Source organism: Rattus norvegicus, chromosome 17 (assembly GCF_036323735.1).
Source record: "Rattus norvegicus strain BN/NHsdMcwi chromosome 17, GRCr8, whole genome shotgun sequence".
NCBI classification, from domain to species: Eukaryota; Metazoa; Chordata; class Mammalia; order Rodentia; family Muridae; genus Rattus; species Rattus norvegicus.
The window spans coordinates 30,115,879-30,260,057 of NC_086035.1; the positions used below are offsets into that span (position 1 = coordinate 30,115,879).

General features: G+C 41.5%; 4 protein-coding genes and 1 pseudogene across 29 annotated transcripts; 3 read left to right on the forward strand and 2 right to left on the reverse strand.

The window, feature by feature from the left end:
- Window positions 1-11,546: 11,546 nt before the first annotated feature.
- On the forward strand, window positions 11,547-33,371 carry Eci3 (enoyl-Coenzyme A delta isomerase 3). The gene is made up of 9 exons (NM_001009275.1): window positions 11,547-11,644; window positions 14,909-14,986; window positions 15,304-15,477; window positions 17,128-17,197; window positions 19,479-19,578; window positions 20,547-20,667; window positions 26,224-26,313; window positions 31,922-32,065; window positions 33,062-33,371. Exons 2-9 carry the CDS (start codon window positions 14,930-14,932, stop codon window positions 33,215-33,217), a joined length of 912 nt encoding a protein of 303 aa, NP_001009275.1. The 5' UTR covers window positions 11,547-11,644; window positions 14,909-14,929; the 3' UTR covers window positions 33,218-33,371.
- On the reverse strand, window positions 19,363-56,078 carry Tex56p (testis expressed 56). Its single transcript, NM_001013885.2, has 5 exons — window positions 55,807-56,078; window positions 47,948-48,146; window positions 36,234-36,456; window positions 23,090-23,170; window positions 19,363-19,394 (listed from the first exon to the last, which is right to left on the reverse strand). The coding sequence occupies exons 1-4, from the start codon at window positions 55,979-55,981 to the stop codon at window positions 23,108-23,110; spliced, it is 660 nt and encodes a 219-aa protein (NP_001013907.1). The 5' UTR covers window positions 55,982-56,078; the 3' UTR covers window positions 19,363-19,394; window positions 23,090-23,107.
- Window positions 56,079-64,524: 8,446 nt separating this feature from the next.
- Fam217a (family with sequence similarity 217, member A) lies at window positions 64,525-70,955 on the forward strand. The gene is made up of 6 exons (NM_001271083.1): window positions 64,525-64,621; window positions 65,344-65,428; window positions 65,546-65,559; window positions 66,299-66,373; window positions 66,460-66,527; window positions 69,419-70,955. The coding sequence occupies exons 1-6, from the start codon at window positions 64,559-64,561 to the stop codon at window positions 70,647-70,649; spliced, it is 1,536 nt and encodes a 511-aa protein (NP_001258012.1). The 5' UTR covers window positions 64,525-64,558; the 3' UTR covers window positions 70,650-70,955.
- A 3,887-nt stretch (window positions 70,956-74,842) lies between these two features.
- On the reverse strand, window positions 74,843-114,275 carry Prpf4b (pre-mRNA processing factor 4B). Of its 25 annotated transcripts, XM_063276167.1 has the most exons (21): window positions 108,958-109,133; window positions 100,279-101,475; window positions 98,508-98,681; window positions 94,332-94,487; window positions 93,133-93,214; window positions 91,976-92,186; window positions 89,684-89,757; window positions 87,917-88,007; window positions 87,201-87,348; window positions 86,183-86,320; window positions 85,488-85,641; window positions 81,883-81,997; window positions 81,105-81,256; window positions 80,578-80,664; window positions 79,237-79,517; window positions 78,779-78,912; window positions 78,233-78,278; window positions 77,635-77,721; window positions 77,305-77,377; window positions 76,844-76,889; window positions 74,843-75,024 (listed from the first exon to the last, which is right to left on the reverse strand). In XM_063276167.1, the coding sequence occupies exons 1-15, from the start codon at window positions 108,996-108,998 to the stop codon at window positions 79,314-79,316; spliced, it is 3,024 nt and encodes a 1,007-aa protein (XP_063132237.1). In that variant the 5' UTR covers window positions 108,999-109,133; the 3' UTR covers window positions 74,843-75,024; window positions 76,844-76,889; window positions 77,305-77,377; window positions 77,635-77,721; window positions 78,233-78,278; window positions 78,779-78,912; window positions 79,237-79,313. The 25 variants fall into 25 exon arrangements, with proteins under 25 accessions (XP_063132237.1, XP_063132236.1, XP_063132234.1 ...); XM_063276166.1 differs by lacking the exon at window positions 77,305-77,377; XM_063276164.1 differs by having other exon boundaries at window positions 78,779-79,517.
- Window positions 114,276-130,377: 16,102 nt separating this feature from the next.
- On the forward strand, window positions 130,378-132,257 carry Hmgb1-ps2 (high mobility group box 1, pseudogene 2; annotated as a pseudogene). Its single transcript, NR_024023.1, has one exon. The product of NR_024023.1 is annotated as a high mobility group box 1, pseudogene 2 (transcript).
- Window positions 132,258-144,179: the final 11,922 nt, after the last annotated feature.

Sequence of the window (144,179 nt, forward strand, 5' to 3'; positions counted from 1 at the left end):
GGAGAAAACAAGCTATTCCATGACAAAACCAAACTTACATAATATCTTTCCATAAATACAGCCCTACAAAGCATAGTAGATGGAAAACTCCAACATGGATGGGAAACTACACCCTAGAAAAAGCAAGAAAGTAATCTTCTTGCAACAAACCCAAAAGAACATAGCCACACAAACTTAATTCCACTTCTAATAACAAAAGTAACAGGAAACAACAATGCCAATTCCTCAATATCTCTTAAGATCAATAGACTCAATTCCCTAATAAAAAGACATAGACTAACAGACTGGATACAAAAAGAGGACCCAATAATTTGCTGCATACAGGAAACACACTTCAGTGACAAAGATAGATACTACCTCAGAATAAAGGCTGGAAAAAATTTTTCCAAGCAAATGATCCCCAGAAACAAGCTGCAGTAGCTATTCTAATATCGATCAAAATTGACTTTCAACCAAAAGTTATCAGAAAAGATAAGGACGGACACTTCATATTCACCAAAGGAAAAATCCTCCAAGATGAACTCTCAATCCCAAATATCTATTCTCCAAATGTAACAGCACTTACATTCATAAATAAACCTTACTAAAGCTCAGATCATGCATTGCACCTCATACAATAATAGTTGGAGATTTCAACACCCCACTGTCAGTAATGGACAGGTCATGGAAACAGAAACTAAACAGAGACACGGAGAAAGTAAACAGAAGTTATGAACCAAATGGAATTAACAGATATCTATAGAACATTTCATCCTAAAACAAAACAATATACCTTCTTCTCTGGACTTCATGGTCCCTTCTCCAACACTAACCATATAATCATTCACAAAACAGGTATCAACAGACACAAGAATATTGAAATAATCCCATGCATCCTATCAGTCACCACAGACTAAGACTGGTCTTCAATAACAACAAAAATGACAGAAAGCCCATATATACATGGACGTTGAACAAAGCTCTACTCAATGATAACTTGGTAAGGAAGAAATAAAGAAAGAAATTAAAGACTTTTTAAGAATTTAATGAAAATGAAGGATCAACATATGAAAACTTGTGGGACACAATGAAAGCAGTGCTAAGAGGAAAAATCATAGCTCCGAGTGCCTCCAAAAAGAAACTGGAGAGAGCATACTCTAACAGCTTGAGAGCACACCTCAAAGCTCTAGAACAAAAAGAAGCAGGAGGAGTAGATGACAGGAAATAATCAAAGTCAGGGCTGAAATCAACCAAGTAGAAACAATAAGAACTATACAAAGAATCAACAAAACCAGGGGCTGGTTCTTTGAGAAAATCAACAAGATAGATTACCCCTTAGTCAGACTAACAAGAGGGCACAGACAGTGTATCCAAATTAACAAAATCAGAAATGAAAAGGGAGACATAACAACAGAATCAGAGAAAATTAAAAAAAATCATCAGATGCTACTACAAAAGGCTATATCCAACAAAACTGGAAGATATTCATAAAATGGACAATTTTCTAGACAGATACCAGGTACTAAAGTTAAATCAGGAGCAGATAAACAATTTAAACAGTCCTATAACTACTAAAGAAAGAGAAGCAGTTATTAAAATATTCCAACCAAAAGAAGCCCAAGATCAGATGGATTTAGTGCATAATTCTATTAGACCTTCAAAGACCTAGTACCAATACCCTTCAAACTATTCCACAAAATAGAAACAGAAGGAACACAACCCAATTCCTTCTATGAAGCCATAATTGCACTTATATCTAAACCACACGAAGACCCAACAAAGAAAGAGAACTTCACACCAATATTCCTTATGAATATCGATGCCAAAATACTCAATAAAATTCTTGCAAACCAAATCCAAGAACACATCAAAACAATCATCCATCATGATCAAGTGAGCTTCATCTCAGGAATGCAAGGATGGTTCGATATACAGAAATCCATCAATGTAATCCACTATGTAAACAAACTCAAAGAAAAAAAGTAAACGATTATCTCATTAAATGCTGAGAAAGCATTTGAGAAAATTCAACACCCTTTCATGTGAAAAGTCTTGGAAAGATCGGGAATTCAAGGCCCATACCCAAATACAGTAAAACCAGTAGCCACATCAAACTAAATGAAGAGGAACTTGAAGCAATCCCACTAAGATCAGGGACTAGACAAGGCTGCCCACTCTCTCCCTACTTATTCAATATAGTACTCCAAGTCCTAGCCAGAGCAATCAGACAACAAAAGGAGGTCAAAGGGATACAAATTGGAAAGGAAGAAGTCAAAATATCACTATTTGGAAATGATATGATAGTGACCCCAAAAGTCCCACCAGAGAACAACTGAGCCTGATAAACAACTTCAGCAAAGTGGCTGGATATAAAATTAACTCAAAAAAATCAGTAGCCTTCTTCTACTCAAAGAATAAACAGGCTGAGAAAGAAGTTAGGGAAATGACCCCCTTCACAATAGTCACAAATAACATAAAATACCTCAGTATGACTCTAACCAAGTAAAAGGTCTGTATGACAAGAACTTCAAGTCTCTGAAGAAAAAAATTGAAGATCTCAAAAAATGGAAAGATCTCCCATGCTCATGGATTGGCAGGATTAATATTGTAAAAATGGCCATCTTGCCAAAAGCAATCTACAGATTCAATGCAATCCCCATCAAAATTCCAACTCAATTCCCCACAGAGTTAGAAAGAGCAATTTGCAAATTCAACTGGAATAATGAAACACACAGGATAGTGAAAACTATTCTCAACAATAAAAGAATTTCTGGGGGAAATCACTGTCCCTGACCTCAAGGTGTATTAGAGAGCAATAGTGATAAAAACTGTATGGCCTTGATACAGAGACAAGTAGGTAAATCAGTAGAATAGAACTGAGGACCCAGAAATGAACCCACACACCTATGGCCACTTGGTCTTTGACAAAGGAGCTAAAACCATCCAGTGGGAAAAAAGCATTTTCAGCAAATGGTGCTGGTTCAACTGGAGGTCAGCATGTAGAGGCATGCAAATTGATCCATTCTTATTACCCTGTACAAAGCTCAAGTCCAAGTGGATCAAGGACCTCCACATAAAATCAGATACATTGAAACTAATAGAAGAAAAAGTGGGGAAGAGCCTTGAACACATGAGCACAGGGGAAAATTTCCTAAGCAAACACCCATAGCTTATTCTCTAAGATTCAAGAATCAACAAATGGAACCTCATAAATTTACAAAGGTTCTGCAAGGCAAAGGACACTGTCATTAGGACAAAAGGGCAGCCAACAGATTGGGAAAAGATCTTTATCAATCCTACATCTGATACAGGACTAATATGCAATATATACAATGAACCCAAAAAATTAGGCTCCAGAAAATCGAATAACCCAATTTTAAAAATGGGGCACTAGAACTAAACAAAGAATTCTCAGATAAGGAATATTGAATGGCTGAGAAGTACCTAAAGATATGGTCAAAATCCCTAGTCATCAGGGAAATACAAATCAAAACAACCCTGAGATTCCACCTCACACCAGTCAGAATGGCTCAGGTCAAAAACTCAGGCAACATCAGATGCTGGCAAGGATGTGGAGAAAGAGGAACATTCCATTGTTGGTGGGATTGCAAGTTGTTACAACCTCTCTGGAAATAAGTCTGCAGGTTCCTCAGAAAATTGGACATAGTACTAACTGAAGACCCAGCTATAGCACTCCTGGGCAAATATCCAAAAGTGCTCCAACATATAACAAAGACACATGCTCCACTATGTTCATAGCAGCCTTATTTATAATAGCCAGAAGCTGGAAAGAACCAGATGTCCTTCAACAGAGGAATGGATACAGAAAATGTGGTACATCTACACAATGGAGTACTACTCAGCTATTAAAAACAATGACCTCATGAAATTCATAGGCAAATGGATGGAACTAGAAACATCATCCTGAGTGAGGTAACCCAATCACAGAAAAAACACACATGATATGCACTCACTGATAAGTGGACATTTGCCCAAATGTTTGGATTACTCAGATACAATCCACAGACCACATGAAGGTCAACAAGAAGGACAACTAAAGTGCAGACACTTCAGGCCTTCTTAGAAGGGGGAACAAAAATATTCACAGGAGGAGATATGGAGACAAAGTTTGGAGCAGAGACTGAAGGAATGGCCATTCAGAGCCTACCCCACCTGTGGATCCAGCCCATATACATACAGCCACCAAACCCAGATAATATTGCTGATGCCAAGAAGTGCATGCTGACAGAAGTCTGATATAGCTGTCTCCTGAGAGGCTCTGCCAGAGCATCCGGAGGCAAATGCTAGCAGACAACCATTGAACTGAGAATGGGGTCCCCATTGGAGGAGTTAGAGAAAGGATTGAAGGAGCCGAAGGGGTTTTCAACCCCATAAGAACAACAATACCAACCAACCAGAATTCCCAGGGACTAAACCATTCCCAAAGAATACACATGGACAGACCTATGGCTCCAGCTGCATATGTATCAGAGAATGGCCTTGTTGGGCACCAGAGGGAGGAGAAGCCCTTGGTCTTGCCAAGGCTGGACTCCCCAGTGTTGGGGAATGTCAGGGCAGGGAGGCAGGAAAGGGTGGGTGGTTGGGTGGAAGAAAGGGGTTAACATTTGAAATGTAAATAAAAAATCCAATAAAAATAAATAAGTAAATTTAAAAAAAGTTCAAAGTCATCTTCAGCTGAAAAGAGAGTTTGAAATAAGCCTGAGAAACAGCAAGCCTTGTCTCAAAACAACAAAAAGAAAGAAAGAGGATGGGGAGCGGAGGGAAGAAAAGGAGGCATAACTCGAGCTGGTTCTATTCCAGTTACACAGATTTAATTCATCTCAAGCAGCACCGTGAAGCTGAAGCAGGAAACATGAGGGAGAAGGAAGAGTGCAAAGAGTCCTTTGTGACTAATGGAGTCATAATAGGTCCTTCCCCTGTAATTGTACAGGTGAATATCACAGTTTCCTTGGTAGCACTTTCCCTGGTGCTTTCATTATAGGAACCTGGCAAGAGTCCAATTCGTTTGCTTGAGCTGTGGCTCACTGTAAAAGAAATACCTCAAAGCAGAGAACCAGAGTTAACACCTGACAGCTTACAGAAAAGGCGGTAACTGACCCCAAAGTCATCATCACAAGTTGAAACACGCGGGCTAGACAGAAACTTTTAACAGTTCACTTACACACAACAAACATCTATACTGTTTCCTGTCACTCAGGGTGTCCAGAGATGGGAAATGGTGTTTAATACACGGCAGGCAAGAGTTGAACAAATTGCTAGTCGCCAATAGTCCTAAGATATGAACCTGCTCTGGAGAGCAGGATCACAGCGAGAGAATGGACCCAATGAGAGGGTCAGAGATTTCCTACTGTCTAGACTGAGAAATCATGGTCTTTAGAAATCCAGAGAGGAACCTCGCTGATCCAGGCACACAGCTCCCTGCTCCCAAACCCCATGGGAGAGAAAGCGCATCACCCAGACAGGTGGGCACTCCTGAGACTGCAGGGCAGGAGAGACTGCCAGTACTGCCCACCCTTGCCCACATCCCTGCCCCAAGAGGAAACTGTATAGGGTCCCTGGGAAGAGTAAGATAAAGGCACTAAAACTTCAGGTCCCCTGCGGTCCAGACACCACCCGGATCTGAAGAGACCCTGTCAAACAGTTCCCTGCACCCAAATCCCGTGGAAGGGAGAGCTAAACCTTCAGAAGGGCAGACATGCCTGGGAAGCCAGAAGAGACTACACTCTGACCATATTTCTGACTCTAGAGGAAAACGTCTAGTGCCATCTGGGACCCCTGTGCACAGGGACCTGAGAAAAGGTGGGACAGGCCCTTCTGGTTGCTGCCCTCACAGAGAGCTGAAACACAGCCCCTGAGGAGCGGCTTCAGGCCTGAGACCAGAGGTAAGACCAACTTTTCTGCTCCAAGTGACCTGCCTGGTGGACTCAGGACACACGCCCACAGGAACAGCTGAAGACCAGTAGACAGGAAAGACTACATGCCTGAAAGCAGAATACCCTGTTCCCATTACTGGCTGAAAGAAAACAGGAAAACAGGTCTACAGCACTCCTGACACACAGGCCTATAGGACAGACAGTCTAGCCACTGTCAGAAATAGCAGAACACGGTAACACCAGGGACAACCTGATGGCAAGAGGAAAGCGCAGGAACCCAAGCAACAGAAACCAAGACTACATGGCATCATCGGAGCCCAATTCTCCCACCAAAGCAAACACTGAATATTCAAACACACCAGAAAAGCAAGATCTAGATTTAAAATCATATTTGATCATGATAATGGAGAACTTCAAGAAAGACATAAAGAATTCCCTTAGAGAAACGCAGGAAAACATAAAGAAACAAGTAGAAGCCTATAGAGTGGAATCACAAAAATCCTTGAAAGAATTATAGGAAAACACAATCAAACAGGTGAAGGAATTAAAAATGGAAATAGAAGCAATAAAGAAAGCACAAAGGGAGACAACCCTTGATATAGAAAACCAAAGGAAGAGACAAGGAGCCGTAGATTCAAGCATCACCAACAGAATACAAGAGATAGAAGAGAGAATATCTGGAGCAGAAGATTCCATAGAAATTATCAAAACAACTGTTAAAGATAATGTAAAACGGAAAAAGCCACTGTTCCAAAACATACAGGAAATCCAGGACACAATGAGAAGATCAAACCTAAGGATGATAGTTATAGAAAAGAGTGAAGACTCCCAGCTCAAAGGACCAGTAACTATCTTCAACAAAATCATAGAAGAAAACTTCCCTAACTTAAAGAAAGAGATGCCCATAAACATACAAGAAGCCTACAGAACTCCAAATAGATTGGACCAAAAAAGAAACTCCTCCTGTCACATAATAGTCAAAACACCAAATGCACAAACAAAGAAAGAATATTAAAAGCAGTAAGGGAAAAAGGTCAAGTAACATATAAAGGCAGACCTATCAGAATTACACCAGACTTCTCACCAGAGACTATGAAAGCCAGAGGATCCTGGACAGATGTCCTACAGACCCTAAGAGAACACAAATGCCAGCCCAGGTTACTGTATCCAGCAAAACTCTCAATTACCATTGATGGAGAAAGCAAGATATTCCATGACAAAACCAAATTTACATAATATCTTTCTACAAATCCAGTTCTACAAAGGATAATAAATGGTAAAGCCCAACACAAGGAGGCAAGCTACACCCTAGAAAAAGCAAGAAACTAATCGTCTTACAACAAAACAAAGAGAAGAAAAGCACACAAACATAATCTCACATCCAAATATGAAAATAACAGGAAGCAACAATCACTATTGCTTAATATCTCTCAACATCAATGGACTCAATTCCCCAATAAAAAGACATAGACTAACAGACTGGATAAGTAAAGAGGACCCAGTATTTTGCTGCAAGCAGGAAACACACCTCAGAGACAAAGACAGACACTACCTCAGAGTAAATGGCTGGAAAACAATTTTGCAAGCAAATGGTCTGAAGAAACAAGCTGAAGTTGCCATTCTAATAACAAATAACATTGACTTTCAACCAAGAGTCATTAAAAAAGATAAGGAAGGACACTTCACATTCATCAAGGGAAAAATCCACCAAGATGAACTCTCAATCCTAAATACCTATGCTCCAAATACAATGGCACCTACATACATAAAAGAAACCTTATTAAAGCACAACGCACACATCGCACCTCACACAATAATAGTAGGGGATTTCAACACCCCATTCTCATCAATGGACAGATCATGGAAACAGAAATTAAACAGAGACATAGACAGACTAAGAGAAGTCATGAACCAAATGGACTTAATAGATATTCATAGAACATTCTAGCCTAAAACAAAAGGATATACATTCTTCTCACCACCTCAAGGTACTTTCTCCAAGACTGACCATACAATTGGTCATAAAACAGGCCTCAATAGATACAGAAAGATAGAAATAATCCCATGTGTGCTATCAGACCACCACGGCCTAAAGCTGGTCTTCAATAACAATAAGGGAAGAACACCCACATATACGTGGAAGTTGAACAGTGCTCTGCTCAATAATAACCTGGTCAAGGAAGAAATAAAGAAAGAAATTAAAGACTTCTTAGAATTTAATGAAAATGGAGGTACAACATACCCAAACTTATGGGACACAATGAAAGCTGTGCTAAGAGGAAAACCCATAGCTCTGAGTGCCAGCAGAAAGAAACAGGAGAGAGCATATATCAGCAGCTTGACAGCACACCTAAGAGCTCTAAAACAAAAAGAAACAAATACACCCAGGAGGAGTAGAAGGCAGGAAGTAATCAAACTCAGAGCTGAAATCAACCAAGTAGAAACAAAAAGGACTATACAAAGAATCAACAGAACCAAAAGCTGGTTCTTTGAGAAAATCAACAAGATAGATAACTCCTTAACCAGACTAACGAGAGGACACAGAGAGTGTGTCCAAATTAACAAAATCAGAAATGAAAAGGGAGAGATAACTACAGAATCAGAGGAAATTCAAAAAATCATTAGATCCTACTATAAAAGCCTATATTCAACAAAACTTGAAAATCTGCAGGAAATGGACAATTTCCTAGACAGATACCAGGTACCGAAGTTAAATCAGGAACAGATAAACCAGTTAAACAACCCCATAACTCCTAAGGAAATAGAAGCAGTCATTAAAGGTCTCCCAACCAAAAAGAGCCCAGGTCCAGATGGCTTCAGAGCAGAATTCTATCAGACCTTCATGGAAGACCTCATACCAATACTATCCAAACTATTCCACAAAATTGAAACAGATGGAGCACTACCGAATTCCTTCTATGAAGCCACAATTACTCTTATACCTAAACCAGACAAAGACCCAACAAAGAAAGAGAACTTCAGACCAATTTCCGTTATGAATATCAATGCAAAAATACTCAATAAAATTCTTGCAAACTGAATCCAAGAGCACATCAAAACAATCATCCATCATGATCAAGTAGGCTTCATCCCAGGCATGCAGGGATGGTTTAATATTCAGAAAACCATCAACCTAATCCACTGTATAAACAAACTGAAAGATAAAATCCACATGATCATTTCATTAGATGCTGAGAAAGCATTTGATAAAATTCAACATCCCTTCATGATAAGAGTCATGGAAAGAATAGAATTTCAAGGCCCATACCTAAACATAGTAAAAGCCATATACAGCAAACCAGTTGATAACATTAAACTAAATGGAGAGAAACTTGAAGCAATCCCACTAAAATCAGGGACTAGACAAGGCTGCCCACTCTCTCCCTACTTATTCAATATAGTTCTCGAAGTTCTAGCCAGAGCAATCAGACAACAAAAGGAAATCAAAGGGATACAGATTGGAAAGGAAGAAGTCAAAATATCACTATTTGTAGATGGTATGACAGTATTTCTAAATGATCCCAAAAGTTCCACCAGAGAACTACTAAAGCTGATAAACAACTTCAGCAAAGTGGCTGGGTATAAAATTAACTCAAATAAATCAGTAGCCTTCCTCTACACAAAAGAGAAACAAGACAAGATAGAAATTAGAGAAAGGACACCCTTCATAATATTCCCAAATAATATAAAATACCTCGGTATGACTTTAACCAAGCAAGTGAAAAATCTGTATGATAAGAACTTCAAGCCTCTGAAGAAAGAAATTGAAGAGGATCTCAGAAGATGGAAATATCTCCCATGCTCATGGATTGGCAGGGTTAACATAGTAAAAATGGCCATTTTACCAAAAACAATCTACAGATTCAATGCAATCCCCATCAAAATACCAATCCAATTCATCAGAGAGTTAGACAGAACAATTCGCAAATTCAACTGGAATAACTAAAACCCAGGATAGCTAAAACTATCCTCAACAATAAAAGGACTCCCAGGGGAGTCACTATCCCTGAACTTAAGCAGTATTACAGAACAATAGTGATAAAACTGCATGGTATTGGTACAGAGACAGACAGATAGACCAGTGGAATAGAATTAAAGACCCAGAAATGAACCCACACACCTATGGTCACTTGATTTTTGACAAAGGAGCCAAAACCATCCAATGAAAAAAGATAGCATTTTCAGCAAATGGTGCTGGTTCAACTGGAGGTCAACATGTAGAAGAATGCAGATCGATCCATGCTTATCACCCTGTACAAAGCTTAAGTCCAAGTGGATCAAGGACCTCCACATCAAACCAGATACACTCAAACTAATAGAAGAAAAAGTGGGTAAGATTCTCAAACACATGGGCACTGGAGAAAATTTCTTGAACAAAACAAAACACCAATGGCTTATGCTCTAAGATCAAGAATTGACAAATGGGATCTCATAAAACTGCAAAGCTCTGTAAGGCAAAGGACACTGTTGTTAGGACAAAAGGGCAACCAACAGATTGGGAAAAGATCTTTACCAATCCTACAACTGATAGAGGGCTTATATCCAAAATATACAAAGAACTCACAAAGTTAGACTGCAGGGAGACAAATAACCCTATTAAAAATGGGGTTCATGGATGTAGATCTTTCCTGAGAGTCACAGCCAGAGTACAGTAAATACATAGGCGAAGGCCAGCAGCAAACCACTGAACTGAGAACAAGACCCCCATTGAAGGAATCAGAGAAAGGACTGAAAGAGCTTGAAGGGGTTCAAGACCATATATGAACAACAATGCCAAGCAACCAGAGCTTCCAGGGACTAATCCACTACCCAAAGACTATACATGGACTGACCCTGGGCTCCAACCGCATACGTAGCAATGAATAGCCTAGTAAGAGCACCAGTGGAAGGGGAAGCCCTTGGTCCTGCCAAGGCTGACTCTCCAGTGAACGTGATTGTTGCGGGGAGGGCTGTAATGGGGGGAGGATGGGGAGGGAAACATCCATATAGAAGGGGAGGGGAAGGGTTAGGGGTAAGTTGGCCGGGAAACCAGGAAAGGGAATAACAATTGAAATGTAAATAAGAAATACCCAAGTTAATAAAGATGGGGGAAAAAAAGAAAGCCAGAGAGTCTGGTCCACTGTAATCCAAGCACTTAACAGGCTGAGACAGGAAGATCAACACAAGTTTAAGTCAGGCATTTATCGTGAGGTTTTTGCCTCAAAAACCAATGTTTAAAAATAAAAAAGTGCCGAACGCCTCGGTGCACCCCTGCACCCAGCACGCTGCTGAAAATTCCAACCTTGTCTAAGTTCAGTACCCTCCCCTCTATGCCTAGCACAGAGTCCTCTGCCTCCTGCCCCTCAAAAACCAATACCTTGGCAAACAAACCCCTGTACCTTGTTCTTTGACTTCAGTTCCCAGAAACCAGCGGGTGCTGCACTCTGCACCCACACGCCCTTCTCTGCCCAAAGCTCACTGTTTTCTTAGGCCAAGAGTCACATGTCCTACCTCTTGCCTTCTCTACCCCTGCAACTTTATGCAAGTACAGATTCCAGAAACCCTCTCACGCCCAACTCAGGCCACGCCCCCAGTCCCACCCATTCCTCATTGGCTGGTCTTAGTAAGTTCTTCCTGGAGTCCTTGGTTCCACCCAGGATTCACTTCTGGATCTGCCCCTGCCCGGTTCCTCCTGCTGATTCCAGCCATTCTTAAGCATCTAGGCTCATACTGTCCTCGGGGTTAGCTTTCGCTTCCGTGACTGGAAGAGTGGTGCGGTGCTGGTGTCCGAGGTAAGCTTGCAGCCTCGACTGTCCTGGCTGAAGTCGCCAGCGGGGTTTGTCGACAGAGCCGCTTGCTCTGTCATTTGACCTGGCTAGCAGGACAGAAGGAAATTCCTTTGGGGGGAGGGTTCCCCAGCGGGAGAGCTCTATAGTGTGACCTCGCATGTCCGTCCTACACCAAGTCCGGAAGAGTAAGAATGGATGTGCTCAGGCCGCTGGTCAAGACTGGACCAGCAGGGAACGCGGGTGCCTGAAGCACTCAGGCTTGTAGGCGCAACCTGGAACTTCCTAGGGGATGTAGTGCTTAGGCCAAGATGACACTTTGTCCAAGCACCAATTGCTAGTTAGCAGAGCGCCACAGATGTGCAATCCTTTTTATCACCAGCACGAGTTTCAAGCAACCGGTTCGCTAAATTGAGAGAGGTGGTCCAAAAGTCAAAACCTACACTCCTGAATAAATCTGTACCAGTCGGTGGGAAGTTGCTTTAAATGAGCCTTTGTAGGACATTTTGTTTGTTTGTTTGTTTTTAAGCACCATACCCTTTGGTCCCAGGAGAGTTTTTGTTTGGTTGGTTGGGGGTTTGTTTGTTTTGGTTTGGGTTTTTGGTTTTTCAAGACAGGTCTCTTGTTGAGGTCCTGGAAGTCCTAGAGTGTGCTCTGTAGACCAGGCTGGCCTCAAACTCAGAGATCCACCTGCCTCTCTGTCCCAAGTGCTAGGATTAAAGGTGTGAGCCACCACTGCCAGACCTAGGACATTTTAAAACATCGTTCTTTTCTCCTTGGAATGCCCCTTGTCAAATTCAAATAAAATATAGTCTCACCCCCCCCCCCTTCTTCTTCTTCTTTTGGAGGAAAAAATCTGTAGACAGATTTTATTCAGGAATCATTTGAAGCTAGATTGTTGGGACAGCAAAGAGAAAATATAAATATGGCATTTTGCTCTGTAGGGTTTGGGACAAATCAGCAATCATGCTGAAGAAACGAAGGGCTAAGAACAAATAGAGACTACAAACACTGTTTGTAATCTCTGCAAGTCGTTAGTTTCCCAGTGGCTCAGGGAACCTGGGCAGATCAATGCTGAGAGCCAGTCAGCAGGACTTTGAAAATGCAATGAACCAAGCAACACTGACGATGGAGGACCCAGGCAGCAAAGTGAAACTAAAACTCTACACACTGTATAAGCTATGTAAGCCTGAGATCTGGCATTGTTTAAAAAGTTGTGTGTATGGGGTCCGGGGGTGGGAGGGGGCTGGAGAGACAGCTCAGCAGTAAGAGCACTTACTGCTCCTCTGAGAGGATCCAGGTTTGGTTCTCAGCACCCACACTCCTACTCACAGCTGTCTATAACCCTAGTTACAGACCTCTGTGGTCACAAGGCATGTTCCTGATATACATACATACATACATACATACATACATACATACATACATACATACACACACATACATACATACATACAGGCAAAGCATTCATTTACATAGAAATATATATGTTTGAGCTCGTAACATGCAGCTTGAATGTTTGATTTGCATGACTGACCCATTTTGGGGTTCATGTATGTAAGCTTTCGTTTATTTTGCTCTTTATATTAAAATCTCTCCTAAATAAGAAAATGGAAAAGATTTAACAGTCAGATGTTTGGTCCCTTGTTTAATTCCCCTCTGATTAGAATAAATCCACAGAAAAGGTATTTTGGGACAACTGGAGAAGTTGAATATGGACTGAGTATTAGCCACTATTATTTAGTTGCTAAATAAGAGTGGTGTAGAGGTTATTGTTAAATAGTGCCATTGACTGCATCGTAAAGTGTGCTTTAAGAAATGCATGGTAAGTATTCAAAGCTTGAGTGGTGTGTGGGATGTTTTAGATTTCTTGCAATAAGCACAAAAGAAAAAGTAAGCAAAGTGCATATTATCAATTTTAATAAGTTTTCAATTGAATTAATTGCCTGTTGTAACTCATCTCTTTTTTTGTGAATGTTTGAGATCTGTTATAATATTGAGAAAGTTGTGATATTTAAGATGTCCTTGGTGTATCTGCTACCCTGAACTCCTGTATCATCTTTAATTACCTACTAGATGACTAGCATTGGTATCTGTCATGAGTGTGTACAGTGTATACTATACTTGTCCCAAAAGACTGCCCTCCTGCTTGCCATGTACCTTTGTATACATGGAGAGTCTAGTGGATTCCAGACCAGGGTGGTATTAGGTTAGGCAAGTTTGCCTGTGAGAATTCTGGCAAAAAGTGGACATTGAACCCATAAAGAGCTTCTTTGTTGGCCCAGTCTCTGTACATACTATTCATGTACCTATCAATCTAGGAACTCCGGAAGTCCCTAACTCTTGGGAAGAGGATGTTAGAAGACACAGTTCTTTTCCTCTGAGCTCTATCCTGTGAGCTTCTGACCTGGCCTTACTTAGTTTGTATCTTTTCCCTGGGAGGAACTGGAACTGTGAATACCCCAGCTTGCAGGGTTATCATGAATCTTTCTGGTGGATTATTGAACTGAGGCGATGGTGAGAACACCCTCCCAGCACCCTCCAGCCTTGCAATTCATGTCAGAAGTGGAGGCAGTTAGAAGGGAAAAGGAAGATGGTGAACTTGGTTCACTGAGGCATCCCAGGTCACCCCCTTTAGGGCAACTTTGTCTGTGTGAAGTCAGTGTCTCCAGCACCTGGGATTTCCAAAGCTTCTCTGTCTTCTGTTAACTAACTCTACTACAACATCCAAGCCAGCCCTTGGTGGCTCACACTTTTAATCCCAGCAGAGGCAGAGGCAGAGGCAGAGGCAGGTGGATCTCTGAGTTCCAGGCCTGTCAGGTCTACAGCAAGTTGGACAGCCAGGGCTACACAGAGAAACCCTGTCTCCAAAAAACAATTTAAAATTTAAATGGTTTAAAATTTATAAAAAGTAGCTGAGTGGAACATTTTGTTCATCTCAAGATACTCACCCCACCCACCCTCTAATTAGTTTTCTTTTTATTTCCTGAAATTCCTGAAGACCCCATCCCTACCTGCAGTAGCTACAGCCCTATTGAGCAGTGAGCAGGAGCTTACCACTGTATTTCTGATTTGTCTTCATGGAGTTTAAGACGCAGTGTGGATTCCCCAAATGTCCCATGACTTTTGAAAACTAACTCAGTATTTTTTACTTCCTATGAAAGCTGGGATCACAAATTCGATATTATTGAACCTCAGGGTTTTCAGAGTCACTCACTCAAAGGCTTTCTCTTGTATATTGCATATTAATCCCCGATGTGCTTTCCACAGGCCACAGAAGGACCCTGCACTATGCATAAACCAGGTGTGTTTGACTTTGACAATAAAGCCAAGCAGGATGCACGGAAGGTAAACTTAATGTTATTGACTCGAGCACAATCGACTTGGTTTCTCAGTAATGGCTATCAGTGGAGCCTTTACAGTTTTCTGAAGTTCTTTTTCTCATTTCTCTCACCAAGACTGGGCTTATGCTCACAACCTTGCCTCAGCCTCCCAGTGACTGGAATTACACATATGGGTCACCTCTCCCACTGCTACTGAAGTCGTGATGTTCCTCTATCGAATCAAAGCCCCTGCTTTTGGCTGCATAGCTGTTTTTATTAGCATACTATGCTTCTCAAATTACTTGTTTTGAAGATTGAAGGTCTTTGTCACTTACTCCTCAGGAAACTGCCATGGACCTCAAATCCAGTTTGAGTTCATCTGAAACCTCGAGCCAGGGAAAGGGTGGAGCTGATAAAAAAGCCCAGGAGTCTAAGGACATCCTGGTAACGTCTGAAGATGGCATCACAACGATCACATTCAATCGGCCCTCCAAAAAGAACGCCATAAGCTTCCAGGTGATGCTCCTGCCCAGGCACCGGACACCTTTTTCTTTACTTCTATTTCTTTTACTCATGGAACTGTAGAATGTCAGCATTATTTCTGTTTTTGTGGAAGATGATTAGAGCACTTGGCTTCACTCAGCAGAACTTGGCCTTGTTTAGGATGTGTATATTTCTGACAGGCTCTACATATACAGTAGTCAATGAAGCTTTGCTGTAAATGGAAGCAGGAGTCGGTTAAATCAGTCTCAGGGAAAAGGCATTACTAGGGGATACACTGAGGACCCCAAAGGGGAGCACAAACCATCCCAGAGTGTTTTCACAGCACTTTCCTTTGCTTGTGGACCCTAATTTTGTACAAGAAGCTGGGGGAGGAGAGAAAAATTTATAAAAGAAGACAGGAAGAGGAAAGTAAAGGAGAGGGGAGGAGAGAAGAGGGGAGAGAAGGGAGAGAGGAGAGGCGAGGAAAGGGGAAGAGAGGAGAAAAGAGGAGAGGAGAGGAAAGGGGAAGAGAGGAGAGGAGAGGAGAGGAAAGGGGAAGAGAGGAGAGGAGAGGAGAGGAGAGGAGAGGGAGAAGGAGAAAGGAGAGGGGAAGGGAGGGGAGGGAGGGGAGGAAAGAAGAGAGGGGAGGGGAGGAGAGAGGGGAGGGGAGGAGAGAGGAGGGGAGGAGAGGAAGGAAGTTCATCTTCAGCAAAGCAGTAATAGCCCTGTTTGAATGAGCTGTTTCATTGGGCAATTTAAAATTTCCCCTTGAACTGCACTGATAAAAGTTAATCACTTGAGCCCTCCTCCTTAATAATAGACACTTATCAGATGCTTGGAGCTGAACTGGAGAATAAAAGCTGCCATCTTCATTGTGGGACCCTGTGCTAATTTGAAATGTTAAGAATCTTGTAAAGTTGCTTGAACACCTTCCAACTGATACAGCGTTTAATTCTGAGAGCTTTGTGTTTGCCCCGAATCATTTCTGTGTACCTGTAGAATTTCAGCCCTTCCGGCAGAGAGGACCCTGTCTCTATTACTTAGCAAAATAGTTTAGCAGGTTAAGAAGTAACTTGGTAAGTTCTTACATCTGGTAAGCAGGAGAATCTAAATGATCCATCTCTTTTCTGGCCCTGGTTCTAGCCAGTCACTGTGGCAGTGTCTCCTTTACTGTGATTCTCAGAAATTATTTTCCATCCCCCGCCTTGAGGGAAACAGTCACACCATTTTACATACTGCACAGGGCACTTACCCTTTCTTGAAGCCACAGCTGAGATGCTGTTCCAGGGACAGTTTTTCCAGCCACCTTCCCTCTCATTTGCTGGAGGCAACCTCAAGAGTTCTAGCAAGCTGTGTGCTGGCCATGCCCTTGCCTTACCCATCCCTGTTGGAGCAAAGTAACTGTCCAGCTACAGAGGGAAAGGACTGGATCTCTCCTCTTCAGTTTTGGACAAAGTGGTTATTTGGCACTTCTGCCACAGCACCTGTGCATCATGTGTGCCCAGGAGTTGTCAGGGGAATGAAAATCTTCTCAGGCAGCCTCTGTTTTGGTATCTAAACACAATCTCTAAGACCGTTTAGCGCTGTGTTGAGAGAAGGCTTTCAGACTGATACAGTGACTCCACCCACTGGATGGTCGATCTCATTTTTATTGTTCTTCTATCTGCCTTTTCATTCATGTAGATGTATAAGGATATTATGCTCGCACTTAAAAATGCCAGCACGGATAACTCAGTCATAACTGTTTTCACAGGTAAGATACTCAAACTTACTCAATTTCTACTTGAGGGAGTCTCTTAGTATGCAGGGAACTGACCAATATCGCTTGAAGGTTTCTTCTAGTATGCAGTGGTCTAATTTATAAATGTCCCATAATATCATGGATGTAAGACAAGTACTCTTTGATACTTATTTGTGATAAATCGTATGCCCCGACTTGACTGACATGGTCAAGCTTATTGTGTCTGTCACAAGAGTCAGGACAGAAAACAACTCAGTTGTCCAAAGATGGATGAATAAGGCAGCTTTTGTCTATCCATAGATTCTCCTAAACAATGAAAAGAAATCACAGCCTGATAGAAACAAACATGTAGAGGAGTTTTAAAAGAAGGTTCAGCAAAATCGTCAAAATAAGAGTAAATGTTGTTTGGTTCAACTCATGTGAGTTTTATGGTATTAAACCCAAGTTCTACTCTCTTGACAGAGTCTAAAAGTAACTTCACTGGGGCGTCTGGGATGGAAGGGCTTGGGAAAAAAATGTCTGGAACATTCTGAGGTGTCAGTACAGTAGCCCCTCTTAACTCAGTGTTTCTTTCTGTGGTTTTGTCTCCCAGAATTTCAGTTATGTGGCATCACCCTCAGTCTAGAAATAACTAGAAGTTTCTAGAAAATTAGCAGTATGTCTTCAATAAACCTTATATAGTATTGTTATTTTTAAAGTTTGTTGTTGTAAATATCTTACTCAACCTACATTCTTAACTTTGTCACAGGTATATATGTACAGTCTCGCTCAGTGTCTCCTGAGAATTAGTTCCATGACTCTCATCAACAGAGGACTTCACACACACACACACACACACACACACACACACACACACACACACGTTACCTGTGTATGTTCATATAGTATTTGCATAGAAGGCCCACACACTCCATCTACTTTAAGTTCACTCTGGGAGTCTAATAGTGCTTAACACCAGTGATGCTATGTCAGAATTCACTACATTGTTTAGAAGTGAACAGTCACAAGAAAAAATGTCTGTGAATATTCAGTATAGGTGTGTTTGTTTGCCCTCAAATGATTTCTCTTGGTTGAATCCATAAATGTAAAACCTGAAAACAGAGAGGATCAATTAGAAAGGAAAAAACCCAATACATACTTTAAAGCCTGGTACAATCCCCGTGCCTCAGGGATTTGTGAACCATCTTGGGATGTTTCCCCAGAGGATAAGGGGGAACCACTGTGTCTTGTTTTGCTGCGTTATCACTTCAGTTTCTACTATTATCAAAAGTATTTAATGGTGCTAGGGAAGTAGCCGGAGTTAGAATGCTTGCCTATCGTGCAAGACGCCCCAGATTTGACCCCCAGCATGGGCATGGTGACACAGGACAATAATATGGTGGTCAGTAACTGGGGAAAGGAGCTAAGGGTCATCCTCAATGACATTAGGAATTTGAGGCCAACCTGGGCTACTTGAGACGACTTCTTAAAATAAAACTCAATAAGTAGTAGCCATTTCCATTGTCTGGGATCAATGAAAGGAGAGGCCCTTGGTCCTGTATAAGCTCCATTTTCCAGTGTAGGGGAATGCCAGGGTGGTGGGGTGGGAGTGAGTAGGTGGGTAGAGGAGCACCCTCATAGAAGCAGGAGGAGGAGGAGGGATGGAATTGGAGGGTTCCAGGGGGAAAACTTGGAAAGGAGGTAATATTTGAAATATAAATACAGAAAATATCCAATAAAAAGTAGCCATTTCATGGTGGGCAAACTTGGCTTTAATAAACACAACCTTCAAGTGGCTCTTAACACAGAGACAATGGTTCTTACTGTAGACAGTCCCTCACAGTCTATCTACTCGTCATAACTATAGCAGCTCCCCCTGTACTCACTTCTTTCTCTGTTTCAGCCCTGGGAGCTCTTCTTTCAGTCTGCTGTGTACTCCCTAGAGACCTCAGACACAGAACCTTCTTAGCACTGGTTCCTTTCTACCAGCCTTGCCTATTCTTCAGCTCTCAGTGCCACTGTACCTGCTGTCCCTTCCTGAGCAAGCTCAGTCCTAAAACCCTGATAGACCAGCCCCATCCCATCTACCATGCTGTATGTAGTCACACCATGTCCAGTTACTTACGTTCTTTAACATCCACATCTCGATAGTCCCAGGTGTGTTAATGAGACTCGCCAGTGTTCTTCAAGTGTGTGGCCCAGAGCCCTGCACATAGCAGATACACAACGGCTGTAGAATGAGTTGCTACATGAGGGAATCGAGCCTTCCACTGAAGGTGTGTGATTATTAAAGTGTTGAATGTATTGTTTGCAGGAGTTGGTGACTACTACAGCAGTGGGAATGACCTAAGAAATTTCATTAATGATGCCGGTGAAATACAGGACAAGGTCACAATGTGTGCTGTGCTACTGAGGTAAGAGTGACAAAGTCAGATCCCAAGGTGTTCATTCTTTTTTTTTTTTTTTCTCCATTTTCCTATGTGTTGTTTTGCATGTGTGTAAACCTAGGTGTGTGTGTGTGTGTGTGTGTGTGTGCCTGTGTCTGTGTGTGTGTGTGTGTGTGTGTGTGTTTGTGTGTGTGTGTGTATAGGTGAATGTGTGTGTGTCAGGTCTTGGGTAGACAATAATCTCTTATTGCTTTTGCACTTTATTTATTGAGACCTGTCTCATTCAAATGCCAACATCACTTGTAGGATTGGTCTTGTAGCTGGCTTGCTCTAGGTTCCCATCTCCATCTTCTGAGGCCAGAAAGACAAGCAGGCCTCCACACCCACCCAGAATTTATTTGGGTTCTTGGGCTCCAAACTTCACTCCAACCCTCCTACTTGATTGACAGGTGTTGTAAATGATGAGTCATCCCACCAGCCTCCCTAAGAGAGCTCACTCTTGACACATCAGTACAATGCCCACTCATCTATGCTGACACACTGCATTGTGATTCCCCATCAGCTTCCCTCTCTTCATCCTGCCCTCTCCATGGGACTGACTGGAAAGTGAGAAAGAGCAGTGGGAGTGTGAGTTCTCGCGCATGCGTGGTGTGAGCAGACAGTGCCAGTGAACGCTGGCAGCACACTGGGAGTAGTCTTGGAAGGCCTGAGGCTTCAGCCTCCCTGTCCTCTGAGTCTCTTGGTCTCCCTGTGCTGGAAGGTGGGGTCATGCACTCAGTCATCCTACCTGATCCCTTGGTCACAGCTGGACCACAGTCCTGAACTCACAGCCCGGAGCGTGGAGTCATGGCCTGATATTCCCTTAGGTGCAATTTATAAGGATCCTCAACCAATCTGGAGAGGCGGCTCTATAAAGTGATATCACATCTATACATTTCTATAGTTAGTGGTACCACTTTGGTATGTTTAATGATTTTCTATTTCCATTTCTTTAGGGAATTTGTAAACACTTTTATAGACTTTCCCAAGCCTCTGGTTGCAGTAGTCAATGGCCCAGCTGTGGGAATCGCTGTCACCCTTCTGGGACTATTTGATGCCGTCTATGCATCGGACAGGGTAAGTCTCCTTCCACAGACATAGGTCAATCAGTGTCCTGACTGTGGCTCTCACTAAGTATATTACAGGGGACTAACGGTTGTGCTGGTTAGTTGGTTTTTTGTCAACTTGACACAAACTAGACTTACTTGTTAAGAGGGAACCTCAATTGAGGAAGTTTTTCCTTCTTCAGATTGGTCCATGGGCATGTTTGTGGGGCATTTCCTTGGTAAATGATTGATGTGGGAGGGCCCAGCTCACGATGGGCCAAGCCATCACTGGCCAAGTTGTATAAGGAAGCAGGCTGAGCAGACCAGTAAGCACTGTTCCTCCCTGCTTCCCGCCTCTGCTTCTGCTTGTGTTCCTGCTGTGGCTTCCCTCAGTGATGGACTGTAAGCTGTAACCCAAATAAACCCCTCTCTCTCTCCTGTTGCTTTTGGTCAGTGTTTCGTCACAGCAACAGAAAGCAGAGCGAGACAGTGGTGGGTGCCGTAGTTTAGACAGTGGTGGGTGCCGTAGTTTAGACAGTAGTGGGTGCCGTAGTTTAGACAGTGGTGGGTGCCATCGTTTAGACAGTGGTGGGTGCTGTAGTTTAGACAGTGGTGGGTGCTGTAGTTTAGACAGTGGTGGGTGCCGTAGTTTAGACAGTGGTGGGTGCAGCAGTTTAGACAGTGGTGGGTGCAGTAGTTTTTGTTTTTGTTTTTGTTTTTTTTTTTTTTGGTTCTTTTTTTTTGGAGCTGGGGACCGTACCCAGGGCCTTGCGCTTCCTAGGTAAGCGCTCTACCAGTGAGCTAAATCCCCAGCCCCCGGGTGCCGTAGTTTAGACAGTGGTGGGATGCAATAGTTTAGATAGTTCTTAAAGAATTAGTCTGACTTGACAGATGTTGGTCCTTTTTCATTGATTGTCTTGTATTATTACACTTGTAGTTTTTTAAATATTGCCCCAATTCTGGTAGCTCTGTCTTTTGATCAGAGTTTAATATTTATTCCATCTTTATTTTTCATACCACCTCCACGTGCTCAGTAGATGACTGAAAGCGTGTGTGAGAAGAACTAACTTCTGTACAGGTTGCTTGATCCTCATTTCCTGGTTCACAGAGCCTAGTATTTAGGCTTCTAAAATGAAAAGAGACTGTGTCCATTTACTTCTACCCCTCCATTGCAGATTAGAAAATGAAAGCCCGGAGCAGTCTTGAGTCCACAACCCAGCTCAGAACTATGTTCACCATTGTATTTAATATTTTAATTTTTGGTCTTTAATTTTATAGTCTTTCTCTGTGATGGCCAAAAGTAAAATGTTTTTGAACATAGGCAAAATACAAAGAAAAAGATTTAAGTTTAAAAACTTGAGGGTAGGGTTTTGATCAATAGTGGAGCGTTTAACTAATATAAGGCTCTGAATTGTGTCCTCAGCAACATCAGAGAGAGAAAGGAAGGGAAGGAAGGACAGAAGGAGAGGGAGGCAGGGAGCAAGGACAGAAGAAAGGAAACATTGTTAGTTGATAGCGATGTGACTGAGGTGCGAGATAGCAGATACATAGGGCCAGAGAATCTAATATTCAGCGTGAGGATTATATTCAATATTAGTGAACTATGTCTAGTAAGTTTGCCAAATTAATAGATTATGGCTGTCCATGTCTGGGTTGTGGCAATGTGAGGTATCTGGTTCCACTAAAGTGGCTGTTTGCTTATATGTATCTCATAGTAGCATGTGGTTTAACCTTAAATACACACTGCGAAATTTATTATTTTGGGGGGGGATCACTCAGATATAAACCAGTGCTAGCTAGCATTTGCTCCCCATCACTTAAATCTCACTGGTCCCTGACTCCTGAAACTGAGGCTCTTTCTGAGTTGTGTTATTGTAAACATAGATGTGATGATAATTGCTTTAGCACTTTAGTCTAGATCACTGATCCCAGACTTATAGGCCAGTAGCCCCAGGTTTTTCTGGAGCCTTCTCCTTAGGAGGTGGTAAAGGTTCCTGGTCAACCACTAAAGAGATTCCCTATGTTTTTACTGACCTCATAAACAAACACTGTAGTGAACAAGGGGCTCACATCCAACCCTATTAAGGCACCCATCACCATGCCGTGTGTCCGTAATGGATACTGGTCTTTAAATACAGCCAGGGCTAAACATGGTAGTAGCTTCTCTGCCAGCAAATGAACCGCTTCTGTGTGAGTTTTAAATGTGCTCAAATAAGTGTTTGCATGCTCACCGTGTGTGGGTACTCTGTTAATACACATTACACATATGCACATTTTATACAATGCACAGCAGCCCTATGAGGTCATTCTAGGTTTACAGATAGAAGAACCTGTCACAGGAAGGGTAAGGAACTACCCCACAGCCTTTAACCAGTCTGTTGTTAGAGCCTCTGCCCTTAACTGCAGCCACCATTCTATCTCTGCAAATAAACATTACATAGGTTTCTATGTACCTGTTTATGGCTCCTTAGCTATGGATGCTTTTCTTTTTTTTCTGCGTGTATTTTTGAAGGATATCTTCTTGACCAAGTTTTCTGGTGTGAAAAGAAAAGTGACATTAATGAGAGTATTTCACGTTTTTATTTGCATGCTATTTATATATTCTCACAAATATGCATTAAATACTGTGTCTTACTATCAGAAATGAAATCTAAGCATTTGTCTACTTATATCAGTAATTGTCTTTTAAAATATTTCTTATTCATAAAAAAGAAGCATGTGTTGGCTTATACCTGTAATCCCAACACTTCGAAAGTTGAGGCAGGAAGATTGTTATGCATTTGAGGCCAGCCGGTCTGGGCTATAGAGTAAGACCCTGTCTCACAGAAAAAAAAATGTTTTCTTAAGTATAAAAAAAAGAATGTGCTTATCATCTCAATCCCAATACTGAAACTGACTGTGGGTCTGAAGAAGTCAGGAGACCACTAGGGCAAAATGGAGACAAATGGAAGGTTAAGAAAACAATTTTTCAATTCACCAACAGAAAGCTGGTCATTCCAAAATATTAAATTGTATCCATAAGGCGATCAGTTAGGAATCCAGTGTAAAAATGGGCAGTGAGGAGAAAAGGCACACAAGGAGTGAAACATGCTGGCTCTTTAAACCATGAGAGAGAACATTAAAAAATAGCCTGCTTCTCTAAGGCGCAGGTAAGACAGCTCATCAAGCAATGGTAAATGTGTTACCTTGTGTCATGGCCCAGGTTTAAAGCCTGGGACCCACATGGTGGAAGGAGAGAACCTACTCTGTCTTCTAACCTTCACACACAGACACACAGACACACACAGACAGACACACACACACACACACACACACACACACACACACCACATAAACATATACAGAGCATACAATAAATAGATAAATTGATAGATGGATGGGTGGTGGGTGGATGGATGGATGAATAGATGGATGAATAGCAGACCAACAGACAGAAAAGTTTAATAAGTTTGGATTGGATGTAGATGCTGGCTGTAATGGTATATGAGAGCAATCCTACTTAGGAAGTAGAAAAGGAGTTGGTTATCTTTGGCCTTATAGCAAGTTTAGACCACCCTACATGAGACACTCTTCACCCTTCTTCACCTCTACCACTCCCCACACAGGAAAAAAAGCCAGCGGGGTATGACATCTCATGCCTGTAACCCTAGCACTCTTGTGGGAGACTGAGGCAAGAGCACTGCTCTAACACTTAGGCCAGCCGTGCTACCCAGCAAGACCCTTCATCCAAACATTATTTTTATTTAAAGGGAAATATAAGCCACAGAGAGTAGAAATTCTTTCCATGATGCTTACTTGTAACCTGTGTCTATAAGGAATTCTTACAATTCAAAAAAAAAAGGCAAATAGTTTAACTTTAAAATAGTGACAAACAAGTTATCATATTTCACTAAAGATGCTATTCCCATGGTTGTTCACTGTACAAAAATATTCTCAACATCGTCAGTCATAATGACATCATATCAATATCATAAAGGTTATGTAAACTGAAAAGATGTGGCACCACCATGCACATAGTGGTGTGATTAGGCTAGTAAGCTGGACAAAGACATGGGCTCTACTACCTCAGTGTGGGTTGTCCATGGCAGTCACTGTGGGCAAGAGGTCAGCAACCTCTTTAAGAGAAGCACACACTTTTCTCACAGCCAGTGGTTCCACTCCAAGGTAGTTACCCATGAGACTTGAAAGTGTGCGTTCCATAGGACACCTGAACAGAAGTATTCACAATTACTTTTTTGACTCAATTGAAAAAAGATTTGTTTTACAGCTTCACTGGGGTATTTTTTCCCCACATATAAACTTTATTCCATTTGACAGCATATGAAAATTTAAACTTAAAAAGAAAAAGGGAAACCTGCAGTCTTTGTAAGTCAAACAAAGCAAAAGTTTTAGCTTTTTAATTGGTCTGCAAAAAATAGTTTAGTGGTACAAACTGAACTCCTGTAGGCCTACAAGAAGTTTGCAATCTTCGAAAAAGTTAAAACCGCCTTCAAGATAACTTTTTATATTTAAATGTACACAAGTATTTACGTAACTAAAAACAACTTATTAAACAACATAGTTGTATCTCAACTACTGCTTTCCTGTGGAAAAGAAATACTAAAGAAGATTTTTGTAAAAACATTAAACTATTATTTATAACTTTATTGTCTTATCAAAAACACTTTGCAGTGGCTTACTGCCTAAAAATTCCTCACTGGGGTATTATTAACTAGTGCTAATTGTATGTATTATATCAAGCAATTCTATGGCTCGTGACCAATAGTAGCCCCAAAAGTGGAAACAGTGCATGTAGATGAGGAAATGACAATAGAAACACACAGCAACAGTATCAGAAACAACAAAGAGGCTACCAGTACCCAGCAGTGCATGGGTGGTGCCCAAAGCTAAGTGACAGGAGCAAGGAACAGAGGCCTGTTGGATATAGAATTCCATGAATGTAATGTTCTAGAACAGGGCAAAATAGCAGGGATAGAGAGAAGATAGTGGTGCGTGTGGCCAGTAGATAGAAAGGATTGTTCCCAGAAGCCATAAGGGAACTTTCCAGTTAGAAGATAATGGGTTTGGTGATGGTGGTACAGTTTTCTCTTTGTAAACATACATTGATAAAACACGATAAAGGAGTTGTGTGTATGCAGAATAATACATATTAGTTTAAATATCTTCATCCATTCACGCTAGTGAACTACCACAGATAAGAGCACGGGCTGCTCCTCTAGGACCTGGGTTCAGCTCTGAGTGTTCACATATCTATCTGACTCCAGTCACAGGGGATCTGATGCCTTCTTAGGGCCTCCATGGTACTGCATATATGAGGTGCACTGAAGTGACTGAAGTGCATGCAGGCAAAATAGCTGTGCACATAAAATAAGAATGAAAGGAAGGAGAAAGAAAAGAACAGTGAGATGGGCATAGTAATATATTCCTACTAATTCTAGGACTTGAGAGGCTACAGTAGGAATGGTGAAATTCTAGGCTACGTGTGTGTGTGTGTGTGTGTGTGTGTGTGTGTGTGTGTATACAAACTGTAAAGTTAAAATAAAATAATTACTCAAGTGATTTCCTTTTCTTCCCCCATCCCAACTAGGCAACATTTCATACTCCGTTCATTCACCTTGGCCAGAACCCGGAAGCCTGCTCCTCTTACACATTTCCAAAGATGATGGGCTCAGCAAAGGTAACTTAAAAAAAACTTAAAATGTAGGTGTTGCTGAGGCAATCCTATATTCTGTCTTCTTTCCCTAGAGCAAAGCTTTAAGGATGTCTACTTGTCCTGTGACAAGGAGGAACCAGGCTAAGGGGCGATCTGAGATAAGGGAAGGGTCAGGACATTCTCTGCAATTCCTAATGTAGGGGCAGTGTCTGGCCAGCTGGTGACTGAGAGCTGGAAGCACAGGTAACTAAGACCTTGGAATGTGTTTACATTTCTAAAAGAGAAATTGCAACTGTAAAGAGGACATCTCCCCCCTTCCTTATAGTCAAATGAAAAGGTGGCCAAATGGCCGTGCTGTCCTGGAATGAGCCCCTTGGGAACTGCGTCTGTCTTAGGTTGGAGTGATATTTGTCACATGGCCAAGAGAATCTTGTGGCCAGGGTCTGTCATGGGATAAGGCAGCAGCTAATGTCGGCCCTCCTGTCTTAGGCCCTTTATTCGTGAATATATCACTCTCTTACCCATCATTGACTGTCCGGCTCAGCACGCAGGAGTGACAATTCGTTGATTTTTCAGCAAAGGCATCAGGACAGCAGGCAGAAAAGAATGTTGCCCTCATTTGGCTTAAGAACAAAAATGTCCTTGCCTGAGCTGGGAGGAGATGTGTAGGTGAGCTTGGCCATCATCAAAGCATCCTCCATAGCCAGCCTGTGATAATATACCTGAATAGGTTTTGCTCCTATATTATCTACCTGTTGCTTAATAAAGCTGGTTAAATGATTAAATGTCCAAGGGCCAAAAGATATAAGCAAAAGAAGGCCTACTAGGGGGTCCAACAGAGACCAATTTTGATATCAGTTCTCAGCTTTTTCTTTCTCATTTTCTCTTTTCTAAGCCTTCTCTGACTTGTCTCATGCTTTCTTTAATCATATTCTAAGACACAGAAAATATCCAAGCACTGCCTTTCTCTCACAAACCAGAATTCACAGTGATTACTCAAAATTGAGAAATTAAAGGTAAAAAGCCAACCAGAAATAAGTACACTTGTTCGCATATACAGTTTACATAAAAGGGGGGCCAGACAATTGTTCTTTTTGATTAACCTCTGACTCTTAAAGACAGCGTGAGTCAAAATTAAAATAGATACACTTAAAATACTGCTTCATATTTGATAGACATGGAAGTTTAAAATTGAGTGAATTTATATGATTATAAATGTTTACCATGAAATATCACAGAAGGGATGCCACCAGGCAGAGAATTACAATTTTAACTGATATTAAACATCTTAAATAATTTGGAGAAACCTCAGCACTGAGTTATAACCATCAGGAAAAAAATAAAGACATACATAGGTATCCCGTGCATGTTATGTAAGAAATAAGCAAATCCCAACTCAGTACACTACAGTATCAATAACTGAAAATTAAATAATATGTTGAAACATAGAAGGAAAAATAACATGTTGATTGACATTGTTGAAATTCCCAAAATAATTCCAATAGACAATTCAATTTTGTTTCATGTAACAATCATAATTGCGTTATCCAAAAAGCCAAACCCTACAAAAGGTATCGCATTGTAGAAGAATACATATCTCAGCTGTCCTGGGTGGCAGAGCTTCCAGTTCTTCTTGTGCGACGGCAGTAGACTCGAAGCGGTGCAGTTCTTTGAGCAAGCAGCTTCTCTCAGTGGAGTGCAGGCTGTAGATGAAGTCGTGTGTGTGCCCTGTGCCGTGTTCAGTGCCTCCCTGGGCTCCTTCTTTGGATCAGTGCCCAGAAGTGGGGGAGTAGGAGTGTCCAGGTTCTTTTAACAATTTTATGGTAAATACAATCCCTGTATCAGCACCTGATTGAAACATTCTAAGACCCCAAGTATATCCACGTGTCCAATCCAGGTTTCAAACCTCGGAGGTAAATTTAATATTTAGGGGGATGCACCATCCCCTTGTTTTAGAATTAGAACCTTCACAACGGGAATCTGGGACATGTATATTAGTAGGATGGGAAATATAAGTCAAAACAACACAGTGTATTAGGTGATAAAATTCTTAAGAACAGAGGAAAGGGGCCCAGGCAAGAAAGCTAGGGGGTGGCCAGGTGAGAGCTGGTGGAACAACCAGATCAGGTGACAAATAGCATTCAGTCACACAGCTAAACGAGGAAGCTTTCTTGGGACGAAAAGGCCATTGTAAAATAAATGCAAGCTTTGTGCCTGTGAAACAGAAAGGCGAGCAGAGGGACAGCCGGTCTGTTACTGGCTGTCTCTCTGGACTTAGATTCTCCTTTAAGGAGTACCTCCCTTCAGTGTCAGCTCGGTGGCTCTGCCTCTCAAGAGAGCCAAAAGGGTCAGGAAGGAAGGACGACAGTCCAGTCTCCCCCGCCGGTCTCTAAGGCCAATTTTGTCAAGGTCTCTTCTAGAGTTCTATTTATCTTTTTCACCTGCCCTGAACTCTGTAGTCTCTTCGGGGGTGTGGGTAAGGTTGAATCTGGAAGGGGCATTTCTTGCTCTGAAGAGAGCAAGAAGGAAGGAGTGCCACCCAGTCTGTGCCAGTCTCCATGGTCAATTTGGTCAGGGTCTCTTTTAGAATTTTATTTATTCTCTCTACCTGTCCTGTCTTTTATCTCTCTTTAGCTCTCTAGCTTCCTCTTCTTTTTGTCTCTTTTCTTCCCTAGCTTCCTCCTCTTTTTGCCTTCTTTCCTTTTTCTCTTCCTCAGTCTCTCTGTTATGCTATCTTCTGCATCTTCCTCTACAGCTACTAGATGCTGTCCACTTATGTGCACAGACCCTGAACTACACTTCAACTTTATTTTCTCTGCAACTTACACTAACTCTCTCAGCAACTTATCTTAACCCCTCAAGTTTCTGTAACTTTCTCTTTATATCTTTTCTTTATCTTAGCCAGATTGGTGGGGCATTTGTTAGCCCCTCGGAGACCCACCCTTGGAACCTGGCGGTAGACCTGGAGCACTCCCTACCTTCAGGGGTGTTGAAGTCAACAGTCAGGAGTGAGGGTCTTCCATCCATGTCCGGAACATTCTTTCTGGCCTCTAGTAGGATTCTGTCTTTCCTTGGTGGTAAAGAAGACCTGTAACAGTTACTAACAAGCATCTAGATGCCAAGTGGCTGACATAAGAATTGTAACCGGTTCACCTGGGACTTTCAGGACCTCAGTAGCAGCCCTTTACCAAACTGTCTCATTGGGTTAGAGGGCCATGGAAAAGAAAACATTTATCCTGACCTTGGCCACAGCCTCCAGTTGGAGTAAGCTGAAGAGCCGGTGCCAAGACTTTCTCCTCTTATCATCCTAGAGTAAAGCCTGTTCTGTCTGGCAAAACAAAGTTCCTTGAAGTCTCCTGCAGACTCTTTCTGAAACTACTTTAGGGGCTCCCCTGCCCCCCAACCTGGGGCATTTTGACCATAGGGGCAGGAACTGACTGCTGCAGGGATAGGATCAGAGGCATTCTCTATGTCAATGATGACTAACGGGGAAGGTTACTTAATGTTGGAGACTGACTCCTCTCCTGGAATAGGACCAGCAGATAAGGCAGGCTCCCTTAAAGAACTTCTCTTAAAGTACTCTCTTCTTTTGTGAGCAAGTGTTGAAGGTCTGGCCACTGAAGGCAGCAACTGGAATTTTTTCCCCTCAGGGCAAGGAGTTCAAAAGGAGGGGCATCTCTCCTTGGGGAGGAGGCTCAAGAGAGAAAGACAAACTCCCTAGCAGAAAACGATTTCTCTCAAGCAAATTATTTCCAAGTTAAGCACCAATTAAAACTCTCTGACAAACAAAACAGTTCCATGATTTCAAACACAGTCGTCAGACCATGATTTCAAACACAATCATCAGTCCAAGTCCAAAAACAAAACAAAAGCCCAAAAGACACTCAACAATACCACAGAAACAAACTAGACAAACAAGACCAAGACAAGGCGTCCTATAAGCGATTTCCACAGATGCCTGATACCTTCAGTACCTGACCCAAACTGCAGCTTAACCTTAGCTGCTTCTGGGATGAGGCAGACTGTCTGATCCCACCTCTCAACAGGATTCCAGAATGTCCTCTAGATTCCTTTCTCCTCCTAGAGCATCCTTTAGGTCCTGTAGCCTGTGACAACTAGCATGTCTGCCTGTCACAGCCATAATCCCCTCACAGGACCCATAGCGACCACCTAAGGGACTCTAAACCCTCTCTGAAGTGACTCAAATCCTCCAGACAGCGGACACAGACAACACAAGACAACATGAAACAAAGACAGGACATGACACAGAGACAAAACAGAAAGTAACACAGAACACAAAACACAGATTTGCTCGAGCTTACCTCCGATCTCTTCGCCAATTGTGGTCTGTGGGGAGCGCAATTCCTGGCAGGTGCGCCAAAATGTTTTAAGACTCAATAGTAGCCTTACCTCAGGAGCGCCACCCACAGAGCACAGATTGACAAAAGTGACCGCTGCAATAGCATGAGGATATAAGGTTTTTAATCCACGTATGTGGGGTTGCTCATCCATGCAGGGAAAGGCAACCTGAACCCAAAAAGCACACAATTTTTATTCATTACAAAGGGCAAATTTCAGCAACAAGGTTAGCCGATCCATTAAACAATCACTAACTCTGCACTATCCTTTGTGTCAATTGTTCCCTCCTGGGGGAACTATGAACAAATATTTCATACAAAATCTAAGAATTTTTTTAAATTTTTAAAAAAATTTTTAACCCTATTCTTTACGTCCTGAGTGACTCCCTGAGTCCTGTCACAAAAGGTGACTGTAGAATGCTTGTCCCATCACTTACCACTGAGATCTGCGTCCTTCGGGGAGAAACACACACCAAGCCTCTGAACCAAGGTCGGGCGGTCCATGGTTGCCAGAAGCGGGGGAGCAAAGGCTCCGACAAACAAGGAAGACAGGCCTGTCTATTCACAGGGGACAATGTTCTCCTCCAGGAGACCTCCAAACAGCCCCACGTTGGGCGCCATTTGTAAGCGAAGGGTCCAGGGGTGCCTGGAAGAGAATGGGGGACAAGGGACACAAAGAAGGACGCCAAGACAAGAGTCTGATCAAGGCGACAACTTTATTTTTCCCCAAGGCTGAATTTATACCATAACATGGGTAACAGAGGGAGGGGGGAAGTGAGAAACATTTACGCAGGCCAAGGACACAATATTCGTGTGGTCAGGGAGTAGGCTGATGTTGACAGGTTGTCAGAAAAGTCACAGGTTTGTCATATCTATTAGTCAGCAGGATGTCTTTATCATATTATTATTTTTTTCTTGACCACTAGATTTGTATTAGTCTTCTGCAGCTGGCTGGGGATTTTCCATGAACCTAGTCATACTTAATTCTAACATCAACAATGGAGGGTTTCAAGGGCATCACTCCCAACATGTCATGTCTGCCATAGGCTTCCCTTCTTGCCACTTCCCTTCTGGCCTCTCAAGAAGCAAAAACAGTTATGGTCTCAGCTGTTTGCAGACCCTTGCCCAATGAGGCCATCAACTTCCCCATTCTTGGAAAAGACAAGCAACCCAGGAGCCATGAGGACATCTGTGTCTCCCAAAAGCTGGCTGTTTTGGAGTCAACCGAAGCCTTGCTTTATGAAGCTAGAGTCCCATCTTGCTTTGCCTTGCAGGCAGCTGAGATGCTTCTCTTTGGGAAGAAACTCACAGCAAGAGAAGCTTGGGCTCAAGGTCTTGTCACTGAAGTTTTCCCTGAAAGCACTTTTGAGACAGAAGTCTGGACCAGGCTGAAAACATATGCGAAGCTTTCACCAAATGTTAGTATTGGGGTTTTATTTTGGGGAACCAGGAAAATGATTTCCAAAGGGGAAAATGTGCCTCAGGGGGACACAAAGATAAAAAAGATAAGACATATCTCTAGTTGGCTTAAAGGCGTCAAGATTTGGGGTCTAAAATTACTATTATGTTGAGAATTTGATTTTTTTAAAAGAACTCACCAGATAGGTATTTCATTTCTGTGCTAAAAGGCAAAGGGGAATAATCCCAGGGGTGTGCCAATAGACACCCAGTTCTTTTACTTTGGAACTCAGGTGGGAGGTGAAGAGGTTGAGTATATTTAAGAGATCCTCTCTCTACAGCAGTTCTGTTTGTGTAAGTAGCAGCTAGTGGCCTATTATTCTTACATTTCTGCTGTTGAGTGAGTGATCCTGGAACCAGCTTTCCACATAGGGCTGTTTAGAGATGTGCAGTGAGCAGGCCTGCCTCACACTCACTGTTAGTGATCTCTACATACTCGGGGTTGGGAAGCAGTGTGTCCTATTACACATGGTTCAGAAGGATTTAATAGGATCAGTTCGTTAAAGCAGAGGAAGTCAATAGTAATCTATCTTGAGAGCTGGACAGATGGCTCAGCAGCTGAGAGCACCAGCTGCTGTTCCAGAGAACCATACTTAATTTCTAGCATATACATAGTAGCTCACCATCTGTAACTCCAGATCCATTTCTCTTCTGGCCTCTGTAGGCACCGCAGGCACATAGCACACAGACACATGAGCAGACAAAACACTCATACACACAAATAAAAATTAAAAACACAATTTGCCAGGAATAGACATGTACACCTTTAAGCCCAACACTTACCAAGGAGAGGAAGGTGGATCTCTATGAGTTTGGGGCCAGCCTAGTCTACACAGTGTGTTTCAGACTGGCCAAGGTCACATAGTGAGACCCTGCCTCAAAAAACAAAAAGGAATAGTGCAATATCATTCCTGTTTGAATAACTTTTAACATTGTTGTTGGTTCTGTTTCATCAGGGAATGAGAGTTTTCAAAGAGTTAATCAGAAACCACGAGAGACAAAAGCTATATACTGTTAATGCTGAAGAATGTGCTGTGGGCCAGGAAAGGCTGAAGTCAGAGGAGTGGAAGGATGCACTCAGAAACTTCTTGTCCAGAAAGGCAAAGCTGTGAAGACCCTGAGAGCAGCTAGACTTCTCAGGGGAAGGATGCGCTGTGAGTTCCAGTTTCAAGTGCCTGAACTACACAAACTCCTCTGTGCCCCTTTTGATTACCAGTTATGATGAGTGTGCTTCAGTTATAAACAATAAAAACTTCCATAAAACCATCCTTAAGAATTCATGTAGGATAGCCAGGGTTGACCTAACCCGGGGGTGGGTGGGTGATAGACTTCTACAATGAAAACTTTAAATCTCTGAACAAAGAGATAGAGAAAAATACTAGAAAAAAATGGAAAGACTACCTTTGGTCATGCATTGATAGAATTAATACTGTAAAAATGATTATTCTACCCAAACCCATCTATAGATTCAATGTCATCCCAGTCAAAAATCCCCATTTAGTTTGTCATAGAAATAGGTATAAATCTATTTTCTAAAATTCCTATGAATTAAAGACCCCAGTATAACCAAAATGAGCCTGTAGAAAAAGAGCAGAGCCATAGAAATGACCATTTCAGACCTCAAAATATACCACAGAGCCAAAGTAGTAAAAGCAATATGGCTCCAGTACAAAAAGTACATGTTGACTGATAGAACAAAATCAAACTAGAGTACATGTAACTATAACCTGCTAATATTTAACAAACATGCCAAAATATATACTGGAGAAAAGACAGCGCCATCAACAAATGGAACTGGAAAACCCAGATAACCACTTGGAGAAGAATGAAATTAGACCTATACCTATCGCCTTGCATGGAAACTAACACCAAATGGACCAAAGACATAAGTGTGGGTCCTCAAGCACTGAGACTGCTGGAAGAGAACACAGGCAGTGCTATTGATGACATAGGTGTAGGGAAGGACTTTCTGAATAAGACCCCATTTACCCATGATTTGAGGCCAATAATTGGCAGATGGGACCTCATAAAACTATTTCAAACAGTCTGGAAAGTGTGGAGAACCCTCAAAAGACTAAGAATAAATCTACCATATGACTCAGCTTTACCAGTCCTCAGCAAATACCCAATGGTCTCCATATTCTATTCCACAGATGCTCAGCCATGTTCCTGGCTGCCCTATTCACAATGACTGGGAAATGGAAACAACCTGTCCAAAGAGACACCATGACTGAGGCAGTATATAAAAGAAAGCATTTAATTGGGAGCTTGCTTAGTGTTTGTAAGTCCATGACCACTATGATAGGGACATGCAGCAGATAGCAGCATGACAGCAGATAGACAGGCATTACACTGTAGCAGTAGCTAAGAGCGTATATCCTGGTCTGTATGTTAGAGAGAGATGGGTGGTATTGAACCTGTCGTGGGCTTTTCAAATCTTCCAACAAGGCCTCACCTCTTAATCCTTCCAAAATAGTTCCACCAAATATGGACCAAACATTCAAATAGATGAGCCCTTTGGGGGCATTCCCATTTAAACCACAAAACAATCTAAACGTCCTTCAGTTAGCAGTGGATAATTAAAATATGGCACATGCATACTATGGGATACTATTCAGCCACAGAGAAAAATGAAATCATGAACTTTGCAGGCAAAACCCAGACCTAGAGACAAACATCACATGTTCTCTCTAATCTGTGGTTCCTAGCTCAAGTTTTCAGATATAAGTATATAGTCTGGAATAACCGTAGAAACCAGGAAAGTAAAAGGGGGAACACTGGGTGCACAATAGGAGCATATGGGGTACATGTGTTTTGAATGGAGAAATGGAAAGTGGAAGGCTTGAATTAGGGAAAGGTGGAGGACATGTGACAAAGAAGAGAGGAGGGTAAAATAATAGAAAGGATGTCTGAAAAGTCATAAGGAATCATAATAATATACCATTAACATTTTGTATAGGTGGTTGCCCTTGATTATCCCCAGAAGTGGAAGAGTGAGTCCCTACTGCTAAAGACACCATGTACTTCAAATACAGGGCCCAGAACACCCAAGCTGCATCTGACCTGAAAGTTGCTTCTCTGAAGACCAACTTTTATGGTACTAGAAGGTGCAATGGAACTTCCAAGGGAGCGGAGCAAACATGATTTCTACCTAATTGTGGTACCTATGAACCATAACAATGACTAGCCTTGCAACAATAATACCAGGAGTGCAACAGTTGTACACATACCTTGGTAGTAATCAACAGCTCTCTAATTAGACTGAGGACTCATTCAACAAGAGCAAAAACATGACTGGTACTAGAAACTGGTATCTACCCAGGGCTAGTGAAGTCCTGGATCTTAGAGGTGAACCAACAATTGTCACCTTACTAAGCAGTGTAACTCCTAAGTACATCCTAAATATTTACCCTTATAGTCACAGGTAATTGTAGTTCTCACACATCATCAAAGAAAGTTCTTTTTACAACACACAGACACCATCATAGAAAATCACAATTGCTCAAAATGCAGAGAGCGAGAGGCCATGTGGTACCAATGCCCTATTTAGCAATAAGTCCCTATTGCTGAAGTGATACATCCACAAAACAATTCCTATATCTAAAACTTATGGACAATTGAAGACGAGAGGGGCGGAAAGATTGTAAAAGGCAGAGGAAACAGAAATTAGCTGTGAGAGTGTCTCCTTAAAGTGTCAAAGAGGCTACATTTATGACATTTCACCAACATGGCTTCCTAAACAAGTCCTGAACACCAATAGGCATGCTAAAATGGAAGGGAAAATGCTTACAAGCCTCAACCTTAGACAGAATTAAAGACAACTGGGAATTGTTGAGAGTGGGATGAATGGTCTCCCCTTCCCAGCTGGTTATCCAATATGGAATGGTCAATCCTGATATCATACACATATGAATAACATATAGACAACATTTACACACACACACACACACTTATACAATTCACATATCGAAAGTTCATGGATACTTGCAGAAGGGGGGTGGAAATTTTATATATATGAATTTGAGAGCAATGAGAAGCAATACAAGGGAGGGGTTAGGGAGAGGAAAGGGAGGGGAAATTATATAGTTTCAAGAAAAATTAGGGTTTTTTGACAATAGGAAGTCTTACATTTTTTGACATGAATCGATGCTGCCATGAGCAGTGGAACATTGAGTCTGCAGACATGGTCTGAAAAGCACTCACAGCCTTACAAGCTGAGGCCGCATCTCTGAACACCACGACAGCACTTTCCCGGCCACAAGGAGTGACTGAGATAATTGGGCCAAGTGCTGACAGTCTTTGGATCACTGACTTGAGGTCCTCTGAGGGTTGCAAGTTCTTTTTGGTCCACCTGGCAAGAGAGAAAAGGAGAGGAAAAGAAATAAGAATACTCATTGCCACCCTCTCCCAACATGCACCTACCCAATTTACTCAAGAGGCAAGAAGGAGACAGTGGGTCATCTCATAGGAGAACAGTGTTCCTTGTTGGCTTTTCAGTCCTCATTCTTTAGTGTGGTGTTCTACGAGGGACCTGTGAGCTGCCTAACTTCTAACTTCTCCATATCTCTGTAGAAATATGGAAAGACACTATGTGAGAGTCTTTAAGTTGGGAGTAGATCAGGAAGGGTTGGTAAGATGGTTCTGTGACAAAAAGCACTGGCTGTTCTTCCCAAGGACCCAGGTTTAATTCCCAACAGCTATGTGGTAACTCGCACCCATCTGTAATTGTCAAGGCCAGGGTATCCAAGCAGTTACACAGGTAATTCACAGATATTCATGTAGGCTAAACATCCATACACAGGGAAAAAAGAATCTACTTTTTAAAAGTTTTATTTAATCTTCATGAGTTTCACATCATGCACCCCAGTCCCACTCATTCCTGTCCCCTCATATATTCCCTTTGCCCTTGCAACTTTCCCCCCAAATTTAAAAATAAACAAACAAACAATCTTAGTTAGGATTTTACTGTTGTGAAAAGCCATCATAAGTAAACAATTCTTATAAAACAACATTTAATTGTGGCAGCTTATAGTTTCAGGTTTCTTTTAGTCTATTACCATCATGTCAAGAAGCATGATGACAAGTAAGTATCTATGGCCTGCCTATGCCATGTTATGGAGGGCAGGTCTGTGGGTGGCGTGGCAGTTTGCAGGTCTCTATCTGTCTTCTTCCTCTTATGTTGTGCTGCTTGGTTGTAGGTGGGGCTTTTTGTGCCTCTGGCTTGCCTGGGCTACATGACAGCAGAGGGCAAGTCTGTGGATGTCTTTCCCCATGCACCTTCGTGTCATGACAGATCACAGGTATCTGTCTTCCTCCTCCCATGCTGCACGATCTGGATTTAATTTGATTTAACGGCTTTGACTACTGTCTTAGGGTTTCCTTGCTATGAAGAGACACTATTGCCATGGCAACTCTTATAAAAGAAAACACTTAATTGGTACTGGTTTACAGTACTGGCTTCTGCCATTATCATCATGGCAGGAAACATGGCAGCATCCAGACAGACATGGTGCTGGAGAAGGAGCTCTACATCTTGATCTGTAGGCAGTCAAGAGGAGACTGGATTCCACACTGGGTGGAGCTTGAACATGAGACCTCACAGCCTGCCCCGATAGAGACACACTTCTTCCAAACAGGCCATAACTACACCTATTAAGTCATACCTTCTAATAGTGCCACTCCCCCTTGGCCAAGCATTCAAACACATGAACCTATGAAGGTCAAACCTATTCAAACCACAACAGCCACCAAGCCAGGCATCAAGCTAAGATGTACATAGGACTTCCATGTATTCTGTCCTGACTGGTACAAGAACACCACTACCAATAAGGTGTATCTTTGCTCATTGCCAGAGAGAAATCTGCTTTTTTTCTTTAAAGAAAGAACTCTCTTTAATTCTGGGCTTGAACTGTCAAGTCTCAAGTTTGTGAACAGGACAAATATAATCAAATGTAGCAAAGGCTTGGAAAATCATTGTGGGATTGTCACTACCATTCAAAGGGAATCAAGAATGAGCTAATTGTCTGAATCAAGACTTGCTAAAGCAATCTTTTAAATGAATGTAACAAGTGCCATAAGGATGTAGAAGTGGAGTATTGTTATTTTATGAATATAGAGCTTCTGTTGGGAGTTACTCAAGGGATGGTCAGTGTTGATGACAGAATATTGGTGTGAATGTACTCAGGGCCACTTATCTGTACACAAGGCTTACTTCAACAACAAGTTTAAAGCTTTATAGATTTTACTGTAATTAAAATATCTTTACAAACTCGGTAACAAGAGAATTGGGAGATATGACTAATTCAATAGAGGGAAAGCATTGGACAAAATTCAGCACTGAGTCATGATAACAATTACACAGACAACAACAGTAGAGAATTTACTGGAACTACTAAAGAGAATTTACAGAGACTTATAGTGAATATTATATTGATTTTCCACCTCAGAATTAGAAAAAATATCAAGGATGCATACTTCTGCCACGTTTTACTGGAGATCTTAACTTTATTAATAAAGGAAGGGGTAAAAGAAATAAAAATAGAAAATTAAAACATAAAAATGCCCCTGGATAATTCGCAGGGAATTATATGCTCCAGCAATCTGACTTGTGGGCATTTATCCAAAAGAAAGGAAACCAGCTATCACTATGTGTCTAGATTCTATAGTCTAATCCTGTGTGTATTGTGACACTGTTCACAAAAATGTAAGACATTCTCCTGTCTTCTGACATAGATTGTTCTGTGGCTTCCACTCCATGATTTCAGTTGCATTTCTTTGAGGTTTGATGCTTATAGATTTTCTTTCCCCAGTTCTGGCTCCAAGTTTATTTTCTTAGGTTTGGGGCTCAATGTCTAAGTTTCCTTCCTGGTTTATTTCTCCCTCTTGCGGGATCCGTTTACTCGCATCAGTGACTTTGAGAGCAGAAAAGCATTTTTTCAGGACCTGCTTTCTCTGCAGTCTGGCAGCTGGCATCCGCCTAATACTGTGCGATTGTCCCTAGAATGTTGAAAATGGCAAACCTACACATCACAAGATGGCTTTGGGGTCTTGCCTCCTGACTTAGAAGGGGTTCAACGGCTATCATTTCTGGCTACAAATTCTCTTCACCAAGAGAACATTCTAAAAATGGCAGGATCTGGGCCCCACTCCTGAAGTGACAACTCAAGTAGTCTTTTGAGGTTCCAGCAGGCACATTGTGACTGTGTGTGTAGGCAAGCAAAAGGGATAGTTTAATAATCTGGGACTCTGCCTGAACTGGGTCATGGGCAACTCTTCCTCCTCCTCCACCTCCACCTCCTTCTCCTCCTCCTCCTCCTCCTCCTCTTCCTCCTCCTCTTCCTCCTCCTCCTCCTCTTCCTCCTCCTCCTCCTCCTTCTCCTTCACCTCCTATTCCTCTTCCTCTTCTTTCTCCTCCTCCCTTTTCTCCTTCTCCCCCTTCTTTTCAAAGATATACTTGTTTTATTTTATATGTATGAGTGTTTTTTTCCATTCATGATTGGGATGTCAGAAGAGGGTATTGGATTCCCTGGAACTGAAATTATATATGATTATAACATGTATGTACCGGGAACTGAGGAAGAGCCTCAGCAAGAGCATTTTTAGCTCTTAGCCTTTTAGCCATTTCTCTAGCTCAACCCAGTTCTCCTAATAATACACTTGGAAGACCCGCTTCTTTGCCACAAACGTGTCACACACACACACACACACACACACACACACACACACACACACACACACACACTGAACAATGCATCCAGCAACCTGGGACCCCTACCTGCATTAGGCTATATATACACTTCTCTCTAAACAATGGAATAGGTTTCTCCTCCCTTAACATCAATCTAACCTAGTTTCTTTTCAAATGTATTCCCAATGTATTTAGTTACATAGGATGGATAGGCTGGCCTATTCTGAATTAGTTTTAGTTTCATATATAGCAAGGCAAAACTATATCCTCAAGTGAATTTATAGAGAGACTCTATTTATTATCCAATGCCTATGCATAATCAGGATGTATATAATTAAAGTCAGATGCACTATAGAATGAGACATACACAGTAGAGAATGATTATATGACCTAATATATCAACCATAATAGAGGAGCATCTTCGGTACAGCCCTTAGTAACCGAACTCCTCCTTCTCTTGAGCCCTGAAAAGGAAAGTCCCCAAAATTAATTGAGGCCTTTGACTACCTGTTGCTCTTTTGCAGGTTATTTGAACCCATAGAATAGCTTTTAAAAATAAAATTCATGTGAGCCTCTTTTTTTCCAATTTCTTGAAGAAGAGGCCAAGAACCTAGAAACACCCGACCCAGACCTCAAGCACCTGTAAGACTCTATGAGAGCTTTTTCCCCTTCCCACCATCCTATCCAGCGACAGTTTTCAGTAAGAGAGGGACAACATGGTGACAGTCTTGATTTCCTCATTTAAGCAATGCTCAGTTCCCACTCCTCAGGTACTTCTGCTTAATCTGTTAATTTCCATGGTCGAGACCATTCTTCTTAGACTATAAAACAACTCCACTTAAGCACAATTAAGATGTAATTACACAAATGCTGAGTTCATGGAATATGATAGGATTTCTTATAGAAATAGAGCATGACTTCCATCTATGTCTGTACATAGTACCTGTACATAGATACACATAGTCACCACCTAATAACAGTCCATGATGAACACAGGTACAATGATGGTAAGATCACAAGGGAACTGAAAGTTTCCTAGTGAGACTGTAGCCATTGTAAAGTTATAACACAATGAACCACGAGTATGTTTTGAAGTAGGTGTCAAAAAAAACTCTACTATGCAGCCAATAATACATAGCACATAAAATTATAATACCTCACAATGCTATGTTCTTAGCTGATGTATTTAAAATACTATTCTTTTATCGTTATGCTACAATGTACTTCTACTTGTTAAAAAACATTACTGTAGATCAGCTGTGATGTAACACCAGTAGCAGTTTCATAATACTTTGTTTCCTGCATCTTTCTGGGTAGGGTGCTGTGGTGGTTTGAATAGGTTTGGCCCTCAGGCACTCATGTGTTTAAATCTTGGGGCACAGGAACTGACACTGTTAGAAGGTGTGTCCTCATTAGAATAGGTGTGGCCTTGTTGAAGGAAAGTGTCACTGTGGGGGTGGGCCTTGATGTCTTATGCTTAAAGCTCCACCCAAGATAGAAGAGCCAGTCTGCTCCTAGCTGCCTTTGGATCAAGATGTAGAACTCTTGGCTCCTCCAGCACCATGTCTGCCCAGAAGCTGCCATGATTCCTGCTATGATGATGATGGCCTAAACCTCTGAATTTGTAAGCCAGCCCCAATTAAATGTTTGCCTATATATGAGTTGCCTTGGTCATGCTGTCTCTTCATAGTAATAAAAACCCTAACTAGGACAGGTGCTTACATACCAACAAACTACTTTGTGGTATTTTCATATGAGCGTATGATCACCTTCATCATGTTCACTTTTTTTTTTTTTTTTTTGGTCTTTCTTTTGTGACAGGCTTTTACTATGTAACCTTGACTGCCCTGGAACTCGCTATGTAGGCCAAGCTGACCCTAAACTAACAGAGACTCACCTGATTCTGTCTCCCAAATAGTGCAACTAAAGACGTGTGGCACCACACCTGGCAATATTCACCTCTTTTATTTCCTATTTTTATCCCCATCCAAGATTCTTTTAGATCCATTACAGTCCCCCTTTCACTTGTGTGTCTCCTCCTGGGCAATTTCCCATATAAAAGAAAACATGTATGCTGGCTAGTTTGATTGTCAATTTGACCCAAGCTAGAGTCACCTGGAAAGAGAGAACCTCAATCTCCTAGATCAGATTGGCAGGGCTATGGGCTGTTGTCTTATTCATGGATGTAGGAAGGTGCAGACTACAGTGAGAAGCATCACTCCTTAGGCAGCTAGTCCTGTTCTGTATAGGAATGGTAGCAAAACATGAGCCTGAGAGGAAAGCAGGACAACAAGCATTTCTCTATAATTTTGTCTCCAGTTTCCTGCCTTGAAGTCCTGCCGTGCCCCTTCCTCAATGATTGATAACATCCCGAAAGTAGATGCCAAATAAACCCTTCCCTCCCCCAAGTTGTTTATGACTGGAATATTTTATCACAGCAATAGAATAATATGGAATTCATGTTTCTGCACCTGGCTTGTTTTACTTAACATGATGATCTCCAGTTCTAGCCACTTTCCCTCAAACAACATAATTTCAATCTTTGTGATTGAGCAGAAGTCCACTTTATACATTCAATGCACTTTTCCATCCGCTGATGGCATCTGGCCACTATGAACCATTCTGTGATAAACATGAGTATGTAGGAGGCACTTGAATGCTGACTTGGATTCATTTGTCACTACTTTTTGATTGCATTAAGAGGCCACATCCAGAGGTTGACATACATTCTATGCTGTGTAACAGCAGCGTTTGCACAATAATGAGATTGATTGCTTGTGACCCAGTGCATTTTTTCAGAACATATCTTTAGGGTTTAGCAGAAAATGACCATAAATGAGAACAGAATGCATATATAGTTGGGAGATTATTAGGGCTAAGAAATTGCACATTTGTAGTGTTAGTAAGCAAGCTGGTAAATCCAATGAGAGTTCACCTTACAGTCTGGAAATCAAGGGTTAGCCTGAGGCTAGAATTCCACCCCTTTATGGGATCTTAGTCTTTTCTATTAATGTTTTTAACTGACTGAATGACAGGCCTACCACACTGTGGAAAACAATCACCTCTACTCAGTGACTACTGATTTGAATGTAAATCCCATCTGAGTAATACTTCCATAACAACACTTGGACACAAGTTGAAACAAACAATTGGTACCATATACTGTGCCAAGCTGATCTGTATATTTAATGATCATATAACCTGACTGAAATTTGTCACTTAGATCTTTTTGTCTTGAATCCATCTGTCGTAAGCAACATAAACATTGTCTCGAATGCCTACTCAGGAACCAAGTAGGAGCTTGGGTTGGGGTAGCAAACAAGCATGTTCTTACAGTACAGCACGGTAAATGTTGTGGATATCTATGGTAGAGATGATGTAGGCATAAATTTTTCTTAACCTACTTTAATAAGCACTCAACCTCTCCTCTAGCCCACCACCTACCAGAGGTAGTGGAAAAGAAAAGTTTTAGGACAAGGCCAAAGTAGACCTGCTTAGAAATAGTTCTTTGGGGGCAAGTCCAATCTTTGTTGTCAGGATATCAACCATCCATTTGTCTTAGTTAGGGCTTTACTGCTGTGAACAGACACCATGACCAAGGCAACTCTTATAAGGACAACATTTAATTGGGGCTGGCTTACAGGTTCAGAGGTTCAGTTCAGTGTCATCAAGGGAGGAGCATGGCAGCATCCAGGCAGGCATGGTGCAGGCAGAGCTAGGAGTTCTATATCTTTATCAGAAGGCTGCTAGCAGAGTACTGACTTCCAGGCAGAAAGGATAAAGGTCTTAAGCCCACACCCACAGTGACACACCTACTCCAACAAGTCCACACTTACTCCAATAGAGCCACACCTTCTAATAGTGCTACTCCCTAGGCCGAGCGTATACAAACCATCACACTAGTCCTCTAGCAAAAACACCAGCACAAATCATCAATGGCAGTCCAGTCCATTCAGCAATCACCATTCATGAATCAGCAGCTATGGACCAGACCGCTCAGCAGACACCACACACAAAACAAGCACAGTTCAATCCAGAAGAAACTTCGAGGCTCACCAACTGCCCTGAGTCCTTGGAAGGGGCAAGAAACCACAGGAACCTCCAGAGAAGTTCTTTGGTGATTTTCTCTCTATAATGTCACTACAAGCAAAGCTCAGCAATGTAATGTAAGGTGAACCAATACATGTGTGCACTGTCAATGAAGAATAGCAAGGTGGAGCAAAACAAACCAATGCTTGAGCTCCTGTCTGCAGGGTCATATTTATACTCCTTCTAAACATCATGAATCCTTTCCCATGTCTGCTTTAGCAAAACATCCTTTCACTTGTGGGCCCCAGCAAAACATCATTTGACATAACTAACTTTCCAAAGAAACCAGAAGGTTTTACTTCAGATAGATGGTGTGCCCATTGCTTCTCTGGAGCTGGTGCCGTGCAAAGTTTAATTCCAACTGTCTACAGTGAAGGGGGAGCAAAATCAACCCTACTTACTACTACCAGGCCCCTGTCTCTGGTTACTACTGTGTCGTTTTAATAGAAACATTTTAGAATCTAAAATTCTAAAGTCCCAGTGTGGATCATTCAACTATCGTCTGTTCAAGACCTCTTTGTTACACTTTAAAAAGAAAAAGGGAAATGGGTCCCAGAGCCCATGAGTATGACATATTGAGCCAATAAATGCAGTTTACGAGTAATTATAATTTACAGGCAGTTTCCAGAAAGGATTTACAATATTATAAAATATAGAATCTGGCATCCCGCCATGTTCTCCAACAGGGATAATACACCACCATCTGTGATGCTAGATGCTTGGAAAATCTGTTTTTCAGCACGGTAGGGCTTTGGGAACCGTTGTTTTATTTACATAGCAAAATGGAAGAATTTTTTTTTCGAAGCCAATGTGATGTAGGGTCTTCTCCTATGACTACTATCACTATGTGTTATGATTTGACTGTGTCCCCCTATAAAAAAAATCATAAGTTAGAACATTGATTCTCCATGCTGCATGGACAAGGTTATTCATAAGAGGGATTAATACCCATCTGACAAGAATATGCCAACTCTCATCCTAATAGGTCAAAATTAGTTTATTACAGGTTGGGAAGATGTCTCCATCAATAAAGTATTTGGTGTGCAAGAGTGGAGAGACCCCAAATTCAATCCTCAGCACCCACATAAAAGCTGCCTGTGGCAAACATCCATAATCAATCACAGTGCTGGGGAGATGGAGACAGGCTGGTCCCTGTGCTCACTGGCCAGCCAGTCTGGCTAACTTAGTGAATACAGGTTTGTGAGAGATTCTATCTCAAAAATATGCTGGAGAGCAATTGAGGAAGACATCTGCCATTGGTCTCTGGTCTACACACACTCACACACACACACACACACTCACACACACACACTCACACACACACTCACACACACACACTCACACACACACACTCACACACACACACACACACACACACACACACACACACAGAGTATTACAAAGAAAGCATACCCCATTTTCTTTCTCCCTCTCTTCCACATGTCTTTACTTGCCCTCTCAACTAATGCCATGTTTTAAAGCAATGCTATGTCCTTATCAGAGGGAAGGATTTTCTATCTTCTAGACCCTACATTTCATTGGCAATCTTTGACTTTCTATCGTTTGGAACTATGAGCCTAAATGGAGCTATTTTCTCCTTAAGTTACCCAATCTCAAGTACTCTGCAAAAGCCATAGAAAATGGATTAAGTCCTTGTTAAGGGCTTTGCCCTCTCTGTGTAAGTGAAGATACAGATGTCAAATAGTAAACGGAAATTTGCCAGTGTTAAGTTCAAGATTTTTATGGTTGTCTTGGTCTAATATTTACACATATTAAAGTACACATTCTCACTGTACTTTATACCTGTTAAAATCCAATCGTACCAGCATAAGGCCACAAGATGCGATGGTACTGATCTTATTTTACAGATGGACAAGGCCAGGAACTCACAGTACTGCAATCAACACCTGCACAAGAATGCTGTTCTTCTTGACAATATTCTTCGGGGAGAGGGCGTGGCACCTTTGCTTCCTTAAAGCATGGATGCTCTCAAGGTTAAGCCACAAGAGAATGATAGACTTGTTGAGTGTTTAGATGGTCCAGTTACTGGAAGATAGGGCAATTGAGCACGTTGGCATCCAAGAGTCATGGCAAAAAAAAGGATTCACAATTGAACCCTGTGAAGTAGCCCACGCCCTTGTTAGACTTTTCTTAGATCCTTTGAGAGTTATTTTGCAGCAGAACTGGTCTTTTTTTCCTTCCACCCAATGCTCCCGCTTATCGCCACTTTGATGAACCCTCTGTCACCAGCTGATCTTTTATGTTCTTATTTCTGTATGAGCTTTTGTTTCTCAGAGACCCCAGCCCTAAACAAACAAACAAAACCCACAAATGGTGCAAACAGTCTGCACTTTTACAGAGAGCAGATGCATGCCGGTAGAAGGAAATATATGGAGTTGGGTGTTGACTCTTGGATGCTGATTTTCAAGCTATGTTTTCATAGGCCACAGTACGTTGTTAAGTAAACATGTCACACCATGTGAAAGCATCACAGCCTAAAGCAGCCTTTTATGATGCTGACATTTGATTTAAAAGATGGCCTCTAAACATGGTTATATCATCTTAATTTGAATATCTTAAAATAACTTTTACTCTTGAAAGTCTCAATGTCACGTCACTGTCCTGAAAAATGCCATGGTTCTAATGACTACTTTTTTCTTACAACATAACTTTGCTTTCTTTTGCTATGGATATTTTTGATATGATAATTTAATTAATTACATCATTTCTCTCTTGTTTTTACTCCCTCCAAACCCTCCTACATACCCCTCTACACTCTCCTTTAAATTTATGGCCTCTGTTTTCACTAATTGATATTGCATATATGTGTGTGTGTGTGTGTGTGTGTGTGTGTGTGTGTGTGTGTGTGTGTGTGTGTATAAATGTAACCTAGTCCATCTGTATAATGTTACTTGTATGTCTGCTTTCAGGACTGGCAATTTGACTTTGGACAACCAATTGGCATGGTCTTCCCTGGGGAAAGCCACTTCTCCCAACCCCAGCTTTCTTCACTTGCCTATAGTTCTTTGTATAGGGGTGAAGCTTTGTGTGCTTTTCTCTGTCCACTTTGGCATAGCCTTGGTGTCATTCTTGTTCAGCTCACATTTAGGCAGTCATATTGGTGAGACTTTATGGATATAGCTTCTGATACTACTAGGAGACACAATCTCACTAGCTATAGATTTTTAAATCTAGCTGGAGACAGGAGAGGACAGGTAGACAAGGACATTTGTTAACTAGGATGATGATCCCAAAGGAAGCTTCTAGAATAGGCAAATACATGAGCTAGACCTCTCCCTGTATGATATCCTCTTAAGATCAGAGAGGATCCTGCTTTTTAATCTGTCAACCCGCTAATAGTCTTTGAATGTTTATGATGTGCAAAGCACAGGTATCATCTTGAATAGTATGGTCAGTGATAGAAAGGCAGCAACTAGAAACTCCACATCTGGTTGGTATGAGCAGAGAAATGTACCAAATAAGGTAGTTTGCTGAGTAACCAAGGCTTAAGGCTTAGCACATGCCATCTCCTTTCTCACCTAGCCTGCGGCCAACTGTTCCTCCCTTGTGTTAACTACCAAAGCTCCCAGCAGGGCTCCAGCTTCCACCTGTTTCCACACAGGCCTGAGAGCACTTAAATCTATCTTGCTCCATGCTTGCAATGGTTCTTCCTTTCCCTGTGTAAAAATCTGGCACAGTGTGGATAAAGCCAAGGGTCTAGTCCTCTGCCGTGCTAATGGTAGCATTTAGTGGATGGCTCCCTCTCCAACAAACCTACTCTGGCCCTGCAGATCTCTGCTCCCTGGAGCAGAAGGCAGTAGGTAGGTTAATACACTGTTCTATTTCCAGTAGTTTCCTTGCACTGGGAGCTTCTTCAGTAACTCAGGATGTGTGAAAGCAGAGGCAGTGCAGTGTGCTCTTGTGTAAGGGAAAGACTGCTCCATGCCCTCCATGTCTCACATAGACCATATTAAAACTTTTTGGGGGGGGGGTGATGAGAATTTTCTGACTGTGACCATTCTCTGTTCTGTAAACATGATCATAGGACAAAAATTCAAAACCCTACCTGACAATGATGGTGCCCATGGGCGGCTCATAGATGCTTTTCTGCCACAGGCGACATTTCTTCCAGTTGCCACTGATATTGTTGATTATTTTTCTTTTCCATGAGGGCACATGGCTTGGCTTTGGGGACAGATTAATCTCTTTTGGCAACTGATGTCTTGCTAAGATCTTTTCTATGCCAGAGAATTCAGGCTTCTCACCTGGTGGTAGAATAAGTATTAACAGAATTCAGTGTTGATGTCCAACCCTGCGTAACATGATTCTGAAATGTCTGTGTGTACATGGTACTGGGGATAGAACTCCGGGCTTCCTGTGTGTTAGGTATACCCTCCGGCTATAGCTTAGCAATTTAGTAATTCTAAGCTCTGCCATCCCTTTACTCCAGCAAAATTACATATATCTTAGTCTAAGAGATATGTTGACTATAAATGCCTGCATTAAATATGCTAGGACCACTAGCATGTAAATGTTGTTGGTTCCTTATGTATAGTTTGCAAACAAATAGTAAGTTATAATACTATTATTGTTGTTGCTGTTGTTGTTATTTCTTCTTCTTCTTCTTCTTCTTCTTCTTCTTCTTCTTCTTCTTCTTCTTCTTCTTCTCCTTCTCCTTCTTCTCCTTCTCCTTCTTCTTCTTCTTCTTCTTCTTCTTCTTCTTCTTCTTCTTCTTCTTCTTCTACTACTACTACTACTACTACTACTACTACTACTACTACTAACATCTTGCTCCTAATTTAGAACACCATGTTCTTGCTATTTTGCCTAAGAACTATTCTGCATTTGGAGACCCACTAATTGAGACTTGGGATTTGGACCTGTGTCTCCTACTGCTGGAATTCTCTGGGTGGTGAGTAGCAGTTAAAATGCCAGAATGGTGGAACCACCTTGAGGGGATGAGGTGATTCCAGGGGTTTATACCCTGCCATCAGAAATGGAATGGTGCCCCTCTCCAGTCAGAAAGCAACTCCACAAAAGGTAAATGTTGCTGGTTATTTCTCCAAATGATCTTAGACCAGAACAGATCCTCCCTTCTTCTCTCTTGTTCTCAAGGAAATGACGGAGTGCTGAAAATGTATCTTGAGATAAAGGAGAGCTAGCTGGACAGCCCACATTCTTTGCCAATCTTCTAGTTGGAAACATGATGTTGTTCACTGTCTTAACTTCATGACTCAAATGACCCCAAGATGTAAAAACCAGGATGGGCTGCTTTCCAGAGTCCCTCAGCCATGGAGCCAAAAGGATACACACAGTCAATACCTCAGTGATCCTGAGAAGCTTATGGCATGAGGAACCAGTTCCCAAAGCATGGCTTCTGTCTCTTTCTGCCTGTCTGTGAATAATAATACCTGCTTTGTATGGCTTATGCGGGGCAGAGGTTGCCTGTCATTCTGGATTCAGGCAAGTAAGAAAGTTATGCCCCAGGCTCACTGGGAAGCTGCCTTTTAGAATATTACTCTCTGCAAGGAAGGGGGATCTACAAAGTCACTTCAGGATTTGGGAAGATACTCCAAACACCACGGAGAGGCAGGCAAGGAGCCAGAAGTAGAACTCGTGCACACTACAGACTAGTAGCCCACTCTCCAGGCTGTGGGATTGACATGCTGAAATCCAGACCCAAGAAAAGACTTTTGGTAGATGACACCCAGCCAAGGCAGGACTCTCCATTCCCAAACTCACCCTTACCAAGCCACCTTTAATCTTGCTTTTAATCACTTTTAATCCAGACTTCATCGTTGCATTCTACATTCATGCCACATCCATTGACTGAGTCACATTGAGACAGTGGCCCATAATAAAATTCCTTTTCTGCTACAAGACATGAATTTAGTACCAGAATAGAATAATACCTTTCCTATAATGAGGCGCTCTCACTGCAGGAAGTGACAAGAAGGCGAACAAAGCAGAGGAGGGAAGAAGGGAAAAAATGGAGCAAATGGAAGGAAAAGCCACCTAGTTGAACTACACAGTGTTTATTTGTGACATAGATTACTTGTATTATATGATCATACAGCTTTCCTAACTCTTCTTTAATGGATAACAATGTAAGAACAAAACACACGTAGCTCTACAACCCATTTGGATGTATTAGAAGGCAGGACATCGGTCATCCACTTAATGCTGGAATGGCCTCATGGAGGTCCAGAGTAGACACAATAGTTCTAAATTATCTCAGCTGCCCATGATTTCAGAATGGACAACTGATGGTTCTTCCTATAGCATGTAAATGAAGGGAGACCCTAAAGAAACAAGAATTTTCTCAAAAGGGCCATTGTTTGGTAATTTAACTAAATGACATATGACAATGACTAGGTCCATCCCAAGGGTCTCAAACCTATTCCAAAATTGGCTCAATAATAGAACTGGGAACTCTGATGAGACTGCCTCTAACTATTGCCCTTAGTGGTCATTTACTTATCTCAGTGACCAGGAGCAGCCCTCCCTTGTCCTGACAAGGGAGGAGGGTGTGGAGATAGAGAAAGGGAGAGAGAGAGAGAAAGGGGAAAAGGGGAGGGAATGAGGGAAGGAGGGAGTGAGGGAGGGAGGGAGAGAGAGAGAGAGAGAGAGAGAGAGAGAGAGAGAGAGAGAGAGAGAGAACAAAGAGTTAGACTCTTCTCAGTGAAGAAAGGATACCAGAATGTGCTCAGAGGAGCAGAATTTATCTGTTTAGAAGTGGGGTGATTTTTCCTTTCTCCCTCAGAATTTGGGCTCGCATGCTCTAACTGGTTCCTGACATAGAAGGGCTTCCCTGTCTTCTCAGGAAAAGCAGGGAGCAGAATCAGAAAGTCAGATATCCTAGATGTTAACTGAAAAAAAAAATCATTGGTCTTCCTCTCCCTTTCCATTTTCCTACCCAGGAGCCTCCTGATTTCTAGCTCTTTGCTTGCCAGAATTGAGCTTTATACTCAGTTGAATTCATTGAGCTCAGGAACTGACTTGCACCTGTTTTGTTGTTAGTGATGGTGATGGTCTTTTGCCTCAAGGGAATTGTTTATAAAAATTCTTTTCTTATATACTACAATGGTATCCCCTAAATGTCAGTAAATAAAGACTTGGTCCCTATGGGGATGATATTGGCTGGTGCTGTGTCTTTAACAAATAGTTCTAAGGGAGATATGTGAGTTATTGAAGTGTGCCCTTGAAGGGGACAGTAGAACCCTGGTTTTTTCCTCTCATTCTCTGCTGTGGTTTGAGAGGTACTCACTCACTTGTTTCTATGCACACAGTTTCTGTGGTACGCCAAACCACCCTTATCACACCCGAGCCAATGCAGGAGTCACTACATTGATTCAGCTAGGATGGGTTGCCTCTGGGTTACTAGCACTCACCACCAAGCTCTGGTTTTTATCTGAGTGATGAGGATCCAAACTCAGGGCCTCCTGCTTGGGCAGCAAGCCCTTTACCGACTGTGCCACCTCCCAGGCCTTCCTGTGTCTCTTTAAATGGAATTCCCACCATAGGAGAGTTACTACAGCCGGACAGTTCTGAAACAAGGTACCTAACTGCTACCCATGACAGCTATGGGCAAGAAATACTGGTGTCACTGTCAATACACATCTACAGTGAGAAGATAAGGCACCAGGTAAGCAGAATCTCTCCAAAAGTAAAGCGTGCTTCTCTGACCTCAATCGCATACCACATCTTCAGTTTTAATGTTGTGTTTACGTAGCAAAAATAATACATAAAAAGATTTCCATTGGAATAAAGTTAAACCATTCTGAAAAGCCTACACCCCCTCATCCTGTCTTCTATTTGATGCCTTTCCTCTGTATTTTGTGTGCAGTTACTCACATATTTGTATATTCAAATGCACAGTTGTCTTTGGATATAAACAACATAATATGAATCATACTGTATGTCTCCTTTTGTAACTCATCCATCGATTCATTGTATTTTTTGGTATTTGGACGTCAAAACTTTTTTATAGGTTAAATCTTAAATGTTCTCCAAAAGTCCATATACTAAAGGTTTGGTTTCCCAGCACTGTTTGGAAGTGAAACTCATGGGATGGGCACAGGGAAGAGAGTTAGATCACTGAGGTTGTGCTCTTGAAGTGGATATTAGGATTCTGGCCCCTTCTTATTTCTACCTTTGTTTCCCACTCACCCAGTTTGCTCTATTTAAGATTCTCAGGGCCGGTGAGATGGCTCAAGCAGTTGAGAACACTACCTGCAGGTCCTGAGTTCAATTCCCAGCAACCACACGGTGGCTCATGACCACCTACAAAGGGATCTCATGCCTTCCTCTGGCATGCATGTGTACATACAGACTGGCATGCATATGTTAAAATAAATAAATAATTAAATTTTTAAAAAATATTCTTTCCATGATGTTCTTTCTCATTACATATCCAAACACAGTGGAGCTAACCGTGAACTGAAATCTCTTGAAGCTACGAACCTCGAAGTAGCTTTATCTCAGGTATTTGTTAGGTATCTTTGATGGAAAGCCAGCTGGCAACTGTCTTAATAACAGGAGTCTACTACATTGATCTAATCATTTACTCTCTATTCGACTGAATGACATTGGGCTCATCACTATGAACAATCCTTTGCCACACTCTGTACAAGATGTGTGTGTGTGTGTTTGTGTGTGTGTGTGTGTGTGTGTGTGTGTGTGTGTGTGTGTGTGTGTAGGAAGAGAGTGGAAGAGGAGTTGCTAGCATGAAGAACAGGCATATGTGAGAGGTTCTGGATTTTCTGTGGCATCAGTGTTATAGTCTGAAGATATAAAATGCTCCATAAATGGTTGGTTTGAATGCTCGACCTCAGATGGTGGTACTATTTTGAGTGACTCCAGAGACTTGGGGAGTGGACTCAGACTGGAGAAAGTAGGACATCGTGGGCAGGTCCTTGGGGGGACACATTATTGCTATCAACTTTCTGTTGTGCTTTCTGCTTCCTGGTGAGTTATGATGGGGACAACTCTCATATAAGCTTGTCCCCACAGTCATGATACTCACATGACCCTCTAAACCTCTTTCTTTTAGTTGTGTCTGCCAGATATATTGTCACAGTGACAGAGGGCTGATTTGTGAATTCTAGACTATAGCCTGAACATCTGAGGAATGTCTAGTAGACACCAGGATCCCTTCTGTATATAAAATGCCTGAGTATGTATGTAGTTTGTATGTTTAATTTAAACATTCTTTAAGGCACTGAGGGTTTCCTTAGGTACAGAGTCATTGTGGTTCCACACATTATGGCATTTTTCTTCCCAGAAACCTGACCTTAAGAGATCTTGTAAAATAAACAAACAGTTAAAAACAAAACCACTAACCAGCTGAGTGGGGCTGTATGTCTTTTTAACACTTGCCTCACTAATTTCCTAGCACTGTTGTAATAGTACCTTAGGTAGATGCAAATAGATGGATTAAAATAACAAATTTATCTCATGGCTGAAGGGGATCAGTAGGCCATGCTCCCTCTAGGTCCCTATGGGGGAAGCTTTCTCTGCCCTTTCCTACCTCCTGACATTTTCCAGATGGCCACAGAAACCCTTGGCACTCCTTGGCATCACTTTCTATCCTGCCTCTTTTGTCCCATGGTCACCTTTCTCCTGTATGGGTCTTCTCATGAGATGCTCACCTGGATATAAGTTATATTCATCCCCTTGGAGATCATATTCCCAAATGTGGCCACCATAGGGGGTGCTAGAATTAAGACTGCAATATCTCTTTTGAGAGGGACACGATTCAACTTTTAACACTGGGATGCATGAAATGGTGACTGGTTGGCACCACAGTTGTCCTCTAGCCATAGAGCAAACAGGGCAATTTTGGAAGCCAGTTGTATTAAGTATGCGTATATATGTATACATACTTTTATATTGTATATAATACATAGATTTATATACTGTATATGTGTATTAACATATATATGCACACATACCTGTGGAGGAATAGGGAGTAAGAGTTTCCACAACCTTAATTAACCCCTCTGGAAAGCAATGGGCTTGAGTCATGTTGAGTAGAATCTCAAGAGGTATTTGGTACAGGTTAAGGAAATCTTACTTGAAATAGATGGAAGAGTACTATACAAAAACTGGAGAAGGGTGGTACTATTATTTTTATATTTCCCTTATTTTTTTTCAAAATTCCTGCCTAGCTACCAGAATAATGGCTCAGTGGCTAAGAGAACTTGCTGCTCTTGCAGAGGCTCCTGGTCAAAGACAGTTTGACTCCAGTTCCTGGGGATCGAGTGCCCTCTTCCAGTTTCTGCAGGCAGCATGCACACACACACACACACACACACACACACACACACACACACACACACACACATAGTGCACTTACAAACCCAAAGGCACACACTCATACACATAAATAAATCTTTAAAAAATAAATAGTAAACTCATTTTAAAATATTTACTACCTCAACCCAAGGAGGTGGGAGTTGGAGGCGGAGTGTTTAGAAGGTGAGGTGGTCATGAGGAAAGAATACTCATAGGATCAGTGTCTTCATAAACAGCCTCTCTCCTCATGGGGCAAGGAAGAAATGAAAGGGATTGTTCACGAATCAGAAAGCCCTCAAAAGACAGTGGTTCCGCTTTGATCTTAAAACCTCCCAGAACTCCAGAACGTAAGAAACAAGTTTCTGTTGTCTATGAACTACCCCAGAGAGTGGTATGTTGGTACGCAACCTGGCCTAGATGGGTAAGGAAAGGGAAGAGGAGAGGCCTTCAGTAATGACCCCACGTGGTGCTGGAGAGAAAGGCTTGCTAAGTTCCTCTGCCAGAGAACAGGGGTGTTGGGTCATGACCTGGTACCTGGTATTTTAGGACAAGAAAGAGGCTTTTCAGTCCCCCCCTTCCTTTCCTCACTCCCATACTCTTCTCAATGGTACTGACCCTCCCCACCCGCAAAGCTAAGCAATTTGCCTATAATTTCACCTAAAGTAGGCAAAAAATTGAATGGATCAAAAGGCAGGGGCAGAATAGGTCTGGAAGGAGCTGGGGGGTGGTGTTAATATGATCAAAATATATTATATGGAATTCTCAATGAATTGATAAAAATGGGGAGAAAGGGAGAGCTTCTAGAGAGAAGAAAATTATTTTCTGCTTCCCTCTGCCAAGTTCAGTTTACTAATAACATACACTTAAAATGTAATAAAGCCTTCAAGTCCCCCTCTCACGGCCTGAGCCCAGCATGCTCCTCACAGAGAGCAGGTATGAGTTCACTCACTTCCTTTAATTTCTGGTAGTTTTTCATGGAGCCTATGTGGTGGCCTAATACTCCTTGATTTATTTATCCATTTTCTGGATACCTGCAGCTCATCCTGCGAATTGCCTGTCCACACAGCTATTTTATTTAAACTACTTCAAATGTGTGTGTGTGTGTGTGTGTGTGTGTGTGTGTGTGTGTGTGTGTGTTCCTTATGCAATATGTGATGTAAACTGGATATATGAATTCATTCACGCCACTCTGGATTAAAAAGTAGAGAGTCATTTGCATCCAAGTGACCAGTTTTGCCCCAACAGTTTAAAGTCCTTGTATCATCTGATCCTCACCTCGAAACCCTTCTTGCCAATCTCAAAATCAAACCCCCATCTTAATTTGTAACTTGAGTACATCTGTACATGGCTGTACGGATTTTCATCTTTCCATAGGTGTGCTTTGCCGAGAGATGAATAGCAACTTATCTTGGCTTATGAAAGATGATGTGAAGAAGAGAAAATGACCTCTCCCTATGGGCAAAGTCCACAGGTCACTTAGAGAACAAAGGCTTATCGAGCCATAATGTGTCAAGGGTCTCATGGACTGAGGCACCTGTGACATCAGGAAGTTAGTACCCACAACTAGAAGGAGAGGGCTCACACCAGCGTGCAAATATAAGCAACCCCATCTGTTCTCTACCCACATACATTTTCTCTTGTCCTCTTCACTTCTGTAGGAATGAAGCACTTCCACCGTACGATTTGGGAGCAACTTGTGAAGGTTAGAGAGAAGTTCAAAGGTGTGACACAAGACTTCAGGCTGGGCATAATCTTTTGGCTTTTCTTCAGTAAAGAGTTGTTCGGAGTCTATGTTTACATTCATGACAGCCTGTTAAGTTACAGAGAAAGGCAGCCGATCACGTGAAACCTGGTGACTGGCACAGCAAGTCTTCTTCATCTCAGCTTGATGCCACCCCCAAGAGGAGACGGTGGAACCTGCTTTCTGGTCTCTGACTCCTTGGCATTCTGAGCATCACAATGGCCCAGGTATTGGCCTGGAACCCCGAGAACTTCTTCTGCACCTTCAAAGCACAGAAAAGCTGCCCATGGAAGGTATCCTGCCAAATAATTGAGAGATTTTCCACAGAAACTCCAGTTTCTTGTCTGGATGTGGATGAGCTCTGAGGAGAAAGGGCGAGTTTTCCTGAAAGGAGGGAGAGTGGTGTGCACATAGCCCTGTGCTGTGTTCCCTTCCTAGAGGTCTCCTCGTATCTGGTGTGTACATAATTAAGACTTCACAGACCTAGGAGGCCCCCAAAGAGAGTGGTTACATCAGTGCTGTCCCCTGTAGATCCAAGGAAGAGCTTTATGGTCCAAAACTAAGGAAATGTCCAGAGTAACACAGGTAAGAGGGCCATCTGCTACGTATTCTTTTTTTTTTCCAGATTTACAAAAGAAGCAAAGCAAACAAACAAATAAAATCTCCCTAGTGCTAGTTTTTCTTCAGTGTAGACCAAGGAGCAGAGGATAACTCCAATCCTAAATAACAGCCTCAGACTTCATAGTGAAACTGGAACAATTGAGAAATGACTGAGAACCACTCCCCAGTTAGAGGTGAAAATGCAAATAATAGTGTGTTTCAGGCGGGAGGCCGGCAGGGCAGGGGTATCCTGGCATCCTGGCATCTAGTTCCCCAAGAAGGCAGCGCTCAAAGGGGATATAGAGTGAGCGATTGAGTGACCAAAAGCTGCTTACTTTCAGCAATTTAACTCTTTAACTCTTTGTTATGCTGTGGCCAAAAGCAGCTGGCTTCTGGCAATTTAACTGATAAAAGAAGGGGATTAAGAATTAAGGGTTAGTTACTTGGACTCTTTGTCTGACTCAAGGGCCCCTTGCATGCCGGGTGAGAGGTTTAGAGTTCCTTAACTCTTCATGAGCCAGAGAGAAAAGAAGAGGTGAAAGAAAGTCAGCCGCGCGCGCATGCGCGCAAACACACACACACACACACACACACACACACACACACACACACAGAGATACACACCACCCATTTCATTAATTTCACAATGATGAAATGCACATGCATACATATATATACATATACCTACATACGTATGTATACACATATGTATAGACATTTTGCACATGCATATATACATATACACATACACATACATAGATACATTTAGTGGATGGAGCAGAGCTCCAACGGCCACACTTTATTTATTTCTCTTTGGCAATTTATACATTCTTAGACAAATGTTCTTTATAAAAGTACAGCATAGATAAAACATTACAAAAAAAGGGGAGTTACAGAGGAATGTAGATAGTAAGTTCAAAACAGTGTTTCATTATAAGTTCAAAGCAACAGTCTCACGTGGCCTTGTTTTACCATAGTGTACACCTGTGGCTTCACCCTTGGCCTTGACCTAGAATGAAGGCTTTTCCTTGATCACAAATCTGTCCTAAGCCTATTTTTCTTCTCACTGCAATTTATGAAAGCTCATTGTCTTTCTTATTATGCAGCCCTTACCTACTACTCTGTAAGGAGGGGATACATTCTATCCTTGATTCTAACTTTATTACCTCTTTCTGGCAAAAGAACTAAAACCATCTCGTTAAATTTTTCCTCCTAAAATTGTTTGAATCAGACCAGGAATTCTATAAAGTCATTAATTCATCTAGACAGCATGAATTCGTGAAAGAACATCCTTATGTTGATCTGTAGGACATTTGCCCAGTAGGGTGGGCTGATGCCCAGAAATCATTAGACTATTTCATAGTGGCAGGCCTATCAGCAGCAAAAAACGACTGTGGGACGAAGACTCTGGGGCTGTGCTTCTCCAGCATGTACCCATTGCACCCCTTGCAAAGACGGGCCGTCTCCAGGAAACTTGCTTGCCATAGGTGACTTCTATCAGAGTGGTTAGGTTGGTTTTAGCCCCACCAACTAGCTAGGGCGCCAGAGTTCCCTACAATTATGGAATTTTTGTTGGACTGGCTTGCCAGTCATACTGCAAAATGGTGAGAGATTAGGAGAATCACACGCATGTTCTCTTGGTACTTTCTGCTCATCTTAGCCAGAATTTTAACCATGCTGCAAAGCCCTCGCCAACATTTTAAAATAACATGGCTGTACCCTAGGGAACATTTGTGTCCAGAGAAGGAAATGAGCAACTCTCACTTTTTTATCCTCAACTTGCAAACCAAAAACTTGAAGGCTTTTAAAAAAACCATGCACCGCCAAAAAAAACAAACAAACAAACAAAAAAAAAACCCCTCATTTAAAATAGTTTATAGAGCTAATGAGAACCACTCAAGTATGTGCTTCTCAAAATCACATAAGTATTTTTGGCTAGAGGAAGGACAGAATATGTTGGCAATTGGAGCGCACATACTCTGGCTTCTTTCTTCTAAGCAAAGCTGAATGCATTACTCTAAGTCTTCCTTTTAATAAATAGAAAAGGAAGAAGCCATGTTTTAAATATGGTCTTTCTATGCTGCTGCATCAATTGACCTAACAATAACAAAATACAATGGGTCTGTATCTTGGGAAGCACCAGGCCCAAAGGAGCAAGGCTACTTACACAACAGAGTAAGGAAAGGCTTACTACTCACACACAGTAGGGAAGGACAGGACAAGGGCTGTTTCCAAAACAGTCTCCCTCTAGAGAAAGCAGACAAGCAAATAAACAAAAAACTGAGGCAACAAAACCCACAGGAATTTCATTAGGAAAGCCAATGCATGTCCATATAGGGAAGCACTTTAAGAAGGGGCATGTTCCTGAGCGTGCTCTGTTCAAAGTTATAATCTAGGAGGAGAAGGTGGCGTGCCCATTTGCTCAGTTCAAGGTTGGGGAGCATATGCTTGCAAGGTTAAGACAGTGAACAGACATGTGTCTGGGCTGTGCCTTGTTTCCTAAAGCTTGGGCAGAAAGTAAAGAGTATGTTGATGTTATATTCATATAGAAATTGATCCTAAAGGTTGCCTGCCTTTACCTTCTAACAATATGTGTGCATGTATGTGCGTGTGGTGGTGTGGGTGTGGGTGTGGGGGTTGTTATGTAACCCCGACTGGCCTGGAAAAGATGACCTCAAACCTGCAGAGATCTCCTTGCCCCTTCCTCGTGAGCGCCAGGATTCAAGGTGTACACAACTGTGCCTGCCCGACAGTACGCTCGGAATTGTTACTCTAATATCACTGGATGGAACGTTCATAGTTCACTGAAGCTGTGGACATGACTAAAATCAGAAGAAGATCACGATTATTGAAAGTTTTCCTTGACAAAAAAAAAAGTGGCTCTTAACAAGAAGCGAAAACAAGGGCTGAAAAGATGACTGCATAGCTAAGAGCGCCTTATTTCCTTCTAGCTTCCATAGGCTCCAGGCACACATATGCTGAGCGGAGTACAAACGTTCAGGAAAAACACTCATACATATAAAACAACAAAACTCTTACAATAGAATAAACCTCTTAAAACTGAAGACAATATAAAATGCTGACAAGGAGGGGCAGAGAGAAGGCAACGTTAAAACCCCCTTTTATCGATAGTGAAAAATGGAAATTAGCACAATAGTCATTGAGGAAAGGCTCATCTAAAAACTTGAACAGAACTAGTATAGAGCCAACTATACTCCTGGGTAATCCAAACATAATAAGATTCGAAGCCCTGTTACCAATAGCCAGCACATGAGGAATAAACCTAGCTAGCTGTCCAACAACAGATAAATGGATAAAGAAATGCCACAGGCTGGTGGCATACCTCTTTAATCCCAGCACTCAGGAAACAGAGGCAGAGTCAGGCAGCTCTCTGTAAATTCAAGGCCAGTCTGGTCTACACAGACAGACCCTGTGCCAAAAAGAAAAAGAACTGACCATACACACGTGAGAATACTGTTCCACCTACTTTTATCGTGAAATAAACCATCAGATGGATTTTTCTTTTTGGCATAGTTTAGTTTTGTTTTGTTCTGTTTCTATATGTAAGACTTACAGGAGTCAGTGTCCTTTGCTTTGCTTTGTTTTGTTTTGTTTTGTTTTGTTTTTGTTTTGTGTTTTTCCTAAGCACATGTGGCGGAAAGCACTTTGGCACTAGAGCTCAGTAAGGCAGGAAGACTGGCCACATACTGCTGTTAGCCTGCAGGATAGGGTGAGTTGCCATGTGGGCCAATGGCTGCCTAGGCCTTGCCTGAAGCCTCATTAACTAAATTGATCCCACAGCAGCACAGGGCAACACCTCGGTTGTTTATCCTCACTTACAGCTCTTAGGTAACAGGTAATTCTCCTCCTCCTCTCTGTCTCTGTCTCTGTCTCTCTGCCTCTCTGCCTCTCTGTCTCTGTCTCTCTCCTTTCTTTCTTCCTCCTCCCCCCCTCCCCCCACTTCCATCTTTCCTCCTCTTTTGTCCTTGTTTCAAAGAGAGCTCCCGTGTCTCCAGAGCACCTTCCGCTGCCCGCCAGCCACAGCTGTGCATTTGACAAGGCCATCTGGCTCCCAGAAGGCCGAGTGTTCAGCAATGTTCAAAGAGAGAAGATCATCTCCAAGTTTCTCAAAGGAAGCGTCCTGAAAAGAGTGTTCGGCTCCCAGCAGCTGAGGTGGGAGGGCCCCAACTCCCGGAGAGAGGATCCCCGCTCCACCAGTCCTAGTACCACAAGGTAAGTCCATACTGAAAACTAGACCCAGACTCAAGGTAAGCTTTTCCCAGATGGCCAGGAAAACAGCTCTGTACCGGCATCCAGACAACCAGAAGGCTTAGGAGGAACTGTATACTTCGGTCCAGTGGTAAGAGCAAGGTAAAATAGAAAACGTGGCTGAGAACCTGTTCAGAGTACCAGCTATAACACCTGCATAGGAGGTGGGGTTCACCATTGTGTTTGCTTCTCTTGTCTGGGGAAATGGTTTCAGATAAATCACTATCATCCACTACAGGAATAATTAGATTTGAAACACAATTTCTTGTATTTTTGGAATGAAATGGTAGCTATCCAAATAAGATAGTATTATTAAGGAGGCAAACATTAAAGGTTAATTTTGTTGTTGTGTTTGTTTTGTTTCCCTAGACAGGGTCTCACTCTGTAGCTCTGGCTGTTCTAGAATTCATTCTGTAGACCAGGCTGCCCTCGAAGTCACAGAGATCTGCTTACCTCTGCCTCCCATGTGCTGGAATTAAAGGCATGTGGTGGTACTCCTGGCAAGCACTGTTCTAAAATAAAGCTTTCTAGTAGAAAAAGAGAAAAGAAATCATTCAAAGTAAAAACATTTTACTCCTCTTCCTTTAAAAGGAATTATACAGGGCTGGAGAGATGGCCCAGTGGTTAAGAGCACTGAGAGCTCTTCCAGAGGTCCTGAGTTCAATTCCCAGCAACCACATGGAGGCTCACAGCCATCTGTAATGGGATCCGATGCCCTCTTCTGGTGTGTCTGAAGACAGCTACAGTGTACTCATATATATGAAATAAATAAGTATTTTTAAAAAAGGAATTATACAAACACAAAAAAACTAGAATGCTTATGATTAATGATCACAAAAACAAAGGCCTAAGTTAGGATGAAGGGAATCAACTGCTACTGAAAGGCACAGCAGATGTGGGTGGGGTGAATAAAATCAAATTATTAATTTAAAGCATATGCTAAATATCTCCATCCCCCGCTGATTTGAAATGTTTCCCACTGGTTGAATGTTTTATTTATTTATTTATTTATTTATTTATTTATTTATTTGTAGGCGTTTTGTCTACAAACATGTCTGCACACCACATGCATACCTGGAACAGGAGGCCAGAAGAGAGTATCAAGTCCTTTGCGAGCTGCCATGTGGGTGCTGAGAACCAGAACTGGACCCTCTAAGAAAGCAGCCGGTGCTCTGAACTGCTGAGCCCTCTCTCTAGCCCCTGATTGAGTATCTTATCTAAGCAGCATGTCAAATGCATACTGTTAATTAGAAAATATTGACCAACTTTGAGAAAATATTTATATAATCCTACTGACAGAGATTCTGAAGTCATGCATACCTGCATGGTGAGTAGCAAAATATGAAAGTTACTGAGAGACCAGCGGAAATCTTTTCTCTGAAGGATAAGTAAGAAATGGTGTGCTTGTCATTCTTACAAATAACCCACGGCAACAGAGGGTCGTGTAAGTTGAGGTGCTTTCCACAATAGCATCTTCCTGCCATCAGTGTCTTCATCATCTCTTCCCTAAGAGACTTAGAGTCACTCAAGTGACTGGCCCAAGGCTTGTTCTGTTTGCTTCTGATTCACACCTTCTCTGCTGAGGGCTGGAGAGATGGCTCAGCAGTTAAGTATGCATTGTTCTTGAAGACAACCTAAGTTGAGTCCCAGCAACCCGAATCGGGAAGTTCATAACAACCTGTAAATTTAACTCTAGGAGATCTGACACCCCTCTGAACTCCTCAGACATCAGTAAATTAATAACTAATCTTCCTACTGCAGTTTGAAGAAAAGATTGGTAATACTACCAGTCAGGGAACGTTCAGACTTATTCTAGTTCAATTTTGAAAAAGAAAGAAATGATCTCCCTCTGTGTGAGCTAAAAAGGTGCAGATTTAGAGTAAGGCCATCTTGAGACTACTCTTAAGAACTAGATGGTAGCATGACCTGATGTTCAATCTAACAAAAATATTATCAACAAATGATTTAATCCCAGCACTCAGCAGCTCAGGAGACAGAGAGCTTGAGTTCGAGGCCAGTCTGGTCTACACAGGGCTACAAAGAGAAACCCTGCCTCAAAAACAAAACAAATAAAAATTCCTCAAATGTCATTATTGGCATTTCTGATAGTCATTTACTTATGTATAGAATTGCTCTTAAAAATTTCCCTATACAAAACTTCTGGGAAATTCAATTATTGTGTGTTTGTGTGTGTGTGTGTGTGTGTGTGTGTGTGTGTGTGTTTGTGTGTGTTTGTGTGTGCGTAAATTTTTCTTTTCACTTAATTTGTGAAGGTGTCAAGAGATACTCCTTTGGGTTACAAAACTGACTTCTTACAGTATAAATGTATCCTAGACATAAAAACAACAACAACAACAACAAAAAAAACCCAAAAACCTAGGGCTAGGAATGTAATATCAGCAGGGGTATTATTCTGTTTAAGTATTTAATGTTTTGTTATAAGCATTGGTGGGATGCCTAACATCTATTTGGTTTAGGATGTGTCAGGCAAACCTCGTGGCTTTATTTGAACAGATTTTGGAATAGAAGTCTGTGTCCAGGACATGGCTACCACACAGGCTTACTAGCCACTACATGAGTCCTCAAGCCCACCCCAAGAGGATCTGTGGAGCCTCACCAGAGCAGAGAAGGCCCACGGGTCACTAGGTAGCCGAGACCCTTGGAGAGAAAAGCAATGGAGAAAGGCCTGGGGAGGCCCTAAAGGGCCTAAAAGGTCCCAGAAATTTTAAGAAGACCTGAGAAGGTGGTCTCCAAGAGTTCAAAAGTTTCTCAGGGGTCTAAGAAGGACTAGTTAGCCCCGGAGATCCAGAGACCCTGAAAAGTTCCGCCTGGGTGGAATATGGAGTGGCAGCAGCAGCCACGCTCTGCCCTAGTTGCCAGGCGACGCATCCTCCTGCAGCCGGACTTGGTCCCGGGTGCGACCCCGCCCGGGGCGCACGCGGCCCGCAGCCGCAGTTCTCCCTCCTTGTCCTCCCATCGCAGGAAGGCTGGGGCCCAGCCAGAGCCCGCCGAGCTGTTCGCCCAGCAAGAGGAGGAGCCCGAACCCTGGGCTGGAGACCAGGAAGACTATGATGATGATGATGATGATGACGACAACGACGACGGCCAGGACACGTGGGCCTTCCAGGAGGACGAGTAAGAGCCCCGGCCACCCTCGAGACTCCCTGACGTCCTGGACCAGGAAGCCAGCCACAGCTGGGAGGGAAGGGTGACATGCCATATGCAGACCCTTGATTTGCGGTCAACCGGCTCCTTGATTCCAGCCCTTCCTCCCACTGACCTGCCTTCCTGTGGGGCGCACGCTTGAGTGATTTCCGCTTAGCAGCTTCTGTATGCTTTAGCCCCAGAATCCCACGTGTATACTGCAATTGATCACTGCCGGTTGTCACAATCTACCTGAACTATAAATATTTCCTGGAGACAATACTTTGTAAACCCATTGACAGATCTACCGGCCACCACAGTGGTTTGTAACTTTTCTAATTATCCAGTTAGATCTTGCAATTTATTTTTGTCTCTGCCTGGTATTGGTGTGGCTTGCCGCTATTTCTAACGCTGCGTGGCTCGCCACACTGCTTTCTAAGCTCTTTTAATGCTGTGCTAGGATTAGAACCCAAGGTCTTTGACATTGAGCTATACTTCTAGCCCTTCCGAGCGTTTTTTCTCAACAAACTCAAGCTTCTTTGTTTATAAATGTCAATCTTCCCCTAAGTGTACCTGTTCCATCGCCTGTATAGGACTTTAAGGGAACAGAAGAACAACTCCAATAAAATGGGAAGAAAAAGCAACGAGAGCTGTAGCGCCAACCCGCATTCGTCAAGCATTTCCCAGGAGGTATGCAGTGCTTTGGAATTCCAGACTTTGCAGGCAGGGACGGAGCCGAGAATCAGTCTTACGGTGGCCATACCCCCTGCTTTCGCTTTGTGAGCAATTTCTGCTGAGCTTTCCCATTTGCCACCGTAGTCTAATATATAAACAGCTCAATTGTTTCAATGTCTCCTTCCCATCTCAACATAAGGATATGTATGTTCCCCCACACGTAACATTTCAGACAGTATCCCGACAATACACAGCCCAAGGAAGCTTGAGCATCCACTGGGTCTCTTTGCAAAATGCCAATCTCACCGTCATCTTTTTGAAAAAAGGGGATTGTGTTCTTTATTTTTATAAGGATGTGTAGTTTGTCTGCATGTATGTCCGTGCACGTGCATGCAGTGCCCACAGAAAGCCAGAAGAGTGGGTCAGATCACCAGAACTGGGGTAGCAGATAGTTGTGAGCTAGGAATTAAAACCCACATTCTCAGGAAGAGGAATCGGTATTGTTCACCCTGGACCACCTCTCCAATCCTTCACCCCCATCTTGCCGAATTAGAATTTTGTTTGTTTGTTTGTTTGGTTGGTAGGTTTGGTTTGGTTTTTTTCAGTGCTTAAGGCTAAACTCAAACCTTAAGCATGATACTCATGTGCTGCTTTACCCTTCAAACAGGTAAAAGTGTATACTGGAGCTTTTAAACATCAATACTAACTTTATCCTTAAAAAACGAATGTTGTTTTAGAATCTCTCTCAATGGAACCTGGATGCAGAAGACCTCTTTGATGAAAACGAAAGCTTCTTATCCGAAAAGGATGGTGTGGCAGGTGGTAAGAAGCCTGGGATGTGTGTATGATACCACAAGAATTGCACGGATTAAAGGATTTAATCTCTTAACCTATTTTATATAACTATTAATTGACATTTTTTCATATACATTCTTTCAGGCAAAACTAACAAGGTAAGGATGTTTGGCTTAAAGTAATTCATAAAACTTACTACTTGACAATGTTTTGCATGATCTTTCTTTAAAATACTTCTCTTTCTCAAGGCTTAAACTTGAAAGTTTATTTCCGATGAGTTCTTTATACAAGTCAAAAACCTTTGTCATTTTACAGAGTTATAAGCTGGTCATTAAATTACTATTGTGGATGGGCCTGGTAGTCCAGGCCAGTATCTCAGGTATTTGGGAGGCTTGGGCAGAAGGATGTCTGTGGAACAGAGTGAGTTCAGTATCTGCCTGGGTGACTTAGTGAAATCCTATCTCAAAATAAGAAACAAAAATGTGACTGGAGATAGATTAGTGGGAGAGCATTGCTTAGTGTATGCAAGGCCCTACTTTCAATCCCCAGTATCTCAAAAGGAAGAAAAATTTTTACATTAACTTTTTTTTGGTACAATGTTGTAAACAGAACTTGTTTCCTATAAACAGGAATAAATGAAGTGTTGTAGTCCCTGTCAAAAGGAAAGTAGTGTGTGCCCTTAAAAATGTCCTGAAGCATTTGAAATAGTCAATATTCTCTTTTGAGGTGAATCTAACAACATGAGAACTATTTAACTATGAATGTAATATTAGTGGTATTCAAGTCTCATTAATTAACAGTGTCGAAAACAACAGAGTTGGCCATACATTGGAGTTTACTTAGAACACAAATAGCAAACAGGGCTGGGTTGTATTCAAGTCTCCTGCTGCCTTGTAGAACCATCTGGAAAGTCCAGCAGAACAGCTGGTTTTGCAGCTGACCGTATCAGAGCATGCTCACAGTAGATCACAGGTATGATTTCTTCCTCACACTTTTTAGTTACTGCTGTTAAAATTCTCGCAGCTTTTAAATACTGCGTATGCTTTTTGTCTTAACAGAACAATAATCAAGGGGTATTTCAGCTATGGAGTTCTCCTGTTAATAAAGGAAGTATCATAGATAAAAGGTAAGAAAACTATATATAAAAATATATTTATATATTGAGATAGGGTCTTACCGTGTAGGCCTGGAACTTGGACATCTATTCCCAAGTGCTGGGATTAAGGGTGGGTACCACCAAACCGAACAGGAAATAGATTTTTAACATTCCACTTAAATATGCCTGTTAAATACTAGAGATATAAGGATCAAATACAACCATAAAATAGATATCCTGTGCAAATATAGGAAATTACAGAAATTCTGTCTAAAATAGTCAGTGACTGACAATAGCACCCGACAGCCAGTGTGTATGTACTGAGAGCCCTGTGAGACTTAGCTGAGTTGTACTGGGCTTCTTATATTGGAGAGAAAGGAACAAAAGTACAGTTTCCTATGCTAGAACTATTTAATTCCATACATCTAAACTCATTTAACTCTCCTATCAGTCTAGCACAGTAGATGCTGCCAGCATTCCTCTTTTACAGAGGAGGACACTGCGGGTCCTGTGAGAGTTAAGAAGTTTGTCAGTCACACATTAGTAGTGGTAGAACAGTAATGAACGGAGCTGAATGCAAGCTGAGTCACCTGAGCAGAGCCTCTCAGACCTTGCAGGGGGTTGAATTCTGACTCGCTGGCTTATTATAGTATGTGTTAGCGGCCAGACTGACTGCTTCCCAACAATTCAGAACAGCGATGTGTGGTGGAGACCTTTCACTGGGCACGGCTTTATTTCACTTTACACACAGAGTGTTCCTAGTTAATGGCCATCTTGAGTTCTACTCCTCTTTAATACAAGTGCAACAATACGGTGGCTCATTGGGGAGTGAGCATCGTCCTTTCGTTAGAATGCTTCCTGCATGAACCCCAGAGTAGAACTTGTCTTGTTAAAGCTCGGGACAACCAAGATGGCAGAGAATTGTAGAGAGTAAATCCAAATGGAACGGCAGTGCTGAAGGAGATAGGGGAATCTACTTTTATCAGAAAGAACTCTGCTGGGAGCCAAGGTGTCAGGTTAGAGGTCAAATGAAGGGCACTGCATTCTATGGAAGGAGCAAACACCAAGGATGGCGGTGTGGTGCTGTGATTAGGGCACGCATGGAGTCCTACTCTCAAGTGTTCTGAGGAGTAACCAGAAAAATGTGTTTAGCAGCTGTGCTTTAGAAACTGAGTAAGCTTCTGTTGTAGAGATAGGAGTGTGGTATCAATGAAGTATTTTACTAGTTTTCTCCTCAGTATATTATCAGCAAGTAAAGAGAGTACCGAAGTAACAATCACTTACCCTTTAGTGATTCAGATAAATAAATGTTTCGAGTTCTGTCTTAAGAAACTCTAACTTCTCAGAGGAGCTCTGAGATGCCCTGTGCTGTGCCATCTCCATGTGGCCCTCTCATTGGTGCCGAAGGCTTCCTGCCCTTCTGACTCTCCTCTCTCCTCACTGCACTACACGGGCTCCTGTCTATTGACCCTCATGGATTTCAAATGGTTTTTCCTGTGGTGTTTCAAAGGCAAGGTGGCACTTCCAGTATTTAGCTAAGTGAACATTTTAGTCACTTTTGCTAGAAATGGAATATTTTTTAAAGACTTAAATTATTACTTTTATTAAATGTTGGACTAAGAAGCCTTTGAGACTACATGTCAAGTAGGTGCATGGAATCTTTCAATGTTAGTATTTCTTGTTAGTCTTCCTCCCTCCCTCCTCCTTTCCTCCCTCCTCCTCTCCTCTCTCCTCCTCTCTTCCCTCCCTCCTCCTCTCTTCCCTCCCTCCTTCCTTTCTTCCCTCCCACCTCCATTCCCGTCCCTCCTTCCTTCTCTCTCTGTGCCCTCCTCTCTCTGTCTCTCTCTCCCTCTCCCTCCCCCGCCTGTGTGTGTGTGTGTGTGTGTGTGTGTGTGTCTACTATCTAGTCTAGACTTAAATTCTTAGACTCAAGCCTTAGTTCCCTGAGCTCCAAAGGTGGCTGTCACTGCTACCTGCTCTCTCGCTGTCTTTAAAACAAATAAACAATGAAAAAATAAAATAAAACTAGAAACCCAGTGTTCTATGATGTGGTTCCCTAACCCCGTTTTTTATATTACTTTTCCAGTGTTACTTTAATTTAATGTCTAGAGCTATTATTACTCTTAAGAGGACCTCAAGAGAAAAAATTAACAGGGACTACACCAGGAACTAATTTTGTTTGACAGACACTGTTCGTTGTTTGATAAAAAACATAAAAAAAAAAAAAAAAAAAAAACCACAGTGTTTACCATAGAAGTCTTTGTAATAGGTAACCTATATATAGTCTTTAAAAGTTTCATCTACTTGAAGGCCAATAAGTATTTCACTCCAATTTCAGTGCTACCCAAAGCTTCAAGTAGCCATCGATCCTATCCATAGATACTTACCCATTTTAAGTGCATACTTACAAGGGCAGTTAGCCATTGTAAGGTATTAGCATGGGCTTAATTGTGCTTGCACAAAGAGTTGCCCATCAGTTTTTTTTATATACATTTTAAGATATTTGTGTAGTTGCATCTAATTCAAGCATACTTGGAAATCAACATTTCTTTTAGAGGTAGCTACTACATACATAAATGTTCCTGGGAACTAAACATCAGCCTTCCTTTGACAAAAAGTTATTAAACTATTTTTAGAGGCTTCTTTTTAAAAAAATCTGTGAGTATTTTTGCCTGCATGTATGTATATATGTGTGCCATTTGAGTACCTGGGTGAAGATTAGACAAGGACACTGGGTCTACAGAAACTAGAACAATGGATGCTTGTGAGCCACCATGTGGGTGCTGGAATGTGAGAACCCAGGTCTTTTACAAGAGCAGGTGCTCTTAACCAGAGTCAGTTTGCTAGCCCCAGAATAGCATTTTAATTCTTGTCAACAAGCCACAAGCTATTAGTTAATTAAATCTTGTTTTTTTTTAAAGAGAATTCAAAAACTCTTCCGTGGAAACTGGCTTCAGTGCAGCCAACAGTCCCAAGCTCTTCACTCTAAACCACTTATTAGCAAGTATTCTGGGTTTGACAGATAGCAAGCAAGTCATTACTTATCCCGGTCGGTCAATGCCAACAGGTCTGTGCTGGCCTTATGCCGATGGAGACTTTCTTAAGGATAGAAATGAGTTTCATATTAAGTTGTTTTCAACTATGGAAAACAACAATGGTGACTCTTTATCTGCTTCAAATTGGAATTTCAAATACAGAAACAGCAGTGTGGAAGAAAATGTCACAGACGAGAGTGACTTATCCGAAAGCGAGAAAATGAATGACTCTCTGCTCAGCTACTTTAAAAAGATGGACCTGAACTTAAAGCCAGAGACGATAGAACACGTGGAGAGAGCTTTCACAGAGGAAGCAAACCAAGTGTCTGTATATGCCGACTTTCTCCCTGCCCCTTTCAACACTATGGACCTGCACAGATTTGCCTTCTCTAAATGTGAAAGCTGGAAGACAACAGTGGACCCTCCAGAAAGCTCCATCGAGCGTTTGATAATGCGTTTATTGGAACTGGAAAGATTACAACATATGACCATACAAAGGGAGAGGCCAAAGTTACAAAGCACTTTCTGTAGCTCCATGTTTTCAATGGCAGAACGACCCTCTTCCTCTAAAGCCATTACACTGAAAGCCAGGCCGCCAAAGATTCCTGAAACACCAACTCTCCAGACCTCCAGCGTAGATAAAAATCGAGACAAGAGAAAAAACAACTCTGGTTCTGGCAAGCCAGAGCAAAATGTTCCCAAATGGAGCTTGAGCACTGCTGGCAAAAGTAAGTCGAACTCTAGATCGTTGCTGAAATGTTCATCCACTTCAAAACAGTGTGCTATGGCTCATGATGACGTAAAGAATCCCAAAAACTCAATTTTAAACCCTTGCCAGGACCCCCCACCCAAGCCTACTACTACTACCCAAGCAATTCAACCAATGATTAAAGTGGTTTCAACAAGATGCCTTCCACCGAGGTCCCCGATGCCAGTTTCCCCTATACCCCTGTCCTTCCCTGAAAATCCAAGGGAAGAAGTTAAAGTGCCAAGGACCAAAAAGAAATGTCACCGAAAAAGCATACTACAGAATAGACCTTTCCATGTTCAGAAGCGAAACTGCTTATCACCCTCACTTATAGCCAGGGGCAAGTGCTCACCCACGGACCAAAAATAGCTTTCATATATCTCAATGTGAGTGAATCTATCTCATGAAACCCAGCTAAAATATGGTTCATCATTGAGACACAGGTATTAGAAACAAAAATTCCTTGATATGACATGGGTAGAACTCATGAATGTCACTGCTGACTCTATATATAAAATCAAGGGCTTCCTCACTGACATTGACAATCTTTTGTATGTTATACTTCGAAAAAATGTCTCATTTAGTTAAAACAAACTATTCAAAAGACTGTTCTTATTGTTGTGATTGTTTTCCAATGATTCCATCACTAATAAATAGTATAATTGACATATTCTATAGTTCTTCTCTTATTCTAATATGCAAGCAGGTAAGAGTTGCAGTTCCTTTAGTGATTTTTTTCTTTTTTTAAAAAGATTTATTTATTTATTATCTATAAGTACACTGTAGCTGTCTTCAGACACCAGAAGAGGGCATCAGATCTCATTACAGATGGTTGTGAGTCACCATGTGGTTGCTGGGATTTGAACTCAGGTCCTCTGGAAGAGCGGTCAGTGCTCTTAACCTCTGAGCCATCTCTCCAGCCCCGTGATTTTTTTTCTTAAATCCTTCCTGTGATACAGCTCTGAAGGGAAAAGTATCTTGGCAGTCGGGAGCCAAGGAGTGCCACAAAGTCATACCACACAACAAACCTCACACAAGAGACTTATTGGAGAAAAAAAATCAAGAGGGTGGCTGTCTCTGCTGGGGAAAGAAGCAGCAAAGAACTGAGTGGGAGGCAGGCTTTATATAGGGAGTTTTGGGGAGGGGATCTTTCCAGGGTGGGCCTGATCTTAGAGCAACCTCAGGAAGGGCTGGATCCAGCCTTTAAGATCTGAGTACTCTGAGGGGTGGAGCCTGGTGGCCAGAGGTCCTTAGGGGTGGGGGGACCTGGCCATGCACACACCTGGAGAAGCTTACACTTTCCACCTCAGCTCCCTTTCCTTCAACTCCACAAACGCATCATTCTAGCCTTTGAGCATTTGCTTGGCTTTGCAGAGCGGTTGTTTGCGGCTGAGATGCCCTGATAACTTGTGTTTGGCCCCTGAAACCCACATTTGGAAGAGTTAACTTGGAAGTCCCCTGATTCTACACGTGCGTTCCAACATGAACACACAGATAATGGTAGAAGTTACTTTAGTCAACGTGCCAGATCCTCACAGGCATGGTAGTCCAGTGTTTTGACATCTGGACTTGCTTGCTGCAAGCTTTCCATTTCCCCTCCAGCATAGACATGAAAGTAGGAACATAGTTCCCAGAGTAGCCAAATACGACAATGCTAGAATTCTCTCCTGGGAGTCTCTGGGTGTTTGTATTAGCTCTGGTTAATAGAAACTAAACAACTAAAACTTAACTCATGAGCTGGCGAGAGACAGCTCCTGAGACTGAAGGCATTTATTTTGTCTAAGAATCAGGAAAACAAGTAGTGTCCTGGCTTCTGCTGCAAACTTCCTGAAGAATTTTTGGGAGTGGGCTCCCACTTAAGAAATGTAAACACTGGACTTGGCATCAGGGTCAGGATGTCTGTGGGAAGGGGTATCATGTGCTTCGGTCTTAAGTTAGATGCTTGCGGAATTAATTCGTTTTTCTTAAATATTAAAAAGCAACATGTTGATTACTTCAGATAATTACCAAAGATACCAAATGAAGTAAAAGGTGACCTTGCTCCCTACCACTAGTGTGTGTGTGTGTAAGAGATAGAGATAGAGAGATAGAGAGAGGGGCGAGGAGGGAGAAAGAGAAAGATTCAAGCTTATGCTGAACAAAGTTAACTGTCACTTGTGTCCTCTTTGCATTAGTCAGGGAGTAAAGTTCAAATGGTTATCTTAAAACACAGCCCACAGGTCACAGAAAGCATGTCTAGTGCTTAGGTTAATAACAAATTTTCTGAAACTGCGCAAACACAAAAGGGAACGATAAATGGAATTTACCCGTTTATCCACAGTCATCTCCATTATTCGGATGCTTAGTGACAGTCCTCCAAAGAATGCAGAAATGGACATGTACTTCCACATTTCCTATGGTTCCCATCCATCACCCTGACTTGTATTTTTATGTCTGGAACCTTTAACGACTAGTGCTTGTATCATTTTTACCTTTAGTTACATGGCCTGCATCCCCTCACTTTTAGGTTCATAATGTAGCCTGTATGAGGTCTTTAGGAATCAGCAAGCCTGTTTTATTCACTACCTCATCTGGTGTTATTACACTGACAAATGGACTCTCCTCCAACCTTGGGGTAATTGTGCATGACAGCAGCAAACTCATTTTGAGAATTTAAGCCCAAATCCTATGGAGTTACTGCTCTACCAACAGTTCTTTCTTCTGCTTCTCTTGGGGGACTGCAGTAAAGGACATGGTCTACACCCTGGGAATTAGATGACTAGGAAGTAAAGGTCACATGAAAACGGTTGAGAATGGCACAGGAGGGCAGACCAGCTCAGAACCTTCTCTGGCAGTGGAAGAGGACACTTCTCAAGGAGCCAACACATCTTGCAAAGGCAGGAACGGGAGGACCCGGGGAATGACTAGGTGGCAGATAGGAAAAACACCTCAGAACTTTGTAGGTGTCAAACAGGAATTAGAGTGGCACCAGCACAAAGCTTACACTAGGCCTGCTTCACTCCCTTTGGACATATCCCCTCAAAACCTGGAGATGACTTTAGGGCCAGACCATCATATGAAAATATAAACAGTTGGAAATAGCCCTGTGGCCAGTTCCTTAGAAGATACCTAAGAAGCCACTGCAGGACAGGGATGTGGCTTGGTACAGTGAGCCCACTTCAAATGCAGGAAGCCCTGGGTTTGATCCTAGCACTGTATAAATTGGGCCTACACTTATAATCCTAGCACTTGGGAAGTGGAGGCAAGAGAATCAAAAGCTTAAAGTCATCCTCCAATGTGTGCCAAGTTCAAACCCAGGCTGGGATACATAAAATCCTGTTTCAACAAAACAGGCAAACCAACTTAACCAGAAAAATCTGACCACAAAACCACCAGATGATTCTATATAATCCCCTGAGGAAACTGGCAAGACAAATACATCTGGATACCTTTGGGTTTGCCAGAAGCCAACTTCTGCCATTCTTTCTCATGAGTTTGAAACACAACTCAATACAAAGTAACACATTCAAGCACATTTAGATTAATGCGGCTCTCTTCATTTCTGATGGTTAGTTTCCACTTTAGACCTCCTCAGCACATCTGAGGCTGGATTTCATCAGACGCATGTTAAAGGTCTTTGGGGTCCTGGGACATACATCCCAACAGGCTACACAGCTCTTTTCAGATCTGATAAAAAGACACCTTCATGGATACCTGAGGTGACTATGCAGTTTCAATCCCCTGCCAATCCAGGCAGAAAACTACAGCAGGGATCTTTACAAAACCACTCAGAACCTCTGCCATTGGACCTGTTCCTTAATGGGACCCAGCCAGGCTAGCTTCAACTCTACCTGCCGGCTAGCTAATTAACCGTTCCACACCTTCCAATCCTGTTCTGCATGTGCTGCAGACTCTTAGTTATTTGTCCCTTGTTTTTAAAAGCTGTGAACATTCCCTTAAAAGGAGTGAGCAGAATTTAAGGGTAGGTGGCCTTGACACAGCAATGATCCAAGAAGAGTAAACGCAGTAGGAGGGAAAGAGAGATACAACACTGGTGTTTTGGGACCTAATGCTCTGAAAACAGGTTTTCAGTGGAACATTCCCTTCCACACTTTTCCATCATTGTGACTCAAAGTAGTACACATTTAAGTCTCCTAAGATCTTTGCACATATGGTTTATGTGTGTGCACACACGTGAGGGCCAAAGGTCAATGTTGGGTGTCTTTCCATGTCACTCCACTTTTATTTCTGAGACAGGGTCTAATTCTGTATAGTAGCAAGCCCAGAGTGTGCTGTGTCTGCCCTTCCAGGAGCACTGGGTTACAGGAAAAAGCCAGTGTCCGGCTTTTATGTGGGTGCTGGGAATGTGAACTCAGGTCCTCATGCTTGCAAGGCAAGCACTTTACTGATGGAGTCATTTCCCTAGGCCCCTCTTCTGAGAATTTGTTAGGTAAAAAGATGCCCATTTACCTTTAATGCACAAGTCCCGAGTCACATTTAAGCAGAGGTTCTTTACAAGAGTTCAGAAAACATACCAGGTAAGAAATTATGTCTATAAAGAAAATGCCAGTATTCAGACGGTATGGTAGCAAGAGGCACACTTTATTAAGCTTCCTATTAAGTTGTTTGGGATCATTTGCTGCTACAATGTAAGTCACAACTCAAATGGTATCATGAACAATTAGAATACACAACATTTTCTCAGAGCAGCTTCCGTATCTTGATCACTAAATGGAATGGTTCTTCAGAAGAACAGTCCCTTACCCTATATACAGAAGAAGAAAAAGTAAGGATGCTACAATATCTCAGGGAAACCCAAAACAAACAAAACAAAAACCAAAAAACCAAAAGAACCCAAACCTTAGTCAACTTTGTTACAGCGTTGCTATGGAAAGTTACAAATGACTTGCAGTGAGCACTCACACTAGGACACTGCATGAGGAGAATCAGCTCATGTCGGATATATAATGGTCATAGAACATTTCTTATAGGGCCCAAATGCTATCATAAATCACATGCTATACTGTCACATCTCACTATACAATCTTATCCAAAAAATAAATACTCATTCCCTAAATAATTTAAACTTTAATACATGTAATTCCTTTGTTTTATTTCCGAGTCTACTTCTATCTATGCTGCTAGAGCAGACTAGGAGAAACACAAATCTGGGGCCAAAATGAGAACAGTATATTTCACTAACTCTGCTACATACCATAAAATTTGCATTTTGTATTCCAAAAATGTCCTGAGTATTTAGTCTTGTTAGGGGGAAAAAAGATGGCAACTGCAATGGCAAAATAAAAATCACGTGTTTTTTTAAAAAATAAAATAGCTGAGGAAGAAGCCACTGGGAGTGAAGAAACAGAGCCTTGTTAATCAGGACTTCAGCGTAAATATAAACACTGGAAGGCCGCTCGCTGTTTATACCATGCCGCTCCTGTTCAGAACTGCCCAACTCCCTCACATCTGAAGGTCCCTGAGAACCAAGTCTGCCAAGAAACCTAACATCAATGATGGCTGCTTCCTGGTTGGCTGTCCCTCCTTTAACCTCAGGGAAAAAATGCTTAAGAGCTTTCTGCACCCTCTTCAAGATGTGTGCATGGTCTGCCCAGAATAAGTTAGAAGGTCTTTGGACTATTGCCCATGTATATAATGATTACATGAATATCCATGTATCTTGGTATTCTTTATTTCCTAAAAAGAACACAAATTTGGCTTTAAAATTTTTCTAAACGACAAAATTTTATGAACCTCAGGTTTGGTAATCACTTGTCATTTTTTGCCATAAAGTATGAAAGCTTAAACTTCCTGTCAGCTTCACCTGAAAACCTTTCAGCTAATCAGATACACGAATGCAGGTCTGTCAAATGGGATCATTCACAACTGACCTCAACCTAAGAGAGGTCCTATATAACTCCAACTTCTACCTCAGCGGCCTTACCACACCAAACAGAAGGACATTTATCTAATGCAGTTAACTCGGATCCTTTAAGGTCGGGAAAGTGGATGGTACAGCACCACCTTTCTCACCTCCCCAATGTCTGCCATTACAAGTTTATGTCTCTGACACTAAAGAGCTGGTCACAAAGGACTAAGACAAAGAAGAGCTGTTAAAGGAGTCGACCAGCTCGTTAAAATCCTAGGCTACTCTTATGATATAGGCACCGGCTTAAAGCCAAAGCATTTTTTTTAAAGAAGCTCCTATAGGCCAGGCAGACCTTGAATCCCACATCCTTCTACCTACATTACAGACGTGTGTGCTGAGGTTACAGATGCGGCCACCACACCCAACATGCAGACTACTTTCGAATGTACACTAACCAGACAGCTATTTTTTTGTAGTGATCTTTAGGACCTAATTCTGACAACTATGAAATGTGGGCTTTTTGAGACTAAACTTGCTTTTTATTTTCGCGGAAGGGTGTACCTGCAGAAATTATGATACACAAGGAACACTTTACAGATGGGCACAATAGCACTGCTCTAATAACCACAGCGAAGAAACCCAAACTATAATGCTGAAACTACAAGTCAGACACACACTAAATGAGAATTGAAAAGATCTTTTATGAGACAGAAACCTTGGCTCATGTCTTCTGGCTGCCGTCATCTTCCAGTGAGCAGCACCTAAAACACAAAGAACAAGTAACAAGCAACTTTGTTTTTTTTAAAGAGCAGGCAAAAGCTTTGAAGGCATAAGATGTTTCTAGTGGAAATTAACTTATTAAGTAACTATAAAACGAAGCCATGAAAATTACTAGAAGGAAAGCATTAACTATTTTGAGTGAATATGCAGCATACTAGCACCAAAGTACAGTGGTCGTGGTGGGAAAATCCCTACCCATGTCAGTAAGTTGGATGCTGCGCCCGTGACGCCTCATTTAAAAGGCTTCACTCTACCTGTAGCTGGATCACCGTGTGTTTACTTTAGTTAGTCTAACCATGAGGAGACGGGTGTAGGTTCATAGGTGCTTTATTATCTCATCTATCACCTTCCTGGCTGTGTAGTTCATTTCATGTCTTTAAATGGAGCATAACCCACCAGGAGAATGCTGCTATTCTGATATTCCATTCTTGAATGCACCAAAATGTGCATGCTTGTTGTAATTAGGTGCCTGGGTGAATAAAAAAATCCCATTTACAATGTAAAAATACTATTTAAACCCCCAAATGTTATTGTTCTCCATAATCCTCAGGGAGACAAACAGTAAGTTTACCCACTCCCAAACAGAAAAGATTACACAGGATTTTAAAAATTCTCTCTACCATCTTAAAAACACAAAATCCTTTGGGTCGCAAAACCAAGCTGATTTACATGATTGTGTTTTAAATTGTTGCTAAATGTTTATCTACACATGCTGTCAGAAATAACCTTGTTAAGAAGGTGAAGCTGGTGTCGCAGCAAATCAGACCCCTTGGAGAAGGCGTCGAATGGCCTGTGCCCCGCTTTCCTTTTTCTCTTTCCGCACCATCAAAAGGAAAAGTGAGAAAATAGCAGAAACATTAGTTAAATCCTGAATTATATCCCGTAACCTACTACACTGAGGAATACCCTCACTACACTGAAAGCTGACAAAATCTGAAGGACTTTTTCTGGATGAAATAATTAAGACCCTAATTATTTAAAAAAGTTAAAAAATGAGGCTATGAGTTACATCTTTAGCAGGTAATACTTTCAGAAGAAAAACAAAGACTGCTTTAACTATTTACAGTTTACCTGACTTACCAGCACTGAAGACAAAATCTTTTAAAAATGGCTACAAATGCCTTGTTCACAAAAGACTTTATTATCTAGTGATGCATACTGAGAACATACAGAAATCTGCATGGTCCACTTCCCATGCAGTAGAACAATCTTCTCATTACAGTAAGTGAGTGTCAACTGTTTATGCAATAGACAACACTTTAAAGTCACATTTTAAAAGAAAAGCTTCATTTACAAAAGAAATAAAAGGTAAAGAAGCAATTACCGCTTTTAAAAAGCAGCTGCTTTGTTCAAGAGTGGAAGGTTTATGCCTGTATTGAAAGACAACATGATCACAAATAATGCAAACAATGAACAAATGAAAAACACGTTTACCATAAAGCAGTACACTTCCAAAATGACATACAAATAGTTAAAAATCTCATTATGTTGTCTATCTTTTAAATATGAGGACTTTGGGAAGTAGGCCTCAACATTTTAATTAGTAAATGAAAACTATGCAGTTTCTATGTCACTAAGAACTGTATTTAACAAAATGTATAAAGTCTATAGCAAGTTGATTTAAAAAAAAGTAAAGTTAATAGGAAACAGTACACTGAAGGCGCTCTACCCATCAAGCGCATACGCTTCGAATTTTAAATGTGATGAACAGAACAGAAACTGTAACTATGCCACAGTCGCGATGCGAAAAAAGAAAACAAGATCAGTTATCACACATGCAGGGAATTCCGCCACAAAGCTATCCCTCATTTTCAATTATTCCAATAAAATAACATCTTAAAACACTGGTGATGTTGATGGTTTAGCTTACCTTCAGTGTACTGAATGTTGTACACAACCTGCTTTAAAAGAGGAGACATCCCTGCAGGCAGGCTCAAGAAGGAACAGACTCCCTTCGGCACTGACTACACCAAGGGCATGCTGCTGTGGCCTGCACACACACACCTAGGGAAACGTGAATATAAACAGCATTTATGCTGGCCATTGTATCTGAAGAGCAAACTGAAGCCAAGTCTGCTAAGAACAAATCAACCACCCAGCACTGCTACTCATAACAGATGCTTTTTGTCTTTATGTGAACTGCAACCATGTACATTAGCACTGTAATTCTGTGCAGTCTTGGCAATTAAAACATTTCTACAGTGAAATTTCACATAAGACACAAAACAGATTAACTAACATTTCTAAAAGAAATATCACCCTCGGTGTTAATTCAAATATATCATGCTTCCTCAAATTTGCTGCAGAAATATTTATAAGTTTATATACATTAATAATAAACTGCTGTGAAATTTCTTCAGTCTTTGTATTTAATTACTCAAACCCTTGGAGTTTCTTCATCTCATTTAAATTTTTTCCTGGATGAATGCATGCTGCAGGGCCTGGTTGATGCTAATTCGCTTAGCTGGGTCCAACATTAGGATCTGGTCCAACAAGTCCTTTAGCTGGTGTACTTTTTTACGTTGATCTTCAGGAAGTCGCTGGCACCCAATCAAGTCAGCCAATAGGTCCTTAGTTGGATTAATGGTGCTCATGACAGTAACTTTCTCCTAAAAATAATTTTTACAATGCATAGCTCTAAATAAGTTACATGTATGTAAATCAGACTTTTTTGTCTACCAAAATATTAATACACAAATAAGAATACTTATGATGATCAACCAGAGTTTTGAAACTGTTATGTAGTTTTAACCTCCACATCTTTTCTAAGAGAATAAAGAACTTAAATGGAAAAGATCTGCAAATTAACCATGAACGTGCATGAGCATCTGCGGCCTGAACTGGGTTTCTCTGGCTTTAGTGTTCAGGGGCAAGTGAAGCAGGTATATGATAGTGTGTATGTCAGCAATGCTGGGTAAAGGTGGTTAGGAGAGGCGGTCACTCAGGACATGACTCAGCTCATGGGAGTCTAAGCAAAGGCACTGAGGCCTGCCTGCCTGCCTGAACCAGGGTGCCTCTTGGCCAAGAGTGGACTCACAGGGAGAACAAAAGTGCTGAAGAAGGTTGAGGTCATATGACAGAGAGCTTATAACTGCAAAAGTCAAAATATAGAAACCTTCCTCCAACAGCAATCTAGAAGACACACAGTTGGGAAGCCAGACCAAGGGAATCTAAGGAAAGCATGGCAAGGACCTAAATAGGAACCTACCATCTCCTTAGGAAAATGTCTAAATCCCTTTATTGTCTCATAGCCTGGTGGTTTGTCTTTTTTTTTTTTTAAAGTTTTATCATTTACATATAAGTACACTGTAGCTGTCTTCAGGCACACCAGAAGAGGGCATCAGATCTCATTACAGATGGTTGTGAGCCACCATGTGGTTGCTGGGAATTGAACTCAGCAACCTCTGGAAGAACAGTCAGTGCTCTTAACCGCTGAGCCATCTCTCTAGCCCAGACTGATAGGAATTCTGTGGTCACTTTAGAAGCAATCACAGCTCCTCACAGCACACAGAACGAACTCACTTCATGGCAATAGAACATAGAGCATCATGGATTGAGCACAGTGATAGAGCACTGTCCTACTAGGAAGTGTGAATCCCCATTTCAGTCCCCGCCACACTGAAAAGACACACAGCGAGTACTATTATGGCACACATAAGGCAGACTTACCCTCTCTGTTACTTTATCAACTTCTATGTACATGAAGTTCAGATTTTGGTCAAAATGTTGATCTTTGAATACACCTTTCCGGATCATCTAAAAACAGAAACAAATGGCTTTAAAACTACTACAAACCTTGCCTGGCACAGCACCAACTCTATGTAACAATCATTCATGAATGCCCTACTTAAGACTTCCTTGCTGTGCTCAGAAGCAAGAGCTCTTAGCAAGTCTGCAGTGCTCAGCTACCTTCTCTTCTGACCAGCACACGCCATGACGAGCCAACTCGAATATGCAGCCCTTTCCATTCTGTCTCCACATGGCTGCATTTCTCCAAATTGAAAGAAAAGGAGTTTCCCTCTGATAGCCCTTGGCTGTTTAGAACCACAACTGAAACACCCCAACAAGAAAGGAGCTGCAACGTCAGTACAGCCACACAGCCGCCAGCCGCACTTCTGAGAGCTTGACTTCACAGCTCCAGGCTAGGGGACACAGTGTTAGGAGTCTCTGAGTCCTCAGGAAGCAGGTTAGCCTACCTTATTTGGCATTTTTCCTTTAAGGTCCATGGCGAGCTTCAACATGTGGTTATTAGTTTTGCCAGGAAATAAGATTTTTCCAGTATAGAGTTCATATAAGGTACAACCTACAGACCACATATCGATACCATAGTCATAGCTTTTACCTATAACTAAAACAAAAGGGAGATTTTAATAAATGAGAGTAAGAATGAGCAACTCCTTAGTTTTTATTGCCAGTAATGGGGCACTACTGTAGCTTGAACTATAGCCAAATCCATATTATCGTAGTTTAGTTTCATGTTTTTTCCCACTAATTCTTAACAGAGATACTTTAAAAAATAAACAAAAACAAAAAAGCAAAACAACAACAACAAAAATGCCAACAGGTTTAAAAACAGGGGAAGGAGAGGAACCGGAGGGACAAGTACAGGTGCTTCTCTTTCTCCTTGACCTTTGCTGGAGGTGCTAGTCAGCCTCAACCCAGGCAACAGGAAGAGAAAAACCAAAGGTCCCACACAATCCATAAACGTGATAATCAGACCTTGAACAATCAAGAGCAGTCTTCTAAAGTCGAGGGTTTTCCACAACTGTTTTGCTACTCTTGCTCGACATGATCAAGACTCCTGTCACAACTACCTTCATTCCACCTGAGGAGGATGAACTTGCTATGGTTCCCTTCCTCATGAATGAACTCGTGCAGCTGCTGAAGTGTGATGGAAAACAGTGCTTAGACATTACACACGCTGCTTCCACCACAGAGGATGGCCCACGTACAAGAACATTCGATGACACTTACTGATCTCCGGAGCACGATAAAATCTACTGACAAGATAAGGCGTTATGTCATTGTCTGCAACATGTGACGCCGATCCAAAATCACAAAGCTTTAAAATTGTTTTGGATTCATTAACCTGCAAAATATTGTTTAGGGAAATTCAATTCATGTCAGGAATAAACAGACAAATTAAAATTGTCTTTATGAATTTAAACTAATCCCTATACTAAGAACAAAAATCACTCATTTCAAAGTTCCTTTTCTATTATACAAGTTACCAATTATAAAAAATGTTCAATATTCTATTACAATTATAGTAAGACTTTTTTTTCTAGTGAGGAAACTCAGGGAATACCAGGTACACTTAATTTTACTCAACTGTATTTAAATCTCATTTCATGAGGCAAAGCATATCTAAATTTCCCTTGAATGCTTAAAGTCAAGTTATAAACAAAGTTTCAAGTTTCCATAAGAGCATGAGAACATTTAATAGAAAACCTGACTAAATCGAATACCAACTGCCAGTGAATGACAATAGCGATGGTGGCCCACGACTATATGCTTCAGCAGTCACCCGGGTTACAGCATCTCAAACTGTCACCACTTTAAGTCTGAAAAATATTAAATCCCTTCAACAGAAAATGCTGAATGTATCTGAGCTGATAAACGTAAGCTCTGTATTAGTCATTTGTTCTCCTTTTCTTGGTAAATACTTCCACATACACAGCAACAGTGACATCTGCTGAGAAAGGCTGGAGCTGCTCCCATGACTGCTGCCACTCATTGAATGTTCAAGATCAAAAAGTGAAGAGAAGTCACATTCCAGAGTCCCTTCCCCACTTCAAAAGAGACACATATACAAATTCTGAGTTGGGACTTGAACTTGGACTACTGTTCCCATCCCCATGACAATGAATAGTTTAACCAGCTCTAGTCCTCTCTGGGGTAGGGGGTATTATCCTCACAAAGTGTAATCAGTGTTAATAGACTAGACTATCAGTAGGACTCACAGAACGAAGTTCCTGCCCCCAGCCCAAGGACAGAGTCTCTTTATGTAGCTTTGGCAGGACTGGAACTCTTATATGTAAACCAAGCTGGCCTTGAACTCACAAAGTCCATCTGTCTCTGCCTCCATGTTCTGAGACTAAAGGCAAGAGCCCCTAAGGCCAACCAAGCACAAATTATTTTAAACTACAACACAATATCAAGACCAACTTTCTTACTCTGGAGTCCAGCAGAAAAAGTTGTCTTAAAATGGCAAATACATTTTTTATAAAAACAAATAATCCACGCAGCTACTGAGAAAGTTGTAACACCTGCGGCACTGCACCCAACCAACAACTACCCGGGGAGACACACACACACACACACACACACACACACACACACACTTTGCTATGTAATTTCTATTCCCCATGAAGAATGCTGCACATCATGTGGCTAAAACCAGGCTAAAGGCACTGGACTGGCTGAAATGAAATCAGTTCCAGGTGTTCTCTGAGATTTTTTTTTTTCCCCAAGAAGGTATATTTAGTTTCCAAACTTCATGTGAAAACTGAAACTAACACTGATTAAAGAAGGTGCTAAGAACGAAAGCTTCTAGGGCCCTGTCAAACATCAGACTGCCATAGCACTACTCAAGTGTTTGCTGTGTCATAGTCTAAACTGCACGTTTATTGTACATCTATATTGTTTTTCACAAGTTTTGAAAAGACAAATCAGAAGTTAAAAATAAAGTTGGCTACTCCCTTTTATAATCCATTTACAATAGACCCACCATTTCACTAACAGCTGAGCAATCCCACCTCTAAGTTATATCAGCCACACCACATGATACAATATAAACACAAACCCAGATCAATATGGAATGTGCGTCATTATTAGTCTAACAGCCTGGAAGGGATTATTCTAAGATAGATGGTATGTGTGTGTCTCAATGGGTGAAATGCTGGCTTTACAAGTAAGAGGACCAGAGTTCAGATCCCAGACACACACATAAGAAACTGGGAGTAGTGTTAAGTATCTCTTTATCAGCACTAGAATGGTGGACACAGGATACTCACAGGGGTTCATTGGCTAGCTAATCTAGCTAATGGGTAAAGTCTACATCCAGTGAGAGACTATTTCAAAACAAAACAAAACAGAAAAAAAGATGGAGAAACAGTAGAGGAAAGACATTCTATGCTGGTCTTTGGTCCCTTCATGCTCACACACAGGCAGAAGTTATGCACATGTGCACACACTCGTGTACCAAATACATAGAGCCACACAAAATAAATGTGAACTAAAGAGCTTTGGGACTCATTAAACTTTTTGAGATCACAAATTTGGGGATACAGTATTAGAGACTGAAGACATTGTCTCATGCGAGCATCAAGCACTCTATCAATGAGTTTCAGTATCTTCTGCCCAGTCAAACCAAGAATTTAGTTTGTCACAGCTCAAACCTCACATATGTGGCTCTTCCTCTGGGGCATTATTCTAGAGCTGATTTAAAAAAAAAAAAAAAAAGAAGAGCATCAACCAAACAAGACAAAACCAAACAAACAAAAACCAGAGGTGTGAGGGCTAGAAAAATAGTGCAGTTGTTAAGAGGCTTATGACTCCAGAGGAAACGGTTGGGGGTGGAGGTGGTGTTTGATTTCTAGAACTCACATGGCAGTCTATAATGCCAGTCCCAAGGAATCTGGTGTTCTGCCACCTGTGGATGCTCCACTTATCTAGTGTGTGTATGAGTATGTATGTGGAGAGTGTGTGTGTGTTTGTGTATATACATGCGTGTGTGCATGTGTATACATACACATACATACACTCAGGCAAAACACCTATACACTTAAAGTCAAAATAAAGAGCAAAACACAAAAGGAGAACACATCACTGCAGATGATGAAACAATTAACCAAGTTGTGAATATGCTTCAGAATGTGAATACCACAGAAAGGAAAAGGGGCCAAAGAAGGGAGAGGTGTGCTTCTGCGTCAATGATCTCACCATGATAATGCATCTCGAAATTTCAAAAACCCCAGACATTGTGAAATCTGACTGCACTACATCAGAAAGCACTAACAAGAAATGTCATAACTTCAAAGGAAGGCCTTTTAACAATACCTTGAACCTTACTGCTTGGGTCCCCAGAAGCCAGCTTCAAAGGCAACAAAACAAAACAGTATCTGTAGTCTCAGCATGAGATTTGGGCAACTGGGGCAAGAAAACAGTGAGTCTGATGCCTCTAAAGAGCAAGACTGGGTCTTAAAATACCAAGTGACCCAACAAGCACCTTTTAAACTCCAAACAGCTGCTCCGAAGAGAGCAGTCCTGTGTCCACAAGACCAGAACATACTTCAACACGCAACACTGAATAGCCTCTAGCAACCCAAGGAGATCATATCATTCTTGGGGTCACTGCACACTATAAATTCCTCCATCAAAATTTTGAAAAGGGACAAAAATTCATTTCTTCTTTCCTCATAGTTTTCTATGAAATCCACTGCTCAATTTCAAAGACAAAATTTGGCAAGTAAGTCATAATGAGCTATTAAACACAGAATTATATTAAATCTTATTTTTTTTTTTACAGTGTAACAATAATGGATATACACACAAGGTAGCATGGTTGTTTGACTTACCAGAATATTATCTGGTTTGATATCTGCATGTAGGATATTACATCTTTTAAGGAGTTTCAATGCCAGGAACAACTGCTGACTGTACGATCGTACAGCCTTAATATGAAGACCGACATCCTTACCATATTTTTTTAATACCTCTCGCAAATTCATACTTTAAGGGGAGAAAAAAAAACAAGGAAATGGGGTCAAAAATCAAATATAAAAGGCAAAAATACTTTCAAGCACAAAGCAAAACCAAGTGCAAAATACAACTTACATAATTGTTTGAGAACCCTTATTCCAAATGCCTGATAAATTATTTGGCACTGAGTTGAGGGAATACCAGTATGTCCATAATACAGCCTCCCGATAAAGCTCAATTTTTAAAATAAATAAAGGAAGAACTTCATTACTTAAGCAGAGTCTTCACCTGAAAATACAACTCAGAAGCCATATTGCTCAAGGCAAACCTGGTATCTGTCCCCACCACTCCAACTGTGTGCATCAGAGGCGCTGACCTGCAGGGTGCCTGAGGTTACTTACTGTCTGCCAGCCAATACAGAACTCCATGCTCTCCACATTGATGATTTTCAGGATAACACAGTTAACAAGAAGAACCAACAGGAAGCCTAAGCAGTTCCTCACATTTACCCAGCATGAAGCTCCGATATAAACTATAGGAGCAACTGACTACTCGGGTCTTGACACTTTACCTGAGAGGCTCAAATACAAGACAGAGATGCTGTTTGTGGTAAAAGTGTCTGAAGAGGCGTAGGCAATGGAACTTGTCATCAGGATCAGCATCGTTCAGTTTCTTCAAGAACTCTAGTTCCTTTAAACCAGTCTTTTGCCTGCAATGAAAAAAAGATTAGGACACGAGTTGAGAAGTAACATCTGCTACGCATAGCCTAATAGACCCTGGGTAACACACTACCTGTTACTTAATTAAAATCTTTTAAATCTCAAAACACCTTGATATAATTATTACTCTGGTTCTTCTAAGAATGTAACTATTGGGCATGCCTACCTAAGTATAACTTTATTAATGAAAGTCTGACTATAAACTAGTAAATCACATCAAAAAAGTGAGTGTCTACAGTACAGAAGGTTAGACTTTCCAACCAAATCTATCTTTCTGAACCTAGGATAATCAAAGACTTCAAGAAAAACCTGCAATTCTTCTAACATTTGAGGCAGTGAAAAGCTGGCTCTGCTACAGCTGGGTGTGTAGTAGACTTAAATACATGGAAATGGCAATTATTTATGCTTATGACAGAAAAAAGGCAAGAATGACAGACACAAATAGTTCCTGTCAGTAGCTAATCAATCATTTTGATTTGCTGGCTGCTACAAGCTCAGTAACAATCCATACCCTTCCATTTCTCCTGTCTAGATTAAGGGTGTGAGAGCAGAAGATGGCATTAGGTGACACAGAAGGGGGCGGTGTCTAAGGACATACTGGTACAGAGTAGCTACTGAAATGACTTTGACACAATAGAACTTCCCATCTGACACATGGCTCTAAATTAAAATCCTACAGTAAAAACCTTTTCTAAAACTTTTAATTAACTAAGATGCTGGTTGGATGTTTTGTTGTTGATTTTGGTTCAGTTAAGCACTTACATGAAGGATTGGGGATTTAGCTCAGTGGTAGAGCGCTTGCCTAGGAAGCGCAAGGCCCTGGGTTCGGTCCCCAGCTCCAGAAAAAAAAAAAAAAAAAAAAGCACTTACATGAGTTCATTGTTCCTGATGATCTTTACAGCCACTTCCTGATTGGCTCTTGCATTATCCCTGGCACGGACTACATTACTGAACACACCCTGCCCAGTGTAGCCATATACATTATAGCGCTTATCTAGGACTTCCCCGATGTTCACACCTAAAACCAAATTTAAAAACTAAAGATATGATTATGAAAACAAAACTAAGAAGTCACTTACACACTGGAATTAGTTAAAAATGGATCAAATCTCCACTGTTTCCAATACAGGATGGAAAACCAGTCACTGCTCCACTGGTCATCTCTTCAGAAAGTGACAGAAGTCGCATTCCTATTTCAGAAACTCTCAGAGTTCCTGTGGTCCTATCAACTGCAGACAACTTTATGAACGTGCTCACTAGGGAGCTACAGTACTGCATGACAAATGCTCCGTGACTAGCAACTGGCTCCCTTTGTATGCTGCTTCTCTTATAAGATGGTCAAGTGGTAGACCTCTTCCCTAGAGAACTCATTCATGCCTAAATATATCTATATACAAATTTAGGCTTGCTTTAATTAATATGTAATGCTTCTGGGCTACTGGCTGGAATATAAGAAAAACTCACAGGCCATGACTGGCCATGCCATACCTTTCTATAAAGAGTTCAATAATGTGTGATTATTTGAGCAGTGTACTTTTATGGAATTGCACAATGAATTTTAAAGTTGATGAGAAATGCAAGCTTACGGTAATAGCCTTCTGCATCTGTCCAATTATCTCTGAGGTTGGGATTCTCTTTGAAATCTTTCCCAATGCCAGCGGCCCGGAGACGAGCACTCTGAAATGAAGGAGACCAGGTAATTGCACATTTAAAGTAACTCCTTAATAACAAAATGGCAATACTAACATTTTATTATATTAGTTGATTGTTACTATTACTTATATACAAATTCAAGGTATCCAAGGCAAAATTTTCAAAATGTCTTACATCTTAAAATAACAGGAAAAATATTTTAGAAAGATTTCCAAAAGTTTTTGGGCGTGATTAGGCACTAAAAATTAAGATAACAGTTCAAAATTAGGTCTGGTTTCCTTTAGCTGATGAGCCAGACTGGAGAAACTCCTACAGACTGGAATTCAGTTAACGAGCCACAGTGTCCACCATTACCTACCGATTTGCATCAATTCCTTCTCTGCCTCCCTGTCCATGGAGACATTTGTACCCTTACCACACAGGCATGAAATGTAGTAACATTCACTGGCTGCACTAGGTTGAGCCTGTGTGGAAAATTAAAAATAACAACATCTATCTAGTATTTGTGAATAACCCTATTCCATATTATGCTCCATGTTACCCAGAAGGTCCCGAGATAATGCTGTAGCTTATCTATGAAACACCCCCCAACTCACACTCCCAAGTCTCTGATAAAGGCTTTGGTTCCCAGGCTGGCACTGCTGGGAGGCACTGGGATCTTTTAAAGAGCTGACACCTATAAGATCAAAGGAGATTGTGAGACCCCAAATCCTCTTTGTCTCCCCCTTCTTGACTATTAAGTGAGCAATTTTACTGCCACCTGCTGCCGCCATGATGTACTCTCTACTCATGGATCCAGACCAGCAAGGACAACTGACTATGGTCTAGAACCCAAACAAATCTTCTCTCTTTATAAATTGTCCAGGTATCTCATTAGAGTCATAGAAAGGGAACCGAGCATCACCCAGGCAAATGGTGATGCTGAGACTTCAATGGGGGCACTATTTACTTCATCTTCTCAATCCACTCTCTTCAGTGTTCCTGCTCTGCTCCACGTGATATACTACAGATGTCTCAGGCCAAACCCAATGTTTCATGCAGTGATTATTTTACCTCATTTTGTTTTTTTCCTGTAACATCTAACCTCTCTCCTTCTTACTAAGGCCATATGTGTGTGTGTGTATGTGTGTGTACACACACACACATACACACACACACACACACACACACACACACACACACACACACATATGTATGAGACCCTTTAAATATAAACTGATATGGCTTCAGACTTTCAGGTTTATCTATAATGAAGATTTTCAATAAAAAGGCACTGACAAAACATTACAGCAAAAAGAACAAAAATAAAATAAAAACAGAAAAATACTACTAACAAAGATCACCTAACCAACCCCATTAACCCCATTATGGTATCTAACTGCTACACATATCTTCCTCCTGACCATGTGCTGAGTGCCATCTGTACATACATGCACAAGTCTTTACACATTTAGGCTTTAGGGTGGATGTGCAACTTTGGTAAAGTTCTCCAACTCTTCTGTTGTAGACCTTCTAAAATTGCTGATACAGTTTTGGCCTCAGAGAGGAACGAGGCTAGTACACTTCAGTTCTGAGCTGCTGCTTACGCAGCCTGTGCAGATGTTAGCACTTCAGTGTTGTTAACGTGTACCTCACTGCTCTGTCCGCTCACAAGCATTAGATACAGCCTTTTCCTATGTTACTAATATACAATTACTCACATCAAAATAAGCAGCAAACATATCATCGGATTCTGTAAACATATCAGGTGCCAAAAGCTTCTTCTGAGATGAGCCTTAAATGAAATAAAAACGTATTAGAACTTGGAACATAAAAGCAGAAATTAAAATCCAAGTCAACAGAAGAATCAGTAGTATTAATCAAACTTCTCCTTCTTATACATTGGCTTTCAACTGATAATTCAATTGAGAAACAGGTTTTTACACTTGATTTGAAATATCCACTACAAGTACAAGGCAGAAAAACAAACATCCACTTTTGCCATGACCAGTTTAGATAAAAAGCTCTATGATAATCTTGGACTAAAATGAAAAGCTATCCTTAAGACCTTAATTTAAGGCAGTGTGGTGGCATACTCATTTAACTGCAGCACTGCAGCACTGCAGAGGCAGAGGCAGAGGCAGAGGCAGAGGCAGAGGCAGAGGCAGAGGCAGAGGCAGAGGCAGAGGCAGAGGCAGAGGCAGAGGCAGAGGCAGAGGCAGAGGGAGATCTCTGAACTCAAGGCCAGCCTGCTCTACAAAAGATATCCAGGACAGTCAGGGCTACAAAGAGAAAGCCTGACTTGGAAAAACAAACAAAAAAGTTTCATATTAAATACCTAAAAGGGTAAATTCCCTCTTTAATCAGATATGGATCAGCCTCCACCAGTTTAAAATTTGACCCTAAAATACCTAATACTCATAAAGAAAACTGGGCAAGAAAAAATAAAGACAATGGTTTTCAGTAAGTGAACACCCAAATCACAGTAAGAGAATATAAAATCAGGCTACTGTTAGGTCACAAGTACTTACCAAGGACAGGGACTAAAATTCTAAAAGACAACAATACTATTTTAACAAAACTTTGGATAAATGCCAGGTATGGTTTATGGCATGGCAAAATAACATAACTTGCAAGAGAATTTGACAACTAATAGCAAGAACACACAAATAGTCCGGTACTGATCTCAGAATCCTTACATTAATACTGGAGAAATGAAAACAGAAACTAAAACCTAAGTCAACAAAAACTTTGCCTTCTTATACATTGGCTTTACTGAAAATGACCTGATGCACATTCTTATTAAATTAGAGTGCAATGAGTGGCCACAATTCAGCCAGATAACTCAATCAAATATCCTTGACAAGAAATGACAACCAGTAGATTCCCTGTCTTGCCAAAACCTGTATTAAAAAAGCAGGGCATTGGGTATTAGCCCAAAAGCTCAAATTACCCAAGGTGCAATCCACAGACTACAGGAAGCTCAACAAGAAGGATGACGAAAATGCGGATACTCCCACCCCTTCTTAAAAGGGGGAACAAAAATATCCATAGGAGGAGATATGGAGACAAAGTTTAGAACAGAGACTGAAGGAACGGCCATTCAGAGCCTGCCCCACATGTGGCCCATATATATACAGCCACCAAAACTACGTAAGATCAATGAAGCTAAAAAGTGCATGCTGACAGGGACCGGATGTAGATCTCTCCTGAGAGACACATACAGAGCACGTCCAATACAGAGGTCAATGCCAGCAGCAAACCACTGAACTGAGAAAAGGACTCCCTTTGGGGGAATTAGAGAAAGGACTGAAAGAGCTGAAGGGGCTTGCAACCCCATAAGAGCAACAATGCCAACCAACCAGAGCTTCCAGGGACTAAACCACTACCCAAAGACTATACATGGACTGACCCAGGGCTCCAACTGCATATGTAGCAAAGGATGGCCTTGTTTGGGCACCAGTGGAAGGAGAAGTCCTTGTTCCTGCCAAGGTTGGACCCCCAGTGCAGGGGAATGTCGGAGGGGCAGTGGTAAGGGGGGTAAGTGGGGGGGAACACCCATATGGGGGAGGGGATGGGGAGCTTATAGACAGGAAACTGGAAGGGGAATAACATTTAAAATATAAATAAATATATCTAATAAAAAAAGAAAATTAAAAAAAGAAAAACAGAAAAAGCAGGGCATCAAAGCAGCAGGCACTTGTGATCCCAGCACTGGGGAGACAAAGACAGCAGCTCCCTAGCCAGCAGGGCCTACTCAGCAAGCTGCGAACCAATCTCAAGAAAAGACGGATGGGAACTAAAACATAAAATCTGAGGGTTTTCCTAGGCCTGCATGTGCACTCCTACCATACAGACACATATATACACAAAATAAGCTAAAAAGCACATTAGCACAGAACATTACTTGAGCATAATATTCCTACTTCTTTTTAACTTTCCTCAAATCTAATTGTTATAAGGTTATATAGCTAAAACTGCAGAGAAAACTTCGTTAAGATACTCTAACTCACCATTATTCTGTTCAACTGTCATTAGATTATGCTTGGCTTTTACTGAGGCTTCAAATGTGTCAACATTCTCCCGCTCATATTCTTTTACGTCAGCAGCTACCCGCTCCAAGATGTCGTCTGGCGAAGGGGACCGTGATCTTGTGCTGCTCTGGGGGCTGCTTGGCTCAGATGGCACAGATATATTGCTATCTTCCGCAAGATACTTATATTTCTATAACAACAGTAGATACATTAGCTTCATAAAACCAGATTACCTAAATATATGACTTGCAAAGAGATGCTGTGGTAAGACACTGGGCGCTGCAAATGTAAAACGAATACGTCCTCACCCGGCTTACCTCACGCGCACATACTTATAAAATTCCCAATTCTGCAAACTCTGAAAAGTAGTTGTTTGGTGTATATTCAAAGTGGTTTAACCTGACCTGACCATATGAAATTTTATCCTGTGGTCTGACTTTTCTTTCAGGACAACCAAGGAAATGTGGTTTGCCTTTCAAAGCAGCAAAGCTTATTGCTTCCTGACTGCTGAGATGTGTACAAAAACCTTTCTCACTCAGTTTTCACTTAAACCCCAACTGTGGGCTGGCAATATGGCTCAGTGAGTAAATGTGACTGCCATTAAAATGGCAACCCAAGTCCAATCTTCAGAACCCACAAAAACAACTCCTACCAAATGATCCTCATTTCCATGCTCAGGCTATGACACACGCATGCACCTGTACACACACACCTGTACACACACATACACCCCCCCGACACACACACACTAATGCAAAAGCTTGAAGCAAATTTGAAATTTAAAATTTGCCATTATCCTTTTAGGTAAAATCGTTTTTTATATAGTACCAAATAATTGATTTTGCTAAAGGAACTTCCAATTTATCCTATACTGTAAGAATCTTCATGTTTGTTTAAAAAAAAAGAATATTTCAAATTCTCACGTTTTACACAAGAAGTTTATATTTTAGTTTGATAAACAAAACAAAGAGCAACAGGTCAGTTCTAACAACTATAGAAATGGCCATCTTTCTAAGTCTTCTGTAACCTGGTTACTGTCACTCCTAGTGACCTGGTGACTGTCACTACTTCTTTCTTTGTTCAACTAAAAGCTGTTCTTGTACTGATTACCAAGACTGGAAGGGCCATCACATTACCTGCACAATTGCTTGCCTCTGTATCCTTCTCTGTTCTATTACAGCCTCTTCATCTTCTTCCTCCACATCAAAATCTTCAAGGCTTAAAAAAAGTTTTCAAACATTTTTGCAGATTCCCAAACTGTTAACTTGTACATTTTAAAATTAAAGTTGGAGCCACAGTCTAAGCCATCACCGATCTAAGTCTCAAAGCTGTCTAAGGGAGCCCAGCAAACATCACCCTCACCTTGATTACTGCACCAAAACGGGAAACAAAAAAGATTTCTGCATTCAAAATACCCACCAGTGACTCTTTTGTGACCTTAGAAAAGAGTTTTTACTGCTCTGATCTAAGTTTTCTCATCGATAAAGCAAAAGCAGAACAAGTAAGCTGATATTTTTTCCTGAGACACAGAAAACTCATGGAAGCTTCTAGTCTATTTCCTATCAAAAATGCAAGCAGGCTATGGTCCACCTACAAACCCAGCAAAAACCAACACGACAAACAAAAAAGGATTAAAAAAAGGATACATACAAACACTTGACTCTTTTCAGACTGGACAATGTGCTCAATGTCCAATGCCACCTGGGCAGCCTGCCCACATGTTCTTCAAGGACCTCCCTGATCTTCATGACTTACTAAGTGCACCGCGGAGTACGTCTAACATTAACAAGTGCACTGTGACTACGCTAAGCTCTACACTTCCTAGCTTCCTCAGTCACAGACTCAACAGTGGCTCCTTAGTTCAAGCACTGCTGATTTTGGGGGTGGCTTGTTTTGAGGGGAACTGGCCTGTGCATCACAGGATCTAGTTATCCCTGGCCTTCTGCCACCAGGTGACAACATGTCTTTAGACACGAACTGTTTCTCTACTTCATTGTAACAGATATACTGCCCACCAACTAGTCCAACTGAAAGGCATGCAACATCTGACACAAACTGAAAAGTCTAAATTTTGTATAGAAACTTCTTCCCCCAAACTGGTCTGCTCTTTCTAATAAAAATAAAAGGAAGACAGTAAAATAATGGCCCGATATTTAACTCAATCTAGAAAAAGCAGAGTCCCTAAATTCCAAAAAAACATACCTAATAAGCACAGAGGGCTAATTTTTAAATCCAGGCTGAAGTGGGATTCACTTGTGACAGGCAGAAAATAAAGCCCTCCCTGCCATCTGTTTTTCTACACTAGAAACACGAAATGGTGACAGCCCATTCTTACTTATCATCAGACGAAGACTCTTGCTCAACTTTCATTCCTTCCGAGAGGCTTCCTTTAAATTTATCTTCCTTTACTTTGCTTCTGCTCCTTCTCCTATGACCACCCCGTGATCGAGATCTTCTTCTCAAGCGTGACCTGCTCCTTCGACTCCTATCTCTATTTGAAAAAAAAAAAAAAAAAAAAAGGGACATATAAATATTTGCTAAGGTATCGAATAAAGTTTGCAAATGACACCATGTGTGGGGAAGAATAAAGAAGACTTCGAACTCTAGGCTCAATTTTTCTGTGAACCTTATTATGTCTGTACTGGATGGTTTTGTGTGCCTACTTGACACAAGCTAAACTCATGAGAGAGGAAGGCACCTCACTTGAGGAAATGCTTCGATGAGATCCAGCTATAAGGTATTTTCTCAATTAGTGACCAATGGAGGAGGGCCCAGCCCACTGAGAGGAATGCCATCCCTGGGCTGGTATTCCTGGGTGTATAAGAAGGCAGCCTGAGCAAGTCACGGGAAGCAAGCCAGTAAGCAGCACTCTTCCATGGTCTGTCTCTGCATCAGCTCCTGCCTCCAGGTTCCTGCCCTGTTTAGGGTTTCTATCCTGACTTCCTCCCATGATGGACTATAGATTCAGAAGTATAAGCCAAATAAATAAACCCTTTCCTTCCCAACCTGCTTTTTGAGTCACTGTGTTTCCTTGCAGTAAAAGAAACTCAAACTAAGACACCTTCAAAATCTATTCTATTAAAGAAAGGTACCCAGACATGGTGAGACACCATTTAATCCCAGCACTCAGGAGGAGGCTATGAGAACTCGGAATAGCAAGTCCCAAATTCTTAAAAATTTGTTTTTAAAGATTCTGTTTGTTAGGGCCTAAATGAGTATGTATTTCTGTATGTGTGTATGTGTACAACTGGTGCCTGCAGAGGCCTGAAAAGGGCATTCAAGCCCCTGGAACCAGTAGTGGAGCACAGTGAGCCAACATGTGGGCAGTGGGAACCAAGCTCAGGACCTCTGCCAGAGCAGCAAGTTGTCTTGAGGAGTCTCTCTGGCCTCTCACTTAGAATTTAAACAACTGAGCAGTTAATAATATTTATTGAATTACACATTTTCTCATGAATATGGAGTTAAGCGCAACAGAAACAAATACTTATGTTTGTTCTTTTGGTTGTTCTAGGACTGTGTGTGCTAGCTAGTCAAGCACTAACTCTAACCCCAACCCTCTACCACTGAGCTACACTACCAGCACCTCTATACTCTCAAGAGCACCACAGCTATGACTCATGGGCTGCTGCTCTGTACTGTGCTCATGCATATGTAATCGTGTATGTAGACATGCTGTGAGGGTTGAATACTCTCTGCAAGGATGCAGAGACCAGAGCAGGATGCCTTTCTCTATTGTCCTCCAGCTTACTGCCTCGAGACAGAGTCTCACAATGACCTGGAAACTAACATTTGTAGCTAGCATGGCCAGCTCTTGGGATCCACTGGTCTGACCCCTAAATGCCTAGGTACCTGTAGCCATGCTCAGCTTTCTGTCTGAGTGCTGGGCAAGGGAACTCAGGCTTTCCTGCTGGGAGAGCAAGCGTTCAGTTTCATATGCACTGAGGCATCTCTCCAGCCATACAGTTATTTTATTAATACAGCAAAAATGAGGGTCTCAGCTATGTTTACTGTCTCAGCTGTTTGTGCCAGCTGTGCTTATCTGAAACTGTACTAGTAACTACATAAACTTCAAAAGTGACAGTGTAGCAAGATTTCTGTGAAACCTAAGTTGAAACTACAAAACCAGGACAATAGATGGCTGCTAAGAACTAGAGTCAAAGGAAACACTGGTCACCAAGAGCCAAGATCTTCTCCCCTAGAGAGCGGTAATTGTGATGACTACATGTGCCTGTCACAACTCCTAATTTTACACACAAGAAAGAGTTTGTTACTTTAAAATATCTTAAAATTGTATTACCTACACCTTCGTGCACGCACACACATACACACACATAAACCAGAAAACAACTCTCAAGACTTGGTTCTCAGAAGATATCCTGTAGGATCTGGGGATTATTCAGGCTCCGTGAAAGCACGCCTTCCTATTGGCGGCCTAATTATGCTTTAGTAAAACCAATTTAAAAGCACACTATTGTTTACTATGTACAGGAAAGGCAAACATGCCTAAGTCTACTGTGATAAACTTTAAAATTCCAATTAATCTATTTACTTATAGTGAGAAGGAAGGGAAAGGGAGGGCTGTGATCCATCCTGTGGATCATGTGGGTCCAGGTCCTCTGCATTAGTAACCGGGTTCTCAAGCACAGAGTCATCTCCCCAGCCCGGTTTACCTACCACTCTTGCAGAGGATCTAGGTCCAGTTCTTAGCACCTATATCAGGAAGCTTACAACTGCCTGCAACTCAATTACCTTTAACTCCAGTTCCAAGAGATCCAATGCTCTCTGGCCATCAAGAAACCTACACATGTAAAAAGATAACTCTACAAAGAGAAAATATATCCACAACTGAGAAGACAAGAGAACTGCCAAGATGGCTGCTGAAGAAACTCAGTAAAGGCAGAACCTTCACACTGAGCGAACAACTTGACTTCCATTTCTAGGAAGACAGTTTTAAAGAGGAAGTTATCAGAACCACATAAGGTGGTTCTAATGTAAGCCTTCGGTGTAGTCTTCCTAAACTATATTCAAAAAGAAGTTAGAAGGTTAATGTATGCATGGTTTTAAAAATCTTTTTTTTAATAACCTACAAATAATACACACTTTATATACAATGTTTTCTAGCAACGAGTTGAAATGTTTATTTTTAGTCAGAAAATACTAACCAGAAATCAAGTTATTTATACAATCTTTTAGCAAGGGCTAGTTAAAAAATTTTAAGTATTATCAATTTTAAAGATTGTTTTGATTATGTGTGTCTGTATGCATGAATACCATGTATATGCAGGTGTCATGTCCAGGAAAGCCAGAAGAAGGCACTAGATCTCTTGGAGCTAGAGTTACATGTGGTTGTGGTCACATGACATAAATGTTGGGACCCAATTTGGATCTTCTAGAAGAGCAGCTGAGCCATCTCCTTAGACCTTAGACCAAATTCTTGGAAACAATGGTTTGTGTAGGATGGTGTCATTATGCAGCAAGGCAGGTCCAGGATAAGGTGAAGCCTGTCACCGGAGGAGAAGAAAAGGTAGGCAGCGGGGGTGGGGGTAGAGGTGGGATGGGATCTAGGAGAAGTGGGAGAATCAAGATGGGATGTTGGGGTGGGAGGATATATGACTCAGATCCAGGTGGTCTTGAATTGCCAAGATAACTGGGATAGATTTCTGTAGACAAATTTATCTTATCTAGGTGGGCGGTTTATATCCTTATCAACTGGTTATAAAATCATTGTGTGGATGTACCGTGGATTGAGAATGTAGCATATAAATCTGATTGTTGGGTTACAGTTTGTTGAGTCTTGATTTTACTGGGTAGTTGGGAGTTTTTACTTTAACTACCAGGGGGCGGTTGCTGGGAGTGTGGGCAAAGTCCATAGCAGGGAGCCCATAGGAGGGAGCCGTGATACCGCCATAGGACAACTACTGCTGGACTACTAGAACCATGATGTTGCCAGGTAGCTGGAACCAGAGAGTTCAAGGCTAGCAAAGAGCTGCTGGAAGAGATACTGGTCTGAGATAAATTAGCGTGAGTTCAAATGGCCCATTGGAGCTGGATCTAGTGACTGCCAGGGTACTTGTGGGAACCAGTTCCATCGCTTTTTTTTTTTTTTAACTGCAACAGATTTGTATAGATTTCAAAGGAAACTACACTAAAGAAAACTGTGTTGGGCTGGAGAAATGGCTCAGCAGTTAAGATCACTGGCTGTTCTTCCAGAGGATCAGGGCAATTTCCAGCACCTACATGGCAGCTCATACCTAATAATTCCAGTTCCAGGGGACCCGACACCCTATGCAAATATACATGCAAGCAAAACACCAGTGCACATAAAAATAAAAATTAAAAAGAAAACTGTGTGCAGTATCCCATGTTGGTAGAAGGAAGCTATGTGATCACAACTAAAATGTTTGAGGAAAAAAATGGTCCGTAGAAAAACCTGCCAATGCAGCTAACTTAAGTTTCAAAAAGAACCAAAGGTTATGGAATGGAGAAGATAGCATTTGTCCTTCATATTTACCTTCTTCGAGGAGACCTGCTTCTTCTTCTAGGAGACCTGCTGCGTCTCAATGGGGAACGGGATCTCCTTCTAATGGGAGACCTACTTCTTCTTCGGCTTGGAGACCACCTGTTAATGGGGCTGGCATCCTTTGATCGTTCACATCTACCAAGGATATCATCTCGAGGTCGTGTTCTTAAGGAAACAAATGCAAGTTCAGAGAAAAATAAGACAAAATTAAAAAGAATCTGTTTGATATTTAAAAGGCGTAAGATTCACAAACTTAATGAGAGTAACTGACTGATTTACTTTGAATCACCATTTAAAGTCAGATGACCTCACTGGCATTACAGTGCTAGAGAAGGCATATGTCTACATATTGACATTTCCACGCTTAAGCATCTTATTTAGTTTATGTATGTGGGCATATGTGTGTCTTAGCACACATGTGGAAGTCCGAGTTAACTCGAACTTTCTAAGATACTACTGTAAATATAAGGAGACTGGGCAAGTCCACTTCTATGATTATTCTACAAAGAGGCCTCAAATATAACCAACAAATACCTCTGTACACAATAGTATAAAAATTAAACCCTTGTAATGTTCATTAGCAAATACGCAACTTCTGCACTGTAACATATGTGTATATAAGTATATACACATATATATCTTATATATACTGTTACCAAAGCATGTTTTCCAAAAAAAAAAAAAAAGCATACCATCTATACTTGGAGATAAATTAGAAGACCCCATTTATAAGGAAATGTGTACACAAAATGAGCTAGCAGGATATAAACATACTGTGAGGTGCTGTAGAGTCCAAGAACTTAACTTTTTCTCTAGTCAGAACAACTTCTTTTACAATTAAAAAAAAAAAAAGGCAGGGGTATTTTGAATAAATACTTAAGGTTGGTTTTTAATAAAACTTTCAAGGTGGAATACCCAGGATGACTAAGAAACACTTCAGATAAATGATCAGTAAACCTAGCAGCCTCAAGCAGAACACTAAAGGAAAAGGCAGTTTTAGTGTAATGCTACTCATAAGGGAAAAGTCAAAGCCTCCTGTGATAGCACTTTAAAACTTTCCCCAATGTTCTCAGGATGTGGTGATGGAAACGTCAAGATCAACTCAGTTACACTGAACACAGTAATAGTAAGAGGAGTGAGTAGACAGAATTCATACCATCTTCACAAGCCCACATCTTTTGCAAAACTCAACGGAGTAATTTCAAAATGCACAATTCCTCTACACAATAAACCAGTTTCTAAAATTCCTCTATTTCCCCAAATTTAGTTCTATGATCCTAGTCAATCATTTGATTGTACAGTATACAAAGGTTAGGGCACGGATGGTAGGACACACCTGTGATCCAAGCAGCTAGGGGGCTGAAGTGAGAGTACTAAGTTTGAGGCCAGTCACAGCTCTGTCATTATAGGCCATGTCTTAAAACCCTCCCCACCAAAGGGAAGGAGTCCCTCTCACTGAGCTAAAATAATCTCATGTACACTTTACAAAATTGTTTAGATTTAAACAGTCGACTGAGTAAGTTAGAGGCTAAATTAAGTCAGGAACTTGGAAAAACTGGTCATTAAACTTCTTAAAGTAGATAGATAGATAGATAGATAGATAGATAGACAGACAGACAGAAAAACTTTAGTGTTAACACACTAAATTATATTAGAGTTTTGAAACCCATCACCATCATTTAAAAATTATCTTTATATTCACTTTTTTCCTTTAAAATATACATTGTGAGTAAAAAGCATGACTGTTTCGTGAACAGGTTACCTCGGAGAAGAAAGCCGTCTCCTCTCTGGTTCTCTCCGTTTCCTTTCTAAGGATCGGCTCTTGGCCCTTCTGCCTGGAGAGAGAGTTCGAGAAGGTGATTTGCTCTGCTTAGATCTCCTGTCATTGAGAAGCGGAGACCTACTTCTTCTTGACTTGTCTCGTTGTTTTGGAGACAAACTTCTTCTTTTAGGACTACGGCCAGGTCTTCTACTGGGTGACCTATTTTCCTTCCCAGAAGAAGCATCTTTTGAAGGTGATTTAATTGGCTTCTTTTCTTTGTCAATCTCAGATCGTTTTGACTTCCGCTCTTTGGACCTCGACCTTCTGTCTTTGGATTTATCTCTTAAGTCAACTGGGGACTTGGATTTTTTAGATCTATCTCGACTTCTTTCATTTACAATTGGTGATTTTTTCCTATCCTTTATTTTACCTTTCTCTTCACTCTTAATCTTCTCGTCAGCAGGAGATCTAGCCTTCCCCACCTTCTCTTGGGACCGCCGTCTAAGGGTAGGGGACTTTGATTTTCTTGCTTGGTCTTGAGATTTGCTTCTTTTGGATGGACTTTTGGATTTTCTCCTCTCCTTAGACTTGCTCCTGTTTGCTTTTTCTCTCATCATTTCGACAGCTCCCTTGCTCTTCCTTTTGTCTGACCTATGCCTAGTTCGTTCTTTGGATCTGCTCTTACTTCGTTTTTTTGCACTATTTTTGTTGTCTGTAATTTCAAGTTTTCCCCGTGTACTGGAAGACCTGGTACTGGACCTATTTCCATTTCTTGCCTTTTCGTGAATCTCTCCTTCTTCTTCAGAGCCAGACTCATAGCCCTGCAGAATGAGCCCCATTCCAGACTGGACCTTCCCCTCCATTAACTCGTTATCGAGCTCAGCTTTGATCAAGGCTCTCTGTTTTTCCAAGTCTTCCAGCAAAGCTAAATCATCAAGTTTAGTTCTTTTGGCAGGGGACAGGCCTTCCTTGTCAGAGGCATCGAGAACTTCTTTTCTTTTGTGTTTCTTATGCTTATGCTTGTGTTTGTGTTTTTTATCCCTATCTTCTTCTGAGGAATGTTTATGTTTCTTATGTTTACTTCTGTGTTTATGCTTCTTTTTTTTATGACGACTGTGTTTATTTTGAGACTGGTCTTCTGATACTTCTCCATTTTCCTCATTTACACTCTTTTCAGAATTATCAGCATCGTCCATCCTATAAATATACAAAGCATATTTTATAGTCACAGTATTTACACAGTATACAGTTATAGCAACAGTAATGATAAAATGAAACTCGATGTAACACGATAGTCACTAAAATGTTGTAAGCAAGCTGAGGTGGTAGACACACAATAACCTGTTTTAATATAATAGCTGAATTAAAATCTAAAAGTATTAGAAGAAATATACTATGGAGTATGACTTTGAAAAGCATCATTTAACTGAAAGAAATCCAAACCAGCAACAATGAAATCCAATTAATTTTAGTTATACAGAAACTCCAGTAATTTGATTTTAAACCAGCATTTCTCACAAATACAAAAGACCCCTTTCTCTTTTCATAAGGCATAGAAAATGACATACTGAGAAGCTAACCTTTTCCACTTGATGCTCAGAAAACTTGGTTGTCAATAATAATCTACCTGTTTACTGGCTGTGAACACATCTCACTTAAAACACCCCTTCTTGAAAAAACTCAATAGCTAATATTAGCTAAATCCAAAGAAGTCAATGTGCCCCCAGAAGCTTCCGAAGAACAGGGCCCATAGTGAGAGGTCCACCGTCAGGAATGGGTGTGGCCTTGCTGGAGGAAGTATGTTGCTGTGCAGGAGGACTTTGAGGTTCCTAGTGCTCAAGCTCTGCCTAGGGCAGAAGAGAGCCGCTTCCTGGCTGATTGCAGAGTCTCCTGCTTGCCTTTGGTTCAAGATGTAGAATTCTCAGGTCCTTCTCTGGCACCATATCTGCCTGCATGCTGCCATACTGCCAGCCATGAGAACCAACTGAACCTCTCAAACTGTAAGCCAGCTCCAATCAAATGGTTGCCTTTTTAAGAACTGCCTTGTTTGTGGTATAAAACCCAAACTAAAACAAGAGGAATCTTGGTCTATAGCTACCAAGCCATAACAACCACCAGAAAAAACATTCTGGAGGCCAATAGCAATCTAATCCTGGAAAGTTTGCAGGATTTGAGCCAGGATTTGTTCAGAGAATTATTTTCTCTGAATTTCAAATAAAAACTGTTATCCCAAATTATGTTCATATTCATAGATGCTATGTAAAAAAGTACAAACTAAGGGAGGTTCTGTGTTTTAAATGCTTTTGCTATAACAAGTTTATGACTCCCAACTTGCCAAGGTAAAATAAGTGTTCAGTAATTCCAGATTAAATACAAACTCAACGGCATTGCAGATGCTCCTTGACTTACATGGTATTATGTTCCAACAGAACCACTGTAAATATATTCAAAACACTCTACGGAAAATAACATACTCAATGCACCAATCCTACCAAACAATCCTTCTCTCCCGAAGGCACTTTCTACAAGATGGGACCAAAAGCAAAATCAAGATAGTTTTTGGTTTAGACCAGCACATTATTATGGAGGAAGATACAGTCCACCTGACTTCAAAGGATATGATATATTCCTGGTACTTTTGAGTAAGCTGTTTGTTTTCTTGCAAAAGAAGAAATTGTGAATCTATTCACCAGTCTCTGCACATTTTTAAATGACCTACTACTACTACATTCAGGTATTCAGCAAGGTGACCGGATAATAAAAATGTCCAAGGGTGTATTTGCTTTCCTAAGGGAAAGTATAGTACAATGGAAAAGACCTCCACACAGAACAACCAGACAACATGGAGAAGAACCAACACAAGAGACCCAACGAGAGGTTGTTGGAACACAGGTCATCTAAATCCATGTTTGACAACAGTCAATAAGGGTGTTTTGTAGATCCCAGGGACAGAGGTGTTTGTGTTTGTGTGTGTGTGTGTGTGTGTGTGTGTGTGTGTGTGTGTGTGTGTGTAATCCCCAACCCATTTGTTAACTGGGTACATTGAAAAAAAGATGTTACCTGAGAAGGAATGTGTGCTAAAAGTATAGGTAGATTAACAGTATCCAAGAGTAAGCAAAAAAATTGGAGAGGAGCAGCACTTCAAACAGAGAAAGCAGATGGCAAAAGTCAGTCATGTAGAGAAAACCACACTCTGATCATGATGGTCAGGGCATGACACCTGTGAAAGACTCTGGTCTAAGAAGGTTAATCTCTCAAGTGAAACAACTCCAGATGATAAAATATATGTGGTTCCAAGAGTGAGTGAGACAGAGCTAGAAGTCCACTGAGAACCCATGGGCACAGAACTGCAGGGTCAGAATGGTGGCTGGATTACCTACAAGAGCACTGCCATTTCTGGGGACTATGGGGGAGAGGGGGTGAGTCTACAGTCTTGTCCTCTAGGTCTCAGTTTTCAATAATTTGGTAGGGGAGAAGAATACTGACTATTTATGAGTGAGAAATTATCAGGACACCAACAAAGGAGTGAAACACACAAAGCCACGGCATGTCATCAAACAAACGGAACCCTCAAATTTACCAACTTTAAGTTCTGCTGTGATGGAGTGTAGAAAGGAAATGCATTGAAGAGATGTGTAGAGGAACTGTCCTCTGACGACTCAGGTTTTAGCGTGGAGCAATTTCTTGCTAGTAGAGTATGAGATGATACAGGGTAACTGTAGTATGCTTTCCTAGGTCTCATTTTTTTTTAATCAAAGACTTCAAAGAACATTATCTTTGTACATTAACACAGTTTTATGTTACAGAGCAGGAAGATACACCTGTATTTAATCAGACTGCCAATGGTATTTCAACTTTGCTCCTTATAGAGGATATACATGTTAACTTCCTTTCCCCTTCAGAAGTCTCTCATCCAGAAGATAGGGTTTTTTTTTCCCCCTTTGAATCTTGACTGATTAGGAGGGAAGTTCAAGAAATACTGTATTAGTCTTTTTAAAGATAAAACGTTCATTTTAAATGGTGTCTAAAATCTAAGTAGACACCGTATAGAATTTTAGTCACAAAAGTGAAATTTAAGTCACACTACATAAAACTGTCCTTAAAATTAAGCAGTCCCCAGGCTAGATGCATGGAGTTGAAACTTGGTTCCACTACTGTACTAACTGTGAGAATTTGGTAAGGTGTCAGTCGAGTCCTGTCCCTCTGGAACTTGCTTTGTAGACCAGCTGGCCTTAAACCCAGAGATATGCCTCTTGAGTGTTGGGACTAGGGTTTGATAAGTTTAAGGTGTAAGTGACCTCAGGTATCTCTTCTGTAAGATGAGAAAAACAACTGTACCTACCTAAAAAGATATTAAATGCCTTTTTTTTTTTTTTTTTTGGTTCTTTTTTTTTTTTCCGGAGCTGGGGACCGAACCCAGGGCCTTGCGCTTCCTAGGCCAGCGCTCTACCACTGAGCTAAATCCCCAACCCTAAATGCTTCTTTTTAACAGTGTTTAGCATAAACTAAGCTGCCCCAGTAAAATGCTATTATTGTATACATATTAGCAAGTATACCTGTTCAAACATACTCTGTGGAGATGCAGGGCAGTTACTAAGTTATTGGAAGAAATACTATTAAAGGCAGCAGATGACTCTAGAATCAAACTACTTGCCTCAAAATGCTGCCCCACATAACACAGCTATTATAATCTCGGGCAGGGTGCTCCTCTACTGCCACTTTTTTTAGCCATAAAAACTGGATAATCAGTAACACAGACAAATCATAGGTTGGTTATGACAATTAGACTAAATTCACATAATGTGGTCACAGTAATTACATAAGAGCCATATTTTTTGCTTCCTTAGTACTTAGTGCTTCCCAGAGTTCTATGTGCACACACTGTACTCCTTGGTACTTAATAAGCAATACCCTAAGTAAGTCAAATCTACCCCCCCAAAAAGAGCCCTGTTGTTTTAAAAATGGTGGAAATAGAATGATAAGTATAGTTTAGTAAAGGACTTAACTCTAGACATGAAATAAGTTTCATTAAGAATTGTGATATAATCTAGCTTTTAAAAAAATCTATTAATTTTACAAACTTTGATGAAAAAATGTTACCTTAGGACCATCCAATATAGGATTTCCAAAATAATCCTATATACCCTGCATCAAACTCCCATCTTCTTCAGTTGATCTTTGAAAACAAACTTCAGGAAACAAGAATTATACTTTATGGTTCCAAGGGCACCTCAGTGGCATTAGTACCCAGCCCATGCCAAGCTTTGGTTTTACTACCAGTACCACAAGAAATGGGTAAATAAACTGTGACAAAAGAGTTCATTACCAATACCATTCTTTTAAAGCTTAACAAAAAGCTGCTGGTTAAGACAAATGGTGGCTTTTGGATAGTTTTCATGGACAACAAAACTATATAAATCCCAGACATATAAATCTATTATATTTGCATTTTACAATATAACAAATGGATGTACACACTTGCCTAACAAATATGTCACAAAGCAAGTATTTATCAACAAGCTACTAGCCTGTATTGGTTAACACTCACTCACACCCAGGATTAAAGATGACCTAAAATACAAACAACACAGGAGGCTTCAGGCTTCAGCAGTTGCTCATTTAAGTTTTACCCTGTAAGCTACTGAGGTCTTGGGAGGATCTGGACACAGAACACTTTCAAAATACTATCATCAAAATAAAGTCATCAATTACCTTGCACTAGTGTCATTTGACCTTCTTCCCCACAAACATGAGAGACAGAGTAAGGTGAATTAACCCTACGTGGCTTAGAGCTTTCACTGCCCCTTCCTCAGCTTTCTAAGTGCTGGGATCACAAGCATGCGCCATCATAGGCAGCCCAGTGGCTTGACTAGCCTTACTATGTAGCTCTCGCTGGCTTGAAACTGAGAGAAATCTGTCTCCTAAGACCTGGAATTAAAAGTGTACAACATCATGCCCAGTTATCAACATATAAGTCACTTTTTTCCTTTTTTTTTTTTTTTTTTTTTTTTGCTTTCGAGACAGAATTTCTGTGTAGCTCTGGCTGTCCTCAACTAGCCTGCCTCTACCTCTGCCTCTGGAATGCTGGGATTATAGGTTTGCACCACCAATGTCCAGCTAGGATAGTCTTTATAAATTTATTTGGGAAGCATTCAAGACTTTTTTTTTTGAGCAAAGTCCAATGTAAAGGAAGTAACTAAATGACTTTCTCTTCCAAAGTGAAATCATTTTAAAACAGAATTGATGGAGACAGGAGTTAGAATGGATCCCAAAGACCAATTGGTCTGAAACCTAGTTTCTGTTTTTACCTTTTCCAAATCACGTCCCAAGAATTAAATTTTAATGTATTAGAAACAACACATCAAAAGCACATCTTTGGCTGGGCATGGTAGGGCATGCTTGTAAAGGCAACCTTTGGGAGGCAGCCTGAGAGACACTCCCCTGAGCTCAGGGGAGTGAGGTGCATCACTGTGGTAGAACACTTAGGCTAGTGTGTGTGAGGTTCTAGGTTTACTTCTAGTGCCAGGCCCTGCTCAATGATCTCAGACTGAGAAGGTGGCTCAGGGGTAAAGTACTTGCCTATTAACATGTGCAAAAGGGCTCTTAATTTGATCCTTAAAATTTCTCCTCACCCCCTACAACGATTTTTCTGGGACACCAGCAAAAAAATGTATTTTAAATCTTAGGGGCAAGTGAAAAAGGAGTCACAGCACAGCAGTCAGAAGCTGGCCTTTAAAACCATATTGTACAAAGTTAAATGTGTCTATCGCAGTGTGACCTTGAGCAAACTACTTAATTTCTCTGTGTTATTCTCATCATCCGTAAAATACCAGCAATAACAGTATCTAGCTCCACGGTGCTGTTACAAGAATTAATGAGCTACTATTTGAATGATTTGAATAGTCCCTGGTCCCTAGGGACTTCGAATAGATTTTTTTTTCTTTTTAAAGCTGAAGTAAAGAAGTTGACAAATGCACAGGCCATTATAACAAAAGCTCTTTGAGCCCTTGGGGACAACTTAAACTATGTAATATGTGTGTTCTTGATTCTCTATGTTGAATAGATTCCCTGTAACTACAAGCTATTCAGTGCAACTCCAAGCCATGAGACACTGAGCACTATGGTCAACAATACACACATAGTGCCTGCTTTCATATCAAATTGTTATTACTTCATTAATTACTTTCAAATTAGCAAAAATAGGACACACGGAAAAAAATTCCATTTCCACAACTTCGGTGGGGGAAGGGCGGGTAAAGTAAAAACCGTGGTCAGTGTTATGTACAGTTGCCAGAGCCTAAACAAATCCATGTTTATAATGACAGGATTATTTAAATATGCAAATAATAGGGCTGGCTCATACTCAAAATAAATGTAAATGAATTCTCCCCTCAAATTAGGTAAATAGATATAATACCAAGAACTTTTCAGATTACCTGAACAGTACTCAGCTGTACAGCCGAAGACACCCATCAAACTAGACTAACATCCTGTAACTGCCACACCATGAACTTAGAAAAACAACAAGCTATGTCTGGTTAAAACCCTATCTGTTCTCTGCTAAGCCCAATTATCACAACAACAATGCAACTTTCAAACATACTTAATAAAAATATGAATTCTCTATCAAGCTGAGTAAAGCAAATGACAGGGGAACACCAAACTAGATTCTTGAGCAAAGAAGCCAAGCTTCTTTGGTGGTAAAGTCATCCTCTGCCACAAGTTGCTGGAGACGGTATCATACGCTTTCCTAAACAGGTTGGAAGCATAGATAATGCAGATGGGGGGTGGGGAGGGTGCCGTTGCCAAACAGTCTTTAATAGTATTCTCTTTAAAGTTGTTTCCAAGCGTAAACGTGGGAAACAAAACACTGCTCTTATTTAAGAGCTAGTCCTTTTGCGTATTCACGGATGTTCTCTTGGCTTCAAGAACTTCTATATTCGCTTAATTATAACACAGACTAGAATGGTTTATAAGTAGCAATAATTCCTAATACTTCTACCATGTCCCTTCCTAAAGGGTGTAGGGCAAAAACTGCCAGGCCTCAAAACCCAGGTAGTCTACCTTACTTTGCCTCAAGTTTGAAAGTTCGAAAGCTGCCAATGAACAGAGAAATACCGGGCTGTGGTTGGAATGAAGAGTAAAGGGCGAAGGACTTCGCTAGCACAATTTCCGGGACAGTCAAAAGTGTGACCCTAGCACTCCTGTCTCTGCTTTTACTATCAGCAGGATCACAAGGATACTATAGGCGTTAGGAAAGTGGGGCTTAGCCTGCCGGCTGCCACTGCCCCTCGGGTCCCTCTTGGATCCCCCATGGGGAGATCGCCGAGGGTTGAGACCAGAGCTCCACGGTCCCCCAGGGAGGAGCAGGAAGGCGCGACCTCAGGGCAGCAGCAGCCACCACGCTAACTGGACCTGTAGAGGCCGCTCGTGCCGCCGCCTCCCGGGGCAACGACGCGCAGCAGGCCGCGCTGCCGGCACCCCAACAGCCGCGGCCCCACCGGCAGCAAAGCCCGGGCGGCTCCCACGCCTCCCGCCGCACCACCGAAGGCGCGCGGAAAGGCAAACTTTGGCTATCGCCCGTTAGGCCTGAACTTTCCCGCCCGTCGCGCAGGTCGCCGCCGTCCCCCGCACGGTGGCCAGGCGGCCCAGCTCCAACCACCCGCACGATGCACTTACTCAGGTTGCTCCCGCAGCGACGGGGGCTCCGTGGCGGCCATCTTGAACTTCCCGACTTCTCCGCGGTGCTGGCGGCGGCTCCGCGAACCGTAGACGCCAGTGGGAGCGGAGGAAGAAGGGAAAAGCAGTCGCGCATGTGCAAAGCACGTAGAGAAAAGCGGCACTCCGAGTCCGCGCTAAGAATCCGGATAGAAAAATTCTGCGTCCGGGGGCGGGGCGCAGGGTGCCGTGATGTAATTTCCGGGGCTAGGGGGCGGACCACGGGGAGATCAAGGCCTTACTCACCTAGAGCGCCAGTCTGTGTGGAAGTTTGAGTGTTTCAGTGCAGGAACCTGCTGGGGAAAAGGAGCAAAGAAAAGGGTCGGATGTTGGTATTGAGAGTGCATTTCTGAGCGCTGATTCTCTATGTGGTCCAGTAGTGGGTGAAAATTGCTCTGTGTCTCTTGTTGCTGCTGATTGATTAGCGGAGAGCTCGTAGACTTGGCCTAATTTAAACACCCAGAAAAACTCCCAGATCCCCCTTTGACCTTGTTCTTTGTGTTATGCTTTATATGGGAATTAAGTTTTCTGCTTCTGAGAAGATTAAGTTGGAGATAATGGACGTTGTCTGATACCGAACTGAGACCAATCTCAGATTTACACACACCATTCTTAAAAGAACAAAATTAAAGCACTTCTAAATGTGCTGATGCTGGCAAACTTTTCCATTGAAGATTTTGATTTTCATCAAGTTCATTTCCACGCTATTATCCATTTGAGAGCGAAATAGACGTTTAAATGCATTCTAAGCTGTTACTGTTAGTAAAAGTTGAAACATTAGCTTAATCATGCAGGAAACGTTTACAAAGTGACAGGCCAAACAGTTCCTTGTTTCTCCCCGCCACCCCCCACCTCCATCCCCCAACCCCCCCATAACCACGCTTCGAAGCCCTGGTATCGGAACGGCCCGATCCAGAGCTGTGGTTTCCGCGGATCGGAGCGGAAGTGAGCGCTCCCCGGCGGAACCAGCTTCCCGGAAGTCATTGGCAGGCTAGAGAGACGCGTGCGTACTGAGGTCCAGGAGAAAGCGTGGGCGTGTTCAAAGCGACCGGCGGTGGTTGTTGCTTTAGTACTGCGGCGGGCAGCTGTAAAGAGGCCTTGCCAGTTCCCAGCTCCTGCTCAACTTGTCCCGCCTCCCGGCCTCAGCCCGGACCTCTCTTCTGCCGCAACGTCAGCAGAGCGGCTTGCCAAGATTGCGTCTGTGCGCACCCCTGGAGCCCTCAAGTAGAGGACCGCCCTGTTCGGTGACACCGTGGAGACCACAGCGCTTGGCAAGCCGCCAGCAGACAATGCAAAAAGTTGAGGCTTTGGAGGCAAGCGTGGCTTTGTGAACGCTTCATCTTTTTCCACCATCTGTGGTTGCTTCAAGTATTATTCCATACGAGATGGGCGTTCTTTAAATAATTGGAAAATATATTTGAAATATGTTGTTTCTGTGGAAAGCTATTACTTTCGTACACGATTAGCATGGATCCCAGCGAGCTCTTAATAGGCTAGTTGTAACAGACTACAAACAAATTACAAGCATCGTAAAACCCTTTAATTCTTGTAGTTTCCATGTGTCTTTGAAGAATGTAGAAGCCATTTAGACAGCACTTAGGTTTAGAACTGGGGTTTGGAGCTTTGTGGGAAGACGCCAAACTGCTGTTAACATGCTTGAGGCATCATGCCTGTCTTACTCTTAATTTTTTGTTGTTTTAAAGCAGTTCTGTGCATTTGTGAAATTGGGCAAGCTCAAAGTAAAGAAAAATCACTCTCCATTATCTGCATTGAACCAACACGAACATGTTGGTTTATTTTTAGCCTTTTCCTATGTAAAATATTAAATTTCCACACTTGTGTACACAATGTCATTTGCTTTTTTCACATAATAGTTGTCAAATTTTGCGTGGAGTAAGTTGAGGATCACAGAGTGACATGATTAAATTTGTTTTAGAAGATTTATTTGGCTGCTTTGTGGAGATAGATTGCAAGGGATCTGGTTCTCTTCAGTGAAGAAGTAAACTAATTAGGCTAGTGCAGCAATCTTACTGAGAGAGAGAGTGGTAGTTTAGATGGATGTAAGAATGGAAATGTGGTTAGAGGGGATATATATTGAAAGAACGGGCTATATCACTCACTAATGGATTGGATGTAGGTAAGAGAAAGTCACTTAAGAGTGTTTTGCTTGAGGAATGAGTTCAATGGTAAAGCACATGGGTAGTTTGTATATAGTCCTGGGTTCTACCCTCTGTACTGTATTTTAAAAGTGCCTTAGCTTGGGTAATTGCCCTTGCTATTTGACAACAGTATAAGAAAAGAATAAGATCTAGATGCATGGAGGGGGCAGAAATTTTGTTCTAGTCTTTTTATACCCTCAGAATAGATCATCTACACAATTTTCTTTTGCATGTAACACTTAGTAATTTTTACTTAATTCTGTAAGCATTTTTGTAATTCCGTTGTGTCCTTGTCCTTGCATCAAGCTCTGGCCTATTTATATCAGCTTTGCACTATCTATATAAATAATGAGACCGTAGCTAGAACAATGTTTAAAAAGCTGTAGACCTCATCATTTACTGTGTAACTGTGACCAACTTATTTGATTTGTTTTACCTTACTGATTTGTAAAATCAATAACATGAGAAAGGTTCTCATTGCATAAATAATTATAAGAATTAAATGAAATAGCACATGAATAATTATATGTATCTGCTTAATCTCAAGCCAAATGTCTAATAGAAAATTAGTCAGACTATAGCTCAGTGGTAGAACACTTGCATAGTACCTGTGATGCCCTAAATTCCATCACACACACACACACACACACACACACACACACACACACACACACAGGCAACATGCAAGAAAGGAAGACAGTTGAGTCTTAGAACCAGATATAGTAGTTCACACCTATAATCTCAGTGTTTGGGCAGTGTGGGAGGTAGGTGGGATCAGGTGTCCAGGGTCATTCCCTTTTGCTTGGTGAGCTTGGCTTGCTGTCTCACCCTGAGCTACAGAAGACTTGGTCTCAAACAAACAAACAGAAACAGAAAACCGGGTCCCAAAGCCTTCAGCTATTGTTGAGGTATCTTTTCCTTTTCATTTATTTTTACTATCTGTGCTGTATTTGATTCCCTGTTGTTAATGTGGATATACTTGCCAATGTTGTATATTTGTAACAGTTCAAAAAGTGTAACTCTGTGTCCTAATTAGCTCTAATTGTCAACTTGACATAGCTTAGAGTCATCAGAGAAAGGCATCTCACTCACAGCATTTCTTTGATTAGATTGATTTATGGGCATGTCTTGGTTGTTAATTCAGGTAGGGGGCCCAATGCTAGCAACACCATTCCCTGGGCAGATAGCATTGGACTGTACAAGACAGCTAGCTAAACTTGAGCCCATGAGCATTCCAGTGAAGAGTATTGCTCCACTAAATTTTTGGTTTCTTTGGAGACTTAGTTGTGTCATGTGATGGTTTTCTGGAAACTGTTTTATGAGAGGATGTTTTGTTGAGAACGGGCATGTGGTATTTTTCTGGAAGCTACCTAGAAAGGGGGCATATGATGTTTTGCTAAAGCAGACATATGATGTTTGGAAAGGGTGTAAATATAACCTAGAAGACAGTGGACAAGACTGTGGCATTGGTTAACCTTGCTACTCTTTGCTGGTCTTCATTGGTCTTTGCTGACACTGGTCTTCACTGATTGAACTGTGGCATTGGTTTGCCTTGCCTTATTTACTGATTATTGTTGTGACTTCGTAGAGAGATGCACCAAAGAAATTCTGGCAACAAGAAGCCTCTTTTGTGGAGTCTGGCCAATTGGCAGACTCTTGGAGTTTCTTCTGGATCAAATTGCCATTGGTAATTTGTGAATGATGTTTGCAAGTAGATCGAGCTCCTGCTGCTAATTCGTGTAAACTGAACTGCTAATATCCTGACATGAAGATTAGAATCACCCCAAAGAACATTTCTAACCAGGTCCACGTCTACCTTTGCCCTGTTAACCTTTCCTTTCCACTACCTCTGTTGGGTGGTGAACTAGAACCTTTATTTAAAGTAGGTTTTGAAAACTCTAAGCCTACACTCTGTGATTTCTGCTCTATTTTCTCAACAGTGAGTGAGTTTCCTGGTTAAGGGTAAGAGTATGTGGAACTCTCTTTGAGTTCCTGCTTGAGTTCTTGCCCAGACTTCCTTCAGTGATGGATTTGTGGCCTGGGAGTATCAACCAAATAAATCCTTTCTTCCCCTAGAGTATTTTATCACAACCACAGCATGAAACTAGAACTCTGGATTTCACTAGTAATGGTTTTACTTTGAAGTTATTTTTGTCTGATACAGTCTTTATCCTGTTGATACTTACATAAGCATTGCCAGTAAATCTAATGCTGTCTCTTCTAGACAGAATTTTATTGAATCTTGTTTCTAAAAAAATCAAAAAACAAAAAAAAATCTAGTGTAACAATCTACATCCTGATTGTTTAACCTAATCACATTTAACATAGGTATTATGCAGTTAGATTTGTCTGCCATATTTTGTTTTCTTTTTTTCCCACTCTATCCCTCTTTTATGGCTTTCTTATGCATCCAGTGACTATGAAATAGCATTGAGATTTCTTTTTTCTTTTTAAATTAAACTATTATTATCATTATTATTATTATCATCATTATTATTATTATTATTTTACTACTATTTGCATTCCAGTCATTGCTCCCCTCTCAGTTCCCCTCCCACAGTTCCTCCTCCCATTCTGGGGTCTCAAGTCTCTCGATGAAATGTCTTTAATGATACCTTTTCACTTTTGAAAAGTTGATTTCTGTCTTAGTTGTTCTAGGGCTTACCATCCACATCTTCCCTCTCCAGAGACAGCGTTACTAACTTAGTCCCAGTGAGCTATGGCAACTCCATTCCAGTACAGTTTACTGCTTTCTTACATCATGTGGAGGAAACACTACAAATCCGCTAGGACATTTATTGTAATCATTGCTTGTATTCTCTTAAAGAAATGGGAGAACCTGACTTTAGTCACATGTGCATTTATGGCTTTTGTCACGTTGACTTTATCCTCCAGATTCAGTTTTTTTTCTTGTGGAATTCAATTTGCCACCTGGAGTAATTGCTAAAGCTTTGCCCTGCTATGTAGCGATTTCATCCTGGGTGGAGGCTCCAAAAGACTCAGGAAGGAAGTTTGTGGTGTGGGGCATGCCCTTCATCTCAATACACTGGAGGTAGAGGCAGGAGGATCTTTATGAGCTCCAGGTCAGTCAGCCCTGCATAGTGAGACAAAAAAACAAAACCCCCAACATCAATACAAACACACAAACAAACAGACTCAGAAAATTCCAAACTGAAAAGCTTAAAGAAGCCTACTTAAAACTTGGGAAATAAACAACTCTCTAGACTCTTAGATTCACTTCCACCCAAGGCTAAGAAGAGCCTTGCATTAACTGCTAGAGAGATTCTCCAACCTATTCGCTTGCCTGGAAGGTAGGCCAACTATTTAGTTTGCCAAGTTGGGTTTTGGTGGGATTGTTTATTTGCGCTGTCATTGGTTTCCTCTGTGGGATGATTTGTTCATATCTTCTTAGGAAAAGCCAAACAACATAACTGAATCTGAACAAGAACTGACTGAGCGGAGGTGACTGAGAAGTGTGATTAGATGGCCCTGGAGCAGGCATCAAGACACACTCAAGTGGCTGGTCTAGGTGAGGGTAGTGTATCCATAGGAAAAATCCCTACATGGCTCTCTGTTCTCTGTGGCCTGGGGCAGTATGCCTCTTTTATAGTAGTGTTTGTGCGATCCCTATAATGGGAGAAGGGATGTGCAACAGTGGATGAGCTGAGAGTGAGGAGTCTGTGAAGGGAATTCAGGGTCGTCTTCTATGAGGTATGGGATGACTCACCTGCTTGATGAGTGGGATCAGCCATGTGAATATGAAATGCCTTGGGAACAATAAAGGATAGAAGGATGCATTGCAGTCTCTGAGAGAGATACAGATGTTGCCAGTAAACCGGTTATACTGGCTAATGGCCACTGCTGTGTGCAAAATGAAATTGATGCTGGAATTACTTACTATCCAGAGATAACTTGAATGTTAAAGGGATGAATATAAAAGGGAGGCGATATCCACCTACCCTAATGTGCTCTTGGCTTTCCTCTGACCAGGGTCTCAATAACTCTTCCTCCTGTATACCCCACTTAAGTCACAAGCTTCTTATTCTGCACATTCTTTTCAAAAGTTTCACCCCTTCCCACGATTTTGTCAATTATATTCTGAGTTCCTAATATATTTATTGACTATCTTATAGAGATCTTATCCTGAAACTTGGCATGGTGGTGCAGACCACTATTCCCAGCATTTGGTAGAAGGAGCAGGAAAATCAGAAGTTCAAGATAACCCCTGGTTACAAAGTAAATTAAGGGCCACATGGGCATACCACATCTCAAAAACAAAACAAAACAAAACAAAAAAACAAAAACAAAAAAAAAAACCAAATAGGTTGTTATGGTGTCAAAAACCAGGAGCTAACACCAAAATGTTGCAAGGTATAATTTATTTTACAGCTAGGCCAAATTTGCAGTCTTCTATGAAGTAGGAGAGAGAATCAGCCAAGACTAAAAGGGTGGGAGCCTCTTTGTAGCAAGTGAGAAGGTAATTACTAAAAAGCAGAATTTTTACAGTTGTTTTTATGATCATGGGAAAAGTACATGCAGGTTTATAAAGTTTCTGGAACATACCATGAAACAATGTGTAAATCACAAGGTTATAGAGGAAGAACAAATCAAAACAAACAAACAAAATCAAGTTGACCTTTAGCTTGGGACATGATTAAAGCAAACACACAATAGGGAACACTGTAGAAATAAATCAAATTATAACATTATGTTTAATTAGGAAAAGGAAGGGAAAACAGCAGTTAGCTGGGCCTTAACAAAAATGAAGGGAGGAGAAAGGAAGATTGCACTGAACTTGGCTCCACCTAAATTTATATCCCTTCTCTCCAATAAACTGTCTGCTGTCTTCCTTATTGTCTAAACAAGGAAGCCATTTAAATAAATCATCAAGTTCATCAGTAGGCACCATTAATTTCACTACTAAAACATAATGAATTCATCCTGCTCCCCACATTCCAGTTGCACAGCCTCAGTCTAAGCCTTGGTCTTGATATTCCTTGCTGTGTTATTTTTCCCAAGGCGATGTGAATGTCTGTTTACCCCACAGTAGGCACCAACAACCAACCAAGAAATGATTCCAGATTCTACCAAAGTCTAGCTCATAAAGCCAAGGAGTTTAGGGGGTTGACTTATTGGAGCATGTGTAAGGGGCATGGGAATGGCCGAAAAAAATGCTGCTCCACTGAAAAATTTCACCTGGCATGGGAGAAACTTCCTGAAAGCTGCATACTTGGAGTTCTTCCCTTTTCATTCACCTTCTACCCTCTACTCCCTCTAGCATCTCCAAGGACATGGAATTCTGGGGGAGAATTTTGTGCAGGACTGGGGAAATTAGGGAAGGACTGGGATATCAACTGAAGGTCCAATGATTCTGCCCCACCCCCCAAGAGAGTCAACAGGCCCAAGTTTGTTGAGAACCTCATACAGATAGTCACAACTCTGCTAAGACATGACTGGTTATGCTATATCCGGAGGACAGTGTTGTTGTGCTATTCTTGGCTGTTAACTTGACCACAGGTGGAATTAACTAAAACCTGACTGGCTGGGTACACCTGTGAGGGATTTGTCTTTAAATAATTTGAAATAGACCCATCTTAGATCCCAGATCTTTTGAGATCCACCTTAAATCTGGGCTGCCCCTTCGGATGACAGCTTATATAATAGATGTAGAAGAAGGAAGGGAGCACGTGCTCTTTGCCTGCTTGCTCTGGCTGGCAAGACCATTCCTTCACTGGCATTAGAGCCTACTTCAGTATTTTGGTATAGACTGAAGACTGAAGACCGGATGAGATATCCAGCCTTGTGGACTGAACAACTACTGGATTCCTTGACTTTCTTTCTTTCTTCTTTCTTTCTTTCTTTTCTTTCTTCCTTCCTTCCTTTCTTTCTTTGTCTTCCTTTCCTTCCTTGCTTTCATTCTTTCTTTCATTCCTTTTTATTAATTATTTTATTATTTACATTTTAAATGTTATCCCCATTTCCAGTCTCCCCTCTGCAAATCTCCCATCCCATCCCCTCTCCCCTCTGCCTTTTAGAGGGTGCTCCCCTGCCCACTCGCCCACTCACCCACTCTGGTCCCACCCCTCTAGCATTCCCTTGCCCTGGGAGAGCGAGCCTCCACAGGACCAAGGGCCTCCCCTCCCATTGGTACCAGATAAGACAATCCTCTGCTACCTATGTAGCTGGAGCCATGGATCCCTCCATATATACTCTTTGATTGGTGGTTTAGACCCTGGGAGCTCTGGGGAGTCCAGTTTAGTTGATATTGTTGTCCTTCCTATGGGGTTGCAATCTTTTCGGCTCCTTCAGTCCTTCCTCTAACTCTTCCATTGGGGTCCCTGGGCTCAGTCCGATGGTTGGTTGTGAGTATCTGCCTCTGTCTTAGTCAGATGCTTTCATAACCTCTCTAGGCTCCTGTCTGTGAGCACTTCTTGGCATCAACTATTGTGTTGGGGTTTGTTATCTGCAGGATGAATTCCAAGGTAGGGCAGTCTCTAGATGGCTTTTCCTTTTGATAGACAGCTATTGCTGGACTAGCTGGATCACAGTCTGTCAGCCACTCTACTAAATCACACACACACACACACACACACACACACACACACACAACCGCACGCGCGCGTGTGTGTATGTTTTCATATTACCTGCGCTGTTCCTCTAGAAAACCCAGACTAATACAGTATACAAACTCATTCCTATAGCTCTCTCTTCTGTGACTCTTCTAATATCTTTACTTTGCTCCTATTTTTCACCCAGAAACTGGAGTACACTTTCAAAGCACAGTGTGATCATGCATCCCCCAGCTTCAAACCACATGCTAAGAACAGTAACACTTCAAATAAAGTCAAATATTTTAACATGCCTTGCCAGAGACTTGATGGCTTAAGGCTGGCTGATGGTCCAGTCTCAGCTTTCAGCCATAGAACTCAGTGAAGCAAAAGCAAGTGCATGCTTGTGGTAATCCTAAAATAAGCTATACATTTTCTTCCCTGAAGGCCTACAGTTTCTCTTATTTCTCTTCCACATAGTTCTCTTCATTGTGACTACTACAACTCATTCTTCAGACACTGTCTTAAATATCAGTTCCATGAGAACTCTTATCCATATGGTAGACTTCCTTCTGGTCCCAATATACACATGGGCCTATCTTTCCTATACTTTCCTTAAAGTAATCTGTTGTTTTCCTAATAAAACACTGGGCTGCAGCTGGGGTGGTCAGTAAAAGGAAGTGTGTCCGTGTGTGTGTGTGTGTGTGTGTGTGTGTGTGTGTGTGTGTGTGTGTGCGCGCGTGCGTGTATTAGTTAACTTTGATTGACCACTGGAAAATATTCAGAATCGCTATGGAGACAGGTCTTAAGATGTGTCTATAAGAAATTGTCTATTTTGGGTTAATTGATGTGGGAAAACTCTGCCTAAATTGGGTATTACCATTCTATAAGCTGGGGTTCTGGGCTGGATAAGAAGGAGAAAACAAACTGAGCATAAGCATTTGTCTCTCTCTGGTCCCTGTCTGCACAATGCAATATGACTGGCTGCCTAGACTCCTGTTCCCTTGCCTTCCCACAGTTCCCTTCGTTCCTTAAGTCACTTTTGTTAGATACTTTGTCACAGAAATAAGAAAAGAAATTGATTCAATAGGTGTCTTAGTATGGGTTTTATTGCTGTAAAGAGACACTATGACCTCGGCAGCTCTTATAAAGGAAGAGATTTAATTGGGGCTGGCTTACCATTTCAGAAGTTTGGTCCATTATCATCATGGCAGGAAACAGGACAGTGTGTAGGCAGACACAGTGCTGGAGGAGCCAAGATTTCTACATCTTGATCAGAAGTAAGCAGATCTTGAGCATGCCTGTATGTGTGTGTGTATCTCAAAGCCCATATATATAAACCTCAAAGCCCACCTTCACAGTGACACACTTTCTCTAAAAAGGCCACACCTACTCCAACAAGGTCACACCTCCTAATAGTGCCACTCCCTGTGGCCAAGCATTCAAACCCATGAGTTTGTGTGGACCATACCTATTCAAACGAGCACAGTAGGAAAGATCTATTTTGGGTTAGTCTCATGGATTTTGAATGCCACCTTTGGGTCCTTGTTTCTGGGTGTGTGGTGAGGCAGAACATTAGGGTGGAGAGAGTGTACTAGAATGAAACAATTTGTCCCACTGTAGTCAGAAGTAGGGGAGAAGGGGGATTGGGAGAGACAGACAAGGGGTAGGCACGAACAGGATGTCATCCCCAAAGATCAACTCCATTACCTAGGCCCTACCTTTTAAGTTTCTATTGCCTCCAACGAGCCCATCTAACTGTGAACCCATCAGAAGAGTAATCATTAAATGAAGTGAGAGCCTTAGGATCTAGTCAATACCTCCAAACTCCCAGGTAGCAGCCACGTCTTTTGCACATGGTTTGGAGGAGACATCTTAGCAGCCACTATGTTCATTTGTACATTTGTTTCTGTTTCACTAGACTACAAATGATTTTGTGATCAGACCACATTTCTTCTACCATTCTGTGCCTGGGTTCTGGCAATACAGAGCCAGGTAATCATAAAATTCATTTGGTGAAATGATGGAAGAAAATAAGAGCTTTGATTATTGTGATGTCAGTGCAAACATGGAGGAGTAAAACACACATACGAAACCTCAAGAGAATAAAATAAATCACTTAAAAGAAAGCAGGAAGGAGATGAGTAACAAGCAAAGCCCTGGAGGAAACCAGCATGGACACATCGGCATTGGTTGAGAAAACAGACTCAGCATCCAAGAAATATTTTTTATGTTTATCCCAGCAAGTTTTTCTTTTTTAATTTTGTAGTAGGCACCTGATATGTAGATTCTTCATAGACTTTGTTGAGAACCGATTAAACCTGCTCATTCCAAAGGTCAGGTTACTTGGTCTTCCCTAAGAGAGATTATGGGCACAGCCAACAGACTAAAGAAAAGGCAATTAGAAAACCCCTCAAACATTCACTTTTATTGTTTGTTCCATTTCAGCTTTAAAAAGGCAATGGTGCTCAAAACAAACAATTAAGCTGAAGTTTTAGTTAATATCATCAATGTCTACCTTCCTGTGTATAAATTGACTAGATGATGTAATTTAATATAATATGATGTAAGTGTGGTAGATATGAATCTATATGCTACAAAGATTTAAAAAAAAAGATTTATTCACTTTATGCATGAGTGTTTACTTGCATATATGTCTGTGTGCTATGCTCATGGAGACCAGAAGAGGGTGTTGGATCCCCCAGAAATGGAGCTATAAATGGTTGTGAGTGTCCATGTGTATGCTGGGAACCCAACCTGGGTCCTCAGCAAGAGCAGCAAATGCTCTTAACTGCCAACCCACTTCGCCAGCCCCTGAAAAGATTATTTTGTAGAATGATTACTCATTTAGGTAAATATCAAATATCAGTAAAGTTGCACCTCAGTTCTATAAATACTCGTTGTAACCCTCATATGTCTTAAGTGCATTGTTATAAAACATCATCTACATGTAAAGCTAAGGACAGCTAGCATACGTCCTCTATGGCAACGGAGCCTGCAGTTACTGGTGGAAGCTTTGGTGTATCTATGTACGTCTTCCATCAGAGGGCAGTAAAGGACCAGTGCGATGTCGCTCTTACCATGTAATCTCAGCACCCGTTGGCCTGTCTTGTAAAAACGGAAATATTCAAAAAGAAGAGGGGAAGATGGTACATGATTACAGTTTGCTTCGTTCCTAGGTTGTCTTATATGGTCTAAAGTAGGTTTTGTTAACCCCTGAGGTCTGAAAGATCAGAGCCTGTTGATTAAATGTTTGGCCTTGAATCAGTACTTAAGTGTCTGAATTCTAGAAGCTTGCTTTAAAGGCTTTGCAGTATGGAAAGATGATGTGTGTTTTCTGAACCTGTCAATCTATAGAAACTTTTTACTTTAGGAAGTCTCTACGTGGAATCTGGAAAGGAAAGAATAGGCCATTACTCTGTGGCAACTTGTACTTTTTAACTAAGCCATGTACATTTATATACTGACCAATCTGTTTATGTACGTCCTAAAGCTAATTAAATAAATATATATGAATACTTTATTAATGTTACTTTCTCAAATGGCATCTCTTAATTTGGGCAAGTTTTAAAACTTTTTAAATGAATAAGTAAAATAATAACATTGAAGGTTTGTTTTACCTCTGTTGTTTGTTTTTGTTTTTGTTTTTGTTTTTGTTTTTCAAGACACAATCTGACTATGTAGCTTTGGTTGGCCTCGAACTCACAGAGAGCCTCCTACCTCTGTCTCTCAAATGCTGGGATTAAAAGCATCAACCACTATGTCTGGATTTGTTTCCCTTCTTTTAATTCTCACACACTGATAGTGGTAGTTGACATCTGTCCTGATGGTTGCTTGCTTGCCCTTCTTTTTTTAAAAATTTTTATTAGACATATTTCTTTTTTAAAAATTTTTTATTATTATTTTTTTTATTAACTTGAGTATTTCTTATATACATTTCAAGTGTTATTCCCTTTCCCGGTTTCCGGGCAAACATCCCCCTCCCCCATCCCCTTCCTTATGGGTGTCCCCCTCCCAACCCTCCCCCCATTGCCGCCCTCCCCCCATAGTCTAGTTCACTGGGGGTTCAGTCTTAGCAGGACCCAGGGCTTCCCCTTCCACTGGTGCTCTTACTAGGATATTCATTGCTACCTATGGGGTCAGAGTCCAGGGTCAGTCCATGTATAGTATTTAGGTAGTGGCTTAGTCCCTGGAAGCTCTGGTTGCTTGACATTGTTGTACTTTTGGGGTCTCGAGCCCCTTCAAGCTCTTCCAGTTCTTTCTCTGATTCCTTCAACGGGGGACCTATTCTCAGTTCAGTGGTTTGCTGCTGGCATTCGCCTCTGTATTTGCTGTATTCTGGCTGTGTCTCTCAGGAGCGATCTACATCCGGCTCCTGTCGTTCTGCACTTCTTTGCTTCATCCATCTTGTCCAATTGGGTGGCTGTATATGTATGGGCCACCTGTGGGGCAGGCTCTGAATGGGTGTTCCTTCAGTCTCTGTTTTAATCTTTGCCTCTCCCTTCCCAGCCAAGGGTATTCTTTTTCCTCATTTAAAGAAGGAGTGAAGCATTCACATTTTGATCATCCATCTTGAGTTTCGTTTGTTCTAGGGATCTAGGGTAATTCAAGCATTTGGGCTAATAGCCACTTATCAATGAGTGCATACCATGTATGTCTTTCTGTGATTGGGTTAGCTCACTCAGGATGATATTTTCCAGTTCCAACCATTTGCCTACGAATTTCATAAACTCGTTGTTGTTGATAGCTGAGTAATATTCCATTGTGTAGATGTACCACATTTTCTGTATCCATTCCTCTGTTGAAGGGCATCTGGGTTCTTTCCATTTTCTGGCTATTATAAATAAGGCTGCAATGAACATAGTGGAGCACGTGTCTCTTTTATATGTTGAGGCATCTTTTGGGTATATGCCCAAGAGAGGTATAGCTGGATCCTCAGGCAGTTCAATGTCCAATTTTCTGAGGAACCTCCAGACTGATTTCCAGAATGGTTTTACCAGTCTGCAATCCCACCAACAATGGAGGAGTGTTCCTCTTTCTCCACATCCTCGCCAGCATCTGCTGTCACCTGAGTTTTTGATCTTAGCCATTCTCACTGGTGTGAGGTGAAATCTCAGGGTTGTTTTGATTTGCATTTCCCTTATGACTAAAGATGTTGAACATTTCTTTAGGTGTTTCTCAGCCATTCGGCATTCCTCAGCTGTGAATTCTTTGTTTAGCTCTGAACCCCATTTTTAATAGGGTTATTTGTTTCCCTGCGGTCTAACTTCTTGAGTTCTTTGTATATTTTGGATATAAGGCCTCTATCTGTTGTAGGATTGGTAAAGATCTTTTCCCAATCTGTTGGTTGCCGTTTTGTCCTAACCACAGTGTCCTTTGCCTTACAGAAGCTTTGCAGTTTTATGAGATCCCATTTGTCGATTCTTGATCTTAGAGCATAAGCCATTGGTGTTTTGTTCAGGAAATTTTTTCCAGTGCCCATGTGTTCCGGATGCTTCCCTAGTTTTTCTTCTATTAGTTTGAGTGTGTCTGGTTTGATGTGGAGGTCCTTGATCCACTTGGACTTAAGCTTTGTACAGGGTGATAAGCATGGATCGATCTGCATTCTTCTACATGTTGCCCTCCAGTTGAACCAGCACCATTTGCTGAAAATGCTATCTTTTTTCCATTGGATGGTTTTGGCTCCTTTGTCAAAAATCAAGTGACCATAGGTGTGTGGGTTCATTTCTGGGTCTTCAATTCTATTCCATTGGTCTATCTGTCTGTCTCTGTACCAATACCATGCAGTTTTTATCACTATTGCTCTGTAATACTGCTTGAGTTCAGGGATAGTGATTCCCCCTGAAGTCCTTTTATTGTTGAGGATAGCTTTAGCTATCCTGGGTTTTTTGTTATTCCAGATGAATTTGCAAATTGTTCTGTCTAACTCTTTGAAGAATTGGATTGGTATTTTGATGGGGATTGCATTGAATCTGTAGATTGCTTTTGGTAAAATGGCCATTTTTACTAAATTAATCCTGGCAATCCATGAGCATGGGAGATCTTTCCATCTTCTGAGGTCTTCTTCAATTTCTTTCCTCAGTGTCTTGAAGTTCTTATTGTACAGATCTTTTACTTGCTTGGTTAAAGTCACACCGAGGTACTTTATATTATTTGGGTCTATTATGAAGGGTGTCGTTTCCCTAATTTCTTTCTCGGCTTGTTTCTCTTTTGTATAGAGGAAGGCAACTGATTTATTTGAGTTAATTTTATACCCAGCCACTTTGCTGAAGTTGTTTATCAGCTTTAGTAGTTCTCTGGTGGAACTTTTGGGATCACTTAAATATACTATCATGTCATCTGCAAATAGTGATATTTTGACCTCTTCTTTTCCGATCTGTATCCCCTTGATCTCCTTTTGTTGTCTGATTGCTCTGGCTAGAACTTCAAGAACTATATTGAATAAGTAGGGAGAGAGTGGGCAGCCTTGTCTAGTCCCTGATTTTAGTGGGATTGCTTCAAGTTTCTCTCCATTTAGTTTAATGTTAGCAACTGGTTTGCTGTATATGGCTTTTACTATGTTTAGGTATGGGCCTTGAATTCCTATTCTTTCTAGGACTTTTATCATGAAGGGGTGTTGAATTTTGTCAAATGCTTTCTCAGCATCTAATGAAATGATCATGTGGTTCTGTTCTTTCAGTTTGTTTATATAATGGATCACGTTGATGGTTTTCCGTATATTAAACCATCCCTGCATGCCTGGGATGAAGCCTACTTGATCATGGTGGATGATTGTTTTGATGTGCTCTTGAATTCGGTTTGCCAGAATTTTATTGAGTATTTTTGCATCGATATTCATAAGGGAAATTGGTCTGAAGTTCTCTTTCTTTGTTGTGTCTTTGTGTGGTTTAGGTATAAGAGTAATTGTGGCTTCGTAGAAGGAATTCGGTAGTGCTCCATCTGTTTCAATTTTGTGGAATAGTTTGGATAATATTGGTATGAGGTCTTCTATGAAGGTTTGATAGAATTCTGCACTAAACCCGTCTGGACCTGGGCTCTTTTTGGTTGGGAGACCTTTAATGACTGCTTCGATTTCCTTAGGAGTTATGGGGTTGTTTAACTGGTTTATCTGTTCCTGATTTACCTTCGATACCTGGTATCTGTCTAGGAAATTGTCCATTTCCTGAAGATTTTCAAGTTTTGTTGAATATAGGTTTTTATAGTAAGATCTGATGATTTTTTGAATTTCCTCTGAATCTGTAGTTATGTCTCCCTTTTCATTTCTGATTTTGTTAATTTGGACGCACTCTCTGTGTCCTCTCGTTAGTCTGGCTAAGGGTTTATCTATCCTGTTGATTTTCTCAAAGAACCAACTTTTGGTTCTGTTGATTCTTTCTATGGTCCTTTTTGTTTCTACTTGGTTGATTTCAGCTCTGAGTTTGATTATTTCCTGCCTTCTACTCCTCCTGGGTGTATTTGCTTCTTTTTGTTCTAGAGCTTTTAGGTGTGCTGTCAAGCTGCTGACATATGCTCTTTCCTGTTTCTTTCTGCAGGCACTCAGCGCTATGAGTTTTCCTCTTAGCACAGCTTTCATTGTGTCCCATAAGTTTGGGTATGTTGTATCTTCATTTTCATTAAATTCTAAAAAGTTTTTAATTTCTTTCTTTATTTCTTCCTTGACCAGGTTATCATTGAGTAGAGCATTGTTCAATTTCCACGTATATGTGGGCATTCTTCCCTTATTGTTATTGAAGACCAGTTTTAGGCCGTGGTGGTCCGATAGCACGTATGGGATTATTTCTATCTTTCTGTACCTGTTGAGGCCCGTTTTTTGACCAATTATATGGTCAATTTTGGAGAAAGTACCATGAGGAGCTGAGAAGAAGGTATATCCTTTTGCTTTAGGATAGAATGTTCTATAAATATCCGTTAAGTCCATTTGGCTCATGACTTCTCTTAGTCTGTCGACATCACTGTTTAATTTCTGTTTCCATGATCTGTCCATTGATGAGAGTGGTGTGTTGAAATCTCCCACTATTATTGTGTGAGGTGCAATGTGTGCTTTGAGCTTTAGTAAGGTTTCTTTTACATATGTAGGTGCCCTTGTATTTGGGGCATAGATATTTAGGATTGAGCGTTCATCTTGGTGGATTTTTCCTTTGATGAATATGAAGTGTCCTTCCTTATCTTTTTTGATGACTTTTAGTTGGAAATTGATTTTATTTGATATTAGAATGGCTACTCCAGCTTGCTTCTTCTGACCATTTGCTTGGAAAGTTGTTTTCCAGCCTTTCACTCTGAGGTAGTGTCTGTCTTTGTCTCTTAGGTGTGTTTCCTGTAGGCAGCAGAATGCAGGGTCCTCGTTGTGTATCCAGTTTGTTAATCTATGTCTTTTTATTGGGGAGTTGAGGCCATTGATATTGAGAGATATTAAGGAATAGTGATTATTGCTTCCCGTTATATTCATATTTGGATGTGAGGTTATGTTTGTGTGCTTTCATTCTCTTTGTTTTGTTGCCAAGACGATTAGTTTCTTGCTTCTTCTAGGGTATAGCTTGCCTCCTTATGTTGGGCTTTACCATTTATTATCCTTTGTAGTGCTGGATTTGTGGAAAGATATTGTGTAAATTTGGTTTTGTCATGGAATATCTTGGTTTCTCCATCAATGTTAATTGAGAGTTTTGCTGGATACAGTAACCTGGGCTGGCATTTGTGTTCTCTTAGGGTCTGTATAACATCAGTCCAGGATCTTCTGGCCTTCATAGTTTCTGGCGAGAAGTCTGGTGTGATTCTGATAGGTCTCCCTTTATATGTTACTTGACCTTTTTCCCTTACTGCTTTCAATATTCTTTCTTTATTTTGTGCATTTGGTGTTTTGACAATTATGTGACGGGAGGTGTTTCTTTTCTGGTCCAATCTATTTGGAGTTCTGTAGGCTTCTTGTATGTCTATGGGTATCTCTTTTTTTAGGTTAGGGAAGTTTTCTTCTATGATTTTGTTGAAGATATTTACTGGTCCTTTGAGCTGGGAGTCTTCACTCTCTTCTATACCTATTATCCTTAGGTTTGATCTTCTCATTGAGTCCTGGATTTCCTGTATGTTTTGGACCAGTAGCTTTTTCCGCTTTACATTATCTTTGACAGTTGAGTCAATGATTTCTATGGAATCTTCTGCTCCTGAGATTCTCTCTTCCATCTCTTGTATTCTGTTGGTGAAGCTTGTATCTACAGCTCCTTGTCTCTTCTTTTGGTTTTCTATATCCAGGGTTGTTTCCGTGTGTTCTTTCTTGATTGCTTCTATTTCCATTTTTAATTCCTTCAACTGTTTGATTGTGTTTTCCTGGAATTCTTTCAGGGATTTTTGTGTCTCCTCTCTATGGGCTTCTACTTGTTTATTTATGTTTTCCTGGAATTCTTTCAGGGATTTTTGTGTCTCCTCTCTATGGGCTTCTACTTGTTTATTTATGTTTTCCTGGAATTCTTTCAGGGATTTTTGCGATTCTTTCAGGCATTTTTGCGATTCCTCTCTGTAGGCTTCTACTTGTTCTCTAAGGGAGTTCTTCACGTCTTTCTTGAAGTCCTCCAGCATCATGATCAAAAATGATTTTGGAACTAGATCTTGCTTTTCTGTTGTGTTTGGTATTCCATGTTTGTTTTGATGGGAGAATTGGGCTCCGATGGTGCCATGTAGTCTTGGTTTCTGTTGCTTGGGTTCCTGCGCTTGCCTCTCGCCATCAGATTATCTCTAGTGTTACCTTGTTCTGCTATTTCTGACAGTGGCTAGACTGTCCTATAAGCCTGTGTGTCAGGAGTGTTGTAGACCTGTTTTCCTCTCTTTCAGTCAGTTATGGGGACAGAGTGTTCTGCTTTCCGGCGTGTGGTTTTTCCTCTCTACAGGTCTTCAGCTGTTCCTGTGGGCCTGTGTCTTGAGTTCACCAGGCAGCTTTCTTGCAGCAGAAAAGTTGGTCTTACCTGTGGTCCCGGGGCTCAAGTTTGCTCGTGGGGTGCTGCCCACGGGCTCTCTGCAGCGGCAGCAACCAGGAAGACCTGTGCCGCCGTTTCCGGGAGCTTCAGTGCACCAGGGTTCCAGATGGTCTTTGGCTTTTTCCTCTGGCGTCCGAGATGTGTGTGCAGAGAGCAGTCTCTTCTGGTTTCCCAGGCTTGTCTGCCTCTCTGAAGGTTCAGCTCTCCCTCCCACGGGATTTGGGTGCAGAGAACTGTTTATTCGGTCTGTTTCCTTCTGGTTCTGGTGGTGTCTCAGGCACAGGGGTCCTGCCGCTCCTGGGCCCTCCCCCACGGGAGCCCAGAGGCCTTATACAGTTTCCTCTTGGGCCAGGGATGTGGGCAGGGGTGAGCAGAGTTGGTGGTCTCTTCCGCTCTGCAGCCTCAGGAGTGCCCACCTGACCAGGCGGTTGGGTCTCTCTCTCACAGGGTCTGGGGGCAGAGAGCTGCCTAGACATATTTCTTTACTTACATTTCAAACGTTATTTCCCTTCGCGGTTTCCTGTCTATAAGCCCCCATCCCCTCCCCTCCCCCTCCCCCATATGGGTATTGCCCCTATACATCCCCCTTAGTATACCCCCCCATATTCCCCTGCACTGAGGGTTCAACCTTGGCAGGACCAAGGGCTTTCCCTTCCCCTGGTGCCCCAACAAGGCTATTCTCTGCTACATATGCAGTTGGAGCCCTGGGTCAGTTCATGTATAGTCTTTCAGTAGTGGTTTAGTCCCTGGAAGCTCTGGTTGGTTGCCATTGTTGTTTTTGTGGGATTGCAAGCTCCTTCAACTTTTTCAATACTTCCTCTAATTCCCCCCAAGAGGGTTCTGTTCTCAGTTCAGTGGTTTGCTGCTAGCATTGATCTCTGTATTGGACATGCTCTGGATGTGTCTCTCAGGAGAAATCTATGTCTGGTCCCTTTCAGCATGCATTTTCTATCTTCATCAATCTTATCTAGTTTTGGTGACTGTATATCTATGGGCCACATGTGTGTCAGGCTCTGAATGGCCGTTCCTTGAGTCACTGCTCTAAACTTTGCTTCCATATCCCCTCCTATGGATATTTTTCCCCCTTTTAAGAAGGAGTGGGAGCATCCGCATTTTGGTCATCCTTCTTGAGCTTCCTGTGGTCTGTGGATTGCATCTTGGGTAATTCGAGCATTTTGACTAATATCCATTTATCAATGAGTACATACCATGTGTGTTTTTCTGTGATTGAGTAACCTAACTCAGGACGATATTTTCTAGTTCATTCCATTTGCCTATGAATTTCATGAAGTCATTGTTTTTGATAGCTGAGTAGTACTCCATTGTGTAGATGTACCACATTTTCTGTATCCATTCCTTTGTTGAAGGGCATCTGGGTTCTTTCTAGCTTCTGGCTATTATAAATAAGGCTGCTATGAACATAGTGGAGAACATAGTGGAGCATGTGTCTTTGTTATATGTTGGGGCATCTTTTGGGTATATGCCCAGGAGAGGTATAGCTGGGTTCTCGGGTAGTAGAATGTCTAATTTTCTGAGGAACCTCCAGGCTGATTTCCAGAGTGGTTGTACCAGTTTTCAATCCCACCAACAATGAGTTTTCTTATTGTTACCTTTGCCTGTATAAGTCTATTGACCAGATTCTCTTTTTGAATCTGTTATGCTTATATTTTTACTAGCTGTGTATTTTGCCATAAATCAGTATCTCATCTTCCCCAACTTGAAAAGAAGATGCTCAATATAGCCAGATTTCTTTTTTTAAACCTTTTCCTTATAACTAACCTGTATTTTAAGAAACTTTTAATCTGAGATTGTAAGTTGTGAGTTGAGCCTTTTAAAGACATCCTTCAAGTTCTACACAGAGGTAGAAATCCATGACCTCAGGGTTGGGACAGATTTTTATCGGCAATCCACACCGGCCTTTGTTGGCACACTCACAGTAACCATCGGTGTAGGCCTGTGCCTACCTTTCACATATTTAATGATGCTGCTTGAGGATCTAGGAAACTGCTATCCCATTCAACCAGGCCAACCATTCTTCAGTCTTTGGAACCTAACACACCTTCATGCCTTTCTTTTTTGTTTTCTTTTCTTTTCTGCCATTATTTCTTTGACTGAAAGAACTTACTTTTCATTTTTGTTTCCTAAATATTGTTATTTTAAATCTTTTTTATTTTAGTTCTTTTTGAAGAAGAACCATTCTATATACAATCTTTCAAGAATGTGGGAATCTTTGGATACCATGCCATTCTGTGAATATGCCAGAAGTTATTTTGTATTCTTCCTCTAATAAACATTTAAATCATCTCTAGGTTATTCTGGCTTTCTGTTGTGCTTAAATGATCATTTCTTTTGGACTTGAGTTAAGGAGAACATTTCCAGGTTTGATAAGTTCTGTAGCTATGCATAAATAGTTCTAAGTATTTCCCAGAGGTGTTGGTGCCAATTTAAACTCTCCCGGAAATGATAAGAGATTCTGTGATTAACACCTCTGTACCATCTGGTCAATCTGGTCAATAAAGCTATACAGACAAAGGAACCGATAAGAAAGCTTAGCAAACACAAATTGGGAATGATCATGAGAAATATTTTCATTTAAAAGAGGGTCAAAAAATTATCCTGGTTTTGTCTCCACTGACACTTTTTTGACACTAACGAGGCTTAGATTTTCTCCATGTGTTTACTCTCATCTTGCAATGACCATGTATTTTACCTATTGTTCTTTTTTTATCTGTTATTAGTTTGGAATTCTTTGAATATTGATATTATCAATTATATGGATTCTAAATGTGTTTTTATTTGTAAAAAATATCACACAAATATATTTTTATGAAAGAGTTTTTAATTTTAACAATCATGGTGGTTATAACTAGTGTTATAGCTCACACCTATAATCCTAGCACTTTAGAGACCTATGTAGGAAGATTACCCTGAGTTCATAGCCAGTTTCAGCTACACGATGAGTTCTAGGCCAAGCGGGCTACAGCGTGAGATGCTCTCTCAAAAGAAAAAAAGGCAGTAGTAATAATAATAATAATAACAATAAAATGGCTAATTTTGGCAGTACATCGAGCTCCGTAGAGACAGCGCCAGGGCAAGCAAGAGCTGAACCGGCACTGGGCGACTCTGTGCCTCGCGGACTCGCTGAGGAAAATCCAGTAAACATGGGCAAAGGAGATCCTAAGAAGCCGAGAGGCAAAATGTCCTCATATGCATTCTTTGTGCAAACCTGCTGGGAGGAGCACAAGAAGAATCACGTGGATGCTTCTGTCATCTTCTCAGAGTTCTCCAAGAAGTGCTCAGGGAGGTGGAAGACCATGTCTGCTAAAAAAAAGGGGGAAATTTGAAGATAAGGCAAAGACTGACAAGGCTCGTTATGAAAGAGAAATGGAAGCCTACATCCCTCCCAAAGGGGAGACCAAAGAGAAGTTCAAGGACCCCAATGACCCCAAGAGGCCTCCGTCGGCCTTCTTCTTGTTCTGTTCTGAGTAGCGCCCAAAAATCAAAGGCGAGCATCCTGGCTTATCCATTGGTGATGTTGCAAAGAAACGAGGAGAGATGTGGAACAACGCTGCCGCGGATGACAAGCAGCCCTATGGGAAGATGGCCGCCAAGCTGAAGGAGAAGTACGAGAAGGATATTGCTGCCTACAGAGCTAAAGGGAAACCTGATGCACTGAGAAAGGGGGTTATCAAGGCTGAAAAGAGCAAGTAAAAGAAGGACGAGGAAGACCGTAAGGAAAATGAAGAGGATGAAGAAGAGGAAGGTGAAGGTGAAAAAGATGACTATGAATAAGTTGGTTCCACCGTAGTTTTTTTCTTGTCTACAAAAGCATTTATCGCCCCTGTACATAACTCACTCCTTTTAAAGAAAAAAAAAATGAAATGTAAGGCTGTGTAAGATTTGTTTTTAAACTGTCCTGTGCCTTTTTTGTATAGTTAACACACTACCAAATGTGTCTTTAGATAGCCCTGTCCTGGTCGTGTTCTCAATAGCCACTAACCTTGCCTGGTACAGTCTGGGGGTTGTCAATTGGCATGGAAATTTAAAGCAGGTTCTTGTTGGTGCACAGCACAAATTATTTATATATGGGGACAGTAGTTTGGTTTTTGGTTTTTGGGTTTTTTTTTTGTTTTGTTTTGTTTTGTTTTTCCTTTGGTTTTATTTGGGTTTTTTTTTCTTTCATCTTCAGTTGTCTCTGATGCAGCTTATATGAAGATAATTGTTCTGTTAACTGAATACTGCTCTGAAATTGAAAAAGTAATCAAGGCTGTTTTGTTGACATTCAATGCTTCTAAGTAAATACAGGTTGTTTTTTTTTTAAAATCTTGATTGTCAGCTTGATTGGATTGAGACGCACCAAAGAGAGTACTGAAGCACACCTTCTCGCTGTGTCCAAGAGAGTATCTCCAAGGGTTACTAGATCCTGAGGGCTCTGATCTAAGTAATGTTTAATCTAGTCATAGGCTCTTCGCGGAAGCCAGATAGCCACAGACCAAACACTCTGAAACCTGGGAACAAAATAAGTCCTTTCTCTTTTACATTCTTCCTGTCAGATTTTTGTTCCAATAAACAAAGTTTGACTAACACAAGGATCAGCATCTTATGTCATTTTTCTGTTGGTTAGCGCCGTAAGTTCATAGAGCTGGCTAGCAAGTGCACCATGGAAATCACTTGGTTTGGCCGTGTCTGCATCTCACATGCTATACTAGGCTCCCTTTTCCAAAGGCACAAAGTGAAAATAGAAGCCCCTTCCTGACTCCACTTTTGCAGTGATAACCGTAGTTAAGATTTAGGGTAGAATATCCAGCACTTTTTGCCATGTTCTTGTTAATGATCTTTTTTTTTTTTTTTTTTTTTTTTTTTTTTTTTTTTTGGTTCTTTTTTTCGGAGCTGGGGACCGAACCCAGGGCCTTGCGCTTCCTAGGTAAGCGCTCTACCACTGAGCTAAATCCCCAGCCCCGATCTCTCTTTTTTTTTTAATGAAGATAATCCATCACAACTACTTCAGAACTTACATTTCTTTTTGTGGGACAGTATCTCCTTATAAAGCTCTGGCTGACCTGGAACTTACTATAGACCAAACCAGCCTCAATCAAACTCACAGAGACCCACCCAGTTCTGCCCCCTGAGTCTTGGGATTAAAGGAGCACACGCACCACCACCAGCAGCTAGAATGAGTATTTCTCATTTGGCACTATAAGATGAATCACTGATACAGGTTAGGGGTTCCAAAGCAGAGAGTAAGTTTGGTGTACAATAGTGATTTTAGGATCAACACTCTAAAAAGAAAGGGTGAGGAAGTAAGTTGCAAGAAGAGGAGCTTTGCTCATGGCCCAATAGTGTCTGTCTAGGGTTTATGTTGCTTGGTACTGTTACTCTATACCAAGCTCAAATGGTTCTGTCCTTACGACCACTCCTTGCAGAGTTACAGATGTGAACTGGCCTGAGCAAGTTAGGTTGAGACCGATGTTTCTGGCACCTCTGTTTTGTGCTATGATAACTGAATATCAAAGACTGGATAATTTCTGATGAGCACCAAAATGGTTTTGTACTTTTAGACTGGGAAGTTCCAGGGTGAGGGACTACATCCTATTGCTGTGTTTCACCCATGAAGACAGAAAGAAAACATAAAGGTGGAAGAAAACAGGAGCACCGTTTCAAACAACATTTATCCATACAAAGAGTGGCCACATCAAGGCAGAAGTACTTCCTTTCTAGCCCCAGTTTCCCACTTGGTTTCTCAGGGATTGAGCTTTCAACTAGATGCTTTGGGGAGGGGCATATTCAAACCATAACAGCAGCTTCTGTGTCTGCCTTGATCCACTTTGTGCTTTAAGTCTTCCCGTTTTATTCCTTTTGTCCTTAGTGTGTGTTCTCTGAATGGTGTCTACAATTATCAAAGTAGTTCTTAAATCCACCGTAACTCCTTCCTTCCTTCCTTCCTTCCTTCCTTCCTTCCTTCCTTCCTTCCTTCCTTTCTCCCTTTCTTTCTTCCCTTCTTTAAGATTTATTTCTTTCAGATGTATTTGTCTGCTTGTCTGTCTGCACACCAGAAGAGGGATTGGATCCCATTATATTGTCAGCTGCTATGTGGGTGTAGGAAATTGAACTCAGGACCCCTGAAAAAATACCTTAACCATCTATCTAACCCAACTTCTGCCTTTCTTAACTATAAAATGGGGGCACTATAATTCATTTAAATTTTGTGGCAATAGTAATATACAATATGGTTCCAAATTTAAAGCAGCTTCCTGATTAGTAAATCATAGTTGCTCTCTATGATGGTTTGTATATCCTTGGCCCAGGGTGTGGCACTTTTAGGAGGTGTGACCTTGTTGGAGTGGGTATGTCACCCTGGGCCTGGACTTAAGACCCTCATCCTAGCTGCCTAGAAGCCAGTATTCTGCTAGCAGCCTTCAGATGAAAATGTAGAACTCTCAGCTCTCTGCCTGGATGCTGCCATGTTCCTGCCTTGATGATAATGGACTGAACCTCTGAACCTGTGAACCGGCCCTGATTAAATGTCCTTATAAGAGTTGTCTTGGTCATGATGTCTGTTCACAGCAATAAAACCCGAACTAAGACACTGTTTTAACATTTATTCAAGAATATTTGACAAATAAGGATTTTTAAATTTCCTGCTTTTACTTGTATAAAAATGCTTCAAATCTTTATGCACATTGCTGCTCACACATGACTCAAAAGTCTCTAACAGAGTATTTCATAGCGCACTGAGCAGAACAAAGGTGCTATTCATTGTTTTAAAACCCATTTTAACCTTGTTATCAATGTATGATACAGAGATAATTTTTCATTAGATTATTTTCTATGTAGCGATAGGGGAAGAGGGGTACTTTGTTTTTGAAAAACATGTGGAAAATCCATTAAATATTGTCTTAGTCAAGGTTCGCATTCCTGCACAATACATCATAGCCAAGAAGCAAGTTGGGGAGAAAAGGGTTTATTCAGCTTACACATTTACATTGCTGTTCATCACAAAAAGAAGTCAGGACAGGAACTCACACAGGGCAGGAACCTGGAGGCAGGAACTGATGCGGAGGCCATGGAGGGATCTTACTTACTGGCTTGCTTCCCCTGGCTTGCTTAACTTGCTTTCTTATAGAACCCAGGACTACCAGCCCAGGGATGGCACCATCCACAATGGGCTGGGACTTCCTTCTTGATCACTAATAGAGAAAATGCCTTACAGCTGGATCTCATGGAGGCATTTTCTCAAGGGAAGCTCCTTTCTCTATGATAATTTTAGCTGATGTCAAGTTGACACACAAAACCAGCCAGTACAACTATTACACTAACACTTCAGTTGTGGATTTTTTTTTTTTTGAGAAAGGATATCAGTATGTAGTTTAAGTCAGTCTTAAACTCATGATTCTTTTAGCCTCTGGAATACTGGGAATATGGGTGTGTATCACTATGCCCAGCTGTGATGGTTATTTCTTCATATTTTTAAAAATATTATTTTTATATGTATGTGTGTGCCTGCACGAGTTTATGAGCACCATATATATATATGTATATATATGTGTGTGTGTATATATATATATATATATATATATATATATATATATATATATGTATGTGCAGGAGCACATGCAGGTCAGATAAGGCATCAGGTCCCTGGAACTAGAGTTACAGGCATTGTGAGCTGCCTGATGTGGGTGCTGGGATCTGAATTTAGGTTCTCTGCAAACAGTAAACATGCTTAACCCCTGGGCAATCTCTACATCCCTATTTCTTTCTATTCTGAAATATCTGTTTTATGAGTTTCAGTTATAGTGTAAGAATATTAGTTGGTTCAGCCATCTCTTAGGTGGAAAATCATAAAATGCTAATGAATATTTTATTTCCTTTGGTGTTCCTTATATCTTGTAGAGCTCTTTACTTCATTTATGACAACTTTGTAGACCCAGAAATTCAGCAGGCTTATTCCTATTCCAGAACCCATTCTGTTTTCTGAGCCTCTGCCCAGAGCCCTCTTTTTTGCCATGGTTCACCCCTCTGGCACTCAGGTTTATCTCAAGAACCCATTTTCAGGAATCATCCAGTCTGAAGTAGCCTCTGACTCCTGATTTACAAGCATCCCTTGCCCTGTTTCCTTTCCCTTTCCCTAGTTAAGCCTCGATGTATATACCTTCTTCCTTTTTATTTAAGTTTTTAGGTTAGTATACAAAAGAATGGATCTTATGATTCCATTTTCACACTTCTATCATCATCCTTCTATCCTTCCATCACGACCCCACCTGCCCTGTTGTTGTGTTTTATTAAAAAAAAAAAAGGAGGCCAGGATATGTTTCCTAGAGCCAGGTATGAGGTGGGAGGGGCCCCAGCAGGCCCATGCTGAGGCATCCTTTCCCCCTGAGGTACAAGCCATACAATGGATATAGTATGGAATAGAGTTGATTTAGGGCATAGGAAGGGAGTAGAGACTGTGGGGGTGGGGGAGAGGAGAGCCTGGCCAGGAACACGTGGAGAGAGGGGGAGAAGAGAGAGAGAATAAGAATGGGGAAGGGGGGCAAACAGCCCCTTTTATAGTAAGCCAGGGCTACTGGGTTGTTGCCAGGTAACTGTGGGGCAGGACCTAGAAGGAATTCTAACACCTGTGAAATTCTCTCTTTTACTTTAACCATTGGCCACCGAATTCGATATGAGTGGTAAAACTCCTATCAGGGATTTTGGTTGGTAGCTCTTTCCCTAACATCTGACAATACTTAGCATGCTAGTCATATAATATATATCATTTTTATTAATTTCAGCATTGTGAGCCCATAATTTAACTTCTTTGACAAGAAGATTTAGATTATTAAGTGGATTTATCCAAATCTTAACTGTTATCAACTATATTTAGACCCCAAAAGATCTATGTCCACTATAGTGTTACCCCTGTTTCAAACATAAGACATATCTACATTACATCCCTAATTTAGGATTTAAGTGTATCCAACAGACAGTGACTGAATCTATACATTAAATAATTCTCCTTATGAAAATTTTAGGGCCAACAAGATGCCTCAGCAGGTAAAGGATTTGCCTCATGAGCCTTATGGCTTGAGTTTTATAGCCAGATCCCACAGTGGAAAAGGAGAATCAACTCCTGAAAGGTAGCTCTGACCTCACACATGAGCCATGGCATGAATGTTCCTCCACCCCCACTAATAATGTTAACAGTGATGATTTTAAAAGAAAACTTTAGACATTTGGTTCATGTCCACAGTTGTTAACAAACATTTAATTTAATAGAATAAGAGTGTCTTTCCTGCACTAGAGAAAAAAGCTGTGTCTTTGTAGGATGTTTCTTTCTGTTTTGGAAAGAAATCCCTGCCAGAATTCTCCATCATGGTGACGCTGTGTTCTCTGTCAGAAAGTGGGGGCTCTGGTTTCCTGTGTTTTCTAGGCTTTGGAGATTTGTTTAAGATCTGTGTTTTTGGAGGGAACATTTCCATGGTTACAGTTTTCCCTTCTTTCACCCTTAAAAAAAACAAGAGCTAGTGGAATGCCCCAGTTCCCAGATCACCACTACACAGATGTCTTTCTATCTGCCTACACATGAAATTTTGGGCCAAGTTCTATTTCTACGAGTTTATTCCCTCCAATGATTCTTTGAAATGAAGCAAGGCTTAGATTGGCAAATTAAACAGGGAATGGTCTATGTTATATAAATAGCCTGAACTCATGTAGGATGGATTTAGAGGTATGGTATATGAAGGGAGATATTGTTTGGGGAGCAGAAATAAATTATAGCTCCAGGTAGCAAACACAAATGTGTGGAGAATTAATTGTGTATTTAGAAGAACTATATTGTGTTTAAAAATAGCACTCAACATTTTACATGTAAAGCTTCATGTTGGACTGTTAAAATAAGCCTGCACACTTTTACTCGGATGGACCAGTAAAACTCACTGTTTCTTATATTCCTGTGTCACTTATTGCTGCTCTCCCAAATCTGGTTCAATAATGTGCACAGTAAAATCCATACATTTCTTTCATGAGCACTGCATAGATATTCTTGAGTTACACTCATGAATTAATGTCAAAGTGTATTATGAGTAAGGGATAACAAATATTTGCATGGGAAGGAGTGACCAAAGAAATAATTTTCAAAATATCTGTCAGTCATCTATCTGTCTATCTGTCTGTCTGTCTATCCATCCATCTATCTATCTCTATTGATAAATAGATCAATATAGATATATCTATGTATAGATATACATTCCTTAAAGCAATAGTAAATGGGGGAGAATGGCATCCAGGTAGCTTTGGCTGCCTGGATGCACTTGCCTTACCCTCCCAATTGCTGGGATTAAAAGCATGCAGCTTTATGCCCAGCCTTGGCTCATGTTTTGAGGGAATATGGTCCATCTCCCAAAGGACTGGGAGGAGGGGATGGAGTGCAAACTGTGATATAAAGTAAATAAATTCATTAATTAAAAAAAAGAATTAGGTCAAGTTGCATAGCAATAGTTTTTCCTGACCTCTCAAGAGTTTAGGATTGGAGCTGCCTGCATCTATGAAACTAAAATATCCTATTCATTAGCCCATAAAACTATCACTGGTCTTTTTATTTAAAAAAATGTTTTTCCTTACTGAGTTTGTTGAAGTGGAATACATGTCTAATTAAGATAGTGCTACTATACCTTTCAAAGGATCCTAATTAAGGAGCTTACGTTCCCTAAAGGATCAATGTGACAAATGACAAATGACAGCAGCAAGCTGCTGCTGTCAAAGTTGCAGAATCATAAATGCAGCCGGTGGCTCGCTGGAGTAAATATTTTTGAAGTCCAAACATCTACACATAACTTTCCCTCTAAGTACCTGTCCTATTTACTAGCCCAAGGACACAATATCACATTTTCATAATAAGCATATATAGAGCAGAAAATCCACGTGGATTTTTTTCCTTATGGCCACTGTGATAATAAGCAAGCTTTAACTGCCAGGCAGAAACAGGAGATCATTCTGTCACTGAGACACAACTTTAGATTTCATTGGAGACCTTAAAGATACAGCATTAAAATGCCCAGCCCTTGACAGTCTTCACGGTTTGGGTGTGAAATGTCTCCCAAAGGTTCCTACGGTTGAATACTTGATCCCCAGCTGGTGGGGAGGTTTGGGATATGTAGAAATGGAGCCTTACTGGAGAAAGTAGGCCTCTGGGGATAGCCCTGGAGGTTTGCAGCTTGGTCCTGCTTTCTATCTGGTCTCCACTTCCTAGTCAGCAAAGACATGAAGAGGTGGAAAATTGTAGCCACACCCTCTCACAACTGTGGAAATGCTTGCCTCCGTACCTTCCCCTTCCCCTAGCCACTCTTCCTCCATTTCTCTTCAGAAAAAGAGAGGTCTCCCATGGATATCAACCTGCCGTGGCATATCAATGTCCAGTAAGTCTAGGTGGATCTTCTCCTATGGAGGCTAGATGAGGCCGCCTGATAGGAGGAAAGGGTCCCAGGGGGGCAGACAACAGAGTCAGAGACAGCTCCTGCTACTGCTGTTAGTAGTCCCACTTGAGGACCAAGCTAGACAACTGTAACATGTGGGCAGAGGTCCTAATGACTTATTTCTTATTTGTCAATATGTAATACCCACCGTGCCCACACCCCAGCTTTTGTTTTGTTTTCTGAGACAAGGTCTTGCTATGTAGCCTTGCAGATATACCACACTGGCTTGGAACTTATAGAAATCTGCCTGCCACAGCCTCCCATGGCTGGGGTTAAACGCTACCATAGACATTGGGGTTTAACAATCTCCTGATGGAGACCATAAGTAATGTAGGCATTCTAAGCTGTTATGCAACTGGAATATGTCTCATCTCTTTCCATTGATGTGGTCCACAGAATGAAATACTGGGCAGTTACCTCCAAAGCCCTTTGATTTATTGTATTCCTGTTTTCCCTTCTCCTCATCTCCTTGCTTGTGATTCTCTCATGGCATCCTTCCTCCCCAGGAATGACCAACTTCACTTTAGGACCAAATGATCACCAATGTCTGGGCTGAAGAGCTATTCTCATATTTCATAAAACCGAGAGTGCTATTTTTAAAGGAGGACATTGTATGGCACACATATATGGGATAAGCTTTTTGAGCATGGAACCAACACAGTAATCCAGTAAATGTCACTTGAAGATTAACTTTTTAGACAACTTTTGAAGCCTCTCAAAGCATTTAGTACTTAATTTTACAAGTGGCCTTCTGTATGCTAGCAAACTATCAATGAGGTATATCTTTTGTCTTTCCTTTTTTAAAATTTTTATTCTATTTACATATTTCCTTATGCCTTACATTGATCTTAGGAATTTTGTCTCTGCCCCTTGAGAGCTGAGGTTGCTGGTGTGTGGCACCAGGCTTGGCTGATAATTCCACTTTTTGAGAGGTCATTTTGTTAGGGTTCTGGCCTTTGCCTTGTAGCCTGGTTCCGGATCTTCCTTGCCCTGTAGTTAGGGGGGACAATTGCTTGCAGGGACGGTGCAGTTGTGGTTGAATCTGCCTGCCTTGCTGCACAGGCTTGTGTGTGGAGAGCTAGCTATGCCCCCTTCTGCCTCCCTTGCCAGGATCTGCATCCGCATTTGCAGAGGAGTGGCACATGCTGGGGCAGGGTCGTAAGGGAGAGGGAAGAGGTCTTCATGGTGAGCTGACTGGGACAGGACTGCTGGTTTATGACTCTTCAGTGACTCTGTTTCCTTAACCTGCAAAACCACCAGGGTGGAAGGTAGAAAAGGTCTCCGCCAAGGAGGGGTCTCTCTACCAGATGCTGCTAGACAGTGAGGTATGGGATCTGCTCAGGGTGTCCAAGGTTTCCATACTCAACACCTTTAACTAAGTAGGTAGTAGGGAGGTGGAAAGTGCCTCCTCTGGGTCATCCCACATTGAAAGCTGGCCATTCATTCCTGCAAAAGACAGTTTCCCTGACAATACAGTCAGGCCCAAATTCTCTGCCAGCCATTTGAAGTCCATGAAGTATGACTAGATTAGGTCCAGTGGGTTATGGATGGTTGTCTGCCCTTTAGTGTTTCTCAAGAAATATAAAAAGAACAAGTAAAACACAAACACAAAAACCACAAAAACAAACCTACAGGGGTCCAGAAAAGTAACTGAAATGAAGTTGATGGTGGCCCAAGAACAGGCTCCACCAATCAGGAGTGTCCTGCCAATTTCTACCAAAACCAGTGTCAGACTGGTGCTCTCTGACGTCAGCTCAAGGGCATCAGGAGGCAGCAGCCTGAATTATACAGGGAAGAGCCTCTGTAGGAAGGGTAGCCCAACCAACGGGACTGGAAAGGATGGGAGCAGATTAGGCCAGGTAGGGACTGAAGGAGGCTGGGAGAACCTGGAGGCCTGGTCTGCTTTGGTCTGTAAAATATGCACCCCAGTCCCTTGTCTCCTGGTCCAAAACCAAACAGTCAGGTGATAGACCACTTATGCCAATATGATCACTACATAATACATATGTGTATTGAAAAATCACGCTACCTTTAAATATTCATGATTATCGTTTCGATAACTGCGTGATGCTCACAAACAATTTACTTGCCCACACCTGTTGTCCAAATGGCACCAATAAATTATAGGTACTTACTTTGAGGCAGTTCCTGGATTAATCTCAAAGTTGCCCATTCTCCTGTTTGCTGTGCTATGTTCAGGTTTATTTGTTTTGTGATTTAAAAAAAAAATGTTGTGAGGCAACATCTTTAAATTCCTGGTGACCATTGTTGGGGGGAGGGCGGTAATGGGGGGAGGATGGAGAGGGGAACACCCATATTGAAGGGGAGGGGAAGGGGCTAGGGGGATGTTGGCCGGGAAACCGGGAAAGGGAATAACAATCGAAATGTAAATAAGAAATACTCAAGTTAAGAAAAAAAATTTAAAAAATAAAAAAAAAATTCCTGGTGACCACTCCGAGTCACGCTTGGTCAGCATGTCCTTGTCATTAGCATCTGTATTTGCCAACAGTGTGTGGCATACATTACCACAGCCCTTCTGCTCTGCTCACTTAGAGCCTTAGCTCCAAGCTCTCTACCACCTGCTAAAGCTTTGTCCATGCATTGAGCCACTTTCTTTCTCTCCATCTGTTCTTGCAAGGTTACAGAACCAAATGAAAGCAGGATTCAGACCGCCCTAGTACTCGCAGGCTACAATAACAAAAGAGCACAAGATGTGTGTGAATGACAAGAGACAATGACAAGAGATTGCTTCTTGCGATTCTGGAGACTAAAAGCTCAAAGGAAGGCACTGGCAGACTTGGTGTCAGGTCCCTTTCCAGCCCTTAGATGACACCTTCTTGCTTTGAGAGTTGGAAGCATGAACAAGTACACTTGGGTGCTGATTCCATTAGCAAAGACTTTGCCATTTTGTCAGTTAATCTTGATTGTCAGTTTGATTGGAGTAATACACACCTAGAAATTAGCAAGACACATTTTTAAGTGTCTGTGAGGGTTATTTCCAGAGGGCTCTAACGCGATCAGTGGATCAGTCTGTCTGTTGATGGAATCACAGTAGGATGGTGTTGTGAGTGACGATGAGAAGGTGGGACCTCATTGAAGGATGAGAAGGTGGGACCTCACTGGAAGAAGTAAGTCACTGAGCCATATCCTAGAGCCTGGACATCTCCCTGGTACCTTCTATTATCCCCTTTCTCTGTTTTACTATGATGAGCACTGACTGCTCTGCTCTACCACACCCTCTTCACCCTGCTAGACTGATCTCTATGAAACCATAAGCTAAGATAACTCCCTCTACCCTTATGTTTTTGTTTTAAATTAGGTGTCTTGTTGTATAGATAAGAAAAGCAGCTAATAAAACTTATATAACCACCATGATCTAATAGTGTCCCCCAAAGTATGTGCTTGTCCTGTTAACACCATTACCTATGGGGTAAGAATTTTTTATATGTGAATTAGGAGTGTGTATGTGTGTGTGTGTGTGTGTGTGTGTGTGTGTGTGTGTGTGTGTGTGAGAGAGAGAGAGAGAGAGAGACAGAGAGACAGAGAGACAGAGAGACAGAGAGACAGAGAGACAGAGAGACAGAGAGAGGAGGGGCAGTGGAACACACACAAATAAGAAGACACCTCTAAAAACTGCAGGGCCACACTGAAACTAAAACCCAAAGTTCCATGTCTAAAATTCTGGTCCCTTTTATCCCTGAGTAGGATCATCTAAACTGATGCAGAGAAAAAAAATCTCACCTTCTGGGTTCATTGATTGACACCCCAGGCTGTAAGGTTGTACTACTTTCCTGACTTTGAAATAGCCACACTTCTTCCTGTAACCCTGCAGCCACAAAAGTTTTTTATTGGACTATCTAGGCTCAAAAGAGATCTGCAGGTTAGACTCTTCTTCTTACGCATACAAGTCTCCAGATCTAGTTTTGTCCTTTCTGTTCGTCCGATTGATGGGGCGACTGGTCTTACTGTACATCTTTGCCTTCTCACATACAGGGATTATAAACATGTGCTCCCAGGTCTGGTGCCTTATACATTAATTGTCTCTCTTTTATCTCTTTGACAGGGCCGGTAGTAACGCTTTGCATTTACTCTGAGGTAATTTTTATCCATTAGGAGCTAGTTCAAGACTGTCATCTTAGAGATAATCAGCTGTCCTATGAGACTACTTCATGAGTCAGTTTTGCATACAAGCTGTTTGAAGAACACCTTGTTCACCACCAGGCCTCTTAGTTTTCCTCTCAACTAACTCACAATGTCTAAGATTGAACTTACTGTCTATGCTTCCAGAATTTGGTCTCTCTCTCCCCTTGCACCTCCATTGGTAGGAACACCAGGATCGTGCTGTCTCCAGGCTGGAAGAGCTTTATATCTTGCTTCCCTTCATGACCACCCAGAACCATTTGCCTTTCAAATTTCCTCTCCCAAATGTTTCCAGACCTGCTCATTTTAGGGCTGTTGACATCCTCATCTTCCTCACTTTACAGATGGATTCATTGTTGTACCACCTCCTAGTTACTCTCACCCATTCAATCTTCTTTTCCTGGGTAGCTGATTGTCCCAGTGTACCTGAGAGTCTCCTCTTCATGTTATAAGGCTGTTACTCCTCACACACACTTAGTACTGGGCAGCGGTGACCATTGTTCCTAGTAGGTGAACTTCTTGCCTTCACACATGTAAATGATGTGTCCCATCAGTCAGGCTGTGGGTTTCCTCCCATTCATTCTTCTCATACTTCCACTTTCCGAAGTATTACATAGAAGGCTGACTTCTATACTGGACCACTATTTCTCTTACAATTTATCCCCCATCCCCATCTTTTTTTAGAGATAAGGTTTCTCTGTGTAGTCTTGGTTATCCTCTGATCTTCATTCAGGGCTGTTATATCAACAATATGCATGCAGAGCTGTTATATCATCACCACAAAATAAACTTCTAGTCTTCTCGAAAGGCCAGAGAAGCCATTGGAGTCCCTTTGCACAAAAAAACTACAGGATGTCAGAATGAGCTGTGGTGGCAATGTGGAGGGAATCTCAGAATCTGGGAGGTGGAGGCAGGAAAGCC

Excerpts from the sequence above, each read along its gene's own strand:
- Eci3 (NM_001009275.1), top strand. The coding sequence starts at position 14,930 with ATGCATAAACCAGGTGTGTTTGACTTTGACAATAAAGCCAAGCAGGAT. Across the intron at positions 15,478-17,127 it reads AGAACGCCATAAGCTTCCAG|ATGTATAAGGATATTATGCT; the intron begins GTGATGCTCCTG and ends TCATTCATGTAG. Across the intron at positions 19,579-20,546 it reads ATGTGTGCTGTGCTACTGAG|GGAATTTGTAAACACTTTTA; the intron begins GTAAGAGTGACA and ends CCATTTCTTTAG.
- Fam217a (NM_001271083.1), top strand. The coding sequence starts at position 64,559 with ATGGGAAGAAAAAGCAACGAGAGCTGTAGCGCCAACCCGCATTCGTCA. Across the intron at positions 64,622-65,343 it reads CGTCAAGCATTTCCCAGGAG|AATCTCTCTCAATGGAACCT; the intron begins GTATGCAGTGCT and ends ATGTTGTTTTAG. Across the intron at positions 66,528-69,418 it reads GGAAGTATCATAGATAAAAG|AGAATTCAAAAACTCTTCCG; the intron begins GTAAGAAAACTA and ends TTTTTTTTAAAG.
- Tex56p (NM_001013885.2), bottom strand. The coding sequence starts at position 55,981 with ATGAATGTAAACATAGACTCCGAACAACTCTTTACTGAAGAAAAGCCA. Across the intron at positions 48,147-55,806 it reads TGAAGAGGACAAGAGAAAAT|GTGAGAAGCCTGAATTCTCT; the intron begins GTATGTGGGTAG and ends TTCTACCACCAG. Across the intron at positions 36,457-47,947 it reads ATGGGCACCATCATTGTCAG|GTGGACCAAAAAGAACTTGC; the intron begins GTAGGGTTTTGA and ends CTCTCTTGCCAG.
- Prpf4b (XM_039095488.2), bottom strand. The coding sequence starts at position 108,998 with ATGGCCGCCACGGAGCCCCCGTCGCTGCGGGAGCAACCTGA. Across the intron at positions 94,488-98,507 it reads AGCAGGTCTCCTCGAAGAAG|AGATAGGAGTCGAAGGAGCA; the intron begins GTAAATATGAAG and ends TTTTTCAAATAG. Across the intron at positions 93,215-94,331 it reads GAGTCTTCGTCTGATGATAA|CCTTGAAGATTTTGATGTGG; the intron begins GTAAGAATGGGC and ends ACTTTTTTTAAG.